Here is a 144,179-nt window from a genome sequence, read left to right on the forward strand (position 1 = left end):
AAGGTTCTTAAAATTACTTGTGTACGTGACTCTTCAGCGGTATGGTGAAGTCTAGGAATGCCTTCTCAGAATCATGCTTTAAAATCCCTGAAATAAAACGTATAGGGAACTTCCCTGGTGGTCCAGTGGTTAGGACACTGTGCTTCTACTGCAGGGGGCACGGGCTTGATCCCTGGTTGAGGAACTAAAATCTCTCATGTCATAGCTTGGCCAAAAAATCAAAATCTAAAAAAAAAAAAAAAATTAAAAAAGAAAAACATAAGATTACAAAGGACACTCACTGCAAACAGAAAAAGAGATATAGTCATACGTGTATTTCTTTATCAATTCTTGAAATAAATCATAGCGGCAGTTCTAATAACAACCCCGGTGGCAGAAATGTCATAACACTAAGGAATGCTGAACTCACCGTGACTCCTGTAAGGTGACAAGCCAATATGGGTGATTGCTACTGGGGACCACGTGGTAGGGGCTGCTGATCCTGCCACGTGTCTGTTACCTGCAATCATGATGGAAAGGGATGCTCAATTGCAGTTCAAGGCCAGCGACAACAACAAAGACGTGATATACTTTCCTGCTGACCCAGTTCAGAGAAGCTTTGAATTCCAGCATGGGGCCCTTGGGGGTCTGGGGCCCCAGAGTGAGGACCCCCGAGCTGGTGAGGGGAGGTTTGGGGAAAGGGCAGCCAGTTGTGCCAGGCTCCAGAGACACACCCAACTACAGCGAGGTTCTCATCCCGAAACCCCCGTCTTCCCACATTGCGTCCTCTAGCTTTGTCCCCATGTGAGCCAGTTAGCCGTGACCGGTGGCCGGGAGGGCAGAAAGAGCGCCTGCCTTTGAAGCGCTGGGCTCCCTTTGATGTGCAGATTCCACCAAGGTCCTTCCTGGAGTTGGGCAAATCTCAGCTGCCTACTCTTATCCCTCCCTTCGTGAACATTCCCCCCGAACAGTTCAAAGACCTCTCTCGCACTGTTTCTGTAGCTTTTCTTGTTTTGGCTTCTTGGGCTGGCTAAACTGCTGGTCCAGTGGGTGGGACATGGACTTTTTCCCTCTCTCTTTTTTTTGGCTGCAGTGAGTCTTTGTTGCGGCAAGGAGGCTCCTCATTGCAGCGCGCGGGATTCTCTAATTGTGGCGGGCAGGCTTAGTTGCCCCTTAAGAGGTAGGATCTTAGTTCCCCGAGGGATTGAACTCATGAGGGATGAGGGATTGAACTCATGTGTCCCCTGCATTGGAAAATGGATTCTTAACCACTGGACCTCCAGGGAAGCCCTGGATATGGACACAGACTTCTGGAGGGAACTTTAGAGTTTGAAGAAGGTATCATTGTCAGTTAGTTCTTATTGCAGGCCAGGTTGAAGAAACTAAGGGGCCTTGTTCAAGGAAAATAGAAATATGATGAAAATGTAGCTGCTTACTGGTTAAGCCATCAGGGCTGTTGGACATATGCAGGGTTGAGCTGAAATTCCTTACTGGGTAGGTATAACTTTGGTGAAGTCACTTAAGCTTTCTAAACCTCTCTTTATTGATGGGGAAACTGAGGCAGGCTCAGAGAAGCTAAGTAACTTGATCAAGGCTACAGAGCCATAAGATGATGCTAGGATTAGAATACAGGTTTATCTGATTATAGAGACAATGAGCAACTTAGGAAAGAAGGGAGGCAGCCCCTTAGCCCCAGCAACAACAAGAATAATAACAATTACCAGAACAAAAGCAAAAGTTCGTTAGGAAGCATGGACTCCATGCCGGGTACAACACTGGGGATTTGCACGTGTTTTCTTGAATCTTCCTAAGGACACTGCAAGGTAAGGATGATCCCTCACTTTCTACAAATGAGAAGCCTAGAAGATCAGAGAGGTGATGTGACTTTTCCAAAGTCACACAGCTGCGGATGGCAGAACTCAGGTCTGGCTGAACCAGAGCCCTTTCTTCAACCAGTCTCCAGAAGCCAGGTCCCCAGGGTCCCTCTTGGAGTCAGGGAACTATTATTTCCACGACAGAACTCTATAAACAGTTCCACTCTGAATGGACTGACAGTGGCAATTGGTCCCCTGAGACCAGAGTCAACACTGGCCACCCGGAGGGTATGGCATGAGGGAAGGGACTCTGAATTTTGGGACAGGCTGAAGGAAGAGAAAGCCATGAAGGGCCAGCAGTTCTTTTGGAAGAGGAAGCCATTCAGCAACTTAGCAGGCTTTCCAGGGCTGGCTGGGGCTGTAGAAATGACATGAGACTGACTTGTATCCAAGCTGACCTGAAGGCTTCAAGATGGGATGGTTGCTGCCTGAAATATTCTCCAACTGAGAGCCATGAGCATCGCAGAAGCATGGCAGTATCTCCATCACCCCCTTCCTGTATCCAAAATGCCACAAACTTGAGCTCAGGAAGACAGCAGCATCATGCTCCAGGGGCATCATGGGACCCGGGCTTAGGGGCTGACATTCCAGGCAAGGGGCCGAGTCCTGTCTATTTCCCTGGCCTCCCTCGCAACCCGGAGCTCACATCTGCAGCCCATCTGGCTGGGTTGAGAAGCCAGTCCACCGTCAGGGGAAAGGAAGTCTCTCTGTGGGTATTTCAGGCCTGACCTGGACAGCCTCACCCCCTCCTTCTCGGCCAAGATCAGTGGAGAAACTCAGCCCAGTGGGCTGTTTGTCAGGGAGGCTGCTGGCCTTGACTTTCAGATTCCTGAGTCATCTCTCCTTGGGCCCATCCTCTGCCTGACTTCCTTGCAGGGGCCTTTGATGAACAGATGAGATAATGGACACGCTTTGAAAAAGATGAAACACCAAACATAAGGTTGTGCAGGCCACGGCAGTGAGTGCAACAGATTGGTTAAACCTTGGACTTCCTTCCTGTCTGGGGCAAAGACTGCTCCCAATTTATGCATCTCTAGGACAGCCGGCTTGCACAGTGAGCCCTCCTCCCCTGACCCCTACCCACCACCCTTAGAGAGAGATGCAACTCACTAGCCATTAGAGCACATTACATCCATCAGCTGGGAGAATCATCACAATAGTCGTGAGCAAGGGCTATGAATTCACCCACTTTACAGACAAGGAGACTGAGGCATAGAGAATTCAAACATGCCCAAGATCATATGGCTGCTTGGGACTGACCCAGGGTTTCAACCTAGATCTATTCATTCCAGTGAAGACTTACAAAACGTAAGGGGTTTATGTACGATGTCTTCAGTTAGAATGAAATATAACACATCAAGAGGAGCAGGAAACATGGGGTTTTGCAAAAAGATGTCCCTCCCAGCTCCTCCAAATCTGCAGAAAAGATGACTTTTTCCCCTCACCGCAGCTGGGGCTCTTGGCATGAGATGTACTGGGCGGTGGTCCCTCTGCAGGGAGATGAGAGATTATAGGATCGTGCAGTTGGAAGGGAACTTGATGGTCATTTAGGGACAGCATCCCCTCCTCTATAGCAGTGCCAAGAGGCTATCCGGCCAGTACTCAGACACTTGCAGAGATAGGGAACTTCTTCCTAAAAAGTGGCCTATTTCTGTTCTCATGCAGCTCACAGTCACCTAAGCAAATTAACCGACTCTGTTGAAATACCCAATGTGTTCTTTCTGCTACCCAGAGGAAGTAGGTACACATGTATCCACAGTTACATTGTGATAGCAAAATATTTGAACCAACCTATAAGGCTCCCAATAGGCGAGTGGATGCATAAAATGTATTATATAGTCCCTTGATGGAACATTATAGAGTCATGAAAAAGAGTACACTCAGTCTAAACAAATCTCTATGGATAAATCTCAGAAACACAACTGTGAACAAACAGACTGGCTGTTGAGTGTTTCATACAGTTTGCAGTGTACTATGTATATTTAAAAAAAGCAAACACAAAAAGCTATACATTTTCTATGTGAATATATGCATGCAAAGGTATTTGCGAGGGCTATGGGCGGAGGAGCCTGGTGGGCTGCAGTCCATGGGGTCGCGAAGAGTCGGACACGACTGAGTGACTTCACTTTCACTTTTCACTATCCTGCATTGGAGAAGGCAATGGCACCCCACTCCAGTGTTCTTGCGTGGAGAATCCCAGGGATGGGGGAGCCTGGTGGGCTGCCATCTCTGGGGTTGCACAGAGTCGGACACGACTGAAGTGACTTAGCAGCAGCAGCGGCAGCGGCAGCATGGAGGTAATTAACAAACTCACAACAGTGGTTCCCTCTGGCTGGGAGGGGAGAGAAAAAGGCTTTAAATTAATTTGCAGAGTTAAATGATGTTCCTAAGGACAGTATATTACTGTAGAGTTTAGGTAATTAACATTTACTTGAAAGTCTTTAAAGGGAAGTTCTTCTCATTATTACATTGTACTTCCCTATCTCAAGCTCCTCCAGTTTGACCTATCTCCCCTTATGCAACCCCAAACATACATGACAATAGGGTTTGCATTTTTCCTCGATCAAAAAATACCATTCCTACAACCGTTGATCCTTTGCCCATTTCCAAGTTCCTTATTTCACCATGTTTTCTCTCCCCGTACATATTTCTATTTCTCCTTCTCTCCTGCTTCCATCCTTCCTTATTCCTCTCCCTCCCTCCTATGCTATTTTTTTTTTAAGATTTTTTTGATGTGGACCATTTTTATAGTCTTTACTGAATCTGTTATAATATTGCTTCTGCTTTACGTTTTTGGGTTTTTGGCCCTGAGCTATGAGGGATCTTAGATCCCTGCCCAGAGATCTCACTTGCACTCCCTGAATTGGAAGGTGAAGTCTCAACCACTGGACCTCCAGGAAAGCCCCCTCCTAAGATCTCTAAAATCAAAGAATTTAAAACAGAAAGAAGGAAATAAGATCCAGCCATATTCCTACCATCCACAATGAACTGTTATCAATCTGTTGGTATCTTTTCCAAATATTCTTTTTTTTTATATTTACAGTTTAAAATTACTTGATAATACATGAATTACTAGTTCTTAAATACAATTGGAGCATCTCAGTACAGCTAAATCCCCCTTATGCTCCCAGCCCTACCTATACACACATATTATCATGAACTTAGAATATATACTCCCATCTAAATTTAATTTTTACATACTTATATACAAATGCTTAATAATATAGAGGACTTCTTGGGCATGTAATTTCTTAAATGGGCTATGAATCACTTCATGGCCAGAATTCTCTCTCCAAGTCAAGTTTTTGAGAAAGCTCTCTGTGGATACTTATAGCTCAGGTTCATCTGCTTTGATTTCAGTCTTAAAACACAGGCAAGTATGTTATCTGTATCCAGTCCCTAGTCGGTGGGCATCTAAGTTGACTCCAGTGTCTATCACAAATAATTCCATAATGACATTACATACCCGACATGTCTCCTTGTGCCCAAGTGTAATAGTTTCTCTGAGGTGATACCACCCCTTCCTTGAGAAGTGACATGCACTCTTTTTCCTAACAAGGGTGTTCAGCACTGAATCCAGTCTGCTAAATGTGGTCCCATCAGAGCAGTCAGTCAATGATTTATTGGAGAACTCATTAGGTGCCACAGTTCTAGGCATAGAGAGAGAATACAAAACAAACATTACCCCCTACCTACTTAGAGTTTATCATCTCACCTCAGAGACCAACACTAAGCAAATATTCCAGGCTGTTAAGTAAACATAAATGTGAAATATTCTGTGAAGAAGAATGAGGCAACAGCAGCAATGACAGGGGACCCAGCCCTAGACCAAGATCAGGGAAGGCTTCCTGGAGGAGGTGATGCTTAACTGTGTTCCAAAGGAGGGATGACTGGAGAACAGGACGGTAGACAAACATTTCAGCAAAGGAGCTTGTATGCATGCTAAGTTGCTTCAGTTGTGTCTGACTCTTTTCAATCCCATGGACTGTAGCCCACCAGGCTCCTCTGTCCATGGAATTTCCCAGGCAAGACTACTGGAGTGGGTTGACATGCCCTCTTCCAGAGGATCTTCCCAACCCAGGAATTGAACCTGCGTCTCTTATGTATCCTGCATTGACAGGCAGGTTCTTTACCACTAGTGCCATCTGGGAAGCCTCAGCAGAGGAGAACTAGAAGTAAATGTGAACAAGGTGAGTCTGTTCCTACCTCAGGACCTTTGCACCGACTATGTTCTCTGGTTGACATACTTTTCAGCCAGTTCCTTTATGAGATCCTGGAAGCTTTGTGACCCCCCCCCCCCACATTTGTGGTTTGTGTGACTCTGGCTGTCCCCTTGCATTGATTCTTCCTGTAAGCCGACCACCCAATTTCCCCTTCCTGGGTCCTTTGAGGAAGAGAAAGGTGAGGAACTGCTCTGTCTTTGTTGCTAGGCTGGTCAAGAGAATCCCTATTAAAGCACATGAGGCTCACAGCTTCAAGCATGGACTCTGGAGCCAGACTGCTTGGATGCCAAGCCCAGGTTTTTTTCACTTTCCAGCTGTGTGACCTCTGGCAAGCAAACTTCCATTTCGAGCAGGCTGTAAAAATAGGGATTTAAAAATGAACCTATCTATGAAACAGAAACAAAATCAGGGACATAGAGAATAAGGCTGGTGGTTGTCAAGGAGGAAGGGGTGGGAGAGGATCAGAGTTGGGGTTTGGGGTTAGCAGATGCAAACTGTTATCTACAGAATATGATAAGCAGCAAGGTCTGACTGTATAGCACAGGGAACTATATTCGGCACTGTGTGATAAATCATAATGGGAAAGAATATGAAAAAGAACATGTATGTATGTATGACTGAGTCACTTTGTTACATGGTGGTAATTAACACAGCATTGTAATTCAACTATACTTCAATAAAAAATAAATTAAAAACAATAGGGATGAAGGGACTTCCTTGGCAGTTCAGTGGTTGGGACTCTGTGCTTCCAGTGCAGGGGGCTTGGGTTCAATTCCTAGTTGGAGAACTACAATCCTGCAAGCTACCTGGCTGCGGTCAAAAAAAAAAAAAAAAAAAAGGATAAAAATATTCTCCACCACTCAGAGTTCTAGTGAGAACTAAATGAGAAAATGCATGTAAAGCACTAGGCATGGAGCCCTGGACACTCAATCAATAGTAACAAAGATAATAGTAATAGCAACAACATGCAGCCACTGCTTGAGAAGAGAGCGAGAGGAAGCAGACAGGCTCCCCGGGAACGAGAAGGGAGAACGTCCCAAGCCGGAGCTCCAGACCGTCCCCAGAGACAAAGGGGGCAGTTACTGAATGACTGATGACTTCAAGCCCCGGCTGCGTTTCCTGGAAGCCTTTAGCCTTGAACCCGAGTGTGTCTCTCCAGCTGGACCGTGGGCGTGGAGTTGAGCAAATACGCCATCATTGATCAGCCCCTGTGGTCCAGAAGCTTCCCCAGAGGCCGGGATGTGAGTGAGTGGGAGGTCCCCTCGGAGGCCAGCAAAGGAGGATGGGGTTGTGGGGGGAAATGCCTCTCAGCCTGGTTCTGTGGGGCCTCTGACCTCTGTTGTCAGGAGCGGACCCTTCCTAACTCCTGACGGGTGCAGGCAGGGAGACTCAGTATGGTGGGTCCTTGGGACCTCGAAATCAATAGTAAAAAGTTTACTGTTTCGCACTTTATTTAAATAAACACTAATGCACTGTCCTAATCATGTATTTTCTTGCTAAAAACATCCTGCAACTGTGACGTGAGTCCTATTCTATTCCCATTTTCTTTTTTAATGATTATTAGCTCAACTCTTTGAGTGCATTCACTTCCCCCCACCCCCATGGGTGGTTTTTTTTTTTTTTTTTGCGCGGGATCTTAGTTCCTCCACCAGCGATTGAACCTGTGCCCCTGCAATAGGAGCATGGAGTCTTAACCATCAGACCACCAGGGAAGTCCCAATCCTCATTTTCTAGAGTAGGGAAACAGGCTCAGAGAGGTGAAATCACTCCTGCAAGGCCAGTTTTGTCAGCTGCAAACTCGGCCTGTTATCAATTCGTCAGTCGGCACCATCCCCTTTCTTCCTCTGTCTGCCACTTAGCAGCAAGGATCTTGGACCAGGAACTTAACCCTTGTGAGCCTTGGTTTCCTGGACTGTGCTGTGACGTGGAGAAACTGCCTCTGAGAGTTGTCAAAAGGACTGAAACAAGTTGGTGGATGCCCAATGCTCGTGGCAGCGGCTGGTTTGCCGCCACAGTGCAGTTGCAGGTTATTTAAATGATGAGGATAATTTTTTCCCTTGGTGTTTGCTGCTCATTTGTACTTCTTCATTTTGCCAATGGAAGGGACTTCCTTCCCTCGATTTTCATTTTGATAAAGAGTCTTTTGGAAATGGAAGAAACCGTGTGTTTCTCTAGAGGGACAAGGGGCATTCTGGTACTCAGGAGCATGGGATGGGAATTGATCACAGGGGCTCAGTCAGTCAGTCTGGACTTTGACTTCCTGCAGCCTTCAAGAGGGTTTCCCTGGTGGCTCAGCAGTAAAGAATCCGTCTGCCAATGCAGGAGATACAGGTTCGATCCTCAGGTCAGGAAGATCCCCTGGAGAAAGAAATGACAACCCACTCCAGTATTCTTGCCTGGAGAATTCCACAGAAGACCCTGGTGGGCTACAGTCCTTGGGAGTCATGAAAGAGTCAGACATGACTTAGCAACTAAACAACAACAAAACTTCAAGGGCGAGATGGAGCTGCAGGGTGGCCCTTCAGAGAAGGCCAGCATGGTGGCCTTCAAACTGGGAGACCAGCAGAAAGACCCTGCAGCAGGGCGAGGCGGGGGTCAGAGAACTGAGAGTTCCCATAAGAAAGTTAAATGAGGTCCTCTTTGGGACCACCCAGAAACACACCAGCCTCGTGGCAGAGATGCAAGGCCTTGGAAGAGAAGATCTATCTTCCTCCCGCCACTGAAGAGACCTGAACTCCCCAGGGGCCTCTTGCTGGGCTGACTTCCTGCCTGGGACCCTTCCAAACTTTGTCGCCTCCGACCCTGGCTGCCCGGCTCCCCCTTTCCAATATCCGTTCCCTCCTTGCCCCCCTGCCCTCAGCCCTGCCCCGGATCCTGGCAACATCCTGTTCTTCCCCTGAACTGAACTCCCCCTCCAGCTTCCCGGTGTGATAGGAATCTTAAATAAATGCTTCCTGTCTCTTGTCCACCTTATCTCCCGTTCCTCCCCAATGGCTGAGGTTCAAGAACCACAGGCAGCCTTGCGCTCCCTTCTAATTTTAAACCTGCCCTCTGAGCCACTCTCCCCTTCCTCCTTAAGGTTCCGGGAAAGGCCAGGGGGTGTCAGAGGTCCCTGTTGACCTGCTGAGTCAGCAGAGGCTGAAGGCATCCTTCTAAAGTTCCCAGGGAGGGAGTCTGGAGCTGGGAAGCCTGGGTGAGGCCATTTTGCAGAGCCTGCTCCCACGAGAACTGAGTTCTGCATGGAGTAGATGTGTGTGTGCTGTGCTCAGTCTCTCAGTCGTGTCAGACTCTTTGGGATCCCATGGAATGTAGCCCTCCAGGCTCCTCTGTCTATGGGGTTCTCCAGGCAAGAATACTGGAGAAGGTTGCCATTTCCTCCTCCAGAGGATCTTCTCAACCCAGGGATTGAACCCGCATCTCTTGCGTCTCCTGCCTTGGCAGGCGGGTTCTTGACCACTGAGCCACCTGGGAAGTAGATGCCTAGATTTCAATCCTTGGGTCAGCCTAAGTCCAAATCCTGAGTTTTTGCAAAACGTTGAGCTATCTTTGGAAAAAGATCAAAGAAGTCTTCTAGCCTAGATTACGGAAGGGACCTTGGCCGCTATAATTAACTACAAAGTTCCTGAAGTCTTCTATGTACCATGCCATTATAGACATTCATTATATTAATAGACACACCGTTCTAGATGTCCCCTTCTTCCTCTTCTTAATCATGCCACCCTTCTGTGAAACTGTCATCCCCCATTTTTCCTGCTTTGTCCGACTTTTCACTCCTCTTCCTCAGCTCTCCTCCTCAGCTTGAGGATGTCCCAGGCTTGACCTCAGTTCATCCATCAGCTTTGAATGTGCCTCCTCCCTATGTCTCAAAGCCATCAGCACCCCTATGAGTCCGTTCACCCCAGCACCTCAAGGTGGGGACGTCCAAAAGGGAGCGTATCACCTTGCCCCAAACCTGCTCTTACCTCTCAGTTCTCTGGCTCATCCATGGTGTGATCAGCCATGCTCTCAATCAAACTAGAAAAATCTTGGGGTCCTGCTCAACTTCATCTCCTTCCACACTCGCGCCACCTAACCAGTCATTCATCCCGTGACTTCTACTTCCCAGGGAATCCCCAAGCCCATTGTTGCCCTGCATCCTTGTGAATACAGCACGTGCAAGTGAATGAGCAGGAAAATGACAGTGTGCACACGTGGCTTTTGGAAACTAGCCCAGGCTGCACCTTCAGTGTCTTTGTCTTTGGTCTCTGTGCACATGGAGACTCAATACACAAAGCCATGTATTCTAGTTTATATAGCTGTCTTCTAGCGCTAGGGATATCTTAGAATCAAAATTGTAACAAGCTCATGGATTTTTCTGGTCATTGTTCAGTCGCTAAGTCGTGCCCAAATCTTTGCAACCCCATGGACTGCACCACAGCAGGCTTCCCTGTCCCTCACTATCTCCCAGAGTTTGCTCAGATTTCATATCCATTGAGTCAGTGACGCTATCTAATCATCTCATCCTCTGCCAGCCACTTCTCCTTTTGCTTTCAATCTTTCTCAGCATCGGGGCTTTTTCCAATGAGTCAGCTCTTCCCATCAGGTGTCCAGAGTATTGGAGCTTCAGCTTCAGTAATATCCTTCCAATGAATATTCAGGGTTGTTTTCCTTTAGGATGGACTGGTTTGATCTCCTTGCCGTCCAAGGGGGTTTCAAGAGTCTTCTCTAGCAGCGCAATTCAAAAGCATCAATTCTTCGGCACTAAGCCTTTCTTAAATTCAAACTTTTTTTTCAGCTCTGATTCTCCAGAGGGCATTGGACTATCACACTGTCTGTTTCTTCTTGCACTAAATTTGGCATTCTTTATTTTTCAAGAAATGTTTCTGTCGTACTTAGGTTCTTGAATTTATTGGTGTTTAGTTGATAATACTCCCTTTCTTTGTTTTCTCCTCTACACAGTTGGCATAGATTGAGTCTATTATTTATTTACTTAACAATTCTGAGTGAATACTGTCTCCATATGGTTTAATACATTTAGAGAAAGGCATAGAGTGGAAATTATCCACCCCCCCGACCCCCTGCCACCACCTTGCTCATTTTCCCAGTTCCATTCCTTCTAGGGGTGATGAGGTGAGGTACTTTTTTGCGCATGCTTTTATAGTTTTTTTTTTTTTAAATAACATTAAAAAAATATTATACAAGAAAACACAAACCTGCAGACCACCCTGAAACAAACTCTTTCTTGACCATACGATTATACACTTGTGTGTGCATATATGTAAGTTTCCTTTTCATTTTTATTCACAAGATGTGGCAAATTCCACGAGATGGTTTCTTTCTCCCAAACCCCTAACTTGCTTCCTTAACTAGGTCACGCTTAGTGTTATTTCCACACCCCGTCACTTGTTTGCTGGAAGACTAGTTACTTCATTTGAAAGTTGAACAAACATGGCTATTAACAGGAGAGGACCACTGGGAGGATTAAATGAAGATATGTCTGCAAAGCACTTAACCTGTACGTGGCCCTTAGAAGCATCTAGTACATTCCAGTATTTTTGTTATCATTATTACTATTATTATAAGGAAAAAGGTTTTCTTTTATTATCATGTTCTTTCTGGGTCATGTCCTGAAAATTTCACTTCTTGATAAATTATTACAGACAGCTAAGACAGGGCAGTTCCCTTCTCAGCCTGAGAATGAGCAGCACTGCCTTAATTAGCAGCCACTGGGAACATCAGAGTGTCTGTCCTCTCGCTGTTTATATTAACAGCTTTCATTAATCACACATAAGATAATAGACATCGCCATCCACCACACCATGTGTTAAAAAAATACTCAAGTTAATTGTGTCTGAATAGATGTCTGTGCCCTCGGAGAAAATGTTCAGAACTGAGAACATATGAGCATCCTTTTCTCTAGATTCTCTTTTAGTTGAATAGCTCCTCTTTGAAAAAAGTTCAAAAGATGGGGGACTAATTTAATTGTGTTTCCATCATGTGATAGTGACTTAACCAACATCACGAACATGCTTTAAACAAACAGCAACAGTCCTTTATTTATTTATCTTTGCCCTGCCATGCATCATGTGGGGTCTTATTAATAGTTCCCTGACCAGGGGCCGAACCTGTGTCACCTGCTTTGGAAGCATGGAGTCTTAACTGCTGCACCACCAGGGAAATACCAACAGTCCGTTTTTGAGTCAGTTTAACATTTGGGAAATTGAGGCTCAGGGAGACCGACACACCTGCCCAAGTTCACAGAGCTGGTCACTCTCAGTACGAAGCAACAGACATAGTGGTTAAGTGATGGTATATGAAGATTTAAAAAAGTAACCCAGGTCAGGTGCTTAAAAGAGAACCGATCACACAGGACATGCTGTGTATATGCTGGTGAGTGATACTGCTCAGGAAATTTTAACAATTTTGGACATTTTCACAAATATATATATATATATATATATATATATATATATATATATATTTAACAGCCATATATTAATACTACTCTAAGGCAGGGGTTGGGCTTCCCTGGTGGCTCAGAAGGTAAAGAATCCGCCTGCAATGTGGGAGGCCCTGGTTCCATCCCTGGCTCAGGAAGAGCTCCTGGAGAAGGGAATGGCTACCCACTCTAGTATTCTTGCCTGGGAAATCTCATGGACAGTGGAGCCTGGTAGGCTACAGTCCACAGGGTTGCAAAGAGTTGGACATGACTGAGCAACTAACACTTTTCACTTTTCAAAGCAGGGGTGAGCAAATTGTGATTTGCTGGCTAAATCCAGTCCCCTGCCTGATTTTGTAAATAAAAATTTATTGGTACACAGTCCTGCCCATTCATTTACATATTGCCTATGACTGTTTTGAGAAAACAATGGCAGAGGTGAGGCGTTTCAGTCACACCCGACAAGCTTTAAGTCCCACAAAGCCTAAAATACTTACTACCTAGCTTTTCACAACTCTTTGCTGGCCTTGCTTATAATGGATAATAGCACCTATTGCTATACATCAGATTGAGTCAATTTATTCTATTTTTTAAATTGAAGTATACTTGATTTACATTATTATTTAAGCTTTGGGTGTACAAAATTGACTCACAATTTTTAAAGGTGATAGCTTATAGTTATTATAAAATATTGGCTATATTTCCGGTGCTATACAATATATCCCTATAGCTTTATTTATTTTGCTATTGTCTCTGTATCCATGTATTTTTGTACACTGATGCTGATTTATCTGTAGGATACATTGTTAGGTGCTGGATTGCTCAGGCAACTAAAACGTAGGGAGCTTCTGAGAGCAAGGGCTAAGAACAGTCACTTCCATAGAGTAGGCTCCTGACCCCCATTGTTTAGAGAGGAGAGTTAGCTATGAGTCAAATTCAGAGCTTTCTAAGTCCTTCACTCAGAGCTGCAACGATTCCAGCACAAAATCAGAGCAACTCAGAATCCACCTGACTATAATTCCATCAAAGCTGTATGCAGTGATCTGGTGACAGGTATTTTCATGGGACTGTTGTGGGTCAGGTGCCATACCAGGCAACAGGGATAAGAAATTCAGAGAATTCAAATTTTATTTTATTTTTTAATTGGGGTATTTACAGTATTGTGTTAGTTTCTGCTGTACAATGAAGTGAATCACCCATATGAATACATATAACCCCTCCCTCTTGGACCTCCCTCCATCCCAACCCTCTAGGTCATCACAGAACACTGAGTTGAACTCCCTGTGCTGTGCAAAAGCTTCCCACTAGCTATCTATTTCACACACAGCAGTGCATGTATGTCGATCCCAATCTCTCAGTTCATCCGATTCCCCTCTTCCTCACCCCCTTCCCTGCGTCCACATGTCTGTTCCCTGGGTCTGCATCTGTATTTCTGCTCTGCAAATAAATTCATCTGCACCATCTTTCTAGTGCAGGGAGTTTTAAAGGAGTTTAAATCTAGAAGTCATTTGAAAACTCACAAAAGCTATGGAGTCCCTATCCCTTAAGTTGCCCATTCATGTAAAGTTTTGCAAAAGGTTTTCAGGGCTTGATAACTTCCCCTGAAACACTTTCACTGACTTTCCTCCAGCTTTGGGGTTAGATGAGCTTTCCTCCTCATCTATAAGGAGAGACTGACCTGTAAAGGATAAAATCATATAAAGGATCTTAAATGGTGTCTCTGTAGTGTGTACACACTAGAATGTGTGTCCACAGAGTGAGAGACTCCGCACTGCTGTGTGACGGAGCACAGAGTAGGGAATATCAGGGAAGGGCTCTCATAGGAAATGGGACTCGGAGGGTGTGTAGGAGTCTTCCGGATTGTCTAGAAAGAGGAGAGGCAGTTTCACTGTGGAAAAATCAATTAGGGTGAGAGGAACTCTGAGAAGATCCTAATGTTGATGCCCAGAAGTCTGGACTATTTCTAGTTTGTCAACTGACTCCGGAAAACGAGAGCAAGTATCTTAACCTCAGTGTTCCCTCTCGTCTCCCTAGCACCCACATGGCTGCATCAGATGAGGACCAGCACAACACTCACTGACTTTTTAAAGTTGTCTGAAATCCACAGATTAAAGGCTCCATGTTAATAAAACATCATCATGAATGCCAAAAAGGGCCAGTTCCTTGGTTTCACATGTCATGGCTAAAGTTTTATTTTTTCCTCTCCACAGTCTCAGTCTGCTTCATCAGACTTCATTCAGCCATTTGGATGTCCTTCTTTTTGCTCTGTCGTTGACAGTTGGTATTTGAGTTAGGAAAATGGTAAGAAGGTTTCTTGGTCATACCATCTCTTTGAAGTGTGTGTGTGTCTGCTTGTGTGTATGTGTGCGTGTACACTTCTTCTGAAAACTCAAGTGCTCCGGATTACTGAATTTGGGAACATGAAGACCTTGAGGTGTTGCTGGGTAGTCACTCAGTTGTAACTGACTCTTTGTGACCCCATGGACTGTAGCCCTCCAGGCTCCTTCGTTCATGGGATTTCCCAGGCAAGAATACTGGAATGGGTTGTCATTTCTTTTTCCAGGGGATCTTCTCCACCCAGGGATCAAATCCACATCTCCTGCATTGGCAGGTGAGTTCTCTACCACTGAGCCACTAGGGAAGCCCAAAGACATGGAGAGCTGATTCCAAATGTTTGACTTCTAGGTTACTGGTAAAGAGTTTGGGCTGATGTTCTGGTTCAAATCCTATCTCAACCTATCTCCCAGTGGTTTCCTGGGGCTTCTGGAACAAAAGACCACAGGCCAGGTTGCTTCATACAACAAAAAGTCTCTAGAAGTTCTGGAGTGCAGGAGGATGAAGCCAGGTGTTGGTGAGTGTTGGTTACTTTTGAAGGCTCTGGGGCAGATCTCTTTCATGCCTCTTTTCTATCTCCTGGTGGTGCCAACAATCCTTGGTGTTCCTTGGCCTATAGACACATCCCTCCAATTTCTGCTTCCATCTGTGTTCCCCTCTGCTTATCTCTTTGAAATGACACTATTCATTGGATTTAGGGCCCGCCTAAATCCATAGGAATTCCATCCTGGGATTCTTACTTACACTCGAAAAAATCTTATTTCTCCATAAAGTCTCATTCACAGGTTCTGAGTGCGCATGTCTTTTGGTAGGCACTACTCACCCCAGCAGAGACATCACTTTGCCAACAAAGATCTGTCTAGTCAAAGCTACGGTTTTTCCAGTAGTCCTGTATGGATGTGAGAGTTGGACCATAAAGAAGGCTGAGCACCAAAGAATTGATGCTTTCAAATTGTGCTAGAGAAGATTCTTGAAAGTCTGTTGGACAGTAAGGAGATCAAACTTGTCAATACTAAAGGAAATCAACCCTGAATACTCACTGGAAGGACTGATGCTAAAGCTGAAGCTGCAATACTTTGGCTACCTGATGCGAAGAGCTGACTCATTGGAAAAGACTCTGATGCTAGGAAAGATTGAAGGCAAAAGGAGAAGGGGGTGGCAAAAGATGAGATGGTTAGATAGCATCACTGACTCAGTGAACATGAATCTGAGCAAACTCTGGGACATAGTAAAGGACAGGAGAGCCTGGCCAGCTATACTCCATGACGTTGCAAAGAGTAGTCATGACTTAGTGACTAAACAATAACATTCACCCCCACTACAACCACATCCTCTGTATCTTTGGGTATGTTCCTTACCCAATGCTGAGCCTTAGCAGTGACCTCATCTGGAACTCGTGGTCACTCATAGAAGCTCAATTCAGAAAATAAGATAATGCACATAACACTCTGCACCAAGCTTCGCACGCTCAGTGCACACACAAGAAAGGGCGGAGCTGTTATCTGCAGTAGCGGGAATGATATCAGTGTCGCTGTCTCTCAGCCAGGGGCTCTGACATACGGAGGGTGGGGCAATGCAACCTCAAACATCTGGACAACAAGACCATGGTGCTTTCCAACTCAGGCTGTTTGGCATCCTGTAGACCCCAGAAACAGATGACAGAATGTCAACATGATTGACTACCCTCTCCCCTTTCCCCCAGACACTGGCGGGTTGACTGAGCCTAAATGTCATGGATGTTTTCCACTTAAGACACACATGCTTATTTTCCTGGTCAGATGCCAGCGGTTCCCATGGACCATAGGATTCAGTGGCTGTCCCAGAATGGTGTCAGATCATACATAGTCTAGAGGTCCATCAAGGTCTATTACTCAGATGGAATGAGTGAGAAGTGTCATGAACTTCAGAGGTCACACAGTACTGTGGGTTTGAATCTCAGCAGAGCTACCTGGGAGCTGAGTGACATTGAACAAATTATTTTCTGCCTTTAAGCCTCACCTTTCTCACCCTTCAACTGGAACCAGTCCCAGCGTGATTCTGATGATTAAAATCACATGTATAATTTCTATACCCTGGAAGAGCCCATTAAGGCTTGCCATTTTTTGTTGTTATCATTATTCATAATAAATCATAAAGTGTATTAGTTCAGATGACTCACATGAAAGGATCATTGATTCAGTATCACCTGACAGTGTTTTGCTTGGCAAGTGAGTTCGATGATTCCAGATCACTCATTCCTGGAAAACAGGCTCAGATCTTAATCCCTTCTCTTTCCACTTAAGTGACTTCCTGTCTTTGGAGTCTTGGTTACTGCTTTTACAGAAAGGGAATGTTCTTGTTATGAAACAGGGTTACTCTGGAGGCTCAAACAAAGGCTTAGGTGCTTATTTGTTGAGTCAGCAATCATTTGAGTCTTGACAATGTTTCAGGCTATGGAAAGACATGGGCAATATGATGGTGAACAAGACACAAATTGTTCTTGCTTTCAAGAAGCTTAGTAGAAGAGAGTGTGAGTAATCATGAAATGTACAAATGTAACAGCATTTTATTCTTGTTGATCATTATTATGCCTTTCCCTCTCACAGCTGATACATGTTGGTGGAATAAATTTAACAAAGCTTACTCAAATTTGTCGATTTGGGGATGTCAGTCCTTGTGTTCCACTGGATAATGTGGTAGGTTGATACATTCTTCTGCATCCTAGACCTCCTTGCCCACCATCTCTCATCCAATGGCAGCATTTGTGGGGCATTTTACAGATGCTATAAAATAGTTTTTTAACCCAGAACTTTTGCTGTGTAGGAATCTGGGTTTCTGGCTTTCAAAAATCTAATCCCTCTGAATTGCACACTTAGAAAATGGTTAAAATGGTTAAATGTTGAGGCATGGATCAGAATTTCATTTATTTTTATGGCTGAATAATCTTCCACTACGTGTATATACCACATTTTCTTTATCCAATCATCTTTTGATGGACACTTAGGTTATCACCACCTTTCAACTACTTTGAATAATGCTTCAGTGGACATGGGTTCATAAGTATCTGTTGGAGTCTCTATTTTCAGTTCTTCTGGGTGTGGAATGATGTGGAAGTACCCAGTCATATGCTAATTCTGTATTTAGCTTTTGGGGGAACTGGTAAGCTGTTTTCCATAGCACCTGCCCTAGTTGGTATTCCCACCAGCAATGTGCAAGGGTTCCAATTTCCCCACATCCTCTCTAACACTTGTTATTCTCCTGGTATTTGTTTTTGTTTTGTTTTGTTTTTGCAACATTATAGCCATTCTGGTAGGTGTGAAGTGGCATTTCTCTGTGGTTTTGCTTTGCTTTCCCTGTGTACCACAGCTACTGAACCAGCACACTCTACAGCCCTCAGGCTGCAACAAGAGAAGCTTAGCCCCTGCTCGCCACAACTAGAGAAAGCCTGCACAGCAACAAAGACCCAGTACAGCCAAAAATAGATACATAATACAAAGCATGGAAATTAAATAAGAACGCTCTCAATCTTGGGGTCATGCAGACAAGAAGATAAGAATTAGTATCTGAGAGTGAGTTTCTCCTTTAATTTGTCACCCTAGCTGCCTCTTGTTCCTTCCTCAGTGGAGCCCAGGTAGGTGGCAAGTCCCCTACAGGGAGCTGAAGGTGAGAAGTCTAACTGGGTTGCCTTGACTAATGGGCCCAAGATAATAGTCCAGTGAAGCTGAGCCTGGGGAGTGCCAAAGCCTTCTCATGGTCTCAAGAGTGGCATGGACGTAACTAAGGAAGATGGCAGGGCTCAGATAAGCCCTGACAATGGGACTATGCAGAAGTGAATTTTAGGGGCTGGTCCAGAAGACAAGCACTGAGAATGCTGCACATGTGCTAGGGTGGAGAATGGCAATGGGGCTGAGGAGCCAGTGTGGCCCCACAATCAGATCTTGGCCCACAGAACCTGCAGATCTTAGCCATCATCCCAGAGAAGTATAGGGATGGAAAGGATCCATGTAGCCTAAGAAAACCCTGAATTGACTATAAGCAGCCTCAGTGAACTGACAAAGCTCTTGTGAGATCTACATTAAGGTCAGTGGGATCTACATTAACTGACACCGTAGACAAAGAAAGAACCATTGTGGTGTGAGATTCACACCATTTCCAAAGATGATCTCCATATGTGAGCAGAACACAGGAAGGTGATATGTTTTACCTCAATTTCATCTCATATTCCATGTCACTCATCTCCCCAGCAAGAGAGAACTGTTTTCTAACCTATGTTTCCATTTCAGGGCAACCATAGGCAAGCAAAACAGTGACAAAGAGGCAGAAATCTCTACAGCGGTGGTTTCTCCCTGGGGATGATTTTTATCATATTGGGGGGACATTTGACAATATCTGAAGATGGCTTTTAGTTGTCAGAGCTGGGGATGGGGCACTTCTGGCATCTAGTGATAGGGACCAGGGACACTGCAAAGCATCCTGTAAGATATAGGGCAGCCCTCTGTGACGAAATCCACTCCCAAATGTCAATAGTGGAGAGGTGGAGGAGCCCTAGTGTGCCGTGACGTATGTCACGCTGTCTCTGCAGACAGAACGTAACACATCATCACACTTTTCCTGCAGCACATCATCAGGTTGCAGAAAGAGCACCAGGTTATGAGATGTTAGGCTCAGGTGTCTCTGACTAGCTAGAAGCCTTGGGTAGACCCCTCCAACACCAAGAGATTCATTTCCACAGTGTAAAATGTGCATTGTGAGTCCTGCCCTGCCTTCCTCCCAGAGGTGGAAATGAAAGCTGTAAACTGTGAAATTCCAAAAAGCATCTTTATAATAGATAGCAATGGTGAGAATGAGCTAGCTGTCGAAAAAAACAGTGGAAAATTCTCCAAATTCTTCCAAACACTCCAGCAGGAGTCTAAATCCCAGCCCAGACTGACTTTCTTCTGGATGTTTATGTACTTCAGGAAGTGTAACACTAGCTTCTGTAACAAACAGCACAAAATGTTAGTGGCTTAATAACACCTTAGCAGCTTATATCTCGTTGATGCAATAATCCAATTTGATTGGGTAGCTCTCCTAGATGACTTTTCATGAGTAACAACTCAGAGCCTCAAGAGCCCGTTTGCCTTCCTTTTTCCCTTTCTTTCTTTACGTCTTCCATCTCAAGATTTGTGAAGTACCTTGCTTCTACTTTCACAGATGGTGAGAGAGAGTATGGAGGTTTGTCAGGGAAATTTTCTTGGGGGGCAGACCTAGAAGTGGCAGGTATCATTTCTTCCTGTTTTCCATTGGCCAGACCTGAAGTCACATGAACCCAGATGACCAAAGAGGAGGCTGGAAAATGTAATCAAACTATGTGTGTGCTGAGGACAAAAGGGAAATGGATTTGGTGAGCACAGAGTACCTTCTGCCTCAGCATCTTTTTTTTCCCTCCTCACCAACACAATATATTAAACATAGGTAAATTCAGTCTGGATAGGGTTCCGAATCATGGAGATATGGGAGTTTATCTTTCATAAGCAACATATACTCCTCTTGAGGATGTTACACCTCCCCCAAGTCTGAGTAGAAAGACCATCGACCCTGGATCTTGCTTTGCCTGAGTGCAATTCTCTTCTTTCATTCAGCAAGGGTCTATGTAGTCCATGCTGTGTGCCAGAACCAATGCTAGATGCTGTGAATACAACGGTGAACAGGCAGAGGGAAAATCCTGTCTTTATGACACTTGCCATTAAAAAAAAAAAAAAAAAAAATCCTGTCTTTATGGCACTCGCAGCTCCCAGGTGATGCAGTGGTAAGGAATCTATATGCCAATGCAGGAGACGCAGGTTCAGTCCCTGGGTGGGGAAGATCTCCTGGAGAAGGGAATGGCAACCCACTCCAGTATTCTTGTCAGGAAAATTCCATGGACAGAGGAGTCTCGTGGGCTACAGTCCATGGGGTCGCAAGAGTCAGGCATGACTGAGTGACTGAGCGCTCCGCATGCACGGCATGGCACTTGCCTTCTAACTGGGGGAGACAGTGAATAAGCACATTATAAACAAACTAATCAGTGGACCGTTGTTAAATGCATTCAGCAGACATCGGCCTGCCTTTGTTTTAAGACGGTTTGGACCAAGTATCCGTGTCTAAACCAACTGATCAGGGCCAGTTGGATTTTTCCCTTGGGAATCAGAAGTGGGAATTAAGAGATGCTACAATGTTGACAGGGAGGCCTGGCGCTGCGATTCATGGGGTCGCAAAGGGTTGGACACGACTGAGTGACTGGACTGAACTGAACATGTTGACAGTTCTGGAGGCCAGAAATCCAGTGTCAAGGTGTCCACAGGTTCGGTTTCTTCTGAGGATTCTCCATGGGCATGCCCAGCACCGTTCTCCCGTCGTGTCTTCAACCGGTCATGTCTTCACGCATATGTCTCTCCAGGGTCCTTTTCTCTTCTTGGAAGGACACCAGTCAAACTGGACTAGGGCCCTGTCTTAACAGTCTTAACTTAATTACCTCCTTCAAGTTCTTATTCCCAAATATTGTGACATTCTGAGGTTTGGGGGCTGGGACTTCAATATCTGATTTGGGGGAGAGGGGACGCATTTCAGTCCATAACACCTGGCCAGGGCCGGATTTTCTGTCCTCCCATTCTGTGAGAATGCTTTTTTCATTACACCAAGTCTTTGCTTTTTTTTTTTTTAAGAGATTTTTTTTTTCTGATGGGTACAATTTTTAAAGTCTTTATTGAATTTGTTACAATATTGCTTCTATTTTATGGTTGGTTTTTTTTTTTTTTAGCCCTGAGGCATGTGGGACCCTAACTCTCCAACCAAGGATTGAACTTGCACCCCTTGCTTTGGAAGGCGAAGTCCTAACTACTGGACCACCAGGGAAGTCCCAGGTCTTTGTATTTGGTTACTCTCTGTTCCTCTCTGTTGCAAAATCCCTGCCTATTTCTTCCTCCACCTATCTTGTACTCATCACTCATTTATTCTGCCACAAACATGCCTGGTCATATACTTTGGGACACACCCAGGGACACAACAATGAACAGAACTTGGTTGACGTCTCCAAGGAGTTGGTGCTGCAAGCTTCTGTCAACTGCAATCTCAGATTTTCCAGTAATAACTAATTTTGATGGCTTAGGCATATATGGTCTTGGACTGTATCATCTGTTAACTTGGTCTCCCCAGAGAGTGTTTCTCTTGACTTAGGAACAGATACCACGGCACTGGGTAAGTCTATGGTTTGTTCACTGAGTAAGAATCACATACACACAGAGTTTGGAAAGGTGCAATTTCACAAAGAGAGATTTCAGTTTGCTATGTACAGTCTGTGGGGTTGCAAAGAGACAGGCACTATTGAGCGACTGAGCATGCACGCACTGCTCATGTTAAATTGATGAGCCTTGCGCTTATCCTGACATGCATTATTACTACTATATTAGGAGGCCAGTCTAACTATAAAATTACAGATCTCAAACAGACAAATCAGAGGCATGATGAAATATTCAACTTCCCCAGCACCAAAATGAAAACAATGCAATGACTTATCATGTTTCACCTAGCAAAGTAACAATTTTTGTTTCTTTGTTTTTAATGAATTAAAATGTCCAGTTTGGGGCCAGAGTTTGGGAAAATGGACCACATGATAAGCTGTGATGGAAGAATATTGCTCAACCTTTAATTACCCAACGAATCCAGCTTTGCAAGAGCTTCAAAGTGGCAAATTCACTGCAAGGAATTTTTTTAAGGATAGAACACAAAAGTTCAACTATGAAGATGTCTAATGCCATAATATTTGCATTTCTAAAAATGGGAAAAGCCAAATGTCTAATTCAATCCTAATTACTGAGTACATTTTGGTATCTCCAAAAAGTGGAATGTTCAACCATCATTGACTGATTCTGTAAAAGGTTCTTTAATGACATGGAATATGTTCAGATGCATATTTGAGTGAGGAAATGAGATCATAAGGCAGGATAGAGAGTATGATCCCATTCTGGGGGAAAAAAATGAACGCATAGAAAAAACACACAAAGAACGGACACTAAAATAGAAACAGTGATTATCGTCAGGTGGCATGCATATAATTGGTTTTCATTTTATTCTTTTGTACTTCAGTGAGATAATGTGCCATGCTTAGCACTGTCTGACATGGAAAAAATCACTAAATAGATGATTACGTTTGATATTATTCATATGATGACTTGAGTAAATATCAACTTTTCAGGTTTGCTATTAGACGTGAGCAAGAGTGGAAAGTACCTGGTACACAGTTGGCCTTCAATAGATAATTTTTTTTTTTTTCTGGGAGACAGGGTTTTGTACCACAGTTCAGTTCAGTTCAGTCACTCAGTTGTGTCTGACTCTTTGCGACTCCATTGGCTGCAACATGCCAGGCCTCTCTGTCCATCATCAACTCCCGGAGCTTACCCAAACTCATGTCCATTGAGTCGGTGATGCCATCCAACCATCTCATCCTCTGTCATCCCCTTCTCCTCCCGCCCTCAATCTTTCCCAGCATCAGGGTCTTTTTAAATGAGTTAGCTTTTTGCATCATGTGGCCAAACTATTGGAGTTTCAGCTTCAATATCAGTCCTTCCAATGAACACCCAAGACTGATCTCCTTTAGGATGGACTGATTGGATCACCTTGCTGTCCAAGGGACTCTCAAGAGTCTTCTCCAACACCACAGTTCAAAAGCATCAATTCTTCAATGCTCAGCTTTCTTTACAGTCCAACTCTCACATCCATACATGACCACTGGAAAAACCATAGCCTTGACTAGGCAGGCCTTCTTTCCCTGATAGCTCAGTTGGTAAAGGATTCGCCTGCAATGCAGGAGACCCCAGTTTGTACCACAGGAGTTGAGAATAAGGATTCTTTAGGCAGGTGGACTTAGATTCAAATCCCTCTCTTTGGCCCTTTTTTAAGCTGATCAGGAATGTAGGCAAATTAATTATGTCTTCTGAGCCTCAGTCTCTCCATTTGAAGACAGAGACAACAACATCTGTAGCTCAGGGGGCCCCCAACCTCAGGGATCTAATGCCTGATGATCTGAGGTGGAGCTGATGGAATAATACTAGCAATTAAGTGTACAATAGATGTAACGCACTTGAATCATCCTGAAACCATCCCTCCACCCCCACGTATATGGAAAAATTGTCTTCCATGAGACTGGTTCCTGGTGCCCAAAAGGTTGGAGACCACTGCTCTAGACTAAGGTTATTGTGAGCCTGAAAGATTATGGACAAACATCATGTAGCCCACAGGCAGTTTAGTCTCTGATTTCTACCATATTGTATGAAAATAATAAGCATTCTATCTGTCAAACCAAAACGTGCAGTTTTAAACATAAGAAATACATAGATCTTGAGGACTAAACCTTTTGCCTACATCTTGTTGCTATTCAGTACAGTGAAAATGCATTTGGCAAAGAGCTAGGACATTACCAGTTTCAGGAAAGGAAAAGAGTGTCGAAAGAGCTTACAAGAGCCAAGAGGTGATTTCAGGAGAGAGAAAGAAGGGAAGAAGCTCTTGTGACCTGAAAAGAGTCCAACTCAAAGTTTCCCCTCCTCACCGACTCCACAAGGCTTCCTTTAAGCTTTAAGCTAGATAGGAAAGGTGTTGGACACACGAGTCTCACCAAGTTTACTAGAATCATCTGCTTTCGATATTACACAAATCCCCTGTGAGCTCCGAAACAAGGTCTGCTCAATTAGCAAGCTGCCTTCATTTGACTAGTAAAGAAGTGATTTGCAAGCAAAATGCACAGATAAAGATATACTGTTAAGATGGGCATCATATATTATGGGTACACATACATGTGTATCTCCAAACTATCATCATTCCTTTTTCCCCTACTTAATAGGTTTCTTTATTTTTCAGCTTTATAGGGATATAATTGGCATATAACAATGTGTAGGTTTAAAGTATACAATGTGATGACTTCATAAACATATATATTGCAAAGTGATTACCACAATAAGATTAGTTAACATTCATTATCTCAAAGAGTTAAAATGCTTTTTAAAAATCTTTTTTTTTTTACTTTTTATTTTGTAGAGTATAGCTGATTAACAGTGTTGTGCTAGTTTCAGGTGGACAGCAAAGGGACTCAGCTATACATATACACGTATCCATTCTTCCCCAGACTCCCCTCGCATCCAGGCTGCCTCATAACACTGAGCCAAGTTCAATGCGCTATACAGTAGGACTTTGTTGGTTAGCATTTTATTTTTTAACATAGTGTGTGTAAGTCCATCCCAAACTCCCTAACCATCCCTTCCTACCATCTTTCCCCCAGAAACCATAAGTTCATTCTCTGTGAGTCTGTTAAAATGCTTTTTTAAAAAATGAGACTTTTAAGATCTACTCTCTTGTTTAGTTGCTCAATTATGTCCAACATTTTTGCGACCTCATGGACTGTAGCCTGCCAGGCTTCTCTGTCCATGGGATTTCCCAGGCAAGAATACCAGAGTGGGTTGTCATTTCCTTCTCTAGGGGATCTTCCCGACTGGGGAATCAAACCCGAATCTCCTAAAGTAGCGGGCCAATTCTTTACCACTGAGCCACCAGGGAAGCCCTTCTACTCTGCACTGGGAGCGCAGAGTCTTAGCCACTGGACAAGCAGGGTAGTCCCCATAACTCCTCTCCTGGTGTAGGGTAAATGTGGGCTGATAGCACAAGTGTATTCCAGAGTAGGCGCGTGACCTAGTCCCAGCCAATCAAAGCATTCCCTCTTCCTGGTAAGTGATTGGCTCAGGAATGAACATGTGACTCTAATTAGACCAATGAGAGTCATTCCTGGGAAGAATTACTCTTGCTACTCTCTTAGCAACTTTCCAGTTTACCATGTTATATGTTAAATTCCTCAGAACTTATTCATTTAGTAACTGTAAGTTTGTATCTTTTTACAACCTTTACCCATTCCCTGCCTTATCCCCCTGTCCCTGGCAACCACCAATCTACTCTCTTTTTCTAAGATTCAGGATTTTTTAAATTGCAAGGTATAAATGCTATCCTCAGTATCTTTGTCTGTCTGATTTATTTCACTTAGCATAATACCCTTAAGTTTCATCCATGTTGTACCAAATGTCCTTCTTTTTATGGCTGAATAATATTTCATTACACATAATTATATTAATTACATATATTATATATAATAATTAGCAATATGTCCTATTCCAGCACATTTATATACATATGTATATAAACAATATACATGTATATACACTCTGTAATGTAACATGCTGCTAAGTTGCTTCAGTCGTGTTCGACTCTGTGTGACCCCATAGATGGCAGCCCACCAGGCCCCGCCATCCCTGGGAAAGTATTTTTTATTTTCTTTATCCATTTATCTACTGGCAGACATAGGTTGTTTCTACATCATAGCCATTGTAAATAATGCTGTAGCTCCTACACTTACCCTAAAGCTTGGGGAAGTGAAAAGGTAGGGACCCACAGCAGCTGACTTTGACCCAGACAAGGCCAGGAGAGTGCCAGAGGAGGGCAGACTTCCCAAAATGAGGACATTTATTATTTAAACATTGATTGTTCTGTTTAAGTCACAGAGACGGAAAAGGCTTTCCATTTGTAAAAGTCATTTTTTAATGGCAGATCAAAATTGGCCCACATTTTGCTGGATCATGACTGCTTAGGGATGCCAAAGAGGTGTGTGTCCCGCCTGCCAGAGCAGGATTGCTAAGAACAGTACTGAACCCCACGCACCCATCTGGCATAGATGTAACAAGCTTCGTCAGGTCCTTGTTTCAGTCAGTGTCCTGCCAGGAAAATAAAAACCGTTCTGATCTTTAACACGGAGAGAATTTAATATAGAGAATGAATTACCTAGGTAACAGAAGAGTGAAGAAGCCGAACGGTCCATGGCAAAGTGACAGATCAACAATAAAATGAGATGCTAGTATCCCAAGGCTGGAGGCACAACTAAAAGAGTCAGGGCTGGCTGGCAGGGATTCAGTGCACGGCAAGGGCTGCTCTGCAAGAACTGGAGCCAAGAAGAGACACTTGGTCAAAGTATGTCACAGGGCATACTTTCACGGGAAAGAGACACAGACTCCACCTCTTGATGTGTGGAATGGTATTCACATATAAGGAAAGAAGGAACTGATGGTGTCCATCTTTAGGGACTGTACCACAATAGGCATTTAGGATTATTATGCTGTCTTCATGAACTGACATTTTTGACCCTTTTATCATCAGCTCCAGGTGGCGCAGACGGTAAAGTATCTGCTTGCAATGCAGGAGACTTGGGTTCGCTCCCTGGGTCAGGAAGATCTCCTGGAGAATAGCATGGCAACCTACTCCAGTATTCTTGCCTGGAGAATCCCATTCACAGAGAAGCCTGGTAAGCTATAGGTAATGGAATCACAAAGAGTAGGACACGACTGAGCGACTAACACTTTACTAGGTATTCCCCATGTCTTGAATTCTACCTCACCTGATATTAATATAGCCACCCCAGCTTTTTTATGGTACATGCATGGTATATCTTTTTCGCCTTTTTAATCTATCTGTGACTTTACATTTATGGTCTATCCCTTATAACACAATATAGTTGGTTCTTGCTTTTTCAGCCAATCAAATGTTCTCTGTCTTATAATCAGAGTATTCATTTCATTTATCCTCAATACAAATATACATAGCTGGATTTGTCTACCACCTTGGTTCTTTTTTTATTCTATTTATCCTAGCTCTTTATCCCCCTTTTTCCTATATTCTTTTGTACCAACTGAATATTTTTAGCACAACATTTTAATTTCTTCTATTATATTTTTAGCATATGCATTGAAGATTATAATATGCTTCCCTAACACAGTGTAATCTGAATTAATATTTTACTTATCACCATATAACCTGAATTAATTTTATACCACTCATTTTATACAATACACTTGAATTCATCTCTGCTGTCCTTTATGCTATTGGTATTATTTATTTTACTTATATAAAGTTTATAAGCCCCACAACATATTACTTTACAACATATTAGTATGTTTTGGTGTAATCAATCATCTCCTAAAGAGATTAAGAAATATATATTTTTAAAGTCATTTGTATTTACCCATATATTTACCATTTCTGGCATGCTTAATTCTTTTGTGTTGATCTAATTTTCTGTCTAAAGAACTTCCTTTAACATTCCTTGCAGACAGGATTGCTGGTGATGAATTATTTCAATTTGTTTATCTTTGTCTTTACTTTTAAAAATTCTGTGCAACAAAGTGATTGACTTTGATCTTCTCATATGTATTTATTTACTTTTACCTGAAGGTACTGCCCCAAAAATATAAAAGGGAGAATGAGAAAGCTGGAAAAATCCAGGAGAGAAAAGTTCAGGTGGCATAAGTGTCTACTAATGAATCCATTTGTATCTGACACATACAATCAACTCTCTGATTCCCTATTGGGGTGATCCTAGCTTACATTTACCTCTTTCCTGGGTTCCTATCTCAAAACAGGGTTATAAAATTCAGTAGGGCAAAGTTGATGTTTAAAGTCATCAGAAGCCACTGCCTGCTTTCTCATTTGTCCTGCATAAGCGCTTTTCATGGTCATATTTTTCCTCACAATGTACAAAAATCAGGGTGAAGTCCCCACGGTCTTAATTCTGAACAATTTTCCTTGAATATCAAGCCACAGTTTGCTGTTAAGCTCTAAGCTTCCTAACCTGTTACTTGTTTTCTTGTCTTGATCTTCCTTGACCTTCTTCTTAGGTTCCCTTCCTTATACCAATTCAGTCTTCCTCTGTCAGTGTCCTGTCAGGAAACTCTGTTAATCTCCCAATGGAATGCTGTCTTTCGGTATAACGTGAACCAACATATTCTAATCACAGCATAAACCCTCAGACAGTAGGTTTCCATTTCTCTTTATCCCCTTTCCACTTTGTCCCAGATCTATAAGTAAGATCCAGCTCATTTCCTTCAGTGAGGCAAGAGAATACTCTGGTTAAAACCATGGGTTTCAGAGTTAGACCTGGATTTAAATCTTGGCTCTGAAATTTTTGTAGATGAGTGATCTTGTCTAATAAACTTCACTTCTCTCAGCCTCAGCTCTGAATCTGAAAGGTGGGGAAATAAGCTCTTATGAGGATTAAATGAGATGTGAAATATAAAACATCTAAGTCAGGACAAAGTCAATGTTGTCAATCTTTAAAAACTCTTCCTGGGACTTCCCTGGTGATCCAGTGGTTAAGACTCTGCACTGACAGAGCAGGGGGCATAGGTTTGATCCCTGGTCAGGGAAGTAAGATCCCACATGCTGCACTGTGCGGCCTAATGATAGTAATAATAGTAATCAGGTAACTAAAAAACAACCCTTCTCCTTCCTTTTGTGTCTTCAGTATGAGAATAACAATGTTGGGAAGGTCACATACCCACTGCCATATTCAAAACGGATAACCAAGAAGGACCTGTTGTATAGCACATAGAACTCTACTCAACGTTATGTACCAGCCTGGACGGGAGTGGGGTTTGGGGGAGAATGGATACGTGTATATGTATGGCTGAATCCCTTTGCTGTTCACCTGAAACTACCACAATATTGTTAATTGGCTATACTGCAATAACGAAAAAAAAAAAGTTTAAAGTTTGAAAGAAAATAAAATCCAAAGTCTTCACTTAAAAGAAAAAATAAAACAATGTTAGCTGCACCTTTTGCTTAGTTAGATTTGGGGGATTTTTAATCAATATTGAGAAAATCTAGACATGGTATCTCTGTTAGTTCACCCACTGTCCAAACAAATGGTTTATTACTGAACTTCTCTCTTTTAAGTTTCTTAAGACCTCATTCCCTCCCCTTAGGTCTCTAGTTCCAGTTGGTAGAAGTCAAAATGAACCACAAAAACAACAGAATCCTTTTCCAGGATTGCTCAATAAAATCCGATTATACCCAAGGCCCGGGGCAGTGACACCGATGCCGCAGACATGAAACATATCTTCTTCGAGGGGAGGATGATTTACAGGAATTCTCTGGACCTTTCTGGTTGCTTTCATGAAATGGTTCCCTTAATCCACTATCCTCTAGATGAATTGCCAACATTTCCAAAACCACCTCCCATAAATTATCTATATGGTAGAGAGTTAGCATTCGTAAGGGATAAAATTCATGCCAGACATTGGACAAAGTCCCTCAGGTAGATTATCTCTTTTTGACTCTTGAGTCCTGTAAGGTTTGTCCTTAGCTTCATTTTCCAGACGAGAAAACGGAAATTCAGAAAATGTAGGTTATTTGCCCAAGGTCAACTGTTAGTAAGTAGGTGGATCAAACCAGATTCAAACACAGTTCTGTTTGTTTCAACCCAACTCTGCTGCCTCCTTGCACAAACCTTCAACTTCCAAATCCTCATTGCACCAGGAACGAATCTATCACACCGTAATATTTTTCTGTTTCAAGTGTTAGTTTTCCTAGCCTCTTCCCCCATCTTACCCCTACATTATTTTATTGTAATACATTCAATACCTGCAGCCTTTGAAAGGAGAAAAGAACCTGAAAGCTCCAGTGGAATGAAAATGCGCAGGCTTCTTCAAACTTAAGTGGCATTAGAAGCAATTACATTTGTGCAAATGTAGAAAAGCCTGTTGCTATTTTTGATCACCCCACACCCCAAGGCAGTAAACTAGGAGGAAAGCTGTTAACCATTTCAGATCACAGACTTCTAGCAGCAAAGACCCAGTGCTTTATTTTTCCACCCTCTATTGTCAGTATAATAGGATGGTACCTCCTTTTTTTTTTTTTTTAAGTGAAACCAGTATCTGCTTACTCAAATAAATTAATGTTTTTATTTTTCCTGAGAATAGTTTTACATGGCAATTCTGGTACATGTCTATATGACTCATCTGTTGGAAACAAGACACACTCATAAAACATAACCTTAAATCTTTGCATTTAGCAATAGTTTTTATACCTTTTCCTTTCTTTTTCTTTCATAATGGCATCTATGGACCTAAACCCAGTATTGTTTTTACAGACACAAGTGTACACCTAAAAGGAGAATCTAAGAGGATGATGAAAAATGAGGCAAAGCCAAATGTATTTAAAAATGTATGAAGATGTAAATAAGGCCACTTGAAAAGTGCGAAGATGTAAGTAAGACTTGCAAAGACGTGGACTGTTAAGTCTGAGAGAGAGGAAAAAAATTCTGCCCAGTTGAGTTCAGAACAGGAACAGTTGCTCTTAGTTATCTATTGTTGTGTTATAAACCACTCCAGAATGGAGGAGCTTTAAAAGGACAGTTTATTTTTGCTGACAGCTCCCCCATCGGGGCTGGGCTCAGCTGTGCAGTTCTTCTGATCCATGTCTGCTCCAGTCTGCTGCGGCTGGAATGTCTAAGATAGATGTGAAAACTTGAACAACTGGGGCTTTGGCAGGAATGGGTAGAATAGCTGGGGTCTACTTAGCCATCATGCTGTCTCCCCACATGGCCTTTCTCTTGAGTTCCTCAGGCTTTCTCATAGTGTGGTGAGCTTGAGGTCACTGGCAGAAAGGTAGAAGCTGCCTGGACTCAAAAGCCCCAGGACTCCATTTTTTTCTGTAAATGGCAGCCCACTCCAGTATTCTTGCCTGGAAAATCCCATTGATCGTGAAGCCTGGTAGGCTACTGTCCATGCAGTCGCAAAGAGTCGGACAGGACTGAGTGACTTCACTCACTCACTCATCCGTCAAGCTAAGTCAAAAAGGCCAACAGAGGTTTAAGGGGAGGAGAAAACACTCCACCTTTGGAGGAGATGCCCAACCCATAGAGACAGGGAAGATTCATTTGATAGTGATCATTGTTGGACACATTCTACCACTTAGGAGCTAGCAGGCTGCTTGATAACAACTCTGTCGAACACAAGTTAAAATCAGTGGAATATGCCACAGCAATGAAAACGAATAAATTGTAGCTACATGCAAATGCACTGGCAAATCTTCCAAACCTCACCACCCTACAAAAAAACAAAAACAAAATAATGCATAACCTATGATTCATTTTATGAATTTTAAAAGCAAGCATAGTAAACTACATTGTTCAATGATACATATATAGTGGCAAAACTATGAAGAAAAGCAAGAGAAAAATATCATAAAAGATTCATGGTCAATTCTAGATAGGATGTAGGTAGTTATAATCAGGAGGTGACATTGGAGGCTTCTGGGTGCTAGCAATATTTTTTTTCCTTGCCCTGGGTGATGGTCATATGCATATTTGATTTCATTGTTTTTTGTTTTTTTTTTTTTATTTTATTTTATTTTTAAACTTTACATAACTGTATTAGATTTGCCAAATATCAAAATGAATCCACCACAGGTTTACATGATTTCATTGTTAAATTGATCGTGTAAGCATATTTTCTGTGTGTATGTTATACTTCTAAATTAAAAAAAAAAGCAAAAAGTTAAATTTTGGCTAAAACATAAATTTGTCAGATGTACATTTGCTGTGTGCAGCTCAAAATTCTGACTAGCATAGAGTGTGATAAAACAGAGAAAAGGGTGCAGACCTGCTTCTCTGCCTAAAACCTCAGGTTCACTCATGAGAATGATAGCTGACGATTTTGAAATTGCTGATATGTCCCAGGTTATCATTAGATGCTTTTTGTTGTTGTTGTGTTCATTCATTCATCTGTTCTTTATTTTTAAAACTTTTTATTTTGTATTAGGGTATAGCTGATAAAAAATGTTGTGATAGTTTCAGGAGAACAGTGAAGGGACTCAGTGATTCCTATACAACTATCCATTCTCCCCCAATCCCCTCTCCCATCCAGGCTGCCTCATAACATTGAGTAGAGTTCGGCTATCCACTTTAAATATAGCAGTGTGTGCATGTCCACCCCAAACTCCCTAACTATCCCTTCCCCTTGGACTAGGTGCTTTAATACATTATTATACATAAGCCAGAGAAAACCCCAAGTGGGTATGATGTCCATTTTCCAGAGAAAGATACAATGGCTGGTTAAGTGCAGCTCCAAGGTCATACAACATTTGAGCCCAGTCTGTTTGACTTTGAACTTTCTCCACAGAAAAGCCCTTGGCATGGGGATCCTGAACATCAACAAGTTTTACCCATCTCCTGTGCTCTGGATCCTCAGATCAAGAATGGGCAGCACCCAGGTCACCACCAGCACAAAAGCATCATTGTCCAGGCCTCGTTCTCACTGGGGACGTGCCCACCACAACCACTGGGGGACTTGGATAGGTGTCAGGCCCCCTGATGGAAGGCTCTCTGCTTGGCTGCTGGCTGTTGACAGGCTGAGTGGCTGCCTTGGCTGTGCCAGGTTGTAATAAAGCTGCCTGGCACCCAAGATCTGCCGACCAAGGGAGTGCAAGGCCAGTGGAGACTGCCTCCAAATTCCAGAAATCACAGGGTGTTTATTCTGAGGCCAGCCTCCCATCGCCCACTACACCGGACGCTGCCGCGGTCTGGAAGGGCCGAGTCTGGACAGAATCCAGGTTAAATAATAGTGTAATAAGGAGCAGGTCTCTGTTTTGAGTTTTGCAGATTAGGCCATTCCAAAGGGACAAGAGGGACGTTTTAGGACCCTTATTGGGGTCTATTATACCATGACCTACTAAAATGTACTGGAGAAAAATCTCTTGTTGAAAAAGAAAGAGGAGGAGTTTTGCAATGTTTCTTTTGAGAAATTATTTAGCCTTATGACAGTACTTTTTTCTGGGTACTAGAAAAACAGAATACTGTGTTGTCATTAGTAACTTTGGGGGGTGGGGAACAAAGGGGGATGTTCTCAGTAATGACAATGCTTACGTTGTCAAAACTCAAATCCATTACTGTCTTCCCACTGCTCTGCAAGGGAAGTGGGTCAGATATCATTAAATTCAAAGATGAAATTAGGCATTAAAGGGGATCTTTTCTAGAATTCATGTTTAGAGACTAAATTATTTTATCTTTGCTTCACATTCAAAATTGAGGAAGAACTTTTTAGGGAATCATGATTATGGTAAAACTAACATGTATACCACTGATACTAACATTAAGATGATGAAGATGGAGAACGGGAAAGGGACAGGGAGAGACAGAGAAGGAGGACGAGAAGGAGGAGGAGGAGGAGGAGGAGGAGAAGGATCGGGGGAGAGTGAGGGTAATAACTGTGTGTCTTAAGCACCAACTATCTCATGGACAGAGGAGCCTGGCAGCCTACAGTCCATGGGGTCGCAAGAGTCTGACACGACTTAGCAACTAAACCACCACCATCACCACCACCATGCATGGTTTATTATTCAAGGCTCTTTCTTACCTAGTCTTCCCTTGGAGGAGTTGCCCTCCACAGTTCCAGAAGGGAATGCCATATTGTGTATTGGCATATGTTGGCAAGGTGATCGTATGTTGGACACCCAGCTCAGGTTGGGTCAGTCCAACTTCTCTGTCCTAGGAATTTGGAATCGGGGACTCTGAGATAACTGACTTGAAACTGAGACTTGAAAGCTGAGACTAGGACTGCCACACTGGGGGAGACTGTTAACAGCAAAGAATAGCCCTCTACAAAGAGAGAAAAGAAAGTAAGAGTTGTGATTGGAGATGTACTGAGCACCCAGAGGAAAGGACAATGGAAATCAGGCTTTGTGAGTCCCAATTGTATTACTATGTGCAATTTGAGGGCTTTCTAGATCCTTCTTTCTCCTCAGTTAATTTCAACGGATTTCTACTTCTTGTAACCAAATGATCATGGTATCATCTCTGAGCCTTTCACCACCTTATCTAAGTTTTACTAGTTGATTGAAAAAGTACCTGAAGCACAGAGTGGGTAAACTATTTTCTCAGCCACATCATCAGTACTGCAAAACTGAGGCAAGAATCAAGGTCCCCTACAGCCTGAAATCTTTTCCTTACTAAAGGTGAAGCTGAGGAAATCCATAGTCTTCTGTGCTCATATCCTGGCCACTCTATTCAGGGCTCCTTTGGTTGCCAAAAAAAAAAAAAATCATATTCAGGGTCATGTGAAAAATTTTTAAGAAACATTTTCTCATATAAGCTAAGTCTATTAGTTCCAGCCATGATTGCATCCATAGGCATAAGCCATGTTGGCTGACTCTATTTGTCTCCCCCTCAGCTCTATTTCCTGCTAGCTGGCTTCATTCTGAAACAGACTGTCTTCACTGTGAGACAGATGGCTGGATATAAGCTCCAGGTTTGTATCTTTTCAGTTTATCAATTCAGGCTGGACCGAGAAAGAGGCTTTGCTCATTCTTCCAGCACTCTTCCCAGGAATGACTCTCATTGGCCTAATTTGAGTCACATGTCCATTCCTGAGCCAATCACTAGCCAGGAGGAGGACATGCTTTGATTGGCTGGGACTAGGTCATGCCCCTACTCGAGAATACAGTGGTGGTAGTCCGCCCACATTTACCATACAACAGGAGAGGGGTGATAGGGACTATCCTGGTTGTCCAGTGGCTAAGATTCTGCACTCCCAGTGCAGGGGACCCAGGTTCAGTCCCTAATCAGGGAATTAGATCCCACATGCTGCAACTAAAGATTCTGCATGCCACAAGGAAGACCGGAAGCAGCCATATAAATAGATATTTTAAAAAGAGAGAGAGAGATGCTAAGAGAAAAACTGCTGGGTCTTGTTATGCAAAGAAAGGAGAATGGATAGTGAGTGGATCAAAGTGATAGACATCTAATACCTATGTGATCAATTAGTCCTGTGGTGGACCTATCATTATACAACATTATCTGGAATTCTCCTTTGGGTCAGTGGGCTTGGAGGGGGATTTTAGGAATTAGGCAATGGTAGATGTTTTGATGTTTTGAAATAGGTTAGCTCATAGTTGCATTTTACAGCTAAGAAGTGAAGAGACCTGCCCCAGGCACACATCTGTTGGGAAAGAGGCAGGCTTGTTCCTGATACCCAGGCTGGGACACCAACTTGGCCTCGTACCCTGGCGTCTTCCTTCCCAGGGCCACTTTGGCTCACCCAACAACCAAGCATCTGGCAGTTTCAAGATTTCTCACCATTTCCCAGCAAGACTTCTGGCAGTGCCTTGACCAAAAAGGATATTCCAGACACTATAACGAGATGATATCAGAAATCTAAATGCAAAACAGGCATGCCCATGTTCCCATTAGTCAATGTGACTGCATGTTACAAATCACTGTTTTCACATTTCACTGTTACCAACTAGTTCTCTTTTTTAAAAAACGTACAAAGAAGGGAAGGGACAGATGTAGTATCGATGAAACCATTCTTTTGGATGTTAAAGGAAGAGAAGTCACCTAGACGTGTCATGAAACAAAATCTTGAAATTTTTTCTAAAGACCTTTGAAAAAAATCAACTATTATTTGCTTTTGACAGTTGAATCTTAGATGAGACAAAGATCTAGGGACAGAAAACCACTACATTTAGTAACATTGGCAGGAATTGGGCAGTGGGTCCACCTTTTCTGACAAGAAATAGTTGGTGTATTTTTCCACAGTTTCTACCTCTCCCTTCTTCATCATTACGCAGCTGAGTCTTAGTAGTCACGAATCATTACACATGTACTCTCAAAATCCAGAGACATTCATCATGGTGATATCCCTGTACAAAGAGGTAAAATAAAACATTGTATATGTATGGCTGAGCCCCTTTGCTGTCCATCTGAAACTATCACAATATGGTTAATTGACTGTACTTCAATATGAAATAAAAAGTTTTTAAAAAATAAAAGTAAAAAGGTCATATAAAAAAAGTAAACATTGTCTCAAATTGTTGCATGTTTTATGAAAAAATGATAGAGGCCATAATTTCACTAACAATGAAGAATGTTTTTTCTAAGTTGGATAGGCAGACCTATAGTCTTTTCTTACTCACTGTATTTGAGGAAGGTAAGTTCATGACCCAGTGATGACATGAGAAAACTGAGGCTCAGGGTGTAAGCAAGGCTTGATCAAGATTGTACAGTAAGCTAGTGTTGGCCACGAATGAGAACCTGGGCTTATTAACCCCGGGTTCCACATGCTTCATTATCTGGCAGTATGGGCCCTCATCCAGGAGATTTCCTATCAGATCAAAATTAATGGCACCTTTTGTAATGAACGTTCTGTAACCTCCCTTTACGAGGCTGGAATGAAAATGATAGATTATAAAAACTATGTATATAATTTAGAGATAACGTAACCTACATACACACATAATTCATACACACACATACATAACTGCAGTATAAATGAGAAATAGGACACAGAGAATGAATGACAAATAATCCTGTATGTAGAATTGCTGTGAATGCAGTAACTACTGTGGCTGATTGCTATGAGTGTGTGGTGCTGCGCTGTGCAGGCAACTCAAATCCTATTAATGGCATTTCCATCTTGTCCTGAACGCAGCCAAGTTCAGTTTTTCCTTGGATTACATGGTAGTGGCAAGTTCGGAAAAATGCAGGATACATCGGAACTGAGAAAAAAAAAGATATGCGATTATATTTATAAAACAGAGTTAGGTTTTAGGCTCAGATAATTATTGACATGTTTTCACCTATGAAAATGTCTAGTGGTGGATTTGAAAGTCCTGTGAGATACAGAGTAATCTTTTATAGGGTTCTGTTTATTGCAGAACATCTCAAATCCCTGACCCTTGCCCATTAAACGCCAGTACTGTACCCTGCAATCACTGAGACAGTTAAAGAAGACCCCCACAAATTTCTGGCACTCTCCTTAATTGGTAACATTACTATCATTGGAAACCACTGTTGTAGACCTTTCTCAGCTTCATTCTGGACTACTTGGTTGGATCTATACAGCTCAAGGGGCTTCCCAGGTGGCACAGCAGTAAAGAACCCACCTGCCAATGCAGAAGACTCAGGTTCGATCCCTGGGTCAGGAAGATGCCCTGGAGAAGGAAATGGCAACCCCCTTCACTATTCTTGCCTGGGAAATCCCATAGACAGAGGAGCCTGGCAGGCTACAGTCCATGGGGTCGCAAAAGAATCAGACATGACTTGGCGACTAAACCACCACCACTATACAGCTGCAGAGACGCCCCAGAGGATCATGAGATATTTTGGATCACTGGAAGCTATGCCTAATGACCCCAGTTCCTGGGGATTTGCCCAATCTGTTCAAATAAGGAGCATCCTACAGAGATTACTTGGGAATGGATTCAGAGGAAATTCTGGGACGACCTGGGAATAATATTTCAAATGCCCACATATGTACTCTCAAGCAAAAGCAAACCTCCCAATGGAAACCAGTAAGAATGGGTAGGAATTGGGGGCCAGCCCGCAAAGCCTTTAGCATGGTGAGAAAAGATGATTCCAGAGGAATGCCAGGGCCCAAGAAACAGGTAAAACAGAGCAGAAGTCCTGTGCAACCAGAAGACAGCCCGGAAGCTGGGCCTGAGGCTATTGTTATGCAAATGAATGCACAGAAAAACCCCACGCTCCAAGTATTCCCTTGAACAGTGGCTTAAGAGAGCCCTCAAAGATGTTTTTACCACATGTGCAAGAAATTAAAATTAGGCTTAAGCTCATCTGAAGAGCCACTTTGACATTGCCATATGGTGGGAGCAAAGCTGCATTTTGGATTTAGCAAACATCTTAAACTATTTTTCAAATGATTTAGGTTCAGCAAGACCCAAAATGTATTTTTTTTTTTCCCTTCAAGTACCTTTCCCCCTGATTTTAAACCCTAGGGTATTTTGGAGAAAATTCAAGCCACATGGTTCTGTTTCATTTACACTTAACTCATCAACATATTGTTTTGCAGGAGTCATTTGATGTCCAAAAGGACTTTGTAAAATATATGCTAAATGTATGTGTACACACACACACTTAACAATACTCTCCCGAGGAATAAGGAACTATGTTTTGCTAAGAATTAACACCAAAGAAACAAAGTCAGATGAATCCCTTCAAGTTCTCAACTTGGCAAAAGAAAGTCCCCCCTTCCAGCTAAAGGCAAACACCGAATGTTTGTGTGGCAGAACAGCCAGGTCCCCAGGGGCCGGGGAGAGTCCCATGACTGTAGGGTGCATGCATGCTCTGACTCTTGGCGACCCCACGGACTGAAGCCAACCAGGCTCCTCTGTCCATGGGATTTCCCAGGCAAGAATACTGGAGGGGGTTGCCATTCCCTCCTCCAGGGGATCTTCCCGACCCAGGGATGGAACCTGCATTGCAGGTGGATTCTTTACCTTCTGAGCCATTGGGAAATGCATAACTATAGGACCAGGACAAAAAGATGTAGGGAGACTCCTTGAGCATGCGAAGCCAGAGACTTTCCAGACTCTGGGAAGACTGTGAATGGTCTCAGCTTTGCAAAGAAGTGTTAATGAAGGACTTAGATCTATACCTTTATGGAAATCTATCCTGCCCATGCTGGTGGGTTGCTTTGAGATAGATGGATGGATAGACAGACAGGAAGAAAGAAAGAATAGGTAGAAAAAAAAGATAGATAAATACATATAGGAAAGTGAAAGTGTTAGTCACTCAGTTGTATCCAACTCTTCGCGACCCCATGGACTGTAGCCCACCAGGCTCCTCCGTCCATGGGATTCTCCAAGCAAGAATACTGGAGTGGGTTGCCATGACCTTCTCCAGGGGATCTTTCCAACCTAGGGATTGAACTCAGGCTTCTGGCATTGTAGGCAGATTCTTTACCATTTGAGCTATCTGGGAACGCATATGCATATATATTTATGTGTGATGTATATATTTATATATATTCACCATCATCACGATTGTCATTATCTAGGAGGGAAAAAAATCCTTCAAAAAATAAACAAACAAATCTTACAAGTTACATCAATATAGAAAGTAGATGAAATCAGTATTTTTCATAGATTAAATTTACGGCATTCAAAGGTTTATATATCAAACATAAAATCAGACACTGGGAAAATGAGACTGTTGTGATGAACCTATACAGTGAAATCAGTTATTAATCCTGATATTTGGAGTCTTGTACAAATTCATTCAACTTCTTACTGTATAGTTATTAGTTATCACAAAGTTATCAACACACTATGGCTTAAGAGAGATTGGGCTTCCCAGGTGGTGCTAGTGATCAAGTGCCAATGCAGGCAACTTAAGAGATGCAGGGTCGATACCCATTCCAGTGTTCTTGCCTTGCGAATCCCATGGACAGAAGAACCTGCTGGGCTACGGTCCATAGGGTCGCAGAGTAGGACACGACTAAAGCGACTTAACACACACACACAGTAACTGCAAATGGTAACATTTAATAAAAAAAGAATAGAATCTCAGGATGTCAAAGGACAGCAAGAAATTCAGGCTTTAGGATTGCATCCCTAAATTGCTTAATAAGTACTTCTTGTATAATACATACAAGTTAGCTAAGAAGTAACTTAATTTACTTCTAGAGCAGTAAGCACCCAGAATAAAATGCTGCCCCAATGTCATGTGGTCCACATTCAATTTTTATTGCAGCCCAGCATCTTAAGGCAAATCCGAGCCACAAGGATATCTCTACCCTCATGACAAAAACCAAATCAAACCAAACAGAACTCAAATGAATTAATATTACCACTGATTCATAAGGACATGTTTCATAGAAGTAGCTGAAAAGTGGATCAATGGCAGCATAAGCAATTAAGATATTTAATTATCTCGTGTTATTAATAAAGGCAAACACAAGAAAGATCACAGGATTGTTGTCTTTAAAAGAAGCACCATATATGCCTTCTACATTGTGAATGAGTTTATGTTTGTCTTGCTCACATGAAACCTTCCTCCAAAGTGTGGATGGATTTGATTTGACAAGAAGATGACCAGGTATTACAACAGAGAGACAGAAAGGCAAGAAAACATTATCCTAACTGCCAACATGCCCTATGATCTGGCATTTGCAATTTAAATCTCGCTTCCCTTGCCACTCCACTCACCTGAGTCAGAGGCTTCACCCTCTGGGCCACCACCAACAGAGAGCATTCAGCTGCACCAACCAGGCTCCAAGTCTTTGCCTGAGCTGTTCTGTGTGACACTCTTCTTGCAGATCCTGAAATCCAGCCTATCTTTCTGTATGCTAAGAACTGGCTCAAAGGCCTAATTCTCATGAAGCTTTCCCCAATCCTCTACACTAGAATTAATCACTCTTAGAATCTCTCCTTGTAACTCTACCATAATTACTATTACTCTTATTAATCATTGCCTTAGGTGATTTGATGACTTGTGCCAAAACCTGTGCGGGGAACCTCACAAACATTATGTCATTTAATACCCACAACAACCCACTGAAATAATTTCTTCTTCCTCCTCCTTGTTCTCCTTCTTTCTCCTCCTCTCCCTCCCCTTTCCCATCTTCTTTCTCTTCTTTTTCCTCTTCTCCTCCTCTTTCCCTTCCTCTCCTCCCCCCTCCTCCTTCTCTTCCTTTTCTCCAACATCATCAGCATCATTTTCTCTCCCATCTCCTCTTTATTCTCCTTCTCCTTCCCATTCTTATTTATTATTATAATTCTAATTTTGTAAGCAAGAAAACAGATTCAGAGAGGCTTAGCAACTAATCTAAGCTCGCACATCAAGCTAAGTGAATGAACCAGGCTTTGAATCCTAGCTGGACGTGAACTGCTTCTGTCAACTTCTGCTAACCATTGTACTCTATAGCATCTCCATACTCCATGCTTTAGCCAGGCTTCACAGCTAACCACACACCTGCCATCTCCCTGCCAGCCTATCAGATATTTATGGGCAGTGATCTTTGTACTCTTCATCTTTAAGTCTCAGTAAATATTAACACTTATTTTAAAAACTAGTTTTGAAGGGGAAAATCATTCCTGTGGCTAAATACACACACACACAGGGTAAAAAGGGAAATAGAGTGAAAAGTCTTTCATCCCTGACCACCCTCTCCCCCAGGCACCTGGTTCCCCCTGCTCTGACCCAGTTAGTTACATTGACTTCTTATTCATCCTTCTAGAAATACAAGAAAGTATGTAAATACACCTCCTTCCTCCTTTCTATTTTTCAAATTTTATTATTATTATGCCATACCATGAGGCTTGTAGGATTTTAATTCCTGGATAGAACCCAAACCCTTGACAGTGGGAGTGCGGAGTCGTAACCACGGGACCACCACAGAATTCCTTCTTTCCTCTTTTTTAAAACATAAATTGCAGTAAGGTGTAAACAGGGCTTCCCAGGTGACTCAGTGGTAAATAATTCACCTGCCAATGCAGGAGACGCAGGTTCAATCCCTGGGTTGGGAAGATCCCCTCGAGAAGGAAATGGCAACCCACTCTCGCTTGGGAAATCCCATGGACAGAGGAGCCTCCTGGCCTACAGTCCATGAGGTTGCAAAAGAGCTGGACACGATGTAATGACTGAACAACAACAGTGTAAATATCGTTCTGTGCTTTCTCGTTAACTACTTATTCTTGCTGTTATTATTAGTTATTTTTCATCTTATTGACAAGGCTATCTAAAAAAAAAAACAACTTGTTAACCTTTCCTTCTATACTGAGCATAAATATTTACTGAGGTCTGATTCAGTTTGGAAGGAAGAGAAGAACCCTTTCTTCTAGTATCTTGGTGTGTTCACTACTATCCTCCCAATTAGACAGGAGCCCCTCTGGGCAGCCCTGGGATCTAGTTCGCAGTCCTTTCTACCCTCTACCCAATTTGGAAACCCTCGTGTTTGCTGGGCTTCCCTGGTGGCTCAGAGGTTAAAGCATCTACCTGGAATGAGGGAGACCCAGGTTCGATCCCTGGGTCAGGAAGATCCCCTGGAGAAGGCAATGGCAACCCACTCCAGTACTCTTGCCTGGAGAATCCCATGGAGGGAGGAGCCTGGTAGGTTACAGTCCATGGGGTCGCAAAGAGTCGGACAGGAGTTTGTTAGTCTGGCCTAAACCCCAGAGGGAGGGACTGAAGGTCCAGGCTCCAACATTCTGAACGCGGCCAGAAGCACTAACTCATGATGTTCATGCCTTTCAGCAGGTAGGTCCGGGCAGTGTGCAGTGGATTTGGAAACTTGGAACTACACAGAGGCTCTTGGTCAATGCACAGCGGCTGCCCAGCTTCCATATGGGGCTCTAGTGCACCCTTTCTTTAATCTTGTAAGTTCTCTCTGGTTTTAGCTTTGATTGGCAGTCTCACTTCTACTTTCTGTTCCTATTGTGAGAAAGCCAGAGGGTCTCTGAGCAAATTGATGGCTTTCCCTTCCATTAGATGGTCCCATCAACACCACTTAAGTTAAGGAAAGAAGCAAATGATGTGGCATCATTTTTTGCTTCTGGTAGAATACGCCTTCGTCCTGTTCCCATGGTGGTTTTTCCAAATCCTTAGAATGTAGTGAGGTTGACAGCAAGGGAGGGGCAGGGGGCAGCTGAAGTCCACAGGTTTCCAGCAACCGGAGAATAGTTTCCTTACACTTCTCTCCTTTCACCAAACCTCTTCTCTGTGTCTCCTCCAATTTTTATACCTTATGCCCCTGTTCTACCACCCAAGATGCCTGGCATGGGACTGGCAGTCTCTGACTCAGAGTTCATTTTTTACACTTTTTCTACCTCCCGAGTCCTAGCCTATTGCCCACACTAAAAACTGATTTTACCATCAGCCGCCTACTCAAGGTTACATTTTCCGGTGCAATTTCCTTGAAATAATCCCTCTCTCCCCCAAGCAATCCTCACGACTGGAGTTTACACCTCTTCTTTTCCCACCCCTGCCCCCTGGATCCCTCTCCACATAATTCTCCATTTCCCCTCCCCACGATGACCCTACTTTTCCAATGAAGATTTGCAATCTGTGAGTGTTTGGGAGAGCTGATGTCTAAGCTAGCAGCTTCTGTTAAGTAGGTTTTAAGGGCCCAGACATTTTTATATGAATTCAGATGGCTGGAACACCCAGCCACGAAGGGTTTTATGTACTGTTGGCATAGACTTCTTTGCCAACTAAACTTCAAGACGTTTATAGGTTTGGTAGAGTTACGCGGCCAGTCTTGGAAGGCTTTCTTGCAGTTATGTAATCATTGGAAGAAAAAAGAACGGTGTGGGGTGTGTGTGTTTCCTGCCTCCTTGCTTTTCTTCTTTAAGAGAAAAAAAATCTTAATACAAAGGAATGTGTGAAAGGCCCAAATGTAAAAGCTTCAGGGCCTTTGGATGACGACTGAGGAGTGAAAGGCCAGGATGTGTTCAGCGCAATTGTCTACGTTCAAGCGCTGACAAGATGGAACAAGTCTTAAGGCTCCCCGGGGATTCTGGCAGAACAGCCTGCTAGATCATTCTCTCTCCTCGACTGTTTTAGAACATGCATCCCCACGTGTATTAATGAATTGATTCTGTAATGACTTTTTCAAGAGCTGCCTTTCCTGGAAAAACAAAAGCTTCATGAGGCTAAGATGCTTGCTGTTGTTCTTTGGTGCTGTTCAGTTTCTAAGTCGTGTCCGACTCTTGTGAGACCCCATAGACTGTAGCCTGCCAGGCTCCTCTGTCCATGGGATTTCCCAGGCAAGAGTACTGGAGTGGGTTGTCATTTCCTCCTCCAGAGGCTCTTCTTGACTCAGGGATCAAACCCTAGACTCCGGCATTGGCAGGCAGATTCTTTACTGCTGAGCCACCTGGGAAGCTTGATCTCATGTTTAATCACTATACAGGCAGACCTCAGAGATACTGTGGGTTTGGTTCCAGAACATTACAGTAAAGTGAGTCCCACAAAGTTTTTGGTTTCCTAGTACACATAAAAATTACGTTTACACTATACTATAGCCTATTAAGTGTGCAATAGAATAATGGCTGAAAAAAAAAAGGTTTCCATATCTTAATTAAAAACTCTTTATTTGCAACAGTAACACCAAAAGTCGCTGATGGCTGATCACGGTGACAAACATAATATGAATGAAAAAGCTTGAAAATTGTGAGAATTTTCAAAATGTGACATGAAGACAGGAAGTGAGCAAAGGCAGTTGGAAAAATGGTGCCGACAGACTTGCTTAACACAGGGTTGCTACAAACCTTTCATTTATTAAAAAAAAAAGCAGTATCTTCAAAACGCTGTAAATCAAGGTGTGCCTGGATAGCAGTCCAGTAGAGTATCTGACATGCAGTACGAGTCCCCCAAAATATCTGTCTGATGAGTGAACACATTTGGATCCATAATTACATTCCCAGCATCCAGCATGCTTGGCACATAGGAGAAGCCAATAATATTTGTGAAATAAATGAGTGACTGAAGGCTTTTTTCAGGTCAAACTGTTTTGTCTTTTGAAGGATTGTGTACTGTGTCCTGAGCATTGTGACTGGCACATTCTGGAATTTCTGAACTCTGTTACTGTCCACTGAACTGTCCTATTAACTATAAAGCTCACATTTGCACAGTGGTTGATAGCTACAAAGAATTTTCACAATTTAAGAACTGTATTTTATTAAATTCCCACAGTGACACCATAGAGTAGTTTTATTGTCATCTCTTTTATATGGGTCAGAAAACAATTGTTCAGAAAGTTAAAGGGAACTATCAAAAAATCAAAACGGCACATAGATTGCTAAGCATTAGGCTGGATGTTTGACCTTTTAAGTGCAGAATTTTTCATTTATAGCAGTTTGGTTAATCTGCTGCTATACCAGGTTAACCAAAAGATCTCTGAGGCTTATCAGAATATAAGCTTATTTCTTGCCCATTTAAGTGATCAACTTCTCCCAGATTTCCCAAAAGCTATCAGTTCCCAGAACTAAAAATCTTTGCACTCATAACTCCTTGAAGTTCAGGCAAACCAGGATGTTGGCCACCCTGTTCACTCAATAATAATGCAAATTGGGACAGTTTCCCACCATTTTTAGGTATGCCTTCTGGAACATATGGCTTCTGAGATCCTAACAGGAGAAGAAAGGACTAGGGAACCACATGGAATATTTTTATGGGCTAGGTGTACAAATAGCTTATATGACTTCTACTCAGTTTCCATTGGCTAAAACTCAGTCATGTGATAGCAGTCTAGCTGCAAGGGAATCTGGGAAATGTCATTTTCCTGTATGTATAGGAAGTGTTTCTACTTTACCATACACTGTTGTGTCTCTCATTTGGCATTTTCTACAAGGTTCAATATGGTCTCTAGTAATCTGAGGAAGGTGGAGAAGAAAATGGCAACCTACTCCAGTATTCTTGCCTAGAGAATCTCGTGGACAGAGGAGCCTGGTGGGTTGCTGTCCATGGGGTCACAGAGTCAGACACAACTGAAGTGACTTAGCATGCATGCAAGCAATCTGGGGAAGCACAAACTGTATGTTTTAAAATATAACTTTTATTGTATTTTGTGCTCTCTAATAATCAAGCAATTCATGTTATTATGTGAAACAGAAAATACAGTTAAAGAGAATAAAAACAAAATCACCCCAAATGTCATCATTGCCATAATATATTAACATTTTTTAATATCATTTTTATACTTTTTTCTATATATGCAACCACACTTTTTCCCCACCAAAGTATCATAGCATATTTACATTTTATATTGTTTTCTCACCATCTGTAACATTTTCTGGATTATCTTTTCATAGCTATATACATACTTTTTAATGGCAGAACAGTATTTTATTTTATAGATGGACCATAATTTATTAAGAGAATCTCATTTTTAGGGACACTTTAGCTAAGTGGACAAGCTCTGGAGCCAGGGTCCCTGGATCCAAATGCTGGCTCTAATATCATTGTTACGCTTGAGTAAAAGAAACCCATACTCGGACAAATATTATATGACTTACATGTAAAATCTAAAAAATAATACAAATGAATCTATATACAAAACAAAAGCAGAATTGTAGACATAGAAAACAAATTTGTGATTACCAAAAGGGAGAGGAAGGGAGGGACATTCCTAGGAGTATGGGATTAACAGATACAAATTACTATACAAAAATAGATAAGCAACAAAGATTTACTGTACAGCACAAGGAATTAAACTCAATATCTTATAATAACCTATAATGGAAAATAATCTGAAATATATATATGTATATAAAACAATAATATATAAGTGTATTAGTCACTCAGTCAAGCCTGACTCTTTGTGACCCCATGGACTATGGCCCACCAGGCTCCTCTGTCCATGGAATTCTCCAAGCAAGAATACTGGAGTGGTAGCCTTTCCCTTCTCCAGGGGATCTTCTCAACCCAGAGATTGAACCCGGGTCTCCTGAATTGCGGGCAGACTCTTTACCATCTGAGCTACTGACTAAACAATAACTCAGTGAGCAGTTTTTAAACTGAATATCTGTTCAAATCCATAATTATTTCTTTAGGGCCAAAAAGAAAAAAACCCCACATTTGCTACGCAGGAAATTTTAGGGTCAAAGAGGGTGCACATTTGAAAGTCTTTTGATATGTTAATGAGCTGCTTCTAGAATTAAATTGGTTGAACATATTATTCATTAGTTATAATTCCCTGACCATTGAGGGTTTGGACACTAAATTACCTAGGTTGTTAGTGACATTTCGAACTTAAAACTCTTAGCGGGAGAAAATAAGTCCATGAATGAAAAGCTGGATTAACCTACACAACAACTAATTAATAGCAGTCTGCTGGCCCAGGAAATCAAAAAGCATATAATGAAGGCAAAGGGAAAGCCCAGAACTTCTTTAGTTCACTATGGACTGTGTTCAGTAAAGAGAACATTCTTTAGATCGCTTCCTGTTCTTGGAAAAGGCTATGGCTGCAAGGTTTTATTCTACTCTCTCCTACCCCCTTCCCAGCTTTCCTCATCTGCCTTCCCACACAGGGGTTTTCATCCCGTGTGTGGAGGAATTCTGCATTCACTTTGCTCATCTTTCCCTTGAGAAATCACTATGCTTCTGTGACTTACCGTCAGCCCCCGGCAGCTGGAGGTTCAGAGAGGTGGCCTTGGCAGGTGGAGCTTTGGGGCAGGTGTTATTTCCTTTTGGAAATGAGCTCTGGGAAGGTGACAGAAGCCTATGGAGTGGCGTTTGGGGTTTAGTTTTACTCCAGAAACCCCAGGAGGACAATATATCTCATGCATTTTCATCTGACTTTTGGAATGGCTCATTTCCACCTGTACCAAGTGTGGGAAATAGGGAACACATGAATAGAGCTATGCTGTTTGCCCAGGTCTGAGCCATTCCTTCTCCAAGAAACTAATCTGCATGAGCTGCCTCAGTGGGCCCCTTGCCCTCTGGCTTCCATTTGGGTTTAGCCAGTGGGAGGCTCCAGCTGGAGAGGTGGAGGGAGTGGGGAAGAGGTTGATGTGTTTAATCCTATGACTTCCTCCTCCTTTCTAGGGGCAGGTTTGCAGTGGTTGCTTTCTTCTCATAGCTCTCCTGCAGCTTTAGCTCTCACCAAGTTTTGATAACCTTGCACATGCAAGTTGAGTAGACAGCATCTTCCTGATTTTCCAGAGGGTTCTGCATCATTGCTGGCTCATTTTTCTTAACATTGTCCACAGGGTTCTGAAGAAACACTCCCCTTCAGGGTATGGTGAGTCCTGCCAAGGCTCTGTTTGAGGCAAAAACTCTGTGGATTCCAGAAAGGGGCCAACTTGATACTTTTTGCAGCACAGTCAAGGGACAAGAGAATTTAATGGTTAAGAGACTGGGCTCTGGAATCCAAGAGGTTTAAGTCCTGCTTCTATTACATTCCAGTTGTGTGGCCTTGTACATGTGAATTCATCTCCCTGATCCTCAGTTTCCTCATTGCTAAAATAGACACAATAATAATACATACCTCCTTGGGTTGCTTTCATGAACCAATGAGATAGTGCCTCTTAAGTACGTGGCATTTTATTGCTGTTGCTACTTGTTCCATTTACCTATTACTGCATAACCAACCACTTCCCTGGTGGTCCAATGTGGTTAAGACTCTGTGCTTTCAATGCAGGGGGCCAGGGTTTGATCCACGGTCAGGGAACTAGATCCCATGTCACAACTCAGACCCAGCACCATCAAATAAATAAATAAATATTAAAAGTAAGTCAGGTTCAAAGTTTCACCCTTCTAATTGTCTTTCTGGTCAACCTGTCCCTATCCTGAGTCAACGCTTAGCACAAACTCAGGTGTGATTCAGGGGCCCCATGTATAACAAAGACACCCCTATAATTAAGGAAATTCCAAAGATTTAGAGTCTCCAAACCAGGGACAAAGGTCAATCAAATTATTATACAACACATTATTTCATATAATGTACAACATTTCTGTAAGAAATATCATTTTGTGTACTTAAAAATGAAGGCATTATGAATATCCTGAAATATACAGGATGTGAGCCTGAGCTTTCTTGAGCCCATGTTTTAATTTTTTTCTTACTATCCCCCAATGCCTGCCTTTAATGAGAAAGCTATGCCCAATTAAGTGCCTCAATGGTCCTCATCTCCAACGGGAGAGTCTTGATTGTTCCATGCTAGGTGAATAGTACTGTTTAATGAGAGAATTTGATTTAATCCTTCTCTCTCTCTTTTTTTTTTTTTACAAAGGATTCTGGGCATTAAAAGACTTGAGTTCTTGTCCCAATTCTGCCCATTAAGTACAGTTTGATGAATGGCTTTATCTCTCCAGGCTCAGTTTCCCCCAGAAAAACAAAGAGACTGGACTAGCTGTCTCAGAGAATCTTACAAGCTCTAAAAGTTTCAGAACTCACTGTTACAAAACTCTCCAAAGTGGAGGTATCATTTACAGTTGGTATGACCTAAGATAATAAATAATACCTTCCAACAGGAGAAGTTCACTTTTAGACATTCCCTCTTTTCTTCATCTTTGCACAAATATTTCTGAGTACTTGTATGTGCCAGGGAGTCCATTAGATGTTGGGGATATAGCAAAAGAAAGGCAGGTATGGAGCTTACCCTCAAGGAATTAAAGACTGCTGGAGCCAAACATTAAACCAACCATTCAAAATGTGATAGACAAAGTGTGGTGTTTGGGGCACACAATAGGAGACCTAACTTCATCCAGAATTGGCGATGGCTTTCAAGAAGAAGTGGTGTTTAAACTGAGACCTAAAGGATTTGAAAACCTTAGGAGGTTTCTTTTAAAAAGAAGGTCAGTCACTTGTGTTCCAGGATATTCCAGGCACAGAAAGGAATCTCCATGAAGGCCAAAGGTTGACATATCAAAGTTTTTGCTATTATAGACAGAATAAGTGCCCAGCCTATAGTTGGCCCTTGGATTTTCTGATTGAATGAGTGACTGCATGAATATATATTAATTCCTTAATTAAAATGTAATCTTAATTACAGTGCCAGGCCAATGAATGCTTTTAAAATCCTACAACCCAATGCTGGGAACACTTCAGTTTTTCAATAAATTTCATTTAACAAATAGATATTGGTGTCTATAAAAGCTAGTGGAGGGAGGAGGCACAGCTTGAAACTGATACTCACTGATCACTTCCTATATTCCTAGCATTGTTCTAATTTCTAATATGATAACTCATTAAGTTCTAATAATCAACATCTATAAAATGCCCAGGCACAGGGAAGCTCAGTAACTTCCCAATGTTCACAAAGTTATGAAATGCTAAAGCTAGGATTTAAATGCTGGCAGTGTGCTCTTGGCTATGACATCATGCTGATCATGTTGGAAAAGAAGACAAGTGAGATCTCATTCTTCAGCTCAGAAGAATACCACATCCTCAGATATTTTGACTCTAAAGACCACCTGGACCAGACGCATTGGGCCAGACAGTAAAGAAAAATATCAGCTAACATTTTAAAAATGTGCTTATGTACCGGATATTAAGGAAAGGAAATGGTTAGTTTGCATAGTCTCACTTCATTCCCAAATTAACCCTAGATATAGGGGTTATTATTGTAAATCCCACTGAAATTGAGGTTCAGAGAGGGTGAGTAACTTGCTCATGCTCGCCCAGCAGAAGGGACAAGGTCTAACTAGTCTACGTGAGTATAAGAGTCTAGCCACTCAACCGTTGTTAACGCTAAAGCCAGTGTAGACACAACCCTAAATGGGACACCATTGGAAACCCGGCAGTGTGGCTCAGTGTTTCATATATTTTTAAGGACTGATGCTCACAGGAGATCTTTGGCTGGGTCCAGACACAGCCTGGAGCCACGAAGGTGTCTGCCTTCACTGATAAGTTCCTCCCAGCTCTTGTACAGACAGCCAAATGCCTCACACCCTCCCCTGGCTCCTGGAGGAATCACTTTCACACTCGAGGGAGGTGGAGATGGTTCTTATCTTGACACTTCAAAGAAAACCTTCCCCCTTGACATCTTCCTGCCCTAAACAGTGCTGATGTGGAAGCCGGGTGATGAAGGGTTTGCCTCGTTCCTTTGATCCTGGGGCAAGTTGGGTGACTCCTGCTCTTCCAGGCCTGAGGAATGCTGGGCCCCACTGACTTTGCTTTTTGTTTCCTCTAATATTTACAGCTTCCAGTGGCTCCTGTGCTTATTCAGTTTTGGAGTTTTCTTTAGCCAAAACAGGAGTTAAGGACCAGATCTCAAAAACGAAGAGAAGTATGTATCCAGTGGTAGAGTGTGGACTGGTTTCACCAGTGGGAGAGTTCGGATGTTGCTCGATGCTTCTTAATGCTCACATTCCCATTTTGCTTCTGCTCTAGCCAATGGTTTGTAATTTGGGTATCATGCATCCCCGTGATAATCTATTGAGAGCTATGACATCTCTTTCAGAAAAACCTGTAGGCAAACAGGGAAGTGTGTGAATGTTATTTCAAAGGGCTCACAAGCTCCCTGACACAATCAATTGCTGGTTTCCTTGATGGGGTTGGGGGCAGAGCAGGTCTATGGAGTCAAGTTAAGAACTTTTATTATTTATTTATTTATTTTTAAGATTTTTTTTTTTTACCTGGACCATTTTCAAAGTCTTTATTCAGCTTGTTACAACATTGCTTCTTTTTTGTAATGTTTTGGTTTATGGCCCTGAGGCACGTGGGGGCTTAGCTCCCTGACCAGGGATTGAACCTGTACCCACTGCACCGGAAGGTGAAGTCCCACACGGATCACCAGGGAAATCCCTAGTTAAGGACTTAACAAAACAAAACAAAACACCACTGCCACTCTGAACAGGGTAGTGGCTGAGCAGTCTATCCTGGAGTTAGGCAAATCTGAGTTGAAATCCACATTGTGACCAGTTCTTCCCACTTCAGTCTAAAATTATCTAATCACTTTGACCCTCGGTTTCTCTGTCAGTAACTTCTGGCCCACATCTTGTATAGTTGTGAGGATTGCAGGAGTATGGTGGAGAAGGGGGCAGCAGAGAAAGAGATGGTTAGATAGCATCACCAACTCAATGGACATGAATCTGAGCAAACTCCAGGAGATAGTGAAGGACAAGGGAGCCAGGCATCCCACAGTCCATGGGGTCACAGAGAATCAGACGTGACTTACCGACTGAACAACAACAATAATTAATATTCACAAAATTCATCAAGTGGAACCCATATTCAAGGATTCTTTCCCTTGATTTCTTGGAATAAGAGGATAACACAGATATAAAGGAATTCCTTTAAATTTCAAAGTTGAGAGAGAGACAAGGACTCGAATATTCATTGAGCCAATACATGTATCTGACCCCAATTCAGCACACCTAAACAGCTCAAGAGAAGGTTACAAAGAGAAGACACTGATGAAGAAAGAAAAAGTGATCCATAGAAGGAAGACACTTTGATTCCCAGAATGCCCCTAGCATCCATCCATTCCCCAGTGGATTGATGGTGTTTTGAATGACAAGCCCTATCACAGACCCTGGAGAAACCAGGATAGTTTCTTTAAGGCCAGGCTGTCCTTAAGGCTAAGACTCTGGCTTGACCTTAAGGAACTGCCAGGATAATGAGAACACCAACAACCATCAAAGTCAACATCATGTCCCGCTCTTTACGTGCATCCATTCACTCAACAAATATGTACCGAACACCTCTTATGAGTTGGGTGCTGATGTCAACCCTTCTTTCCCTGGTTTCCTTGATGGAGTCCTTTTATCTTTGGCATGAACGCATGAGGGACGATAAAGATGAAACCAGACAGAGAGGCACTGAAAAGCCAGCCAGGTGAGGGGGAGAGAGGGAGCTGTCAGCCAACAAAATTTAGAGGACTCTTGTCCGGCCAGTTCCATGAAGACGTCGTTTCGCCATCCACATCATTAGCAGACAGTTGCATGCGGTTGTGGGCTAATTTATGACCTGAAGATTGCTGCCTGTGGCATAATTTACTCAGGGAAGTAAGGCCTAGGTCAATATATGTCTAAGTAAAAAGATTCTGGAAAACTCCCAGGGTTCAAGCTGGGAAAGAGGCCTCTGATTGCCAAGGAAGAAGCATAGGTGGAAAGGACAGCAGGCAGGCAGGCAGGCAGGGAGGGAGGTGAGAAGCACTGAGGCTCAGTAAATACAACTATTTTATGCCCAACGGCTAGTTCTGTAGCCACGTCAAAAACTAGAGAAGCCGAGGAAATGAACTTGGACTTCATCTGCATCCTTCCTTTTGTTTAATCTATTTAATGAACTAATCTATTCAACATGTTTCCACATAACAGATTTAATATACTTAAGAAATTGATTGTATATCTAAGAGAAGAGACAATGTCATGCGTGCATGCTGTGTGCCAAGTTGCTTCAGTCGTGTCTGACTCTGTGACCCCGTGGACTGTAGCCCTCCAGGCTCCTCTGTCCATGGGATTCTCCAGGCAAGAATACTGGAGTGGGTTGCCATGCCCTCCTCCAAGGGATCTTTCCGACTCAGGGATTGAACTCGTGTCTCTTATGTCTCCTGCATTGGCAGGTGGCTTCTTTACCACTAGCGCCACCTGGGACACCCCAAAAATGTCATATATATAGATATATGCAAATATATGTATATACATCCTTATCTATCTATCTACAAACAGACACAGACTACATTCACAGGATAAACAGTATGACAAAGATTCTGTATTTACTATTTTATTTGACATTCTTTTAGTTTTTATTTTAAATTTATTTCTAATTGTAGTATAACTGCTTCACAATGTTGTATTAGTTTCTGCTGTACAACAGTGTGAATCAGCTATATGTATATGTACATCCCCTCCTTCTTGAGCTTCCCTCCAACCTATTTCCCCACCATGCCACCACTCTAAGACATCACAGGGTGCCAGGCTGGGCTCCCTGTGTTATGTGGCAACTTCCCACTAGCCATCTATTTCACACATGGTCGTGTATGTGTGTCTCTCAGTTCGTCTCCCCCTCTCCTTCCCTGACTGTGTCCATAAGTCCATGCTCTACATCTGCATCTCTACTCCTGCCGTGCAAATAGATTCATAGGTACCATTTTTCTAGATTCCATATATATGCATTAATATACGATATTTGTTTTTCTTTTTCTGACTTACTTCACTCTTGACAGATTCTTTAATGGCTAGGTTTCAAAGGGATCTGAAAAAGTTACAATATTTATTTACATTTATACAGTACTTATGGCAATTAAAGCAGTTATGCATTGCCTGGTGGCTCAGATGGTAAAGAATCTGACTGCAATGCAGGAGACCCGGGTTCAATCCCTGAGTCAGGAAGATCCCCTGGAATAGGAAACGGCAACTAACTCCAGTATTCTTGCCTGGAGAATTTCATGGACAGAGGAGTCTGGTGGGCTACAGTCCATGGGGTTGCAAAGAGTCAGACATGACTGAGCGACTAACACTTCCACTTTTCACTCCTTACGGCAATTAAAGCAGTTGCGCATTGCATTAAGAACTATATCTGTGTAACAACATCTCATCCAAGTGCTGAGAATAACCCTGCAATAGGTGTAGAGTTAGCCCCATTCTATAAATGAGGAGTGAAGGTAATGGTGACCTCCTTCAAAAGGTCCCACATACACACTACTGCACTCAGTGCCCCTGACCCTGCACGGGGCCGCTGGGACCCACGCCTCCGCCGCAGGTGAGCACTCACCTGGAGCCAGACATCCTGGAGTGTGAAGTCAAGTGGGCCTTAGGAAGCATCACTACAAACAAAGCTAGTGGAGGTGATGGAATTCCAGTTGAGCTATTTCAAATCCTAAAAGATGATGCTGTGAAAGTGCTGCACTCAATATGCCAGCAAATTTGGAAAACTCAGCAGTGGCCACAGGACTGGAAAAGGTCAGTTTTCATTCCAATCCCAAAGAAAGGAAATGCCAAAGAATGCTCAAACTACCACACAACTGCTCTCATCTCACATGCTAGCAAAGTAATGCTCAAAATTCTCCAAGCCAGGCTTCAACAGTATGTGAACCAAGAACTTCCAGATGTTCAAGCTGGATTTAGAAAAGACAGAGGAACCAGAGATCAAATTACCAACATCCATTGGATCATAGAAAAAGCAAGAGAGTTCTAGAAAAACATCTACTTCTGCTTTATTGACTATGCCAAAGCCTTTAACTGTGTGGATCACAACAAACTGTGGAAAATTCTTCAAGAGATGGGAATACCAGACCACATGATCTGCCTCCTAAGAAATCTGTATGCAGGTCAGGAAGCAACAGTCAGAACTGGACATGGAACAACGACTGGTTCCAAAGGAGTACGTCAAGGCTGTATATTGTCACCCTGCTTATTTAACTTATATGCAGAGTACATCATGCAAAATGCCAGGCTGGATGAAGCATAAGCTTGAATTAAGATTGCTGGGAGAAATATCAATAACCTCAGATATGCAGATGACACCACACTTATGGCAGAAAGTGAAGAAGAACTAAAGACCCTCTTGATGAAAGTGAAAGAGAAGAGTAAAAAGTTGGCTTAAAACTCAACATTCAAAAAACTAAGATCATGGCAACTGGTCCCATCACTTCATGGAAAATAGATGGGGAAACAAGGGAAACAGTGAGAGACTTTTATTTTTCTGGGCTCCAAAATCACTGCAGATGGTGACTGCAGCCATGAAATTAAAAGATGCTTGCTCCTTGGAAGAAAAGCTATGACCAACCTCGACAGCATATTAAAAAGCAGAGACATTACTTTGCCAACAAAGGTCCATCTAGTCAAAGCTATGGTTTTTCCAGTAGTCATGTATGGATGTGAGAATTGGACTATAAAGAAAGCTGAGTGCTGAAGAGTTGATGCTTTTGAACTGTGGTGTTGGAGAAGATTCTTGAGAGTCCCTTGGACTGCAAGGAGATCAAACCAGTCAATCCTAAAGAAAAACAGTCGTGAATATTCATTGCAAGGACTGATGATGAAGCTAAAACTCCAGTACTTTGGCCACCTGATGCAAAGAACTGACACACTCATCAGGAAAAGACCCTGATGCTGGGAAAGATTGAAGGCAGGAGGAGAAGGGGATGTCAGAGGACAAGATGGTTGGATGGCATCACCGACTTGATGGACATGAGTTTGAGCAAGCTCTGGGAGTTGGTGATGAACAGGGGAGCCTGGCGTGCCACAGTCCATGGGGGCACAAAGAGTTGGACACAACTGAGCAACTGAACTGAACTGATAGATGAGGAAACTGAGGCTCAGAGAGGGGATTTTTTCCACTTACATCCCTTGCCTCTTCATTTTTCCCCATGAAATATGGGTTTAACCCTGTCTGCCCTCATGTATATTGCAGCTCCTTTTAGATTCATAGCCTCATCTTCCCTAAAATCAGAGTTTGAATGGTGCTAATCAGTTCAGTCAGTTCAGTCGCTCAGTCGTGTCCAACTCTTTGCGATCCCATGAATCGCAGCACGCCAGGCCTCTCTGTCCATAACCAACTCCCAGAGTTCACCCAGACTCACGTCCATGGAGTCGGTGATGCCATCCAGCCATCTCTTCCTCTGTTGTCCCCTTCTCCTCCTGCCCCCAATCCCTCCCAGCATCAGAGTCTTTTCCAATGAGTCAACTCTTTGCATGAGGTGGCCAAAGTACTGGAGTTTCAGCTTTAGCATCAGTCCTTCCAAAGAACACCCAGGGCTGATCTCCTTTAGAATGGACTGGTTGGATCTCCTTGCAGTCCAAGGGACTCTCAGGAGTCTTCTCCAACACCACAGTTCAAAAGCATCAATTCTTCGGCGCTCAGCTTTCTTCACAGTCCAACTCTCACATCCATACATGACCACTGGAAAAACCATAGCCTTGACTAGACAGACCTTTGTTGGCAAAGTAATGTCTCTGCTTTTGAATATGCTATCTAGGTTGGTCATAACTTTCCTTCCAAGGAGTAAGCGTCTTTTAATTTCATGGCTGCAGTCACCATCTGCAGTGATTTTGGAGGCCAGAAAAATAAAATCTGACACTGTTTCCACTGTTTCCCCATCTATTTCCCATGAAGTGATGGGACCAGATGTTGTGATCTTTGGTTTTTGAATGTTGAGCTTTAAGCCAACTTTTTCACTCTCCTCTTTCACTTTCATCAAGAGGCTTTTTAGTTCCTCTTCACTTTCTGCCATAAGGGTGGTGTCATCTGCATATATGAGGTTATTGATATTTCTCCCGGCAATGAATGGTGCTAAGAGATGAGCAATTACAGCCAGGCTCTGGACTTGGTTGAGGAGTAAGTGAGTTTTGCAAGAACTCACTGCCCTTCGTTCAAGGAGCCATATGATGCAACTAAACATTTGACTTGGGGACACTGCCAGACATTTATCTATTGGGGGGTGTTAACCTGGTATAATGGCAGCAAAAAGTTATCATGTGTCTACTGCTATCCAGAACCAGAAAACAGTCCTTTTAACTCCCAGTCTGGAGACCTATTTTTCAAAGGTTAAGTAGAGAGGTTGGGGAGATAAGGAGGAAGTGTGCAGGTATTATTACCCCACTTGACAGGACAATATATTGATGTAGAAAAGTTTCAGCATTTTGAATTCACAAGCTGGCATGCCCTCCAGATCTGGCTACTTAGCTGCATCCCTTGGAACATAAACACCTACAGATCTTCTTTCCATCTATCTTATCTACATGAATCTTAATGCCCTTATAATTATGGGTGGTTCTGGCTTCACATTTTTGATGCTCTGTATCTAGGTTCTTTTTTCCAGGAGTTTCTGGAATTAGGCTCCAACATAACGCCTATCAACCAAAGTCAACGTTTATGTATAAATACCCTTCCTCCTTTAATTCTAATCTATTGTCCTGGTAAATTTTGGAAAACTGAACTTCAGCATGGCTGAGCTACTGTGAGAGGATGCTGCGGGCTTCGTGTTCACTACATGAAAAAATGAAATCCTAACTGCCTTAGCTCTGCAAAGGAAGCCTGGAAGATGGGCCAAATGTTTTTCCAGATCCAAAATTGGAGACACAAATCTGGCACAGTGCTAGGACTGAATGATGTAACACGTAAAAATACAAGATGCTGAGTAAATTCAAATGCAGAGAAATGATGACAAATATTAGTATATCTCTTGTAATATTGGGGATATACTTGCATTAAATCACTTTTTTATTTATCTGAAATTCAAATTTAGCTGCATATTCTGTAGTTTCTCTGGCATTCTCAGTTGGATCCAAAGCTTGAACATTGGTGTGAATTTAGAAGAAATTATGAAAGAATGGGAAATTATAGCAAATGGGTAGGCCCAGCCCAAATATTTCATGTTAGAATGTTTGTGGCATCTTGAATATGAAACCAACACTGATTGAGTGATTCTAGGCAGGAGTCTCTAAGATAAGCACATTACATGCAGGCATTCGGCAGCTGACCACAACTCCATGAGAGGGGAACAAACAGGGCCCCCATTTTGCAGAATGGAAGACCGAGGTCTGCATAGCTTACAACCAATAAGTGGATTTTTACTAAAGCTAGAGCACTTTAGGGATCCAGAGGCCCAGACCCCTTGGTATGTCTTATAGATCACAGAGGCACAGAGACTGCAGGTCACTTGTCCCTAGTCCCACAGTAGTCTTCAACAGAACCAGGGTTCTGACCCTGCCTGTGTACTTTACCAGTTCTCTCTTAATTCCTTCCAAATCCATACCAGCTTTGATCCAACTCAAGTTCCATTCAGCCAGCTTTAGAGAAATTGAATTTCCTTAATAGGTTTTCCTAGACAAATCGCTTGAGAGCCAGGAAAACTCCAGGAGAGAATCAGGGAGATGTTAGGAGTCCTCCATTCTACTTCTGGCTCTGCCACAAACAGGCCGTGCAGACTTGGGACAATTGCTTGCTCTCTCAGAGGCTCAGTGTAGGGTCTGGCAAACAAAGGGGGTCCTAGGCAGGGACCCACAAAGTCCCTTCTGCAGTGGCAGGCTGCAATTCTAAAATGCCCCATCTCTGGCAAGCTTCTGCACTGGAGCCCAGCCCTCGCACGCCCAGCATCTTAGGCTGATACAATAGACAGCAGACAAATCCCATTACAGACCACTCTGCGAGTCTCCACTTTGTCACTGACTGTTATGTGACCTTAAATAGGCATTCTCTCCTAATCTCCCTGGGCCTGGCCTCTCCTATTAGCAGCTGGAGACAAGGATATTTACCTGTAATAAAGCTCTTTGAGCTCCTCAGATAAAGAGCTTTGCATTAACAAAGCTCAAATCGGATTTTTTTTTTTAAATGGACCAGCACACTGGCTTTGTTTGTGTTTTTGTGTTTCTTTCCCCCCTTACACTCTACAGAAGTGCAAAGTCGTGTTCGCCTTCCAAATTCTCTCCGGTTTAATTCATCTGTCTGCTTCTAGGGTTGAATAGGTCTTTTTTCCTAGACCAGATGTTCCCAAACTTTCTTGGTTCATAGTATCTTGGTAATTTTTTCATTATGTCCTTCACAATTGTGTTTATGAAGTCATTCACTTCAAAAAAGTTAGTATGTATGCCCTAACAAGTTAGTATCATTAAAAAAAAATAACACTCATGAATTTGAAGAAAAAAAGTATTATTTCATGCTTAAGTAAACCCAATTACTTACTAATGGGATATGTATGCCTGTTGCACCCTACTACAATTTCTTAAACCTTGGAATCAGATTGATCACTGTCAATTTCATCTTCCACATTGATTATCTGTGAGGTACCTGTTTGTTTGGTTTTGTCTTTTAACATGGTCAGTCTCAAAAACCCAGCTTCTCAAAGACATGGAATTGTTGAAATTAATATAGTGAGTGAGACAAGAAGGGGTAAGCTCATCCTCCACTCTATCACCAGGCACACCTGCTTTTAAAAAATATTGCCAAAGAAAGTTCTTCATGTACAAAAGAAATGACAACAGAAAGAAACTTGGAGAATCAGCAGTAAAGAAATAGCAATAGAAATGGTAAAAATCTGGGTATATATAATAGATTATTCTGCTCTTGGTTTTCAAATCTGTGTTCAATGATTGAAATATGGTCTACTGTGGTCCTCAACGTACATATTGGTTATATTTACAAAAACTATATTATAAAGAGAAAAAGGTAAATGGACATAACTGGTAAGATTTCTAGGTTGTGTTTACTGGAATTCATAAACTGTTGATACTAGTAGACTATTATATACATATACATTATATAAATGCTGAATATATAAGATAATATATTCACTTAAAATATGAGTATGATGTAACATATTAATATATTTCATAAGTATAGTATCAATATTAATATATAACTTATTCAAGATTATAACACATTCTATGAATATTGAATATTACATATATAAAAATTCATAGAGCAAACACTAAAAATTAACACAAAGAGATACAAACAAATACTATAGATAAAAGTAGAATACAAAACCATGTTCAAGTCCTGCAGGGAGATAAGCAAAGGGAAACAAAGGAGTCAAAGATGAAACTAAGCACTCAGTGAAGATCATTTGAGTGGATGAATAAATGAATGATCGCAGGTTTTGGTTTATCAGGAGATTGTTTGCTCTTAAATAAGAAAGGCGTTTTATATGCTACATTATTAACCATATTCCTATAACATCTTCTATCTAAAAAGGTGCTTTTACCACCACTTACATTTCTATGTGGATACAACGCCAACCTCGGATGTATTCATCATCAACACATCTTCTGGATAAAAGAACTGAAACAAAAGAAGACATATAAACAACAAGATTTTGAAACATCTAAGTGAGAGATTCTGGAACTTATTCTAGTAAGACATTTCATTTTAACAGAAAATACAGCGTATTTTAAATATTTACATCTAACGCATGAAAATATTTATACAAATAAGCAACACAAAACAATCATGCTATATACAAAATAACCAATCCTTATGTACAGCCAATGTTTAGAAAAGGCATCCTTGTTTTAAGGTTATATGGAATTATACGAGGTGTATCTATGGGAGTCTACGTTTAACCTCATTTGAAGATAATGTCAAAGCCCCAATTTGAGACCTCTGTTTTTCTAACTGAAGTATAATTACATCTAATAAAATGCACATATCTTAGGTTTATAGTTTGATGAGTTCTGACAAATGTATATATACATATAACTAACATCCCAATCAAAATGTAGTCATTACTGTTACCCTACAAAGTTTCTTCACAACTCTATTCTGTCTATCCACTCACTTCCTGCTTCCAAAAAGCAACTACTATTCTGGTTTCCATCCCCATAGACCAGTTTGCCTGATCTCAAACTTCATATAAAACTTCAGTACAAAAGTACTGTTTTGTGCTGATTTCTTATATACTGTGCTCAATATGTCAGTTCAGTTCAGTTCAGTCACTCAGTTGTGTCCGACTCTTTGCAACCCCATGAATCACAGCACACCAGGCCTCTCTGTCCATAACCAACTCCCGGAGTTCACCCAGACTCACATCCATCGAGTCAGTGATGCCATCCAGCCATCTCATCCTCTGTCGTCCCCTTCTCCTCCTGCACCCAATCCCTCCCAGCATCAGAGTCTTTTCCAATGAGTCAACTCTTCGCATGAGGTGGCCAAAGTACTGGAGTTTCAGCTTTAGCATCATTCCTTCCAAAGAAATCCCAGGGCTGATCTCCTTCAGAATGGACTGGTTGGATCTCCTTGCAGTCCAAGGGACTCTCAAGAGTCTTCTCCAACACCACAGTCCAAAAGCATCAATTCTTCGGCGCTCAGCCTTCTTCACAGTCCAACTCTCACATCCATACATGACCACAGGAAAAACCATAGCCTTGACTAGTACATATATATAAGGTCTTCCCTGGTGGCTCAGAAGAATCCACCTGCAATCCGGTTTCCATCCTTGGGTCAGGAAGAGCCCCTGGAGAAGGGAATGGCTATCCACTTCAGTATTCTTGCCTGGGAAGTCTTACGGACAGAGGAGCCTGGTGGGTTACAGTCCATGGGGTGGCAAAGAGTCAAACAGAATTGAGCTACTAAGCACAACTTTTTTGAGTCTTCCCTGGTGGTTCAAATAGTAAAGAATATGCCTGCAATGCAGGAGACCCAGGTTCAATGCCTGGTTCTAGAATGGTCCCTGGGTTGAGAAGATCTCCTGGAGAAGGGAATGGCAACCCACTCCAGTACTCTTGCCTGGAGAATCCCATAAACAGAGGAGCCTGGCGGGCTACAGTCCATAGGGTCACAAAGAGTTGGACGCAACTGAAGTGACAGCACACACTCATTCTGTTTTCACGTTTACGAATTTCTGGGATATGAGTCAACATGGACTTAATTTAAAATAATGTGAAATAAATTATAGGATAGGTGGTGTACACATGATGGGTTGTTGTTTGGGAAATGTTAAATTCTGGTGTGGTAGTTAAGAGTGCAGAGGCCACGGTCACAGTTCCCTAGGTCCCTGGGTCTCACCCATTCACTAGATGGATGGGTAGTAAACTAAAAGCCTCAGTTTTCTTATTTGTAAAATGGATATGATTTTACTAATCCTCAATGGATTGTGGTGTGAATAAAGCAATATTTTAAAAACTTAACTCAATGCTTGGCACAGACCAGTGACTCAATATGTGGCAGATCTTATTAGAGTCATGATGGTTAGGAGGTTAAATTATTAAGGTTTTCTTTTTAGCCTTAGGGCTAGAACCATTTGTAGAACACCTACAGACTACAAATTTCTTGGCTACCTCTTCTTGCTTTCCTTTAGGATGAGCTCCTAGCACCTTCAACTGGAAAATTAGAGCAGCCGTGGTTGCTCCAGTATTGGTGGCTGCTCCAGTGCTTCTCAGGGGTATAGAAATTCCCATTTCCTCAATTACAGCCATTAGTTTCACACTTGAGCTGTGAATTAAGAAGATATTTGGGCATAATGTGCTTTTCTAGTGTTTTACTGTGCAGGTCAAATTTCTCACTCTGGCTGGAAGCTGGAAATCCAGTCTCTATTCTCCGTTACATCAGAAGATTCTCTCTCAGCATTTCTCTTGTGCACATGCTCACCCTTACTGTTTCAAATCCGAGTCTTGCCATTTGGAATAATGTAGAAGCCCATCTTGATGTTAATTTTGCCTTCTGATCTTCCCCACTACGATGGTATGGATTGGGTCCACATGCAAAGCTCATTGGTTCCTTCCTCTACTGAGCCTCATTTTAGAGACCCAGAAAGAGCCACACCCTCATGTGGTACCCAGAACCTGTCTGGGGCTGTCTTTCTGGGCTCATCTCCCATCACTCTGCCCTTAGAATTTCTTTCTTTTTTTAACTTAAATTTATTTATTTTAATTAGAGGCTAATTACTTTACAATATTGTATTGGTTTTGCCATACATCAACATGAATCCCCCACGGGTGTACACGTGTTCCCAATCCTTAACCCCCCTCCCACCTCCCTCCCCATACAATCCCTCTGCGTCATCCCAGTGCACCAGCCCCAAGCATCCTGTATCCTGCATCGAACCCAGACTGGCGATTTGTTTCTTATACGATATTATACACGTTTCAATGCCATTCTCCTAAATCATCCCACCCTCTCCCTCTCCCACAGAGTCCAAAAGACTGTTCTATACATCTGTGTCTCTTTTGCTGTCTCGCATACAGGGTTGTCATTACCATCTTTCTAAATTCCATATATATGCGTTAGTATACTGTATTGGGTGTTTTTCTTCTGGCTTAGGTCACTCTGTATAACTGGCTCCAGTTTCATCCACCTCATTAGAACTGATTCAAATGTATTCTTTTTAATGGCTGAATAATACTCCATTGTGTGTACGTACCACAGCTTTCTTATCCATTCGTCTGCTGATGGACATCTAGGTTGCTTCCATGTCCTGGCTATCATAAACAGTGCTGTGATGAACATTGGGGTACACGTGTCTCTTTCAGTTCTGGTTTCCTTGGTGTGTATGCCCAGCAGTGGGATTGCTAGGTCATAAGGCAGGTCTATTTCCAGTTTTTTAAAGAATCTCCACACTGTTCTCCATAGTGGCTGTACTAGTTTGCATTCCCACCAACAGTGTAAGAGGGTTCCCTTTTCTCCACACCCTCTCCAGCATTTATTGCTTGTAGACTTTTGGATCGCAGCCATCCTGACTGGCGTGAAATAGTACCTCATTGTGGTTTTGATTTGCATTTTTCTGATAATGAGTGATGTTGAGCATCTTTTCATGTGTTTGTTAGCCATCTGTATGTCTTCTTTGGAGAAATGTCTATTTAGTTCTTTGGCCCATTTTTTGATTTGGTCGTTTATTTTTCTGGAATTGAGCTGCAGGAGTTGCTTGTATATTTTTGAGATTAGTTGTTTGTCAGTTGCTTCATTTGCTATTAACTCCATTTCACTGTCCATCAGTATTGAGCTACATAGAGCTCCTTTTACATTTTACTTCTTTCCTTTATCTCCTTACATATGCTGATTCCTCTGCATAGGAGCCTTTCCTCCTTGTCTGTTCAGCAAAGGCCACTTCATCTATCACAACTCTTTTCAGGTGTAACTTCTGCGAAGCTTCCCATTCTCTCTCTCCTTCATTGCTGACTGCTTCTGTTAATACTTCTATGGGTTCAGCTATTGCAGCATTTGGAGTGTCTGCCTCTCCACTGATATTAATAAAAATTAACATTGAGCGGTTACCAAGGATTAGGAACTGCTCTAACCGCTTTATAATTTTGCCTTATTTATTTCTCACAATATCGATCTGGATTGAATTGGTATTACTATCACCCCCATTTCACAGATGAGAAAACTGAGTGAAGCCACTTCTCCAGGGCTCCGTGACTTGACAGTGAGCTCCATGACTGGAGAAATATAATAAATACTGGACACCCACCCTTACAGATGCGATCAAGATGGTTGGAATGTTGGCAAGCCTTTCAACTTCTGTTTTCTTTCTCTTCTGCTTCTTTTTTGGTATGATTGGAGGAAAGACAGCTGTATGTCTGGACAAACCATGTATGGCTCCTAATTCAAATTTCACATTCAGTCTTCCTGGGCCCTGAGGTCAGAGGCTAAAATGAGAGTTCTTGGTCTCAGCTCTTCTAGCTGTAAGCTGGTAGGATTGCTAGATTTAGCAAATAAAAAATAGGATGCCCAATTAAATTTGAATTTTAGATAAGCAACAAATACTTTTTTAGTATAAGTGCTTGTGTACATGTTACGTAGCTTCAGTTGTGTCCGACTCTTTGCGGCCCTATGGACTATAACCCGCCAGGCTCCTCTGTCCATGTGATTCTTCAAGCAAGAATACTGGAGTGGGTTACCATCCCCTCCTCCAGGGGATCTTCCTGATGAAGGGATTGAACCAGTATCTCTTATGTCTCCTGAATTGGCAGGTGGGTTCTTTACCACTAGCGCTACCTGGGAATCCCCTTTAGTGTAGGTATGTCTCCAATATTGCATGAAACATACTTATACTAAAATTAGTCATCATTTGTCTGAAACACAATTTAACTGGATGTGTTATAGTTTATGTGACACCCTACACTTGAGATAACATCACCTCCCTGGCGGGGGGGCAGGGGCTGGGGTGTGTCCCAGCAGTCACTAGAGGGGGGAACCTAGTCTCATTCTGTACCTGCTTTTTGCCAAGTATCTGGCATTAAGTTCTACATTCATGAATTTAATCCTCCTAATAAATCCACCCTCTTGGGTGGGTGGGTTGGTAGCTATTAACTGCTCTATTTTATTGATGTTTTTTCTAAGTAAGAGTTATCATTTACTGGCTTCTTATGTATCCACAGGGCTTCCCTTATAGCTCAGCTGGTAAAGATCTGCCTGCAATATGGGAGACCTGGGTTTGATCCCTGGGTTGGGAAGATCCCCTGGAGTAGGGAAAGGCAACCCACTCCAGTATTCTGGCCTGGAGAATTCCATGGATTGTATAGTCCATGGGGTCGCAAAGAGTCAGACATGACTGAGTGACTTTCACCAATGAGGCAGATTAAAACGGATACAAATTCTTTGACATTCCTTCTATTGAGAGGTGGGGGCTTATGACTATTCCCATTGAATCCAGAGAGTGTAGTGGTATGTTACTGCTTTGACCAATAGATTATAGTCCAAAGGACACTTCCACTTCTCATCTCTTGGAACATTCATTTTGAGGCAAACCAACTATCCTGGTAAGGAGTCCAGTGACTCTACACCACTGTGTTGTGAGGAAACCCAAGACAAATGCTGAGGATCTGGAGGATGAGATGCCATATGGAGAAGGTGAAGTGCATGGGAGTATAAAAAGGCATCTTGAAAGTGGATCCCCAGCTAATTCCACATGGATCATAGGTGAACCACCCAGCTGAACCTTTCTCAAATTCTTGCCTATAATATCATGTGCAAAATGAGGCGGCTGCTTTAAACCACTGAATTGTGAAGTTGTTCATCATGCACCAATAAACAATAGGACTGAACCCAAGATCACTGAATGAGTTCTGGACATACCATTTATTAGCTCTGTGACCTGGGTCTCTATTTCCTTGCCTATAACATGGGGATACTTTCCAGTCTGTAAAAGAAGCAGTTGAGGCTCTGAAAAGCTTAGTAACTTGCTGGAGGTCACAGAGCTACCAAGAAGATCTGGAAAAGTCCTCATGTACCCAGATTCAAAGTTTGGCTAATATGTCTCCATTTCTTCCCCCTTCACACTAGCTTTCAAATCTATGCCTCAGTTTCCCCATCTGTAAAACAGGGATGCTAATAATACCTTCTTTACAAAGTGTATTTAAAAAAAAAAAAAGTCAAGTGCTTAGCTTAGAGCCTGGCACATAGTAAGCAGCCAGTAAACATTCACGGCTATTATTATTTTATTATCTCCTCTGCCGAGGCTGACAGCAAACATCTATTCTGTGCCTGCCTGCTTCCTCCAGGTCTCTAACTTGTGGGAAGCCTCATCAGAGGGCATCTTTAACTGAACAATCCAGAGTGCTACCTCTTAATATTTAATGAATTCCTGAGACTCTCGGAAAGCAATGTGAGAAATATCCTGTAAAAATCTATTCATGTTAATAAAATACCACCCAACAGGTTGGCCATTACCAAGCAATTCAAATTTTCAAGCAGGTCAAATAACTCCTTGCAACGATTTGTGCGGCTCCCTTCCCCACTCACCTTTCTTCATTTTTGGGGAAGCGTGTATTATTTCCATGGTTAAGGTGCTGGACCTTGGGCTGTCCTCCTTCCCGATTCCAACCAGTGGTTTCAGATACTAACGAGGTGTTAGTGTTCCCTGCTCATCCATCACAGATGTGTGAACTTTGAGCTCCAAATAATAGCTGAGAAATTCAAAGTTGGCTGCCAAAAAACAGACCTTTCCAAAAGGAGCTCTCTTACCTTTCCTGGGCTTTTTTTTTTTTTACTATATATTTATATGGCTGTGTTGAGTCTTAGTTGGGGCATGTGGGCTTAGTTTGCCCTATGGCATTGGGATCTCAGCTCTGGACCAGGGATCGAACTTGCATCCCTTACACTGGAAGGCTGATTCTTAACCACTGGACCACCAGGAAAGTCCCTTTTCTGGACTTCTTAAGGTTGAGGGAGGCAGGAGAGGAGGAAACAACGTACTGTTCCCTGATGAGAGGAGAGAAGAAAATTCATGTTTCCCTGGTGGTTAATACATGCCAGGACCCACAGTAGGTACCATCACATGCATCCCTTATAATATCTTCAGAATAAGACAGAATGGCTTTATGGACTCATTTGCCAAATGGAAAAATAGAGGTTCAGAGAAGTGAAGCTCCTTACCCTAAGGTCACACAGCTAAGCAAGGGTAATGTCAAAACTGGAACCTGGGTTTTTAAGATCCTGAAGCCTCCGATAGTCATTAACTACAGGCGCTTTTCATAATCATCTGGGGAGCATTTTTGACATTTGTGTTTTCAAGCTTTTTCTCTCTCTCCTCTCTTCTTCTTCTCTATCTCCCTGACTTTCCCTCTCCTCTCTTCTTTCCTCTCACGTATCATTTTTCATCACATTGCATTAACTGAAGTCCTACTATGTGCCCATATTAGCATCCAGGTAAGGTCCTTTGGGCTTTCCTGGTGGCTCAGATGGTAAAAAATCCACCTGCAATGCAGGAGACCTGGGTTCAATCCCTGGGTTGGGAAGATCCCCTGGAGAAGGGAAAGGCTACCTACTCCAGTATTCTGGCCTGGAGAATTCCATGGACAGAGGAGCCTGGCAGGCTATAGTCCATGGGGTTGCAAAGAGTCAGATATGACAGGGCAACTTTTACTTTCAAGGTCCTTTGGTCAAAAACTACATAAATCAATTTCAGCTAGCTAAGGAAAAATAGAGGACATTTGTTAGGATGACATGGAGGTATCTCAGGATGTCAGCATATAGCTGGACAATAAAGATCCAGGAAAGGAAGGGAAAAGGGCAGCTCTGGGGTCTTCACGGAGGCTCATGGACCTTTACCCCACCATGCCACCGCTGTCATGCCTTGCCTCTCACCAGTTACTGGTTTCCAGGAAAGACTCTTATTGGTGACTGCCCCTGGACCTGATGAGCAAGGTCAGGTGATGCCTCACCTAGGGTATATCTGGAAGGAAGGCAAGATGTTTCCTCCAAGGAGAGAATCACCAAGAAGCTGGCATTCACTTCAAAAGGTGCCCACAGGCATATACTGGGCTGCTGGGATGGAAGTGAAAGTCTGCCTTCAGGGTGATGAGTATCTGGCATAAAGGCAGCCACAGGTTGGGTCTTAAGCATCCATGGTCACTCTTCATTCATTCAAGCAAGAGCATATGCAGTCCCCAAAATGCAAGCTTCTTTAAGTCCGTGAATATGACTCTGACTCAAGACTGTGACTGCTGGGCCTGACTTAGAGCCTGGAGTATAGCTGGCACTTATATTAGTTAAAGCATGCTAGGTTCTTCTGGATTTTTACACATAGTATCTTTTCTTTTTCTTTTTTACCCATGCATCATGTGGAATCTTAGTTCTCCAACCAGGGATCAAACCCATGCCCCCTGCACTGGGAATGTGGAGTCTTAACCACAGGACCACCAGGGAAGTCCCTAACCTCTGTGTCTTAAATTAGCAAATATTCATTTCTCACACATACTTCCTGTCTGTTGCAGTCGCTCAGGGGTCCATGCAGTCACTCAGGGATCCAAGTTGAAGGAAGTTCACCATGTGGAGTTCTTTGGTTTCTGCAGCAGGACAAAATAAACTATATAGTATTATCTAGGGGAGTTTCCTTGCAGTAACATATGTCATCTTTGTCAATATTTGTTTGGTTGCAACTAATCACATGACTCTTTCTAATTGCAAAGAGGCTGGGAAGTATAGACGCCTACAGGCACACCAGTGATAAGAGAAATATCTGTCACAGTAATCAATTAGTATTTTCTCAACACCAATAAAAGGCTAAAAATAGCTGACATTTTTGAGCCTTTACTATGCCCACACATTGTGCGGAATGCATGACTTATCAACTATCTCCTTTAATTCTCACAGCAACCCTGGGAGTTAGTGTGGTTATGGTTCCTATTTACAGATGAACAACTGGAGACATAGAGAACTAGGTCAATTACCCAAGTTTACATGACAGAAGTAGAGGAATGAGGCTTCAAACCCAGGCTATCAGACCCCAGAGCCTGCTCTCAATAGCAAGTTACCCATTTTAATGACTGGGTAGGCATACTGGCTATTCACAATACTGGGAGGCAGAATGTTGCAAGTATGAAAGAGGCCAGGGAAGAAAGGGTGAAGAAGAATGGGGTTGGCTTTTCCCCAAGGAGAATGGTCATGGAATGAACTGGATGGGTGGGGAGTCAAGGTCTTTGAGCTGGATTTCGGTTCTTACAGGAAGAACTCACCAAGGAGATAAATGAGAGAAGTATATCTAGTGTGAGAATGTCCACTCCACCGGGTCAAGGTTTTGCCATGTTCACCGCTGCATCCCCAGTGCCTAGACAGTGTCAGTCTAACACAGAGACAGGACTCTGGCAATACAGAATCTGAACTTGGTACACACTCATCAAACACTTGCCCTTGGAGCCATGAATGGAATGAAATACAGCATAAGCTCTTCCGAGTTCCAGGTTGCAACTGTCAGGGAGAGAAGGGGGAGCTCGAACCATGGCTAAGCAGGGTGCAAGAAGCTGTCTTTCAAGAAGCTGGTGTGGGGACTTCCCTGGGGGGTCCAGTGGCTAAGACTCCACACTCCCAATGCAGGGGGTCTGGGTTCTCTCCCTGGTCGGGGAACTAGATCCCACATGGCTCATGTTCGCATGCTGCAACTAAAGATCCCACATGCCCCTACTAAAAACATCCAGCGTGCTGCGACTGGGGTCTGGTACAGCCAAACAAACAAAACAATTTTTTAAAAGCCTCTGGAAGAGGTGCAATTTACATGAACGGCAATCTCAGATTCCTGGGTGGGTGTCTTTCTGAGCTGGAAGAAAGCAAGTCAGACAGGTCCCAGGGGCATCCTGCTCTGAAGGCGCAGGGTTTGGGAAGCACCCAGATGTTTCTGATCATGACTGAGCTGGGGATCTGCCCCGTCAGTGTCCTCCTGTTTGGGAGACAAGAACAGATGAACGGAATGCGGAGGATGGACGTGAGCACATGTCATGCTTGCAAAGCAACTGCTGGAGGGTCACTGAGATGGGAGACTGGAACTTTATCTCAGTTAAAATCCCACTGAGTTTTTCCCAGATTAGAAAAGAGGCTTTTTTTTCTTTAGAGGCTTGTTTTGCTAAAGTTTGCCTTCTCGGCTGGTGACATTTTATAATAATGGTAATAAAAAAGGGAGTGGTGGTGGCTATCTCCCATCCTCTTTTTTTAATAAAGGAATTTTTACGACATCATTTTAAAATATGATCTAGTCATTGGGTCACTGGACTTTGAGAGTCTTCCCAGGAAAATTAGTTGTTCTCATGTTGGTGTCTTGATTCACAGTCCTCTTTTGGCAGGTCTCTTATGTAACAGATTAAAAAATGTGTTCAAAGCCCACACATGACATCTTCTGAACCTGATTTCTCAGACTCACAAACCTTTTAGATCTGTGGTCCTTGATGATCTGCTCCCAACTGGGCCCTACCCAACAGCCCATGAGCTGGACACTAAACTTTTGTTTAAGCTGTTCTTTTTATTTTATGTCTGAAAGCTTCCTCTCTCCATCTTTATATATGTCGCCTAGCAAAATCATTACTAATCTTTCATGTGTGCCTCAGTTACCATCTCCTCTGAGCAGGTGCATATCTAAAGGTGAAGCTACAGAACCAAGAACCTTGAAGCCAAGCTCCTTCTGTCACTCCACATCGCAGAAGAGTAAGAGAGAGAGAGAGAGCAAAGCAGAAATTTGGCTGCGGTTTTCTCATGATGTCACCTAACAGTATGGAACCCTATGTGCCAGGCACTGTGGACGAGGTTAGTTGGCGTGGGGTGACCAGACAGCCTGGTGACTCGGGACATCTTATACTCAATGTCCCAGGGCGATTATTTATAGTTTCACCTTTCCCTCTCAAAATTCCCCTGGTTTACAAGAAAAACTGCAGGTTCCCCTAATTTTTCAACAATAGCTTTGTGAGGCAGATGCTATTATTACTCCCATGTTACAAAAGAAGAAACTAGGACTCAGAGAAGTGACATGACTAGCCTAAAGTCACACGGCTAGGAAGAGCTAGAACCCAAACTGGAATCCTGACAGATTCAGCCCCCATCACGGGAGCTGGAATACTCTTCATCTCCAATAATTAAAGAAGAGACGGTGATGTGTCATCGGGAATCTGGGAAGCATTTGGACACTGTGAATGGCTCTACAGAAGTCAGGGTTGGATTTGATCCTTTCATCTATTCATTTAATATGTGGTTATTGGGCATGAGTGTGTGTTAGCATGCAGGTGCAGAGTAGTGAGTCTGCACAAACACACACACACACACCCTCTCTGCCCTTAGCAAGTATGAATTCTGGAGGGGAAAACAGATAAGTGACCACACTGATTACCCTACCAGAGCTTTCTCCCATAGTCCCATTTAATTTTTAAAAAGAGGCCGAGGAACTTCCCTGGTGGTCTAATGGTTAGAACTTCACTTCCAATGGTGTGGGTTCAATCCCTGGTCTGGGAGCTAAGATCCCACATGCCTCATATCCAAAAAACCAGAACATAAACAATATCACAACTAATTCAGTAAAGATTTTAAAAATGGTCCACATCAAAAATAAATCTTGAAAAATATTACGAAAACAACAACAACAACAACAACAAAGGCCCAAACAGGCCTCTTTCCAGACAATTTTTTTCAGTGGCTGTGCTAATATACAGCCCAGGTTCTTCCATGGCAGGAACTGGTTGAGGGCAGTAGCAATGCTTTAAATGAGAATTATACTTTAGAGCTTAGCAGAAGCCCCATCTGGGTCACAAGAATCTTTATGTCACCTTCCTGGTAGTTTACAATTAGTTTACAATTTCCGTTTACATGTAGCTTCTTCCCTACGTTTTCTGGTGGACTTTTTTCCACTTAGGTTTTAAATATACTTGTTTAATGAATTTCCTATTTATTCTTAATATGTTGATTTCTAGGTTTTTTTTTTTTTTTTTAAATAGCTCTGCTTTTTAAATACCTCTGAATTCTAGGCATTTTTTTTTAATAGCTCTGGTATTTCTTTTTAAAAAAATACCTCTGTTTATGCTGCTACACCTTACATGATGTCCAAGGCAGACATCGCTAATCAATCAGGACCCTCCTGCCCATAGAGCCTGAAGAGGCTCCAGTGCTCATTGCTTTCCCCGCAAAGCTCCAGGCAGCCACTACAATCAATCAGGAATGGAATATACAATGAAACCCATTTATTTTTACTATCTTTGCATCTACTCAAATGCCTTAAAGGCTGAGATGTATATTTGATTCTTCTTTACTTATCCCCTGTCCCTCAAGGCAGGTCTAAGGCTGAGACTTTCCTAGTGCAGTAGGGGAATTAACTGTTCTGTGGGAGGCCAAGTCTGAGCCCATCTGTCTGCCCACAGGGCTCTACTTATTGGGCTTTGGAAAAGGGGCCAAGACTTCTGAAGCGAGGAGAAGAGAAAGAAGAAAACAGCTCCAGTTAAGTGTCCCTTTCTCCTTTTCTTCTCTCTCCTCTTGCAAAAAGAAAAGAACAATACCAGCCAGCCGAAAGCTCATTAATGCACTTGACCTTCCGAAAGAAAATTAATTCCAACTTCACACCTACCGGCTGTGTTGCTCAGCTTTGTCAAAACGTTGGCATCATTAGAGAGGAGATGACATGGCTGGAGGGCTCCGAGAGTCTGCCACCTCCCCACGCTGGGCTGAGTGAGTAGGAGCTGGCAGGAAGCACGCGGAGGCGCCGGCCCTGTCAGCTTTTCACTGTGGATTAAGCTCTCTGCTGTTGGCTCTGGAAATTGTTATCACTGTCGAGCTGCCCCAGTGATTCTTACCAGGCTCCCTGACAGCACAGGCCCACAGAGCAGCAGCCTTGAGGGCCTTCTGTTGGAGGGAAGGCAGACTGTGTGTGTGTTGTGGGGGGGCGGTTGTAGGAGAATGTGTGTCTGCATGTATCAGTGTCAGCGTGTATGAACATGGGGGTGTGTGTGCACATGAGAATATGGGCATCTGTGTGTGTGTGAATGTGCATGCACATGCATGTACGTGTACAGCTACACTCGAGTGGGGACCTAGAAGAGCGTGCTTGGGTATGTGTGTCTGTGTGTGTACATCTGTTGTTGTTTAGTTGTTAAGTCATGTCCAACTCTTTTGCGATCCCACAGACTGTAGCCCGCCAGGCTTCTCTGTCCATGGGATTTCTCAGGCACAAATACTGGAGTGGGTTCCCATTACCTTCTCCTGGGGATCTTCCTGACCCAGGGATCAAACCCACCTCTCTTCCATCTCCTGCACTGGCAGGCGGATTCTTTAGCAATGAGCCACCTGGGAAACTTGCATGTACATTTAGGTGGATACAAATGTCATCCTCTGCATTGTGAGTACATGTGCCTTGCCAAATGCATACATACATATGCATAAGGGGACACATGTGCAAACATGTTCAGAATGTGTGTGCTCATGTATATGCATATGTATGTGAACAAAGCATAGAGACTGGGTGCAAGTTTAAGGGTGAAACTGTGAACATGTGTGAACATGTGATGGGGTGTATGTTTCTATGTGGACATGTCCATATTCACATGTACAGGAGATTGTTTTCAGTGCTACAAGATCACCTACAAGTGTCAAGGCATGTTTGAGTATGAGCAAATCATAGACACCAAATCCCTCTCTCATTTTTTAATGACCCTATTTGATATTGAAAAAAGTTAAGGGAATTATGGTGACAAGTGCCAGAACTTCTTAGATTCTTAGACTCATTTTGATTTTAAATGATTATTTTGAAGTTTAGGAGAGCTGGAGAGAACATGTCTTTTCATTGTTTGGAGCCTAATCTGGCCCCAGTGAACACAAGGGCTGTGACATTGTACATGAAAGTGTGTGTGTGTGTGTGTGTGTCTGCACACAGGCAAATCCAAATTTGTGTGAGTATTCATATAAGAAGTAACTGTTGCCTGTGTAGGTAGTTCTCCATGCATGTTCTGGTTCAAGTTTCAGCTGAATTTATGTATGAATTGGAAATATATGCAGTGTTTCATCTGTATCAGGTACAATTTCAGGTGCAGGAGAGAGAGAGAGATTGAGAGAGGGAGACTGACAGAGAGAGAGGTAAAACCCTGTTTGTGTCCTTGAGAAGTTTTCTCTTATTTTCCAATTCTAAATATTTACCAGTAGATCCTCATGGCTCTAGATGGAGTTGGATTCTGAGGACATGTCCAGGCTCATCAAGAAGCTGTTATTGATTAGTGATGTCTGCCACAGACATGGGATGTGAGATTTGTAGCAAGTATGTCATTTGCCAGAGAACCAGAATATCACACCTAATATGGCTGTCTGTAATCCCGGGTTCAATGTCTTCATTTTATAGCTGGGTAAGCCACGGCAGAAAAGGAGAGGGAGTTGCTTAAGCAGCGTTTATAGTGAAGGAAGCGAGGCGCCTAGGCTGCAGAATTTAAGGAGACACTCAGGTCTGTGCAAATGCTCCCCTCACCTGCCTGACCCTGACCGTGAGTGCCTCCTTAAATGTGTGCCCTAGATGTCTCATTTGTTTCACCTTAATCCCAGCCCCGGCTCAAAGTCACATTGAAAGAATCACCATGTGCTCTATTTGGAGACAAAGTTCAGTGACTCTACTTACAAGCACTTGTCTGACTGAAAGTAATAGAAATCAACTGAAGCTTAAGAAAAATGGGAATGGAGTGTCTCAAAGAACCCAAGGGCAGTGGTTTAAGTAGGGTGAAGAAAGGTCTAGAACCGGGACCCTGGACAGAATTCAATCTCTGTTTCTTACACTAGTTTCCATTATTCTTTCTGGGCTGAGTGGCTTTCCCTGCTCCACCAGTTAGCAATTCTGTGCATGTGGGAAATTTTCTTGCTTTTTTCATCTATATAATGAGAATATTATTCATCACTTCCTTACCTCCTTACCTGACAGGACTGTAAGGTGTAATATATGTAAATCATCCAAGTGGCTGACAGACTAAGTGATATCAGTCATCCTCACCAACCTCATCACCACCACCATCACCAGTCTTTGTCTCTTCCTCTTCACCATCACCATCATCGTCATCACGTCATTACTAACACAATCATCATCATCATCATCATCATCATCGCTTCATGGAAAAGCACTCTGATTTGTCCACACTGGGCTAATTCTGATCCAGTTAATTATGGCCACGTTATATATGGAACTTCTGGGAGCCAATCCCTGTTGAGTGTTGGCAGCTGGTGCTTAAGGGTATGAACAAGGCAAATGCTCCCAAGTTCTGGGGTAGTCTCTGGTTTGGTTTTGTTAGAACAGCACAGTAGGGGGTTCTCTGCTGTTCCATTTGGATCTGTTGTTCAACCCTTCCCCTTACCTGCTGAAGATCCCAATAATGGTTCAATCTGCTCTACAATCATTCCTGCCTAGCTGCAGGTTTTGAGGTTTAAGTCCATTAATTAGTCCATAATTGATTCTAATCTAGGGGATGCCACTGAGTCCGCTGGATCCAGGGCAGGTAGGATTTTGTGATGCAGGGGTGAAGGGACAGTAGAACCAGGGAAGGTCTGAAGCTCTGGGTATAGCTGAATCTCTGGAGGTGGGGAAGAGGAGAAATCCCAAGTAGAATGAGGACCCAGAAAAGGAAGATGGCAACAGAATGTGGAAGGGAGTCTTGAGTACAGTGGCTCTGTCTGATAGAAAAGAAGAAGAAAAAGAAGGGGGGGGGGGGAAAGAAGGGGAAGAAAAAGAAGAAGAGGAAGAGGATGAAGGAGAGGAGTGAACAAAAGCAGCAGGTGTAGCTGATGAGAAAAATTAAAGCTGCTGCTGTTGATACATCAATGAAACTGATAATGATGAACATGAAGATAAGATGTTTCTGAGTGACACTCAGCCTCGGGGAAGCCAAGTTCTAATTAACACAGACTTCTGGAAATGGCCTCTTTCTCCCTCATTATGCTCGGATCTGTAATGCACACCTGCCCTCTGCGCCATCCCCCAGGTCCCCCTCACCCAAGAAGAAAAGAAAGAACCCTGAGGGCTCCCCTCAACAATTTCAGAGTTCTGGTTCAAAGGAGGGTGCTCGGGCTTGGAGAGTTCTGCCCTGTGGTGGAAAGGGGGCTTTGAGGGCAGCTGGTAAATCATTTACCCAAGTGGCTGGACAGAGGAAATTGCTGATCCCATATCACCAACCCCTGGAGGCGGAGACGAGGCCCCCATAACACAGGGGTGGAAAACAGGGTAGTGGCCTTGCTTCTGATGCTGATATGAATAGATTTCATTTCTTTTATCCAAGAAAGCCGTGGAGACGGTAACTAAACTAACTGCCGTGTATTGAGGGATCGTCATTTACTGGGTGCTGTCTTCCGCTTTTACATATCCTTTGATCTTCATATGAGCACTGAGAGTGTTGTTTTTTTTATTCAATTGAAGCTTATGAAATTGCTGACATTCAAACATTGCTGAAGTATAAAACTGGCAATTTCATATGATTCAATCTATTATTGTTGTTGCTACTGGAATCTCAGAGGGGTGAAATAACTTACCCAACGTTACCCAGCTCCACTGTTAGGCTAAGCTCCTTACCCTGATCAGGAAATTCACATGTCCTGGATACTATTACTTCCCCAGCCTCCATTCATAGCTGCTTCCCTCTCTCTGCTTCTTCGAGTCTCCATTTCCTCACCTGTAACAGTCTGACAAAGAAACTGCCATTTGCTAAGCATTTAGTAGGTTCCAGCACTGTGCTGAGTCCACTACCCTTGTCACCTGATTTTCTGCTCCTAGCCCCTCTGTGGTACAGGAATTGCTCAGAGCCGATGCATGCACAGGCCTGAGCTCTGTGTCTGCACATAGTAGAAGCCCAGCTAATGTCCATATTCTTATGACCCCTCTTTCAGGAGCCACAGAATCAGAGCAGGAGGGAAGAGTACACCCTGTGACCAGGAATTAAGGCACCTTCCTCCTGGAAGCCACATCCTCCTGGCCAAGTGAACACATGCCAGGCATGCAGAGGTCCCTCCTGTGGGTTCATTCCTGGGAAGTGAGAGGTGGGAGAGGAAGGCAAGTCTTCCAGATATCTTATCATGAAACACTGACACATCCCCCTTGCAGACATGGATGAGCCCTCACAGTGGGTGAGTTTGGTGAGATGTTATGCCAGATCCCCTTCCTACGGCACCTGTCTGGGAATGAAAGGAAGGGTCAGAAGGAAGCAGACACTTGTCTTGCACTTTTGGGTTATTCGGAGCCCTTTGTTCTATTGTTGGTTCTTTGGTCAAGCCATTCATTTGCTAACCATACAAATGAATGTTGTACCACTGTTCTAGGCATGTTCACGAGCTTCTGATCTCGCCGCTTGCAGATTTGTGTGTGTTTGACTCCCTGAAGGCTGTAGCTTGAGACAGTCCCCTGGCAGCCGCTCTGCCAGCAGCTTGGTCCAGCTCCCTGTATGCTGCAGGTGCTTTGACGCTGATGGGTGAATTAGATTGTGTTACACTAAGGAAGGAATGGAGTAATACACCTGACAATGCAGGAGACACGGGTTTGATCCCTGGGTCAGGAAGATCGCTGGAGAAGGAAATGGCAACCCACTCTAGTATTCTTGCCTGAAAAATCCCATGGACAGAGGAGCCTGCTGAATTACAGTACATGGGGTGGCAAAGAGTTGGACACAACTGAGCGACTGTGCACACAGGCAAGGAAGGAACGACTACTCACTCCAGTCCTCTCGCCTGGGAGATCCCATGGACAGACCTGCTGGGCTCAGTCCAGGGGGTCACAGAGACTCAGACACGACTGAGGGACTAACACGCACACACTAAGGAGCACGGTACTGACCTCTGTGTGTTCTCATCCAGGCACATCGTAGGCACATTGAAACATCCAGATGAATATTTGTCAGATGGAAGTGAATTGGAGCATAGATGTTCACATTTCTTCCCCAGTCTGGCTGGGGTTTGGGGAGAGGCGGGGTAGGGCCTGTTTTTATTTGCTGTCGCTTTGGTTTGATTTTCACCATATCGACTTCCCTGGAAGGGAAGGGGCCCCTCAGGTGAATGGCGAGGAACCCCAGATCAGGCCTGGCTTATATTCTCATAACTTTCTCATATTACCAGCTCTGGATACCACCACACAGGCCACCTCATTGTGTAAAAAAGTCCCCCCAGATTCCTGCTGGACCGTGCGACCATCCTAACTTCCCCCAAAACAAATCCCCTAAGCATAACCGCCAGGAATTCCCTAAAGTGAGTGACCCTCAGGCACATAAGAGGTGCACCAGAAGCAAAAAATAATAGACTGCCTTCATTCGCCTGAGGCCCGTGATGCAACGCCATAAAGCATATGATTTAGGATATTAAATGCCGTTGGTGATGAGAACGTCGTGTAAGATTTGCTTTGCGACGTCTTTCTTCTCAAAGTGTCATTAAAAATGATTTACAGGGGAGCCTGAGTCTAAGAAACAACACGATTAGAACTGAGGGTTGGGGAGATCGGGTTTCCCAGGCAGTCTTGCCATGCTGTCCCAGGGAAGAAAAGCCTGAGAGTGACTGCAACCAAATGTTTCAAAGTCGAGTGCACGCGTGCAGAAGGAACACGGGTTCCCTGCTGAGGGGAAAACAATGAAGCCTTGTGGGACATTATAAAGTGCTTGTTTCAAAAGGTGAATTCCAGAGGGCCAGCCTGGAGGAGGCTTCTTTGCAGAAGCCCGGGGAAGTGAGGTTTCACCCAAGACCACACTGGCTGCTCTCCAACCTGGATTTGAAATGCTGCTGTCAGCTTTTTACATAATAAGGACATAAAGGTCGCATGTGTAGTTTATCTTTATTACGTGCCATGCACTTAACTCAAGCAACCCTAGGAAATCAAATGTTATTATCATTCCTATTTCACAGATGAGAAAACTGAGGCCCAGAGAGGTGAAGTATCTTGCCCACAGTTGCCCAGTTGGCATGAGAGGATTTTAACACAGGCAGCCACACTCCAGAACCCAGAGGCTTAACCCTCCATATCCACAGAGTCATAACTTCTAAAGTTATGCCGAATATCCCTTTTGCTTCACTTTGTCCATATCTCTGTCTCCCCAAAGGTTGCCATTAACTAAGCACCAACTATGGGCTGTTCCTCTGGGTGCTTGCCCTATGTTATGCTTGATCTTCATTACAACTCTGCCAAACTGGAGGTGTGCTTGACCCTGTTCAACAGAAACTTGAGGAGTAAAGTCCCATATCGAATAAGTAGGTAGCTAAGCAGGGAATAAAATCAAGTTAGCCTGATTTCAAAGGAAACTGGTTTGCCTGGAGGCTGTGTTATGCAAAACGTCACAAGGCGTCATTTTGGGGTCTGAGGGTTAGTATGCTTCTTATAGATCAGAGTCTTCTGACCTGTAAGAAATCTCTAAGAAATCGTGGCAGGGTTTAGAAGAGTGGGTTCAGGGCTGGGAGACCTTCTGCAGCCTGTCTGCTTTGAGGTCTGCATTGCCTCTGCCTGGTGGACCAAAAAGGTTGCGCGTCTCTGGTTGGGCTAGTTGTCTGAGGACAACCCCCACTATCTCACAATTACGGTTTTATTGCCGTTGCTACTGTGGTATGTCAGAGCAGCTTTCCCTTGTAGAAAATGTTTGCTGGATGTGCCAAATGAGGAGCACTTATGACACAAGGAAACGTTTGAAGCAAGGAAAGAGAAAAAGAGGAGAAAAACAATTCATCCAAAACTGCAAATCAGAGAAATGGCCACAGACTTGCTTTGTGTCATCCGTCTGGTGTTTGTATCAGTCATGGTAAGTTTGATTATACTGCAGCAACAAATAGCCCCCACATTTTCGGAGCAAAATAACATTTACTTCTTGCTCTTGTAACATGTTCATTGTGTTTCTGCCTGTGGTGGGGTCAGTGGTGGTTCCTTTGCTGGTTTATTATAGTAACTCAAGAACTGAGGCCGAGTTCTCAGCACTCAAGTGCTCCCATTGTAACTGAGGCAATGAGAAGAATCTGGAGGGGATGCTGCACTGGCTTTTACAGTTTCCACCCGGCAGTCATGGGAGATTTCATTGGCCACAGTGAGTCACATGACCGTGCCCAACTTCAAGGGCACATCCATCTTGTTCCTGGGCACAGCCACCTCCAGAAATATCTGGCAAATGGCACCAGTGAGAACCACAATGTTTACGCAGTTTTTGGTGGTGGTGGTGTAGTTGCTAAGCCATGTCCATCTCTTGCAACCCCCTGGACTGTAGCCTCCCAGGCTCCTCTGTCCACGAATTCTCCAGGCAAGAATACTGGAGTGCGTTGTCATTTCCTTCTCCAGGGGATCTTCCCAACCCAGGGATCAAACCCAGGTCTCCTGCATTGCAGGCAGTTTCTTTACCAATGGAGCTACAAGGGAAGCAGTGAAGGGCATTTGTAACCAGATATTTCTGGCTCAGAGATCTAAGAACTGGGAAGTTTGGCAGCAGTGACCCAAGCTGTGGTGACCCTTAGAAGAGGCATACATGCTCCATGTTGCTGCTGGCCCCACATGGCCCACCTCACTCATTTTGGTTAGGTGCCTGGCTCCTGGGAGCATATGCCGTGCAGACGTCTGGTTTGGAAGGATGAAAGGTGCCGCTCCAAGCTCGCTCCATATTTCATTCCCATCACCAGATGCGCTTGTAATCTATTCCCATCCCAGAGATGAATAACACTAATACCCTGGAGGTGCCTTGCACAGTCCAGGGATAAGACCTGCTGGCTGTAGCGCTCAGGCTTGTTGGCAATGGTGGGATTGCCTAAGCCCATGAAGGGTGTGTCTAGAGGATTCATGAATTTGGGGGAGGGAGTAGGAGGAACTGCAGAGCCCACGCCCTTGGTGAGGCCATATCCAGCCAGTGGGAGCTAAAGGGGGCAGCTGCTTCTCCTGGGAATCTCCTGTTTCCTTTGAGCTGCTGCTGCCCATACAACTCCTCTGGGTTCCCTGCAGCCCCATATGAAAGAGGTGCGAGAACCTTTCTGTGCAGTCAGCAGCGTGGGGTTGAGCCAAGTGTTGTGTTCTCACCCAGTAGGGGTAGAGGTAGAGGGACTACAGTGGGAAGATGTAAGGTTGTACTCAGCAAAAGAGAGTACATCAGTCAGGGATGCTGTTGTTGCTCAGTCGCTCAGTCGTGTATCACTCTTTGTGACCCCATGGACCACAGCCTGCCAGGCTTCCCTGTCCTTCACCATCTCCAGGAGCTTGCTCAATCTCATGTACATCGAGTCGGTGATGCCATCTAGCCATCTCATTCTCTGTCATCCCCCTCTCCTCCTACCTTCAATCTTTCCCAGCATTAGGGTCTTTTCCAATGAGTCAGCTCTTCACATCAGGTGGCCAAAGTACTGGAGGTACACCTTCATCATCAGTCCTTCCAATGAATATTCACAATTGATTTCCTTCAGGATTGACTGGTTTGATCTCCTTGCAGTGCAAAGGACTCTCAAGAGTCTTCTCCAGCACCACAGTTCAAAAGCATCAATTCTTGGGCACTCAGCCTTCTTTATGGTCCAATTCACACATCCATACCTGACCACTGGAAAAACTATAGCTTTGACTAGATGGAACATTGTTAGCAAAGTAATGTCTCTGCTTTTTAATATGCTGTATAGGTTGGTCACTACTTTTCATCCAAGGAGCAAGTGTCTTTTAATTTCATGGCTGCAGTCACCATCTGCAGTGATTTGTAGGTTAGATTATGTTGCAGTAACAAACCACCTCAGAATCTCAGTGACTGAAAACAACTAGAGAGTATTCTCACACACTACTTTCACTTCACTTGACATATGGATCTTGGATCAGCAGGACCCAAGCCACCTTGGCTCCATTTCTGGTAGTCACTTATAGTAGGATAATGAATTAGCCACCATCTTCAAAATTGTCAGTCCCCCTCCTAAAGTCAGAGAGCTCTGGAGGGTGCCAAACAGTTAATCAAATCTGTCCAGAAGTGGACAGGGAAATCTCCTCTTCCCCCCTTCATATGCCCCACTCAGGTACTGGGGGACCAGGAAATACAGAGATTCCAATATATTTGCTTAACAAATTTGTGAATGACCACCATATTGGGAGGAGAGGCTATTGCTTTAATAACCACTACTACTAAAAAGACAGTATTAGACAAGGTTTTAAGTGTCATCAACAATTCGATGCATCCATCATCAAGGCCACCAGACCTCTGTACTCCCGGGTCCAACTGCGTAGACCACCACTCCCTCTCCTCTTTGATGTGCTGCTTCTCATCATGCAGGCTAACTTCCATCATCTTGTAGAAGGCCTTCCTGATCACTCTGTTTCAGCTGACTCCTCTTTGCAACCGCCCCCCACCCCACCCCATCCCACACATCATGTTTGAAAATTTTTCTTTATAGTCCTCATCACTCTCTGGGCTGATCTTTCAAAAAATTCATGTGTTTGTATATATTTATTGTTTTTGTTCGTTCTCTCTCACGAGAATGCAAACACCATCAAGGCAGAAACGGGTGGTCTTCATGGCTATATTTCCATCATCTTGGGTAATGGCCAGAACATGGCAGGTGCTCAATAAAGCCCTGTGAAATAAATTAGAAAAAAATACAAGCCCCCTAAATATGCATGGATGAATGTAGGAATGACTGTGACTCATAGAACGCGTACTTTTCTACTCTCCTCATTCACCTCGCCAGGCAAGCATTAGAATCAGTCCCATTCTGCAGAGGACTGAAACTCAAAGAAGCAAAATGATTTACATGAAACCAGAACTAGAAACTGAGAGAGTCTATATTTAAACCAGGGCTTGCTGAAGCTTCTGCCGTTTCTGTTGGGCTGCCCTAGCCCTCAAAAGGCAGCCATTTATGAAGCCTCCAGGGTTTTAGGCCTGAGGCTAACTGCCAAGGGGAGGGGATAAATTCTAACCCATGGTCTTTGCCTTCTTTTCAACAGAATTCCTCTTTACTCGCCTAAGGTTTCAGTGATTCCCTTTATTTAATATTTGCTATATGGGTAGTAGAAGGTTGAAAGGTGGACCTCTAGAAAGATACATCCACATCCTAACCCTCTCACAAGCCATGAGTGTGGCTTTACTCGGAAAAAAGGGTCTTTTTTATTTTTCTTGTGGAGAAAGAGAAAACTAGGAAAGGGCAAACATTCAGAAACTAAATGAAGAAAGGAAAAAGTGATCAACTGGAACAAATGCTGAGAGGTTTGATTAAGATGAGGCAATGAGAACTGACGATGGATCTGAAAGGATGTGGATGTTGGTAGCGAGGGGTGGGGGGAAAGGGTCTTTACCAATATGAGTAGGGCTTCCCAGTAGCTCAGTTGGTAAAGAATCTGTCTGTAGTGCAGGAGAGCCAGGTTCGATTCCTGGGTTGGGAAGATCCCCCAGAGAAGGAAATGGCAACCCACTCCAATATTCTTGTCTGGAGAATCCCATGGATGGAAGAGCCTGGCAGGCTACAGTCCATGGGGTCTCACGAGTTGGACACGACTTAGCGATTAAACCACCACCACCACCAATGAAAGAAGGTTCAAGATCTTAAAGTGTGGACTTTGCTGGTGGTGCAGAGGTTAAGACCCTGCACTTCCACTGCAAGGGAGTGGGTTCAATCCCTGGTTGGGCAACTAAGGTTCCGCATGCCATGTGGCATGGCCAAAAATAAAATAAAATAAAATAATAAATGTTTTTTAAAAAAGTAAAAAGAAGAAAAAATAATTTAAAAAATAATATCTCAAGGTGGACTCATCCTGGATTACCCAGGTGGACTCTAACCTCAAAGACAAGTATCCTTAGAAGAGAAGGATGAGAAGAAGATGAAGACACAGACACAGAGGAAGATGGAGGCAGAGGTTAGGGTTACGTAGCCATGAGCCAAGAAAGCCAGCAGCCACCAGGAGCTGGAGGAGGCCAGCAAGGCTTCTCCTCTAGAGCCTCTGGAGGGAATCCAGCCCTGCTGACACCTTGATTTTTGGACTTCTGGCCTCCAGACTAAGAGAGAATAAATTTCTATTAGTTTAAATTAAAGCCACCAAATTTGTGGTTATTTGTTACAGCAGTCACAGGAAATTAATACAGGTTCATATCTCAGACACGATAAAGCTGTATAATTTGGACACTGGCTTGTATTCATTAGAAACATCAGTGCTCCAGCCCTTTGCCCATGTCCTCAGGTGCCCCTTGCCCCACGCTCACTCATGTTTCGATGTCCCGTGCCTCCATCCAAGACCGTGGTCTGGCAACCTCATAACAGACCTGGTACTATGACAAAGCCCTCTGTAACCTTCCCTGGCAGTTCGCATTACTCCCTCCCAGGTATCTGTGCTCTGTTGGAGTCCAGCACCGTACTCACAGTATAAGATAGAAGCACAGTGCAGAGAACTTAGAATATGGTGACTGTTTTAAATCCCGGCTCTGCTGTTCACTGAGTCTTGGTTTCCTTTTCTGTAAAATGGACTCAATCTTAACTTCATGGAGTTGAGATCAGGCTTCAGTGGGCAAGTGTATTTAAAGTGCTAAGCAGAGTGCTGGCATTCAATGCATGCTTGCAATTATTGCTATTATGGGACCAATTTGAGAAATATAATTATTGGAGAGCTATGTGAACTCATCCGGCTCAATTGAGTTTAATAAACTCTGCTGAGATGCTGTGGGGATGCACAGTGAGGTAGGATGCTGCATGTGCTCCGGAAGAAATGGCTGAGGTGCTCATCATAAAGTAATTACACTGGGTTAAATGGTTCGGCTTAAGGAAGGGCAAGAGCCCTGCCAAAATAGCCAAAGAGCCTGTCTGGGGGGAAATATCTGGGTTAGAGTCCAGTTTAGTAAAAAAGGAAAAGACCCTATCTTAGAGTAAACCCTGTAAGAAGCATATAGAGAGTAAAAGTACTTCCATATTTCTGTTCAACAAACCAGATGGCAAGAAATGTAAAATCAAGCTTATTAGGAGAAGACAGAAGAAACACATTTAAATGACTGTTTTCATCTACGCACAGCATGACATTGATGAAAATGCGAATTACAGTTGTTAAAAGGAGGATCTTTCACCAAGAGATGTCTTTGGTTACATGGTTCAACATTCTTCTTTTGGTCCATGTGACATGTCAGTGTCTCGATCAGTCTTTGAAAATTAATGGTCGAATCAAAGGCTGTCAGAAGGCCCTCTTCTCCTCTTGGCCTTTAAAAGAAATATATTAATTTGCACATCACGTTGTTCCCCAGCATTCCAGCTGCCATCTACCATTCTCCCATGGAAAAAGAATTCTCCAGAATGCCCACAAGTGTGAGCGTCACTGTCATTTCTCGTTGGGTTTTGTTTGTTTCAGGCCGTACATGTCCAGGCTGTGTAATATGGCTTCAGTGCCTTCTCATTAATAAACCCAGCCTTCAGCATGTGGCAGCTTCCATTCTTGCCATCCTCGGCACTATTCAAAGATGCTTTCCACTCCTCTGATTGGTTCACATCGACCCTCCAACCTCATTAACCTGAATCCTGTCTCTCTTCTCCCCAGGGGGAGGAGAAGCACGCCAGCCCTTCATCTTCCCCATTCCTCTTCCTCTCCACAGGCTGGGACAAACCCTCTGGAGAAATTCTCTTGTGTCAGGCATTGCAATCACCGGTTTCCTCAAGCAGAGTTCTGCCTGAGATGATGGGGGTGTGTTTTTCATTTGAAATGAGTCCACATCTGGGACTCACTTAACTTGATTTGGGAAGACCTGTGTTTCTGATCCAAAAAAACAAAACAAAATTTTCTTTTGGTGAAAATAAGCCTGATTTTTTTTTTCCTTTTGGTGTGGATTGATTTGTCTTCCATTAGATTTAGCTTAGAAGGAAAGAAAGAAGAGAAGGAGAGAGAGAGAACAATGAACACTGAATCGACTTGGCTTAAGGACTGCCTTTCCTTGCTGGCTGATGAGGCCTTACGTCTGTGGACTGATTGAATTATCCACTTCCATTGAAAGGGAGAAGGCAAGGATGGAATCCTCTTCCTGATTGCTGTCCCTTTGGGTTTCCTGCCCAGAAAAAAGTGGTGCAGGATGAAGGGAAGGCTATTAGAAACCACAAAGAAGAAAAATCAACTTGTGTGTTGGCTAGCCTGAATTACCAGGGTATATATTCCGATCTTTATTCCATAGTAACTGCAGAACCCTAGAGGATATCTGGATATCAAAAACGAGCAATAAGCCCCACCCCCTAATGCATCTCTTTACTAAGACATATAGAGGATGCACCCAATATGAGAGAATCCAAGTGTGAAAATCAGATGCATGTGGGGGATGTGAAATGACATACCAAGATGATGATTTAACATAATAAAAAAATCATTTTCCCCCACGAGAATAACTGTAATTTAAAAAGTTAGCTAAACCCTCTACTTAAATTTTTATCTAATTTACAAAGAATGAGTGCATGTATTTTTTCCTTATAGTTTCTAATACCTACATCCTCTACTTAAATTTTCATTTAAATTTCCAAAGAAATGGGGCTTCCCAGGTGTCTCAGTGGTAAAGAATCTGCCTGCCAATGCAAGAAACATGGGTTCTATCCCTGGGTTGAGAAGATCCCACATACCAGGGAGCAACTAAGCCTGTGTGCCACAACTATTGAGCTTGTGCTGGACAGACCGTGCTCTGCAACAAAACAAGCCACAGCGATGAGAAGCCTTCGCACCGCAACCAGACAGCAACTGCTGCTTGCCACAACTAGACAAAAGCCTGAGCAGCAATAAGACCCAGCACAGCCCTAAAATACATAAATATTTTTTTTAAATTTCCAAAAAATGAGTGACACATACTCTTTTAATGTAAGTGGTTCAGCTGGTAAAGAATCTGCCTGCAATGCGGGAGACCTGGGTTCAATCCCTGGGTTGGGAAGATCCCCTTGAGAAGGGAACAGCTACCCGCTCCGGTATTCTGGCCTGAAGAATTCCATGGACTCTATAGTCCATGGGGTCCCAAAGAGTCAGACAGGACTGAGCGATTTTCAAAAAGCCTCTACTTAAAATTTTAATTTTCCAAAAATATGCATAGTTTTTAAAGAAATTCACCTAAAGTGGACATGTACCTGTAACTCTCAGCAACTAACTTTTGATTAAAAAAAAACAACAACAAAAGACACAGAAATATCATACATGTGAGAAAAAGAGACGCACACACACACAGGCACACATACACATTTTAGGTATAATCTGCCAAAACCGTGCTTGTCAAACTTCCCACTACCCAAAAAATCACGGATAACTTTTGAGTATGATATTTATGTATTACTGTAGCACACAATAATTTACATTATTTACAATATTTACATTTTTTATTAAGATTATATAAGCACAGTGGAAGGGGGAAGTCTGGACATACACTACAAGCTCTGGCATCAGCCAAATCTGTGTTCAAATCACTGTTGTATCAATGACTACCTCTATAATCTTCAAAAAGTTAATCAATCTCATACAGATAATAACATTTACTTTATGGGCTTTTCCAAGGGTGAAATGAGCTAAAATACTTAACACAATAACTGCTGCTTGATACATTTTTAAAAATGATTATTTCAGAATCAGAATTATGATTAAACATTATTAAATAATGTATTGAAGCATTTAGTAGAATTCCTGGAACTCAACAAATACTCAATAATTTTTAAGGACCTGGCCAAAGAAATAATCAACCCAGACATTCTTGAGTATGTTTAATGGAAAACAAAGGTGACATCAGCTGAAGCCTATAATTAGGACAGGAAATAGCAGTCTTTAAGCTTCTTCACCAAAGAACTGAATTTGACTTTTGTGGCAGAACCAAAAATTCAAACTGAGTTAAATCAGCTTTGGGAAGAAAATCAACCAGTTACCATGTCATAAAGACTCTCCAAACGCTTTTAGCTAACATTTGTTAAATGCTTAACGTATATCTGGCTGTGGTTTCCAAGCTCTTGATTGGTATTAACTCAGTTAATGCTCACAAAAGCCCTATGACGCAGGTACTGTTATTAGCCAATTTTACTGGTGAGGATGCCAGAAAACACAAAACAGTTACTTTTCTGAGACCACACTTAGCAACTGTGCTAGAATGGGCCCAGGAGACTGAGTTTAAGCATGACCTTTACTTCCTCTCACATATCTTCTCTATGACAGATTCCAGCCAAAGAAAGCCCTCTATCTAAAGATAAAAGATGCAAATACGGTAAATCGGCATTCTAAGTAACTGAAAGGAAGAAAAAGAGATGACAATTTACCTGGGAAGCCACTGTGCAAACGCTAGTTGGAAGCACCGGCGTAAGCATCTGTCAGAGTGGCCAACAGGAATGCTGCATACTGAATGGTGGTCAAAAGGTCCAATAGGAATGCTCCATACTGAATGGTAATCTAAAAAAGTCCAATAGGAGTGCTGCATACTACCTGGGTCAAATCAAACCAATTGAATGATCTCTTGTAGAACTTTGTTTGAAAAAATCCTTAGTGACGGAAAAGAAGTCTGCTTATTTGAGCTCAAATATCTGTTGTTATGGAGAAGGAAATGGCAACCCACTCCAGTATTCTTGCCTGGAGAATTCCGTGGACAGAGGAGCCTGGTGGGCTGCTGTCCATGGGGTCGCACAGAGTCGGACATGACCGAAGCGACTTAGCATTAGCATCTGTTGTTAAAATGGCCTCCCTGGCTCAGTGGGAAAGAATCTGCCTGCAGTGTGAGTGGGGCGGGGGGAGGGAGGGAGGCAGGTGCTTCAATCCTTGGGTGAGGAAGATCCCCTGTAAAAGGAAATGGCAACCTGCTCCAATATTCTTTCCCGGAAAAAGCTCATGGAGTTTGTAATTTGAAAACTTTTTCAACTATGTAATTGAATTTTGACAAGTGCGTTTGAAAGAGAAGTCTAGGTTACCATAAGAGTGTAAATATCTGGATGTGATATTCAAAATATTTAACAACCAGTATAGGCTACCAACAGCTTCCCTGGTAGCTCAGTGGTAAAGAATCTGCCTGCTAATGCAGGAGACATGGTTTCAGATCCCTGGGTCAGGACGATCCCCTGGAGAAGGAAATGACAACCCATTCCAGTGTTCTTGCCTGGGAAATCCTATGGACTTAACAGAGGAGCCTGGAGGGCTACAGTCCATGGCGGGGCGGGGGGGTGGGGGGTGTCTCAAAAGAGTCAGACACCACTTAGCACACAACTTAGCAACTAAACAACAACAACATAGCCTACCAACGGTTCTGACTGATATAGGGCTTAAATAACTCATATGCCGGGTCAGAGTGGGTCCCTTTTAGGTAGGACTACGCTGGGCAGCAGAGGAAGCAGAGAAATCTCTTGAGGAAGTGAGTTTAATTTTTGTTTGTTTAGTCCCAAAGTTGTGTCTGACTCTTCATAACCCCACAGACTATAGCCTACCAGGTTTGTCTGTCCATGGGATTTCCCAGGCAAGAATACTGGAGTGGGGTACCATTTCCTTCTCCAGGGGATCTTCCCAACCCAGGGATCAAACCTGTGTCTCTTGCCAGTGATTCCTGCACTGCAGGTGGATTCTTTACCCCTGAGGCACCAGGGAAGCCTTTTATTTTGACCTAATTGTAGAGTCACATACGGTTGGAAGAAATAAGACAGAAAAAGCCTGTGTACACGTCACCTGGTTTTCCTCAGTGGTGACATCTTTCAAAACTACAGTACAGATCACCACCAGGGAGTTTAAATATTTTTTAAAACATTAACCTGAATTTTGAGTAAGTTCTGCATGGTCACAGAATGGAAGTTAGAGTTTACAAAACGGGGGAAAAGCGAGTCTTCTTTCCTCTGTGTCTTCACACACATATGTCTTCCTGGAGTCAGATATTTCACAGTGGCTTGCATGTCCTTTCTCAAAAATTTGATAAATTTGAAAACATTATAATCTTGCCCATGTGTATATTTTTCCATTGTATAGTGTACTATATCTACATTTTGTGCACCATGCTTGTTTTGTGTAATATCTTGGTGAACTCTATCATTAAGAAATGAACCTCAGCGACTTCCCCAGTTGGCCAGTGGCTAAGAATTCACCTTGCAATGCAGGGGATATGTGTTCGATCCTTGGTCAGGGAACTAAAACCCCATAGCTACGGGGCAACTAAGCCCCTGTGGCACAACTAGATAGCCCAGGTGCCATCAAGAAAGATCATGCTAGCCATAACTAAGAGCCAACATAGACAAATATTAACAGAAAAAAAAAGAAGTGGACCTTCTAGAATTTGAGGAATCTAAAAAGTGTGAAAAAGGCTTTCCTGGTAGAGGAACAGCCTTTAGCCAAGGATAAAAGGACACAGATGCTTCAAGAAAGAGGAAGGAGGCCACTGTAGGTGGAGGAAAGAGAAGAGGGAGGGTGGTGGCCAGATGGAACCCTGATTCTCAGACCATGGTCTGAAGAACTTTGACCTACTGTGTACTTTCTCCATGTGGTCTGTATTCTGAGGACCAAAGTCACCTTATGGCTAATGAGGATGTTTCCCATCTCCTATGACAAACTCCCATGGCTGCACATCGACTCCTTACTGCATGGACCTGCCTGATGGAGCAAGGCTAGTTTCCTCCCAAGGTCTAGAGAAGTCACCATGGGACCTACTGATGTTCTCAAAATCCTACATTCATTCTCCAGTCCCTCTTCAGGACTTTCCCCAGCCCCTGCAGGTCTTCTCAAACAGCCAAGACAAGGCAAAAGAGGGATAGGAGACAGCTATTCTTGATTGTTTTTTTTTTTTTTTTTTTGCTCCAATTTGCAAGAGACAGAAAGATGGAAAAATGTGCCTCTGATTATGACCCCTCTGTGCTTCCTAAAAGCTTCTTTCTGAACTTTTAAGTCTCCTCAAATTTCAAGTCCTCTCTTTTTCTTTCCTCTGTTCGTTTTTCCTCTATTTAAACTAATCTAAAAAGCTATAAAAAGCCTCCGACACTATAAATTCCCCTGTAAACCTTGGTTTTATAGGTTTAATTGCCCCTTTTTACAACACTGCGTGCCTGGGTCCTGAAACACTTCAGTTTTGCAAGACAAGTTCAAATTCATAGCAAGAGTCTGGGCCACCCTATGATGGGGTTTTGAACTCTGGGAGCCCACGAGGCACCTGGTTCTGGCCTTGGCTGAACAGTTTCTTTGCAGGCAGCTCCAAGTTGCCCCAGTTACCCAAAGGAGGCTTGTTCTTAAGTGAGAAAGTTGCCCCCTCCGTAGAGAATGCCAGGTCCTCTGAAGTCCCCTGAGGGCCCAGAATTGGTTCTCGTTGGAGAGAACTCTTATAAAAGCAACATCAATAAACAGAATATTTACTATAGCCACACAAGCAATCACTATTAATCGAGTGCCAGTAACTGCACTAATGTCTTTTACGAGGGTAACCCTCACTCCAGCTCTGGAGGTTGGGACCACCATTACTGCATGTACTACATGAGAAGACATCGAGGATCAGAGATGGAAGTTATTTGCCTGAGCTCACACCACAGGCAATGGGAAATTGCCATTCTTGTACAGTCTCTAAGTCATGTCTGACTCTTTGTGTCCCCATGGACTATAGCACACCAGGTTCCTCTGTCTTCCACTATCTCCTGGAGTTTGTTCAATTTCATGTCCATTGAAGAGGGAGGCACTGATCTTAGACACAAAATTTAAGGGGCACCAAAAACCTCAGTAAGCAAATAAGAGTTTAGTGTGATATTTTAACAAAATGAAACTGACAAACTACGTGCTGTAGACTGCCTGCCAGATTTTGTAAATAAAGTTTTATTGGAACCAGGGCCAGGATTATGGTGAGTCAAATGAGGCTGAGTTGTACATGAGTAAGGTTGGATCTGGTCTTTACTTAAACTTTTGAAATATTTTTCATTGTGGGTCCTTGGCATTCATTTTGATTTTTGAAATACTGCACTAAAATATTATTTATCTACATGATGGCTTTTTTGACACTACCTTAAATTTCACACCCAAGGTGAGTGCCTTGCTGTCCTTATTCTAGTCCCAGCCCTGTTACACAGTGAGAAGCACTGATCCCAGTGTGGCAGTCTGTTCATCCAGGTAACTTTCAAGGTGATTAGGTGTTGTGGCCAGGATGTTACAGTTTCTCTCTAGTGTAGTCACTGCTGCTTTGAGCAGTGGCACTAAGTTGGAGCAAGTCTTCCCTGTAGACTTCACCTGCTCAGGCCAGAAAGGGCCAGTCAGGAATACCCAGAGGCCTTCAATGTCAACTGCCCTAATTTTCCCTTGTAACACTGTGTACTCATCAATACCTTCAATCCTGAAGGGGGAGGTGGGAAGACCTTCAAAATACACTTTCCCATCTCTTACATTGGCAGGGTCCACATTTTAGATCTGTTTGCATTTTCCCCCTCTGTCATTTATTATATTCCATGGAGGAGCCAGGAGCCCTGGATTTCAGTTCTAGAGTGGCTGTTGATTTCTCCTGGCCTCATCTGTCAGCTTCCCTTGTTCAGCCCATGCAGGTCCTGTTCTAGGCCCTCATACATTCTGCCCCTTCCTGCCCCTCAATCTTTACATAGACCATTCCCTTGACCTTGAATGCCTCCACTCCATCACCTGGCTCCCTCCCTTGCACACTTCTGTTCATGCATCTCCCTCCTCAAGAAGGCCTTCCTGAAAGGATCCCCACTATACCCCAGACAGGGCACCCCTGGCCCCTTCAACTTCTTCTTTGCTGCCCTGTGCACCCTGATACAAATTTACTTCATTCTTTATTATAGTTGATTTAATCTCTGCATTTCCTACTGGCCAGTAAGCTCCAAGGGGGCAGGTCCAGGGTCAGACCTGTTTATCACCTCCTCACCACTGCCCATCACGGACCTGGAGCCCAGCTGGAACTCAATAAACACTTGTTAACTGAACAGGTGACTCTATGGCCTGTGATACTGCTCTTAACCTCCCTGAGCTATAGGATCCCACATATAGAATGAGTGTCATTTGATTTTAAAGGGCCTCTGACATTCTACTGCAAGTCTGTGATACCATCGGGGGCCTAGTTAGGGAGGACACAGTACACTGGAGTCTGCCCAAGGCCTGGGGCTCCCATGGTTCGTGTGAGATGAGATGCATTCTTACTGACCACTGAGCCAGGGAAATGGGTCTCTTGGTCTGGTCTTTTCATCTCAGTTAAGAGATCGGAATCTCTGACAATACCAGAGATTATCCACCCTCCCTGATTACTCTGCCTCAGACTTGGGGCCCAAGGAAACAGCTTGAATATTACCCAAATCCATGGAGGCTTCCCTGGGAGTCACTTTCCAACTCAGAGCTTCATTCTGCTTTGGGAAAGAGGATGATGTCATTGTTAGGAATTAAAGGCATCGAATGATAAGCACTGATATACATGAATGGCTGGAAATAAACTCTGTTCACGTTTAACAATATTTCAGTATGGAGTCACCTAGACTGGTAGGCTGAAGGCTCACAAACACTTATGAGCAAAGCTAGTTTGTGAGGGGTAGAACATAGGACTCTGGATGAAAGGCTTTGATGTTGGGCCTGGGTCCCCCACCACTGTTTTCCTGCCCTGTCTGTATTTCAGTGGGAAAGAACAAACATACAGGGACTTCCCTGGTGGTCCACTGGCTAAAGACTCGGAGCTCCCAATGCAGGGGGCCCAGGTTCAATCCCTGGTCAGGGAACTAGATCTCACATGCTGCAACTAAGACCCAATGCAACCAAATAAATAAATATTAAAAAACAAACATACACCCTCAAACACTCTGGTTTAGTGTGTAAGGAGGCAAATGGCTACTGGGAACCCAAGTCTCACTCAGGCCTTCTTAAAGACTTTGGTTAAGACTTTTATCTTCTCCTGACCTCCCACCTGGCACCATTTGTGAAGTGCTTTGGAAAGTCTATGGGCTTCCCTGATAGCTCAGTTGGTAAAGAATCCACCTGCAATGCAGAAGACCCCGGTTTGATTCCTGGGTCAGGAAGATGCCGCTGGAAAAGGCATAGGCTACCCACTCCAGTATTCTTGGGCTTTCCTTGTGGCTCAGCTGGTAAAGAATCCACCCGCAATGCGAGAGACTTGGGTTTGATCCCTGGGTTGGAAAGATCCCCTGGAGAAGGGAAAGGCTACCCACTCCAGTATTCTGGCCTGGAGCATTCCATGGACTGGATAGTCCATGGGGTTGCAAAGACTTGGACACGACTGAGTAACTTTCACTTTGGAAGGTCTATGGGAGAAACTCTGTAGTGTTTCTCTGCAAGCTTAACCAAGATGCCAATTCTTATTTTACCTTTAGAGCTGAGGTATCATTCTAATCAGACACCTAGACTTGTTCTCATGCCAGAATACAGACCTGGGGGTATCTCTTTTCTTAATTTATTTTTTAATTGGAGTATAATTGCTTTACAATGTTGTGTTAGTTTCTGCTGAACAGCAACGTGAATCAGCTGGATGTATACATATATCCCCTTTCTCTTGAACCTCCCTTCTACTCTCCCTGCCCACCCTTCCAGGTCATCACAGAATGAGGATACCTTTCAAATACCATTTGGGAGTTCCCCATTTCCTCTTCTACAGAAGAAGGCCAACATGGCTCATGCTAGGGTCCTGTGACTCATAAGTGGGTGAAAGTAGGCAGCCCTGGGTTGAATTCTGGTTGCGCTGCTTACTGACCCACAACCGGTTCCTTATGTCTCAGAGTCTGTTTCTTCAACTACCCGCAAGCATGATGATGATAACTGCGCCTGCATCCCAACGTCTGCTGTGAGAATTAGGGCAGTTGCTGGGCATTGGGACCTGGCCCCTGATTAACACATATCAGCCCTTATAATTGCTATTTTCCACTGTTTCTTATTTCCATGCTCTGCTACTATTTTCTTCCCTTCCTTCCCGAGACCCCCACGCCCATCCCATGTGCCTTTATCCGCGACGACTCCATTCCTACACAAGAGCCGAAATCTCCCCCCAGAGTGCCTCTCCTTATTCTGTAAACCCTTCCTGATGTCTCAAAGCCCAGGTCTGAGCCTGCAGTGAGGAATAAGCAACATGGCACTTGTTCAAGCACCTGGCGTGTATTAGGAGCTTAATAAATGGTTTGCTGAAACTTCTGCCTCTGAATTAAATGCCTTAAAAGAAATCTGTAGCTATAAAAGGTTGCATTTCCTGTGTCTTCCCGCAGCATAAAACTCGATTTTGGGAAATTCTGCAGTTAAAGATTCGTTTCTTTGGGAGGAGCAAATACAGGATTAAACACAAATGCTGGTTTACACTCAATTCCTAAAGTTGCAAAGTGCGTTAAGCTGTCTTTTGTCATTTGCACCCTCGTTAGTTTCTCCATTTCTGCTTAGAAGGAGCTGAGGTTCAACTTTTTAAACTGTGGAATGTGGGGAAGGGGGAGGGAGGGCAATAGAGAATTGAGAAGTTGGTGAGGTGAGAGGGAGAGAAATCAGGAGGCTATAAAAATGTGCTGAAACACGAGGTAGGAAAGCCTTAAGAACAAATTTTCCCATTTCACAATATGGTGAAAATGTAACTCATCTGTTTGTTGAATGAATAACCGATTGCTTTCAAACTTAGGTCTGTATTTTCAGATCAGCTTCCAACCTGGTGGTTAGACTTTTTTTTTTCCTTTGATTATGTCAACCTGCACTCCTAGGTTTCCTGTAAGTTTGTCTGAGTTCCATTTAAACTTCCCCATCTGATATAAGCCCCCGAGAGCGAGGGAGAAAGTATGTCCTGTTCACTTTTGTGAACTCAGCCTGTCACATGGTGACTGTCATGTGTATAATTCAACTCAATATTTGCTGAATTCAACATTCAACTCATTATGCCACCAACTTATGTTGGAGATCTCCACTTTAAAACTCGGGTCTTCTCCTGTATGCTACCTTTGTTGTATCAGCTCTTCCAAATCAGCTCTCCTTACCTACTGCATCTCAAGTCTAGCATCTGCTGGCTTAAAAGGGAATGATGCTTCTCAGCATATGTTTTCTGCCATGTCTTCAAAAACTTCTGCTTGCTCTTACAACTATCTTTCTGGTTCTGCAAAGAATTTCATGAGTTAGGGCACCTTCATTATTTGATATTTGATCTGACTTGTTCCATGAGTTTATAGTTGATGGGGGCTTTGCATCTCATTTTTCTCCTCTCAGGAACAAGAATAGAGAGAGTAATGGAAGGCCCTGTTTAAACAGTTTGTGAGTTGTGTTTTTTTTTTTTTTTTTTTTTTTTTTTTCTGTTGCCCAGATCTCAGTAGGATCCACGTTCCCACGTTCCTTTTTTGGTACTTTGGGTGAGTTCCTTTCCAGCAAAGCCCTGAACACCTGACCAGGTAAGGATCTGGCAGGATGAGGTGGAATTTTGGCCAGGCTGTGAGTGGGGAACCAAGCTGCTACTACTTTAGAATTTGTTCATTCAATGAACATTTATGGAACATCCGCTCCCAGCCAGGACCTGGACTGCACTCTGGGGACAATGTATGAGGGAACTGCTTACAATCCCTGCCCTCCAAGAGCTTACTGTCTATGGAAGACGTCAGAGAGTTAAACAAGCAATGAGATGGACTTCCCGGGTGGTCCAGTGGCTAAGATTTTGTGCTCCCAATGCAGGGGGCCTAGGTTCGATCCCTGGTCAGGGAACTGGATTCCACCTGCTGCAACCAAGAGTTTACATGCTGCAGCTGAGACCTGGCACAGCCAAATAACTAAATTTAGGAAAAAAAAGAAAGAAGTTATGGTAATATATCATGATGAATGGGATGGCTCAGGATCTTAGAAATCTCCTAATATACTGAGTGCCCACTGGGCACCAGGAATTGTATTCAGTACTTTGTGTATGTCTGTCTGTATGTATGTAGTTGATTTATAATGAACAGTATGTTTTACAGTTTCTCTGACTTAAGTTTTCTCATTTGTCAAATGAGGGTCCCCATGAGGCTTATGTCATAAAGTTGTTCCAAGAAATGAAAGAGTTTTCACTGTAAAGCACTTAGAATAGAGCCTGGCACATTAGTGCAGCTAGCTCACCTAATTTACTGACAACACAGTCCCATTTCACAGATGCAGAAACTGAGGCTCAGAGCACTCAAACTGTTGGCCTTGAGTCCCAAGGGCATCTGAGAACACAGGAGCAATCTGGGAGATTTCCATGACCCGCCTTTACATGATTCAAGCCTGAGGGGATTCTTTGGACTCACAATTTGTGTCCCAAGATCTAATTTCCTCAGATCAGACTTGTGGAAAACTACTACAGAACTCACGCTTCAGGGACTGTGGAAAAAGTCAAATTTAGTCCAAAGGGGAAAAAGTAACTAAACACAAGCTAATTTCAACACCAGCTATGTTTTCTTTTTCTTCTCCCCTCCTTCTCCTGAGCTCTCTTAACTTTGAAAAACCAGAAAACCCATTTACTAATAATAGATTTTCTTCTATGATTTCTGGATACAAGGTAGGTAGGAAATAGGAGAGAAATAAGTGATTCAGAGTCCCTGAACACAGTCATTTTTGGCCTGTGGTCTGCAGAGGATTTAACAGCTGTGAGAGAGACCGCAGACTCCAGCCAAACCTGAATCCTGCTTGCAGTTTGGCGAGACCGCAAGTGCAATTTATCTGAAAACACGGCAAGAATCCTCCTCTTCCTCCTGCCAACTGGGACCCCAGCAATGGAAATGTTGAGCACTGACCTGATCTTAACTGCACTTCCAAGCATGCTCACCTTGCCATGAAAAGCAAACAAACAGGAAAATAAAAAGTCCGATGCCTTCAGTTCCCCGATGACCCTTTCAGCTCTCCAACAGAACAAAATAACGAAACCCAATGAAACCCTTCTTACAGAAGCTCTAATTCCAAATAATGAAATAGGAGGGGCACGAATAAATACCCAGCTTAGGATAGGGGCTGCTATTAGGCAAAATATTACATCCATATGGTAGAATATTGAGCTCCTCCTGAACTGATCTTTAAAAAATGCTTCTGGTGTAATGTGAAGTTGTAAATAAAAAATGGCAGAAACTTGGGTGAGGTCAACCACATAAAGAAAATAAATACAGATGGGGAAAAGCGACCAGAAGGAATTATTCTGAATCATCCCTCCAGAACATTTGTCTTTGGGTGGGATGAGTCTTGGTGATGGCATTATTTATCATCAATTTGATGAACTTCACTGCCCGGCTCGTCTCCCAGCAAAAATATGCTGGGAGTAAATCCCTACAATCATAGAATCATTCCAATTCTTAACAGCATCTCAGTAATGATAGCTGACCTCTGGGAGTGGTCCAGGTGAGAAAGAACTTCCTGTGAAGGCTCCCCTTTCATCTTTACCCGGAAAGACATATCTGACGCAAATTCGCATGAGTTATGATATTGCAATTGTATTTCCCAAAATACAATTTACAGCTATGAATTCTGGGAGATGTTCCCTCCAAAAGAACAATCCAATTGGGAATTTGTCAATCACTGGACTGTCTGCTGTTTTCCAGTCTTGAAGGCTCACTCATCAGGCACCGTGGTGATTAAGGCTCTGAGAAGTCCTGCATTAAAGCTTATTTACTTTGGTTTTGGGTTTTTTAAATATTTATTTTAATATTTTAATATTTATTTATTTATGTGGCTGCATCCAGTCTTAGTCACAGCACACTGGATCTTCTATCTTAGCTGCAGACTGCGGGATCTTTAGTTGCACCATTCAAACTCTGAGTTATGGCATGTGGGATCTAGTTCCCTGCCCAGGGATGGAACCCTGGGTTCCCTGTATTGGGAACTTGGAGTCTTAGCCACTGGATCAGCAGGGAAGTCCCTTATTTACTTTGTTGAGACCAAATTTTCACAAACTCTTTGATCACACATTCTTTCATACCCTATCGTCCTTATTGATCCTTTCCTGGGACTAGAGTTCCAGGGAATGACAATGGGAAATAAACTGTGTTAGACTGCAAAAACGATCACAATCTTTTTCCTTTCCCAGTATCCATGCTCTTTGTAGTGTGACTGTGCATTTCCCAGCAAGCACTGGAGAGTATTTCCCCATCTTTGAATCTAAGCTGGCCTGGTGATTTGCTTTGAACAGTGAAGTATAACAGAAGCTGACAAGGTGGCAATTCTTGACCAAGGATTCAGGAGGCCTTCTATGCCTTCACTTCCCTTGGAAGGCCACCACCACCATGAGAGTGAGCCTGAGCTACCTAATGGAGGGTAAAAGACCACTTGCAGGACTGGCAAGGAAGTCCCAGCAAAGTCCCCTGGACCAGCCATCATCCAGCCAACCCAGAAGCTGACTCACACATTTGTGAGTCCCCCACAGACCAGAGGGAGGTGGCATAGTGGTGAAGAATCTGCCTGCCAATGCAGGAGACACAAGAGACGCAGGTTCGGTCCATGCGTCGGGAATGAGGAAGTTGCTACCCATTCTGGTATCCTTACCTGGAAAAGTTCCTGGACAGAGGAGCTGGTGGGCTACAGTCCAGAGTCAGACATGACTGAGTGCACATGTACACACACACACACACACACACACACACACAGGCTGGAAGAACTACCTAGCTGAACTCAGCTCAAAAGCTGAGGGTGGGAGGAATTGAGAGAGCAGCACTGAAACATAGACCTTGCAATGTGTAAAATAGATAGCTAATGGGAAGTTGCTGTATAGAACAGGGAACTCAACCGGGTGCTCTGTGACAACCTAGAGGGGTAGAATGGGGTGGGGTGGGGGGCGTGGGAGAGAGGCTCAAGAAGGAGGGGATATATGTATACCTATGGCTGATTCACCTTGTTGTATGGCAGAAAACAACACAACATTGTAAAGCAATTATCCTCCAGTTAAAAATATATTTTTTTTAATTAAAAAGAAAAATTGACCAGAAGAATCATAGACTAAATAAACACTGGTTTGGGTAGTCACTGAGTCTGGGAGTAGTTTGTCATGCAGCAAAAGCTGACCTGTACATACTCTATAATGGGGATCACCTTGCATTAAGGAAAGTAGATTTTTCTGAAAGTAAATAATATGCAATTTTTAGGACTTCGTTATAACAGAACCTAATTCTGATACACACGTGTGTGTCAACCAGTCTGTGATAGAGAATCTACTCCTAAAGACACATAGCTGGGGTTTGGGCCACATTTATGCTTTTTCCAAGGAGGAAAAAACCCCCTGTTTCCTATGTATGCCTGCCCACAGGGCTCCCTTCCTAATCCTCATCTCAAGCAACAGTCTTTTTTTTTACATTCAGCTTCATGAGTTCCTGCAAGTCAATTCTCTGTCTCCCCAGATGGCAAATTCACACTGCTTCACCAGTGTAGCTTCGTAGAATGGGGAAAGGAGCAGAAGAGGATAAAAGTGAGGATTTGCCAAGGGCAGGGCATGAGGCTGGAGCCAGGGGTGGGAAAGGAGGCTGTCCAGAGCTGTGGGAAGCTGGAGTGAATAAGACAGAGGCAGCCAGTTGCTGAGAGATCTGGAAGGAAAGTTAATGTGAACAGGCAAAGAAACTCCCGAATGAACTGGTGGTTGATGGAGTCAATCTCACACACAGCCCTGCCATCTTGTAAAAAGCCTTTTATTTGTCTTTTTTTTTTTTTTTTTTTGTGAGAGCCCTGGGAAGCGATCATTAAAGGAACAGACCCAAGGCAGTCTGCGCAGATCTGGGGAGCCTGTGCCTGCCCCTGCCTGGCCTCCCTCCGGCCCCCACCCCCCACTTTTACAAGGGCCAACTGGGTTGCAAGGTTAAAGCCAGAGGGGACCAATTGGTGTTGTGGGGCTTTTTTACAAAGTGCAAAGGATCAAAGTAATTAGCAAAGGGCGAGAGACCAGGCCTGTTAGAGAAAGAAGCCAGCCACCCAGCGCCTCCCAGCAGCACGGCTCTGTCTTTCCCAGGTCTGCTGTTAAAGCCTCCATGAAGTACAGGGCAATGACACATTGCAGCCATTCTGGGTGCTGGAAGGGACTCCTTTGGAGCCAAATAGAAATTGAACCCAGAAGGAATCAACTCTGAGCCAGGAGAGCATTGTGGGGGGCCGTGGATATCTCTGGGTAGTCTGAAAGGAAGATGTGAGCCTTGAGTGAAAAGTTCTTAAGGATTCTCTCTGAGACACTCCATTGCTTCTTTCCTATTTCAGATGGAAACTCACATGGTCAGGGCAAGACAGGCTATGTGAGCACTTCCAAAGCTTATCAGCTGTGATCATGGCAGGGCAAGACTTATCGAGCAAGGCTTCATTCACAGAATTATTTTAAGTGGCCCATAGACAGGATTATAAATTATATAGACTCAGCAGACAGCTCCCTTCTTCCCTACCTCCCTGCCTCCCTCTGTTCCTTCTTCCTTCCCTTCCTCCCTCTCTGATTCAATCAAGAAGAAAGACTCTCTTTGGTGCTAGTATTCAGGGGTAAGCAAAATAATGACCTCCCCCCCCCCAAAGAAATCCATGGCGGCAGAGAATGAGATGGTTAGGGAGCGTCACTGACTCAATGGACATGAATTTGAGAAAACTCTGGGAGACAGTGGAGGACGGGAACCTGGAGTGCTGCAGCCCATGCGGTCACAAAGAGTGGGACACGAATGAGTGACTGAACATCAACAACAAAGATGTCCATGCCTGTGACTATGTTACTTTGCCTGGCAAGAGGAACTTTGCAGGTATGATAAAGGTTAAGTCCTTTCCCATGGGGAGACTGTTCTGGGTTTTCCAGGTGGGACAAATCTAATTCCATGAGTCATTACAATCCAAAAACTTGCCTTGGCTGTTGAGAACCAGAAAGACGGCAGCATGATAAGGGTCCAGGGGTCGTGAAAATTAGGAGGACATGTGTGAGGACCAAACAGGCTTCCTGCAGGTAACAGTGGTCCCCAGCCGACAACCAGCAAACAGAAATAGATCTCAGTCCTATAGCCAGGTGGAACTGAAGGGGCAAGGAAGTGATTCTCCCCAGAAACTCCAGGAAAGAACGGAGTCCTGCCCCATGCGAGACTTCTGACCAGCAGATCTGTAATATAAACATTGTTTTAATGAACATGCATCCATTTTTCACAAATAAAAAAGAGAGTGAGAGCCAGTATGAGTGAGAAAGGTCCTCCCACTCAAAGCTTCAGGAACCCTTAAATTGTAATTCCCAGCTAGGATTTTATTTTTTTTAACAGAGCCACACGGCGTGTGGGATCTTAGTTCCCTAACCAGAGACTGAGCCTGTGCCTCCTGTAGCTCAAGCACCGAGTCTTAACCACTGGACTGCCAGCTAAGGACCCCCAGCCAGGATTTTGTACCATTGTAAGGTGTTCATTGTTTTCATTTCTAGACTTCGTTTTGGTTTGTGGTAATGGTTTTATATTTATGGTACTGATTTCAATTTTCCTGTTTTGGGGTGAATTTGTTTAAGTTAAGAAAAATAAATCAAGTTTTAAAAAAATTAGTAAGTAACAATGCAGATTTTATGAATTGACTTGTTTAGTCGCTCAGTCATGTCTGACTCTTTTGTGATCCCATGGACTGTAGCCCACCAGGCTCCTCTGTCCATGTGACTTCCCAGGCAAGAGTACTGGAGTGGGTTGCCATTTCCTTCTCAAGGGTATCTTCCTGACCCAGGGATCAAACCCATATCTTTTCTGTCTCCTGCACTGACAGGCAGATTCTTAACCACTGAGTCTCCATGAATTGACTAGTGGTATTTAAATATCTGAAAATTGGGAAAATTCAGAATTTTCTGAAGAGCCCCTTTGGGGTTCAGAAAACTGAGAGGTAATTCTGCATGTGGTTTGCATATATTTGCATTTATTATATTGACCCACACAAGGGCCAGTGAGAGGCAGGGCAAGATGGCCTCCATGTTCTTTCAGCGGGCTACAGTCAATGATCACTTATCTCTCAGCTGGCCCTTGGTACTGGGACCGGAAGGAACAAAGTGTTCCAGGCAGCCAATCAGGTAAGGCTTTGTAGCATGGGTTAACAACCTGACTTTGGAACCAATCAGCATTTGGCTTTGAATCTTGGCTCTGCCCCTTAACATCGTGTGACTTGTGTCAAATACCTTGACCTCTCTGAGCTTAGTCTCCCTATCTGTAAGAAAGAACCAGGGAGAAAGCTCTCAAGAGATGAAGTAAGGATTGAAGATGGTACTATTTTTAAGGAGCCCAGATCATAACGTATAGTAAGCAGTATCATCCGTTGTTATCATTATTCTTAGCTACCCTGCCAGTGGCCAGCCCATTCGCTCATTGCTTGTGATCTCGGCCTCTGGCTTCCCTGAGGGGTGTTCTGGGCAAGGCTGGGCAGACAGTCTCCAGGCACGCCAGGCTTGGACTGGTCTCTGTCACCCTGACATGCAGAGAAAAGCAGAAGGAAGCAATCCCACAGGGCCCTGTGAGGCTGGGTGGCCAAGGCTGCCTGCAGACTCTCTTTCCCCTTCACACAGAGGCTCTGGCCCTTTTCAAGGACAGAAGTTGAAGAGAGAACATGTCCTGTCTGGGAACAGGGCGATGCAAGGCTTCTCAGCCCTGGCCAGGGAGATGGCATGGAAGAGCAATTTTGCCTGGGAGTAACCGGCAGGGCAGGGGGGTGGGGAGAAAAGGGCACGGAAATAAAGGATCTCTTTCCACCTCTGCTGCTTTATTTCCACAGAAATAAAGGCTCTCTTTCCATCTCTACTCTACTAGAAAAATGTGGCCTGGGGACCAAACAAGCTTAGCTTGGAATACTGCCTCTGCCAGCTGTGTGGCTTTGGATAAGTTACTTCCCCTCTCTGATCATAACTACAGCTAATGTTGATTAAATCCTGACTTTGTGGCAGGCTCTATTCTAACTGCTTCACAAATGTTGAATAATTTAACCTTCACAAGAAGCCAGGCAGGTAGGATTATTATCTCCATTTTCCAGGCGAAAAGGCACAGAGAGGTTCTGTAACTGGACCAAACTCACACAGTTTACACACGGCAGAGCCAGGATTAAATCCAAAATAGTCTGGATCCAGAGTCTATACTTGGCTAGTCTTGGCAATTTTACTATTTTCAAGACTCTCATATACCTGATAGCCTACTTAAGTATTTAAAGGTTAGGCTTCCCTTGTGGCTCAGATGGTAAAGAATACACCTGTAATGCGGGACACCTGGGTTCGATTCCAGGGAAGGGAAGATCCCCTGGAGGAGGACATGGCAACATACTCCAGTATTCTTGCTTGGAGAATCCCTGGACAGAGGAGCCTGGCGGGCTACAGTCCATGGGGCTGAAAAGAGTTGGACACGGCTGAGCAACTAACTGCATGTGCTTTCCCAACCTGATTTTTCAGATTCCAAATATGGTCATCTGCCTCTGAGTTCACACAAGTGTGCTTACTATGTGATAGAGCTTGGGCATCCTGTCTTCACAGTCAGAGGGCTCTTCTATCTCCCTCCCTCCCTTCTTCCTGCCCTTCTTCTCTCCCTTTCTTCCTCTCCTCCTCTGTTCACGCAAGCAGCACGTACCGATTCACTGTGTGCTGCATACCAGGGCCTGTGCACACGTTAATGTCATGTTCCTACTGTTTTCTTCTCACCCTGTCCCGTGCGCAGGTCATTGACATGCTGTCAGTTACCCCCTCGCCCCTACCCCTGTGATCGGCAGGCCAAGCGCTTCCTAGACCAGAACTCCAAGCCGAAGCAAGTGCTGGCAGAGTTCCACCCGTCACTGGTGACCCTGTCAGCGAGCCATGGCCCTGCTGAGAGCCGGGTCCTCAGCCGAATTAGTGGCAGGAGCAGCCGCTGCTCAACAGAGGTCTTGCTCAGACCCACACTGTTCCCGGCCCACCGCCAGACTTCTGGGGTCTTCAGCTCAAAGGGCTGACCCCACCCAGGCAAGGCTCCTGGACTTACATAGAAAGAAATCCAATAGACGTGGAGCTAAGGAGGAGGCTGCAGGAGGAGGGGGACTGAGCCCCAGATAGAGGGTGCAGGGTGGGGGGTGGTAGAACTGTTTTCAGGGCAGATTTTGCCAATAAACCTCTGAGAGGGAGAAGAGCATTTGGGGCTGCCAAATTGAGGGCAATGGCTATAAACCCAGGATGGTCTGTAGATGGATCAGGGTCCTCAGGACACAATGGTGATGTCACCCTTGCCACCCCCCTGCCCCTGGTTCTCCATCCCCTCCCCATCCCGTGTGAGCCTTGTTCTGCTCTTTCCCATCTGAGACTATGACTTTGTGCTTCCAGGCCCTTCTTTTCAAGAGAAGAACAATCAGTGAACTTGAGGGCCATTTGGAGAGTGTGCTGGTTGAACTACATGCAGCTCAGCTACTGAACTCAGTTGGGAGACTTTGGGCTTGTTTCAGTCCTCCAAGCCTCAGTTTTTGCATCTGTAAAATGGGCATGCTGACCGCTTTCCATTCACTACTAAGTGTTTTGCTCCATTTTTTGGCCTCTCCAGGCTACTTTCAATTCTTATTTTCCTTGAATCTGGATTCTCCACACCACCTCATCCTCACATATGCTGACATTTTTCAGGTCTTAATACATCTCTTTCTCATTCCTTTTTAAAATCATTTCCTTCTCTCATGACAACCTGTGAGCTCTCTTTTGGTGCTTGCGCTCCTGTTTTTGAGCTGCTGTGCTTCCTGTGTTCTCCTCCTTCCCACTGCCATCAGCACAGCAACCCCCCCACCCACGTCTCCTCCATCTTCTTATCTGAGCCAAAGTTGTTCTTTCCACCCGAAATGCCTCCCTTTTTTAATTGCTGCCCTCCCTCCCGAATTAAAAATCATTTTTGGCCTTCAAGGCCCTGGTGAAATGATTTTTCTTTCAAGAAACTTCCTTTGTTTCTGTCCCCTCTGTGGTTCTGTGGCATTTCTGAGCACCTATTGGTAATAATCATGGCAATGGCCACCCCCCTAGGAAGAGCCGTGGCATGTGTCTTTGGCATAATGAGTGCCCAGGGAAATGAGTCACTCATGTTACTGGAGAATGAAAATGAACTTAGTGTTCTCAGAAAAAGAGGAGGCCCAGAGGACATGGAGGCGGAGGAGGAGATACAGCTGTAGTTTGAAGGCTTGAAGGCTTTAGGTTAGACTCAGAAAAGAACTTTCAGGGAAGGTAAAGTGAAAGAAAGTGAAAGTGAAGTCGCTCAGTCGTGTCCAGCTCTTTGCGACCCCATGGACGGTGGAGCCTCCGCCGTCCATGGGATTTTCCAGGCAAGAATACTGGAGTGGGCTGCCATTTCCTTCTCCAGGGGATCTTCCCAAACCAGGCATTGAACCCGGCTCTCCTGCATTGCAGACAGATGCTTTACCATCCGAGCCACCAGGGAAGTCAAGGAACAGCAATTTTTTTGTTTTATTTCCAAAGGAAATGTCCTGTTTTTCCCTAGAGCTCTCTGAGCAGTTTTATACACTCTCAATAGGCATCATTTGAAGCCTATTTGGAGACTAGGGGGGTGGATGTTACGGAGAATGCTGACCCCCCGATGCCCTTGTCCACGCCAGGATCCTTCTGAGACTGGAGGCAAAGGCAGACAGCTCTCCTGCCTGTTCCTTTCCACTATTTTTCTTTGCAGCTGTCTCTGCATTTCAGAGTTCACGGCTCTGCCAGGGACTCTATTTTGGGATTTGTGGGAACAGGCTGGTTTCGGCAAATAGGAAGCTCTAGAAATCTCAGCAAGCTCGTTCCCCTGGGCCTCCCAGCCTGCTCCGAGGGCAGGAGAGAGAGGCAAAGAGGCTGTCCCAGGCTGCAGTGTCCCAGACATGTGCAGACAGGAGAACAGGATGCCCTTTTCCAGCAAACTTGGGCAGCTGGGGGGCAACCCGCATCATTGCTGAAATCAACTTGTTTCCTGGCTGGCTGCCGTGAGGGCCAAGGTGAGGCCGCTGGGGCCACTTTCCCCTGCAAGCCCGCAGAGACTGAGCTGGGCTTCCATGAAAACTGACACCAAATTCCCACCACATCCTTGGTTTCTTTGCACTTGGAAAGAACTAGCAGGTGGCAGCTGGAGGGAGCTCAGCTCAGATGCTCAGAGGAGCACGGGGGCCAACGGCCTTAGGTCATGTGTCTGTCTGTCCACAAGTACGTGGGCATGTGGGTTTGTGGGTCTGTGGGTCCACGTGAATATATGAAGATTTGTATATGCAGTGGTGCATGCTTGGGTGTTCACAGGGGTGTGCTGTAAATGTGTGGATTTGAGTTTTCATCGAAATGGGCATGAATCTACTGATTTGTATATTTACATGTTCGTTTTCATCATATTAACTATCTTTAAACATTTAATCCACTAGGTTTGCATAAGTAATATTCCACTGTATGGACAAACCATGGGTCATTTAACCTATCACCCACTGGCGAATGTTTAGATCTTCACTGTCCATTGCAGACAAAGTTGTAATATGCATTCTTTTCATCAAAGTCGTATGCACATCTCTCTGTGTAAAGGAAGAGGAGGAGTAAATAGCTCAAAAGGTATTCACATTTTGTTGGCTTTCACCTGCCATTTTTTGTTTGCACACAGTAGGTGCTCAATAAATGATTGGTGAATGAACGAACTGGTAATTGAGCATCAGTCCAGCTCTAAAACGGTGGACATCCTCACACTCAGAATCTATCACCTCCTTTTAGCTGTTGAAATCTCAAATGAAGGGGATTTCTCTGGCAGTCCAGTGGTTAAGATTTCACCTTCCAATGCAGGGAGTGTGGGTTCAATCCCTGGTTGGGGAACTAAGATTCCACATGCCACAGGGTGTGGCCAAAAATTAAAAATAAATAAATAGACACAATATTGGAAGTCAGCTATACTTCAAGTAAAAAAATTTTTTTAAATCTCAAATGTAGTTGTGAGGCTTAGGCAAGGAGGCAGAGAATGGAATACCCCGCTGAGGACCACTTTCTATTGATGTGGAGGAGTCAGTCAGTCTCTAAGGGTGAGTTCCCTCCCCAGGCACCTGCCCCTCAGTGGCTGCATCAGCGCAGGAAGAAGAGGAAAGAGGACTCCAGGTGTGACATCCCAGATCCTGCTGCTATCCATTAAAGGCTTCCTAATGAACCAATAGCCCTAATGTGTGAACATTGATTTTTGGGGTGATGCCAAAGCCGAGATGATTTACACCCAGTTTCCCATCTGTGATGCACCATTGATCTCCATGGGCACTAAAATATTTATTAGAGAATATTTATTAGGAATGGCAAGCCTGGAAGGGTCCTGGCTAGAGGAAGAGAACAAGTGACCCATGGGTGAGAGATTCAGGGGGTGAAGGAGAAAATCCCAGGAAGAAGATGGTGGAGGGTGGGGCCAGGGATCTTCTAGCTATATGCTCTCCTGGTGGCTCAGTGGTAAAGAATCCACCTGCCAGTGCAGGAAACATGGGTTTGATCCCTGAGTTGGGAAGATCCCCTGGAGAAGGAAATGGCTACCCACTCCAGTATTCTTGCCTGGGAAATCCCATGGACAGAGAAGCCCGGCGGGCTACAGTCTATGGAGTTGCAAAAGAGTCAGACACAACTTAGCAGCTAAACAACGACAAACAGGGACCTCCTAGAGCCCAGAACCACACTGGGCTCCAGGCTAGAGGAGCGGGGCCAATCTGAGCCTTGAGTCCCCAGTTCTTGGAGTTGGCACCAAATGGCACCTGCTTGGAGATGCTTTCATGGACCATCCCATCTAAAACGGCCCCAATCTCTGTGTCATAGCACACAACTGGCTCCCTCCTTTTGGCTTATTGAGTTTTGACTGATAAGACAATCCACCTATTTTAAGTGCACTGAGATGTGAGATGACTCCTCACACACCCCACATGATATACCTCTATGTACACTGGCACTTGAGTCCACATCCCCACACAACTCAGCTTTGGGTGCCCAAACACACCTCCATAGCAGACACATCACCTACCGAGCACACACTAATGTAGAAACCCACCTCCACAGGTCATGGAGCGTGGCAGGAAAACAGAGCTCGTTTACCTGGATATTTATCCAAACACACATTCCCACAATTGTCCACATTTTCATGACATACATTTATACACATTTTGGATTGACCAAAATATTTGGTTAGCTTTTTCCATTAATGCGGGAGACCCGGGTTCGATCCCTGGGTCGGAGAAGGAAATGGCAATCCACTCCAGTACTATTGCTTGGAAAATCCCATGGACAGAGGAGCCTGGTAGGCTACAGCCCATGGGGTCGCAAAGAGTCGGACATGACTGAACGACTTCACTTCACTTTCCATTATATCGTATGAAAAAACCTGAACAAAGTTTTTGGCCAACACAATATTTTTCCAGGCTTCCCATGTAGCTCAGTGGTAAAGAATCCGCCTGCCCACACAGGAGCTGCAGGATCCGCAGATTCAATTCCTGGGTCGGGAAGATCCCCTGGAGGAGGAAATGGCAACCCACTTCAGTATTCCTGTCCATGTTAAATTCCACGGACAGAGAAGCCTGGCGGGTGACAGTCCATGGGGTCACAAAGAGTAAGACATGACTGAGCGACTCAACATGCACGTATGTGCAATATTTCCCATTTATACATATATGTTCATATGTCCTCATGTATAAAATATTCTCACATGTTCTCTCTTGTACAGTATGTATATGTAAACATTCACATGCCCCAGTTAGACATGCAGACATACACATATGTATCCACACCATGCCATTCACATGCATCTACACTCAGACACACATGCACGCAGGTCCCATGCAGGCATGCATATATGTCATATGCAGGAAAATGTACATGCATAGGCTCTGTGTACAGAGTCAAGTATAGAAAACACATATTTCTGCCAACTTGGACCCTGATACATAGAAACTCACACACGTGTATGCACCCCATGGCATATGTACATACATATCGAAACATGCCTTACATATGTGCATCCCCAGGCATATCTAGACGTGTGAGAAACATGTCACACGTATGTACTCATATGAAATGTGCACATATTTGATCCAAACATCCAAACAGAAGTTATGTGTGCCCCTTTCTACTACTTGACCTTGAATTCTGGAATTCTTCAGTTTGGTTTGCCCTACCCAGCATCTTTCTGGACCTAATTTTCTCCTGACACACTGTCCTTGTTAAACTTTTATTTCCTACTTAGAAAATCCTAGCAAAATGTCCCCTCATGACACACTTCAGTTTTTGAAGACATTGGTTAATCTTTGGAGATACATGGAGGGCCCGGTTATATCTGCTGGTGATTCTAAGGGGCCCAAACCAGGTGAAATCTAGAGGTTGCTAACATCCATTCAGCAGCTTCCAATGAGACAGATAAACGCGTATTGATTTGCAAGCAAAATCACACCTCTCTTCAGGATTATTTGTCCCTGAGTCAGAAATTCTCTCTCCCTCTCTGCCCTTACACTGCACATTATTTGTAACTGTGCTTTAAAATCCAGCTCCTTTGCCCTGTTTCAGAGTCTTCTGGAGACTTCGAGCTCCCAGAGGGCAGGAAAAAATGTCTAAATTGCTCTGTTTTCCCCATGGCTAAGCTGTCTTGTATCCCATACCTGTAGGTTTTCAATAAAAGTAAATGGACAGGACCACTGTTTTGATGCTGCGATAAATGAGCCCAGGTGGGTGACAACATATCAATCAATCCGTAATCAAGCAGGCGGATCAGCATCTTCCAGGAGACTGGAATCAAGCATCTTCCAAAAGACTGCAAACCACATGTTTCATGGACTCTAAGGTACCCCTGACCATAGATGTGCCATTATTTCATCTTCCGCTAAGCAAAGAGAAACAATGCTGTCACTCAGCTTTGACACATTTCCGGCAGGTCTACCTCTATGGACAGGATGGGGACTTTCTTACCTGCTGTCTTTGGCACATCGGAGCTACTCAAACCAGAAAGCACGCCCAGGGCGAAGTAAAGGATGAGGTGGAATGTTTTTGATCTCTCTCAGATATTCTGAGAGGTTCCCTGGCCTGGTGGGCACCTTCTCTTACCCACAAGACTGTGAAGGGTACAAGAATGAAGCTGGCATCATTTCAGACTCTTCTGGGCCAGTGCTTGGCTCAAAAAAGCAGATGGAGAGGAAAACAAAGGTATCCTTGAATAGTGGTCAGAGATTGAAGGCAAAAGGAGAAGTGGGTGACAGAGAATGAGATGGTTAGATAGCATCACTGTGAATTTGAGCAAACTCTGGGAGATTGCAGAAGACAGAGGAACCTGATGTGCTGCAGTCCATGCGGTCACAAAGAGCAAGATACGACTTAGGAACTGACCAACAACAACCCAGATTCTGCTTAGCTTCAAAGGCTCCTCTCGTTTTCAAGCACCTGTCTGCTTGGGGACAGGTTACTGAATCTCAGTTTCTTTGTATGTTGGAGGAATGTACTCATGTTCACTTCACAGCCATGTCATAAGGGTCAGCATGGTCAGCTTTGCTTTTATTTCCTTATCACCTTTTAAGCCAGGGACAAGGGATACAGGGGTGAACAAAAAGATGGAGTGTGTTCCAACATAGGATAGCAACAAGGGCAAGGTCCCAACCTTGGTGGGTAAAGGAATCTCCTGGGGAGATTAGGCAAAATGCTGCTACAGGGACGACCCCCAGCCTTCAGTAACTGGCAGGCAGTAGGACCCACTCAGGGACACTTTTTTTAAAGGCTCAGGTGATCCTGCACTGCATCAGGGTTTAGGATCATGATGAGTGCATACAAATGCTTAAATACAGTGTCATTCTTATCTTTTGCTTCACCAATATCCACCCCTTTATTCCCCAGCACCCCCTACCCCCACCAAATTCCTGAACCCATAATAAGTTAGTGAAAAACAGATTTAGCACAAGATCATGTTAATTAGAAGAGCTAAGATTTGAAAGCAGGCCTGTCTGGCTCTCTCATCTCTTTGCCTTCCCTTCCCCACTTCCCCAGTGAAATATTGCAAGCAAATGAAATGATGCATAAATACAGAAGAGCACCATGGATCCAACACCCAGACTTTTAAAGTTCACCATTCATTCAGTCAACAAAGATTTATTAGGCACCTTCTATGTACACATTGAGGATAGAGTCATGGACCAGAGAGCTGAACCATAAAAAAGGCTGAGTGCCAAAGATTGATGCTTTCAAACTGTGGTGCTGGAGAAGACTCTTGAGAGTCCCTTGGATTGCAAGGAGATCAAACCAGTAAAGCCTAAAGGAAATCAACCTTGAATATTCATTGGAAGGACTGATGCTGAAGCCGAAGCTCCAATACTTTGTCCACCTGGTGTGAAAAGCCGACTCATTGGAAAAGACCCAGATGCTGGGAAAGATTAAGAGCAGGAGGAGAAGGGGATGACAGAGGATGAGATGGTTGGATGGTATTATCGACTCAATGGACATGAGTTTGAGCAAGCTCCGGGAGATGGCAAAGGACAGGGAAGCCTGGTGTGCTGCAGTGCATGGGGTTGCAAGGAGTCGGATACAACTGAGCTACTGAACACAAGTGGACCAGATAGTGCTGGCTTCATGGAACTTCTATTTTTGCCATATTTGCTTTACAATTTTCCCCCTAAGAATGACATCATTACTTACAAAATATATGGTCTCTATGTAGCTCTTGCTTTTCTCAAGTCTCTCCCTCCTAGTCAGGACATAAACATTGCACTGATTTTTGCCATTACTATTCACATGTTTATCTCTGTTTATTCATCAACATTGTATAGCATTGCTTTGTAAGTTTTGGAACTTTTCATGCATACATACAGTGTCATTTTATATATGTATATATATAAAAGGTATAGATGGTAGGTAGATAGATACAGAAGGTAGATAGATATAGATGGCAGGTAGATAGAATCCTTCAACAGATGTTTAAACTATTTTGTCTTCCATGTGTCCATTTGATCCACATAGCCTTGTTTCAGTGTTGCATGATATTCAATTATACGATGCCATGGTAGTGAATTTAATCATTCCCTTCATGATGGATACCCAGGTAATCTATACATTTTCCGATACAGACAACACTGCAAAGGGCATCTTCGTCTGTGTCTACCAGTGCCAAGTTCATGAGAGTCTTATGTGTATATACTTAGGGCTATGAAGGGTAAGTCATATTGGGTTGGTCAAAACATTCATTCAAGTTTTTTTGTAACATGAAAAACCCAGATAAATGTTTTGGCCGACTCAGTACAATATTCTACTTGAGCTTTGTGTGATAATTCTAAACTGAGTTGAAACCAAGTTACTCTCCCAGTAGCAGAGATGGAGACTCTATTACACAATCGCATTTGTTTTCAACCCTTGCCAAGCAGATGAATATGGGAAAAAAATCTCTCCTTCTGGTTGTAATTGACACTATCTTGATTATTAGTGAGGATGGACATGGTTGCTTCTACTTATTGGCTATCCAGATTTCCTTTTGCTATGAAATGCCTGTTCTTCTGCTTGTTCCATATTTAAAAATCAGTTTATTTGTCGTTAGGTCTGAGTTCCTCATCGCAACACCCAGGCAGCTTCTCCAACCAAGAAAAACAAATGCACTTGATAAAGGGAGCCAGAGGCATCATCCTCCTTACTCCAAGGGCTGAGAAAGCAGCCCTTATTGACTGGCTCCTATCACTCATCTGATTAAAGGTACCACTTACTTCCAAACGCTTAGAGCTGGGTCCGGGAGCCATTCATAAAACTCATATTGAACGATCAGCTTTCACAAAGTTTGCCTTAATGTTTTTGCATGGTATTGATCTGTGGGGGAACCATAAAAATTGACACCAGAATAAACTTTGAAAGACGGCTCTCGTTCAGCTGAATGGGGATCAATGCCCATCGACCAGGGCAATGAGAGAGGGGAAGAAACGGCCCCTTCTCCATTAGCTGGTCCCTGCTTGACCAGCAAAACTCTTCTGGGTCATTCTTGGCCCGTGCTGAGGGACTCAAAGGCAGATGCAATGGTATTTGGGATAAGTGCTGGGGTAGAGGAGAAACTGTTTGTCCTGGAATGGGGGACTCCTACATACTTAGTTATCAGCACCTGAGAAATCTGATTTTTCTTTAGAAGTTTCTTTTCCCCCTGGGATGTTAGTGATGAGTGGAGGAGCCTTGGAGTAGAAGGAGCTGGGTGAGTTATTGAGCACTTACAATGCCCTGAGTCTGGTAGATCCTTAGCTAACACTTGAAAGGCAGTGTTGGGTTGGCTCCACTTCCAAATGGCTGGTGACAGGCAAGTGACTCAACCTTCCTGAACTTCCATTTCCTCCTGTAAAATGCAGAGCATCATAGCACCTGCCTTAGAAGATGATCTCCCGCTTTCAAGCCTGGTAGCTAAAGCAGAGTATGAACCTGGTATGAAATGTTCCCTACCACCTCCATCAGTCCTAACAGCAACCTCGCCATTTGAACATCATCATCCCCATGTTGGTGGCTTCCCTGTGGCTCAGATGGTAAAGAATCTTCCTGCAAACTGGGAGACCCAGGTTCGATCCCTGCGTTGGGAAGATCCCCCGGAGAAGGGAATGGCAACCCACTCCACCATTCTTGCCTAGAGAATCCCATGGACACAGGGAGCCTGGAGATCTGCAATCCATAGGTTCACAAAGAGTCGGACACAGCTGAGCTACTAACACTTCCTTCCACCATCCCCATGTTGAAGAAGTAGACACTGAAGCTCAGAGAGGTTAAGTAATTTTCCCAAGGTCACACAGCTAGTAAGTGACAGGATTTGAACTTGGGGCTCTCTGACTCCCAAGTCTATCCTCCTTTCCTGAGAGTACACTGTGTAATTACCAATCTAGGAGATGGGGTGGGAGTGAGACAGCTTGTGCATCAAGCACACGGTAGCTCCCTTGGCGTGCAGGGGCTGTGGGTGATGTGAAGTCTCCTCCGCCATCATTACCCTCCTTCTGGCATTGTCACCCTGGGATGCTGGTTGTCAGCTAACCCTGGGAGCATCTCCTCCAAGGGGGCTCAGATACACGATGTGGCATTTGCAAACCCTCAGAAGTAGATTCAGAGTAACTGGGCATGCTAGGATGCCATGTGGGAAGGGGGCGTGGAGAGATGAAGGATTCATTCCCAGAGTACTTGTCGGAGAATTCCCTGGCAGCTCAGTGCTTAGAACTCAGTGCTTTCACTGCCACGGCCCCAAGTTCAATCCCTGGTTGGGGAACCGTAAGATCCTGCAAGCCGTGGCCAAAAAAAGAAGTACTTATTGGGGCCGTACCATGTGTCAAGCACTGGGCTATGGGCCAAGAAAATCATATTGAACATTGCTGATATGAAGAGAGATACAAACATTTGGCTATGACACAGAGTAAATAACAAACTCTGATTGAGGACCATGCAGAGGGAAGGAATATGGACACATAGGGGAGGGCTTCCCAACCTGGACCTGGGGTTCCAGGGAAACTTTCCTAGAACAAAGAAGGTCTCCTCTGAACTCAAATGAATTAAAGAATGTCTTAAAATGCAGACTCCCAGGCACTTCTTCTAAAGATTCTATTTCAGTACATGAGGGTGGGGTGAATGACTACTCTGTCCTCAGACACAGAGAGCCAGGTTCGGCAATCTCTAGGCTAGATGAGGTTTTGTTTTGGGGTTTTTTTGTGTGTATGTGTTTTTTTTTTTTTTTTTTTTTCATTTGCTTGTTTCTTTTTTTAGATTGTTTTGGGGATGTGGACCATTTTTAAAGTTTTTATTGAATTTGTTACAGTATTGCTTCTCTTTTATGTTTTGGATTTTTGGCCATGAGGCATGTGAAATCTTAGATCCCTAATGAGGGATTGAACTAGCATTGGCAGGCAAAATCTTAACCGCTGGAACACCAGGAAAGTCCCTAGGCTAGATGATGTCTTAACAGAGTCTTTCTCAACCATGGTTGCACATTAGAACCACTAAAGCTTTGAGGAAATTCTAAAGGGTGGGCCCTTCTCCAGACCAAGTGAACCGGAATCAGTAGCAGGAGGGGGCCTGGGCATCAGCATTATTAAAGGTTCCCAGCTGATTCTGATTCGAAGAGAAGGTTGGGAACCATTACTTTAGAAGGCAGGTACAATGTTTGGACAAGTAAGTGGGGTAAAGGTCAGGCTGCCCTATATTTTCTTTGGGTAAGAAGGTTAATAGCATATATTAGGCATAGTGCATACCAGCCTCTTTTCAACCTGCCAGTTAGTTCACTTAATCTTGACATCTGAGCATCCATATTCATTCTTATTGCCTAAATGAGGCCACTGAGACTCAGAGAGGTTGAGTTACAGTTTCAAGTCACGTAGCAGAGACTCATCTCACCCAGCACACCCAACAGGTGGGTATGGCCAGAGAGGCTAGAAGAACACGATTGAGAAAGAAATCTTTCTGGGCCACTGGTTAGTATGGCATGACTGTGTTGCTGTGGAAATAGGGGGCGTCCTGGAGGAGAAACGTGGGGGCCAGGAGGGAGCTTCCTGGTGCTACTGGAGTCCACATGAGCTGAAACGCTCTACAGTAAGAGAGGTATTTATTATCTGTCTCTCACACCAGTAAATTTACAACTGTTTCCAGTTCTAAGACTTCAAAGCACAGCACAAAACCAGCAGTGACTACTTCCCTTCACCCTTCTTCTCTTTGTCTATCTATCTATCTATCTATCTATCATCTCCTTTTCTTTTGCATCCATGAGGTTTGCTTTCTTCAAATACCTCTGTTTGGTGAAAACAAATTCATCACCAGGAGAGAAAACTCCCCTCAGGCTGGTTGTCACTTACTGGAGAGAGTCAGAAGCCGAAAGTTCCTCCCACTGTACATCATAAATAACCACCCCTCCTCCCCTCCCACAAATCACTCCAGATTTTTGGAGTAAATAGTAATTGCTCTGTTCTCCCCCATGGGCAGAGCTGAGGGTGTATGTGTGTGCATGTGTATGCTTCATCCCATTTTGGTTGGAGCCTTGTAAAAACACCTTCTGCTCCACCCTCTACTTCTAAACACTTTTTGAAACGGATTATCGCTCTCTGCCCCTGGAGTCAGGGGCTCAGAAAGGCACTCACTGTAGATCTGAGATTTACCGTGGCTCCAGGGTGCTGAGAGACACCCAACTCAGTTCAGGACCGGAGGAATGTTCTTCCATTGCTTTGTTTTGGGGACAGAAATTTTGACACCCTTGAGAGTCTTTGTTCACCCATCACCACTCCCCCGGGTCTGGCCCGGGTTATTCTTCCTCAAGATGCTCCTACTAGCCTCCTGGCTGCTTCCTCTCCTCTTGCTTCATGTCCCTCCTCCCTCTAATCCATCTTCCATGCCAGCCACCCCTGGGATGAGCTTTCTGGGCCTCTGATCTGATCATCATCAAATTCTCATCATTATTTCTGGTTCCTGCCCTGGAATTGGAGAAGGCAATGGCACCCCATTCCAGTACTCGTGCCTGGAAAATCCCATGGATGGAGGAGCCTGGTAGGCTGCAGTCCATGGGGTCGCTAAGAGTCGGATACGACTGAGCGACATCACTTTCACTTTCGTGCATTGGAGAAGGAAATGGCAACCCACTCCAGTGTTCTTGCCTGGAGAATCCCAGGGACGGGGGAGCCTGGCGGGCTGCCGTCTATGGGGTCGCACAGAGTCGGACACGACTGAAGCGACTTAGCAGCAGCAGCCCTGGAATATTCCAGCATCATCTTGTCTTTGGTTTCCTCCTCTAAGCAAGAGAGAGGGATTTAGAGTCAGGCAGTTTATTTGAGAGATGCTAGCAGGAAAGTGAAGCGAAGGAGTTAGAACAGTGGGCTGGAGAAGGGCGTGCGTGCATGCTAAGTCGCTTCAGTCATGTCAGGCTGGAGAAGGTAGGAGAGGTCATAGAGAGTGTGTTTAAAAGCTAGAAATAATACAACACTATAAAGCAAAGACATTGTTGCTGTTGTTTAGTCGCTCAATCGTATCTGATTCTTTGCGAGCCCATGGACCCGCAGCCCACCAGGCTTCTCTGTCCATGATATTATTTCAGGCAAGAGTACTGGCATGGGTTGCCATTTCCTTCTGCAGGGGATCTTCCTGATCCAGGGATCGAACCTGCATCTCCAGCATTGGTGGGCAGATTCTTTACCACTGCGCCACCTGGGAAGTCCATTAAAAAAAAAAAAAGCAACTACACTCCAATCAAAATTTTTTTATAAAACTGGTTCCTCCTGAGGGCAACTGGGGCTCAGTCTGCTGGGGTGCTTAGGAAATTTACGTAGAATATGCCTTATGCTATAGAATTTTCCCACTGGAGGAGACAAAGACTGGAGCATTTATCCACCAGTAAGATCCTCTGGAGAAGGGCATGAAAACCCACTCCAGTTTTCCTGCCTGGAGAATCCCATGGATAAAGGAGCCTGGTGAGCTATACAGTCCATAGGTTCACAAAGAGTCAGACACGACTGAGTGACTCACACACATACGTATTTATCCCATCCTCTATTTGTTTAGAGTCGCCTCCAAGTCACCTTCTATGCTGTCCTGGGCTGTGCCTATGCGTGGCTGGGCAAGCCTTTTACAGCTTTGGAAAATGCAAGGCAGAGACGAGGCGATGCATGGTAGGCATGGGGTGCTGACGCCAGACTCCTGGGATGTGGGCTAGGGCGTGACAAGCATCTGTCACACCTCCTTTCACTCTTGGGATAAAGTCCAAACTCCTTCCCATGACTCAGAGCATCTCCAGAGGGTGACCCTGTCTTTCATTTCAAGCCTCATTTCTTTCTCTGTCCCTCTGCCCCATCAAACATCTTCTACTCTAGCCTCATTGAACTCTTGTTACACCCACAGATGGATCTAGATATTTCAAGTCTCCATGCCTTTGAAATTAAAAGATGCTTTCTCCTTGGGAGAAAAGCTATGAAAAACCTAGACAGCATAATAAAAGCAGAGACATCACTTACTTTACTCTATGTGACAGACTCTAGGTCCTTCCACATGGGTACAAATGAACCAGTTTCATTCTATCTTATGGATGAATAACACTCCACTGTATGTGTATGCACCATGTGTTCTTGATCCATCCCTCTGTTGCTGGACGCTTAGGTTGTCTCCATGTCCTGGCTCCTGTGTAGAGCGCAGCAGTGAACGTTGAGGTACACGCATCCTTTTGAGTTATGGTTTGCTCAGGGTACATGCCTAGGAATGGGATTGCTGGGTCATGCGATAATTCTGTTTTTAGTTTTTTAAGGAACCTTTATTATACAGCAGAAGCTAACACAACATTGTAAAGCAGTTATAATTCAATAAAAGAATTAAAATAGGAGGAAATAATACTTTCAAAAATTGTCTACAATTGTCTTTGTTCAGCAAGAAGAAGCTAAGAATGGTCTACAGTCTTTTCCCCAATGACCTGAGTCCTCATGGCTCAAGGCAAGGATGGATCTCAGTCATGAGCAGGGTGTTAAGGGGCCAAGGATTTGGCCCATTAATGAAAAGAGAGGGGATGTGGAGCCCTATACCAAGCTCACAGGTGTAAAGCCTTGCACTGAGGCCACAGATGTGGAGCCCTGTACCACGGTCATCTCTGGAACTGACTGAGCCCCATAGCAACCATTGCCATGAGTCAACTCCCATACTATCTAAACCGGCCACCTCCCCGACCCCATATTAGGTAAAAAATACCCACCCTTGTACTCACCCTACAGCATCCTAACCAATCACCTAATGCCAACCTTCCAACAGAAATTTTCTTCGACTTGAGGCTGTAAAAATTGGCTACTAGCCCATAAAATGTGTCAGCTCTCCCTTGAGCAGGCCCACTGTTCTAACAACAAAAGCAGAGTCTGGCATTCAAAAAACTCTGTTCTCCTCTCAAAAAACGAGTCTACAACAATTATTTATATACCTGAAATCTCTCTTAAAACATATCCTTCAAGAAGGAAAAAAAAAAAAACAAAAACAGCTTCACTACTAAAGACCAGAGTTTCCCCATCTGGACCGTGCGGATAAGCATGGTATCTCCCCCTGCAGTGTCGTGGTGAGGATGAAGCATTCAGCCGTGAACTGGCACATGTCATCACAGGATATGTGGGATGATGATCTGGCTCACAATACCCACTTGTCACATTATGCTGTCCATCTCTCTGGGTGGCTTTGCCCACCGTCCCCAGTTACAGACGCCATGAAGGTAAGGCTTATACCTAAGCCTCTAATCTGGGCACTGGGAATAAAGTGTTGGACCAAACAGAAGAGCTTTTGGCTTCCATGGGACCCACAAGCCAGTGAGACTATGCGTTTTAGCTTGAAGATATGGCTTGGTGATCTGGAAAGGAAAATTGAAAAAGGCGAGTTTCTAACTTCCAACCTGATGCCTGCATCCTCCCCTAAAATAATCTCGCTGTGACACAAGGCTGGAGTCATCCTTTCTGAGTCAGTTCCCAAATCACTCATCATCTGCTTTCATCCTCAAGGCAACATTAGATGAATTCTGTAGGAATTAACAAAGAAATTGCAAGAGGCAGCTTTCGTGTCTCCGACTTGCCATGAGATGCTGAGAACACTGTAGGGTTTAAGAACTTAGATGCTGCCTGGCACTGGTATGGTTGACTCAGGCCCCTCATCTACTCTGAGTCCAGGAACTTGATCAGTGGGACAAAGAAGGGGAGCCTCAGGGAGGACAAGGAAGCTGGGGTTGCATCATAGTGACTCAGATCAGCCAGTGTCCACACTGGAACTGAGCTGAAAGCTCCAGAGGGGGTATGAGAAGAACTGGGCCTGAGGGCTTGGACTGGGTAGGCACAGAGGAATTTCACACGTGGTGGAGCCAACCTGGGTTCTGTTCTGCACGCCTAAGTGGCAGGGTAAACCCCTGAGTCATGGAGCTAATCTGAGCTCCTTCAACCTGGGTCCTCGGAGATGAGCAAAGTCCTGACTTCAGCACCATCAAAGAGGTTAGATGGCAAAGTCAACAGTTTCAATTAGGAGCAAAAGGAAGCACAGGGCTGAGTCACTCAGACCATTGCCTTCCTCCAGCCTGAGTCAGGCGTAAAGGATTAAGTGAGCTATTTTGGGGAGTTCCTAAGTGCTCCCTCGGAGAACTTCCAGCAGAGGTGTGTGGGTTCCCATTAACTCCCTAAAACACCTTTCAAACTACAATCCATTTATGTTTCATTTCCATTATTGGGCAACCAACCAATGACTGTGTACTGCGCTCTGACTCTGGTGCATTTTATATCAGTCACCTAGATTTATTTTTCTCAAAAAGTGCTCTGCAGAACTCTAATTTTAAAGCAAGCTTTGTAGGCAGCTGGGGGTGGAGATTTCTTTGCAGATTTTCCATTGGCAAAATACAAGAGACGCTGGGGAAAGACTCAGTTACTTTTTTCTTCTACTATGGTGGATTTAGAGCCTATAGTATACCAATGCACACTACAAATCTCCAACAGGGATTTTGATTATTGACCTTTCTCAATTCATTTTGGCCATGGGACTGACTCCCTTTGGTAAAACAAAGCAATTATTTCTAGAAAAATGGCTTGGAAGTAAGGTTATCCTTGAATTGCCAATTTAGACCAATTCTTTCATAGTATGCATGCAGGAATTAAGCAGAGAGCTTGCTAAAAATGCAAATTCCCACTCCAGATGTCTTGGGTGAAATAGTTATGAAATATCTCAGATGAGTCTGATGTGGATGATCCATGGCACCCACTTTGGGAAATACTGCTTTAGAGACGGTCAGAGAGGCATGTAAGTTTAACCCCTTATGTCATGGATGGGGAAACTGAAGCTCTGAGAAGAGATTTGTCACACGGTGACTTTGGTGTCGAATCAGTGATTGGCCTGAACTTCCAACTGAGAAAAAAAAAATCCCCATCACCTAATGAGACTTTCAGTGCTTCATATGCATCAGAGATTTCTATAAATAATAACAATATTTAAAAGAATTCACCTGCCAGTGCAGAAGACATAAGAGATGCAGGTTCAATTCCAGGGTCAGGAAGATCCCCTGGAGAAGGAATTTGCAACCCACTCCAGTATTCTTGCCTGGGAAATCCCATGGACAGAGGAGCCTGGTGGGCTGCAGTCCATGGGGTCGCAAAGAGTCGGACACGAGTGAGCATTCATGCATGTATACACAGAGGGTGGTTACTAATGGATAGATAAGTAGTGAGTAGATAAGCAATGAATTTATGTCCCTTATTCTAGTCCCTTGTACCCCTTTTGATGCAATTCAAGAGCATCACATTTATTTTGCTCAGTTCCTCCTTTGTTAGAGAAAGCTGAGGCCCAGAGAATTCAAGTAATTTGCTCAAGGTTACACAGCAAGTTAATGGTAGAATCATAGCTGTAAGTCAGTCTTCTCTGATTCCAGATACCAATCATGATTCCGCAATTGCCATTCCACAGCCAACCTTGGGTTCTAGAGTCAGAGGTGGGTTTGCTCCTCAGCTCTCCTACTTTCTGTTCAAGTCACGTGATCAAGTCATATGACCTCTCGGAGCCTCAGGCATAACATGAAGATCAAAGGAACTTGCTTTGCCACTTTGCTGAAAGGATTACATGAGATAAAGTATGTATACTTTTGGCATGGTGCCCAGCATGTGGTAAGCACTTTATAAATATTTGCTACTATCAATAATAATATTGATAAACACAAGCAGTATCTGAAAAGAGAAGACCAGTGCACATTGAGAAGGAAAATTAATTCCTTTTGTTGAATAACAAGACAAAAGTCGTAGGTTCGAAAGGTTTGGCTTTCCTTGTGTGTTCAGTGGCATCTCTCAGAATGCCAGAATCCCAGGGTTGCAATGGCCTTTGAAATGTACCTAATTCAATACCTAGTCCTCAATAGAGATCTCCTGTGAGAAAGCCCAATGATCCTATCTACTCCCAGTTTATTACCTCCACTGGCTATGAACTCACTAGCTCCTGAGAAAACCTAGTCCTTTCTAGAAAAACAGCCCTGTTTCCCAACAGTTTTCCAAGTACCAGCTGCTTCCAGAAGATGCTCCTCAAGAAAAGAGTTGAGCAATGTCATAAGCTTTATCTACCCTCTTCTTTAGAGACATTTTTCAAGGCGCTGAGAAACCCCCGCAGTTGGGAAAAAAGCAGCGGGGGAGGGAGTGGTCTTTGTTGAACCGAAGGCTCTCTCCAAACTCATTTAACTGAAACAAACAAACAACAACTACAACCAAACAAACAAACAAAAAGTGCTATTGACAATCTTGCTGAGTTTTTGTCTCGTCCCGTGTGGTTCACTTTGGGACTTCTTCAATGGTATAAAGTTTTCTCATCTGGCTAGTAGTTCATGAATTATTATTTTTTGCAATCATACCATTATGACCTTTCAGATTCATTTGAGTTCAGATAGTACTGTCGTCCCTTTAGAAAAATAGATGTTATCCAATATACAGTGCCGGCTGTCCTCTGTAAGCTCAGGTACAATTTTACTGATTGTTTACAGCTGACATCTATTCCAACTGGCTTGCTTCTATACCATACGGGTCATTAAATAATTTGAATATGGTTAGGGTTTAGATTTTTAAAAGTCTTTATTGAATTTGCTACAATATTGCTTCTGTTTTATGTTTTGATTTTTTCTGGCCCTGAGGTATGCAGGATCTTACTTCCCTGACCAGGAATTGAACCTGCACCTCTGCATTGGAAGGCAAAGTCTTAACCACTGGACCACCAGTGAAGCCCCTTGAATATTGCTTCTGCTAACAACTCATTCCTCAAGACTGCCCTCTCGAAACCTATCACTTTCCTTCTCTCAGAGCCGAAAATCAGCTTTCTGAAGCTTCAGCCCATCTCTTCTCTAGGGGACCCTTTACTGAGCTCAGACCCTGTCCCAGCTTCAACTTCCCACACTGGTCAGTGACTTCAGTGCCTCCCTGCTGACCCCAGAAAATGTGGCTGAAAAGATGGGTTGGTGATAAGCCACAAGTCTCTGCAGAGTGCCAGGTGTTCCAAAATTGCTATTTGACCTTGAGATTCAAGCATGGAGAAGCATACACATACACACACACAGAAAAAGACCTCCCAGACTCCCCCAAGCAGCTCTCCCCCCATCACCCCTTCCCCATTGCAGTGGGGGTCTCCCATCTCTCCAGGAGTCCAATCCATTGAGAGAATTTCCAGAGCCCTCTCTTGGGGAGGGGAGGAAGGTTAAAAGTGTACACAGAGCATTCTTTCTGGCTCCGCTCAGAAGCCGTCAGGGCAAAGGGAGTGGGGTTTCTGGTTTCAAAGGGAGCCCAGGCAAAGCTGCCTCTTTCGTTGCTGCCCCTCTTAGGGAAATGAGAGCTTTTCCTTTTTTTTCCCCTCCTTCTGCAAGCAGAGACATAAATCATGAACGTTGCTTCGGTTCTGGGAATGGGGGTGGGATTACGGTTGTTTGGTTTGTTGTGTTTGAGTGTGTGTCTTTCGGTGATCATCACCCTCCCGCTTCATAAACATCAGCTTGTTAGTTCTCATTCTCTAGAGGGTACACCGAAGGCATCACGTTAAATATTTAGAATAGGAAACCACCTTACGTGCGGCTGGATGGGAAAAGCCATCTCAAGAGAGATGCTCAGGGGGTCCTTCTATCTCCCTCCTGACCTCACAGATGAGAAGGTACCCTCCCTTTGGATACCCTGGTGTCACCTCCAACTCTTCCTGAGGAAAAAAGGGAGGTTTGGCACGCTGGATGGTGAGGGTTTGGCTGGGAAACTGCTTCTCCTTGGAGCAAGGTTTTGTAGGCCAAGGATAATCGATAAAATGCATTTTTAATAGCCTTTTTCTTGTGAGTAAGGTGGCTATGTGGCTCAGAGAAAGGAGAAGAACACGGTTGGAGGAAGAAGTCTGCCAAACCATCTGCCAGAGGGCAGGTGTTCATTTGGGCTGCAATGCAACTCCCCACTCATGTACTGTCCTGTGTGAAACCTTCTATGGCTCCCTACTTCCCCGGAAAGAAATGTCATGTTGCCACCTAGGGAATAGGACACCTTTCAGAACTTGGCTCGAGTCTAATATTTTTCTCCTGCTTATCTTTCTTTCACCCACAGCTTTGATTTCATCCAAACCCTCATCTCTCTTTTATTGCCCGTGGACTTCCATGTCCGTCTTGCTGCTTGCTCTCTGTGCCTAGAATGATGCTTGCTTCACCTCTCCTTTATATTCCCAGAAGGCTCCAGTCTGACTTATTGGTTAAGAATATGTTAATAGTAAGTAGCAGTAACCAGTAAAGAAGATATATTGGCTCACGTAACTGGGAATGCAAGAAACAGATGGACTTCAAGTAAGGCTTGATCCAGTAGCTCAAATGGTGGCCCAACTTCCCTCTGCTCTGTGTGTCAGACCACGTGGCAACCCGCTTCTGACTCTTGTGCATGTGTTCATGCTAAGTTGCTTCAGTCGTATCTGACTCTTTGCAACCCCATGGACTGTAGCCCTCCAGGCTCCTCTCTGTCCATGGGATTCTCCTGGCAAGAATACTGCAGTGGACTGCCATGCTCTCCTCCAGGGGATATTCCTGACCCAGGGACTGAACCCGCATCTCTTAGGTCTCCTGCATTGGCAGGTGGGTTCTTTACCCCTAGCGCCACCTGGGAAGCCAGTCCCTGCTGTCTTTCCGACCTCCCTTAATCTAGAGATCTAAAAGTAGAATAGCTGTCCTAGAATAGAGTAGGGAGTAAAATAACGTTAGTAATTCTAGACCTCACATATTTACCCTGTACCGTCCAAGAGAAAAGGGTCAAGTCATTCCGTTTTACGTCTTCAAAATTGTATCGTGAGGATTTTCAAACACAGAGAAGTTGAAGTAATCATACAAAGAACATCTGCATACCCACCGCCTAGATGCTACCATTGACATTCTGCTCCCTTGCTGCATCACACATCTGTCCATGCTGCCATGCTCCTTGTGCTCTGCCCATCCACCTTATTTTTTGATTCCCTTCAATGCAAGTTGCAGACATTTGGTAGACTGTTCCTCTAAACCCATTCAGCTTTCATAGCCATAACTACAGCTCCTACCTTCTTAATATAGATTTGATTTTGCATATGAAATCATTGCATATCACAGCTAGTTAGCAACTCTGAACATGGGATCTGATTTTGGACCCAGTACCCACAGCCACCATCACACAGCCTCTGGATAGAGCCACCCAAACATTTTCAGTAGGGGACTGAGCTCAGAGGTGATGGATTATAAAGTGGAGCCTAAATAAAAACTGAAGCATCCACACAGGCACCTGAACAGGACCAAGATGGCAAGAAACCCAGCCCCCAGAGAACTGATACTCCAACGTGAGTGATCCAGTTTTTCCATCAGCCCACTGGCCCAAGACCTGGTCTTTCTGAATAAATCTTCGAAGACAGCTGAGCTTGTGACCAGAGCTCTGAGTCATAGGTCAGGGATAACGAACTTCCTGAACATGTTGAAGAAAATGTGCTAAACCGGAGAATGTTCATCCCAGAAATATGAGAAAACCACAGTGAAAGATGTGAGGACCTAGTGTTAATCCTTGGGGGTGGAGTTCTTAGGCTTTTGTGTTTGGCCGCATGATCAAACCTCACCAGTATCCCCAGGTTTGTTTTTTTTTTTTGCGTGTGTTTGGAAAATGCTCATTTCCTTCTGTGTTGGCCCAGATTTCTCACGGCATGAGGGACTTTTCTTGGGACTTCCGGGAGTTTAGACAGAGCTCCTGTCAGAGATTTCTAAGCGATGAATGAGGTCACTTCATCTGCCGTCATCTGCCATCAATACATGATTAAGTGGAAACTTAGTAGGATTCCAGTCAATGAATAAAGATCAGCTAATTGGGGGAAAAAAGCAATTAGCTAATTCTTGAATTAGTATTCTCTTTGCTTATCAGTTATGCATGCTAAGTTTTTTAGGGGGATATATTTTCTGTTTCAGGATTAAGCCATCTTACTCAGTGATAAATAAAACTGTATTTGAATTTCCAGTCATTTTTGCAGTGTGTGCAGAGAATAACTAAAGACTCAACAAAACACTAAGACCCAAACCTTTGCAATCAACATGTACATCCTCACTTAAATGTGAGAGTGACCATAAAGAAGACCATCAAGGAAAAATTTCATTTGTTGTCTTCCTAGCCTGGCCTTCATCATAGAATGTAATTAGCCTAATGGAGTTTGTGTCTCTTCATTAAATCACACAGGCATTTAAAAGATCTCTAAAGCAATAGAAATATGCCAGGGAGTTAATTACTGTTGGAGTTATTCAGCCTTCCTCACCCTGTTATGCAGAACACTGTATATTCTCTCTGGGATGAAGAAGACAAATGAAGGGACTACCCTGGTGGTCCAGTGGTTCAGAATCTGCCTTACAGTGCAGGCGTGGCAGGTTCAATCCCTGGTTGCGGAACTAAGATCCCATATGCCTTGGGGCAACTAAACCCACATGGTTCGGAACTTCTAGACACAAGTAGAGAGATCTTGTGACACAATAATGCATGACCTCGCATGATGCAACTAAGACCCACCACAGCCAAATAAATATATATTTGAAAAAATAAGAAAAATGAACATTTTGATCACTATGGGAGCGGTCCTTTGAAACCTTCTTGGAACATTCTATTCAGAAGGTTCTCAAGAGAACTATCTTGCTTCACACCCTTATTTCAGAGATATGTCTGAAACACCAACATGTCGAAGTCATTAGATGTTATTATCAACAAGAAGGAGCCCACATGATACAGGCAGAAAGAAAACATCAGGGAGGTGTCAGTGGACATCCATCATTTCTTCATTCCTTTCTTCTAAAGGTATACTTTGAGATCCCACTGAGCTCCATGGACGCTGCAAGTCAGAGCTTCCCCCAGAAGTGAGAGAGGGCTGTCATGCCTATGAAACCAGGGCCATTTGATACCAAAATAGTTTGGGGTTCTGGAGGAACGCAGCATGTTTACCAGGAAAACTTCAGATGAGCTGTGAGGCATTCTTGAATTGAATCAGGCTATAACTCTGTAAGTGTCTCCAGCACCTGCGTGTTTTTAAGCAGTTGGTTTGATCTACAAATCTAATCTGATGAGTCATTAATAGAAGTTTAAGAGATGTTCCCCAAACACAAATGTCCTACAGCCAAATCAGTCTGGAATTCCTCTACACTGTGTCTCCTTTCTGGACGTGCTCAAGGAACATTAGGTAATGAAAGCGCCTGTGCCGTGTGCTGCGCTTAGTCATTTGGTTGTGACAGACTCTTTGTGACCCCATGGACTGTAGCCCACCAGCCTCTTCCGTCTACGGGGATTCTCCAGGCAAGAATGCGGGAGTGGGTTGCCATGCCCTCCTCCAGATGAAAGCCCCTAAGAGCTCTCAAATGTATGTGGACACGCACATACACACCCCACACTGCATACGCAATCCTTTTTTGTTTTTTCCTGTTTTCCTGCCAGAGAATGCAGTTAGGTATGAGACTCAGCTGAATAAACCAGCAATCAGTGAACTGATTAAACAAAAAACACAGCAATTCAGGAATTTCCAAATACAGATTCTGTTGCATCAACTGATGCTCCGTGGGGTGTTTGCCTTCAAAATTTAGCAAAGACTTGGCTATGGAACATCATGAATGTTGCTCCCTGGATGGGATGGTTGGCTTTTGTCTAGCTTACACTTAATTCTTTTGGATTCTTTTGAAGAGAAGGGCAAAAATCTAGGACAATAAAATCCAAGATAAGTAACAGGAGAAGATCCATCATCATGGGGGTGATGATGGCTAGCATTTAGTGAGTACTTACTACATGCCAGGCACTAGATATTTCCCATGTATTGAACCGCTTATTCTTTGAAAAAAAAAAAAAAAAAACACTGATGAGCTGAATGGGTATTATTATTACCTCGGCTTTAGAGATGGGAAAACTGAGTCACAAAGAAATGAAAGCTACTTGTTCAGGTCCCTCAGTAAGTAAGCGGAAAGCCTGGAGTCAAAACCAGAGGCTCTGGCCCCACTCTTAATTCCTTCCCATTTTGCCTCTGTAATAATAATATCATTATCCCTATTTTACAGAGAATGGCATTGAATTTGGGCGAGGTTTAGTCACTTGTCCAAAGTTACGTAGCAGAGGAGCCAGTATTCAAACTCAAGTGTAGCAGGGATTTCCCTATTGGTCCACTGGTTAAGACTCTGTGCTCCCAACACAGGGGGCCCAGGTTCAATCCCAGGTCAAGGAACTAAGATCCCACATGCCTCAGCTAAGACCTGGTGCACCCAAATAAATAAATGAATTTTAAAAAAACAACAAAGGAAAAACTTGAAGTCTAGAAAACTCTGGAGTCCATATTCTTCACTGAACTATGTAAATAAAATAAAATGATGGACATCTTCAGGAAAGCAGGTCCTGAGTCATTATAAGAAAGACCTTTCAAATAGTCACAGTTTTCCAGCCACAGAAGGCTATATGCTGGTGAGAGCTGTCCATGGCTTGGCAGTGTTCAGGCAGAGGAGGGGCAATTGTCTGCCAGGCTTGTTGAACTGGAGGGAAAAACACATGGATTCCCAGCTGGATGAAGCACAAGCTGGAATCAAGATTGCCGGGAGAAAAATCAATAACCTCAAATATGCAGATGACACCAACCCTTATGGCAGAAAGCGAAGAGGAACTGAAGAGCCTCTTGATGAAAGTGAAAGAGGAGAGTGAAAAAGCTGGCTTAAAGCTCAACATTCAAAAAATGAAGATCATGACATCTGGTCCCGTCACTTCATGGCAAATAGATGGGGAAACAATGGAAACAGTGAGAGACTTTATTTTCTTGGGCTCCAAAATCAATGCAGATGGTGACTGCAGCCATGAAATTAAAAGATGCTTGCTCCTTGGAAGAAAAGCTGTGACCAATCTAAACAGCATATTAAAAAGCAGAGACATTACTTTGCCAACAAAGGCCAGTCTAGTCAAAGCTATGATTTTTCCAGTAGTCATGTATGGATGTGAGAGTTGGCCTATAAAGAAAGCTGAGTGCCAAAGATTTGATGTTTTTGAACTGTGTTGTTGGAGAAGATTCTTGAGAGTCCCTTGGACTTCAAGGAGATCAAACCAGTCAATCCTAAAGGAAATCAGTCCTGAATATTCATTGGAAGGTCTGATGCTGAAGCTGAAACTCCAATACTTTGGCCACCTGATGCGAAGAACTGACTTATTGGAAAAGACCCTGATACTGCGAAAGATTGAAGGCGGGAGGAAAAGGGAACGACAGAGGATGAGGTGGTTGGATGGCATCACCGACTCAATGGACATGAGTTTGAGCAAGCTCTGGGAGTTGGTGATGGACAAGGAAGCCTGGCGTGCTACAGTCCAAAGGGGTTGCAAAGAGTCAGACATGACTGAGTGACTGAACTGAACTGAACTGAAGATGCTACAACTGTGGGTGCATTTTTGTGAGCATGAAGAATGTTAAGGTTTCCAGTCACCAAAGGTTGGGGGTATAGTAAGAGATGGCACACATTTTTTAGATTCACGGGCACTATTTTGGAATCATAAAATGTTTACCTCATTTATTTACTCATGTATGCATGTAAGAACTAATGTTTACTGAGCGCCTACTGTGTGTCAAGCCTTGTGCTAAGCACTGGTGAAGATCTTATAGAGTTTACAGTCTGTGATGGAATCTGTATTTTATTTTGACCATTTCACATGGCTTACAGGATCTCAGTTCCCCCATCAGGGATTGAACCTTGGCCATGGCAGTGAAAGCATCGAATCCTAATCACTGGACCACTGGAGAGCTTCCTGAAATCTAAATTTTAAAACAAAACAAATAAACAGCCATTGGCAAATGGCATGCAAGCTACAAAGGAAGAAACCAGAATCCAGTAATGGAGACTAGCAGGGTGAGGAGGAAGGCAACCTACTGGAGATAGGGTGGTCAGGGTAAGATACTTCAAAGAAGTGGCATTTAAGGCCTGAGTTATGCAAAGGGGACTGACACAGAAAAATCTGCCGGAAGACCATCCCTAAAGGATGTGCAAACATCCCAAGAGGAATAGCTTATGCAAGAACACTGGTGCAGGAAAACTTGCTCAAGCAGCTGACCAAAGATCAGCGAGGTCGGAATCAAGAAAGAGGAATGGCAAAGAGGTAGTAAAGAGCTAGTTTGTACACCAGACAAAATAGTTGATGCCAATTGCAATGGGGAACCATTTGAAGGGTTTCGAGAATGAGAGTAGTGTTATCTGATTTAGGTTTTTAGAATAGACCTGTGGATGCTGAATGGAGAATGGATTATTAGAAGGAGGCAAGACGATCAGGAAGGAGGATGTAGCTGTCACCCAAATGGGACATAGAGCAAAGAAAGATAAAGATGTGGAATTAAGTGACATATATGTTTATTATATACTGGATGTAGATCCAAGAGGACTTGGTGATGGACTGGGGGAATCTGGAATAGATTGTGGGGAGGGAAAAAAGCAAGAGATAGAGGGTAGCTTCCAGGCTTCTGGCTGGATGAGGGTATTGTTCACTAGGGTATAAGAAAACTCTCTGGGGTCTATAATGGTCTATAACTGCCAGTCCTTTTGACTCGATTGCCAAATTGTTGGCCCAGAGAGTGTTGAGAGGAGCAGCATTTATATATTTGTAATAGCTGAATCTTTAAGAACACAAGCCAATAATGGTACACCGAGCTCTTGGGAACAGCAAGAAGGCTGACAACCATCAGGGTCCACAGTCGTCCCCATAGACAAAGCAACTTAACACACACACATATGCCTAAAACAGCAGGGCTTTGTCAATTACTGATGGTAAACCACACTCTGGATCTTGACCAATCCCAGGCTCCCACAAAAGCCAACAATTAAAAGGTGTATCCTCAGCGGATGACCAGCCACTCCAGAGACCCCTGTCTCCCTGGGGGTTGTCTAACAGCTTTCAAAAGTACGCCCCAGCTCTAAGCTCCCGAAAACCTGGCCCAGGCCCTAGGAAGTGCTTCAATAATGGATGATCACCAATGAACAGCCAGTGATTTGCTGGAAATTATGAGCGATGAATAATTGAGAGGGAGGGAGTCTGACCAATGGTACCCTTGCCTCTTGCTGATTCTCCTTAATGCATTTCCTTGAGGCAACTCCCTGCAGTATAGGGTGCAGTCAGCAACGTGCCCTTCCGAAGATGCTGACCCATAGCTCGGCGAGTTATAAATATATGGGCCTCTCCACTTTTACAACGGGGTAACAACAGGCAGCAGTTCAGCACAGATGTGGGGCTGTCCCTGTTCAACCCACTTGGACCCCACTTGCTGTGGGGTGATGCACAGTCATCCCCAAAAGGCAGCCAGCCTGTGAGATGCTGAGACAGGCTGCAGGTTGAAAACCCCATTGAGTTTAGGGAGAGAAGAGAGGGATGGAGTCATCCATGAAAAGGAACTGAGGGACATTTTGAGATTCATTCGATTGCCCAGATCATGAAGAACTCAAGCTACATTTTTGTCATCAAGCCTCAATCCCATCTCTTCCTCCTTGGCCCCCATGAGTCTGTTCGGCCAATATGGTTCCCACCACTTCTTAAAATCTCTGCTGCTCTGATCTGGAGCAAGCCACCATCATCTCTGTTTTATTTCAATAGCTTCAAACAGTGCTCACACCCTGTTTTAATAGAATAGTGCAATTTTAATAGAATAGTCAGAGAAGGTCTGTTCATGTGTCAGTCACACCCTATTTCTTGTCTGCACAAAGCCCTCCAATGGTTTTCATCAGAGTCAAAGTCAAAGACCTTCCTCATCCAGGTGCCCTATTAGCGCTCTGACCTCAAATCCTGATACCCTCTCCATCACCTGCTCTGTTCCCACCATGCCAGTCTCCCTGCAGTTCCTTGCCAAAACCAGACACGTGCCTCTGAGCCACTGTGCTTACTGTTCCTTCTTCCTGAAAGGCTCTTCCTCCAGATATCGATGTGGCTTTCTACATCACTTGTGTTTTCTTTGTTTCAATATCACCTTTTCCAAGGGAACTTTTCTGGCCACTGTATTTAACACGGAATTCTTATCTGCCCGCAGACATGCAGGACCTAGGCAGTTCCCTTTCTTTTTAATTAATTAATTGATTAATTAATTATTTGAGTATAATTGCTTTATAATGTTATGTTAGTTTATGCTGTACAACGAAGTGAATCAGCCATAGGTATACGTTTATTCCCCTCCTCTTGAGCCTCCCTCCATCCCCCCGAGTCCACCCCTCTAGGTCATCACAGAGTGCCAAGCTGAGTTCTCTGGGCTATACCATAGCTTCCCACTAGCTAGCTATTTCACACATGGTAGTGAATATATGTCATCTCTGGGCTATACCATAGCTTCCCACTAGCTAGCTATTTCACACATGGTAGTGAATATATGTCAACCCTATTCTCTCGATTTGTCTCACCCTCTTTCCCCTGGCTGAGTCCACAAGTCCCTTCTCTATGTCTACTCCCTTTCTGATACTGTTTTTCCATCAGCACTTATCACCATCTGTATTTATTTTCTGTTGCTGTTGTCATGTAACTAATTACCATAAGCTTAGCAGCTCCATCAACACAAATGTGTTATCTTACAGTTCTGTCATTCCAAAGTCTGACTCAGGCCTCTGGGGGGTGAAGCCAAGGTGTTAGTGAGGCTGCTTTCCTTCTGCAGGCTGTAAGCTCACACCTATTCCCTTGCCTTTTCCAGGTTCTAGATGCTGCTTATTTTCCTTGGCTTGTGGCCCCTTCCTCCATCTTCAAAACCATCCTGCATCTCTGACCGTTCTCCTGTAGTCACATTTCCCCCTCAAATTCCCTTTCCCTGTATGCCTCTTTGACTTTTAAGCACCTTTATGGCTACATTGGACCCATTCCAGAGAATCCAGACAGAATCATCTCCCTGTTTGAAGATCAACTGCTGAACAAAAGTAACTCCACCTATAAACTTAACTCATCTTTACCATGAACTCTAACATATTCACAGATGCTAAGGGCTAGGATGTGCATGTCTTTGGGGGCTGTTCCTTGGCTGACTAGGGCCTTCCCCAATGGCTCAATGGGTAAAGAACCCACCTGCAGTGCAAAAGACATGGGAGACTTGGGTTTGATCCCTGGGTCGGGAAGATCCCCTGGAGGAGGAAATGGCAACCCACTCCAGTTTTCTTGCCCCCCTGGAGGAGGAAATGGCAACCCACTCCAGTTTTCTTGCCTGGGCAATCCCATGGATGTGGTTGCAAGAGTTGGACACGACTAAGTGACTAAACAGACAGACTTTGGCTTACTATACCATCTTACTGTCAAAATGGATTATTTATTGCAATGACCTTCTGTCTCTGCCAACTAGAATGTAAGCTATGGGAGGGCAGGGCATTTGTGTCCCACTGGTTCATCACTTTACACTCCCCCCACCACCCCAAGCATCTCAACGGTGCCGACACATAGCGATCACTCAAAAGATACTTGCTTTTTTGAATGAACGCATGCACACAAGTGCTTCCTGATCATTCATCACCTTTCTCTGCCCGTGCATGGGTTCTGAGAGGCTGATCTTGTACATATTGTGTGCATGCTGTTCCCCATCTGGAATATTCTCTTGCCTGTCCCATAAATTTTTCACCCTCCATCTTTCTTAACACCTGACATTTTGATGTCCCTTCTGTGAAGTTTTCCGATTCTCCAAGGAAGAATGAGAGTGACTCTCTTCCCTGCTTTCTTATAGTACTTTTTGTATTCTTGAACTGTGTCAGTCTTCTCTAGAGCACCCCAAGAAGATTGCAACATCTTTTTTTATTTAAAAACTTTTAACATGAGGATAACTGCTTGACAATGTTGTGTTAGTTTCTGCTGTACAGTGAAGTGAATCAGCTATATGTATACATATATCCCTCCCTCTTGAGCCTCCCTTCCCTTCCATCACCACCCCACCCCTCTATGTCATCACAGAGCACCAAGCTGAGCTCCTTGTGCCATACAGCAGCTTACAACTACTATCTACTTTACACATGATAATGTATATGTGTCAATGCTACTCTTGCAACTTACACCATCCTTGCAATGTTTTTTTTTTTTTATCTTTGTATTCTGGTATCTCGCATATAGTTTTTGATGATTTTTTTTAACCAAATGCATTTATTTATTTTAGTGCAAAGGCTCAGATTGAATTGGAAATGACTTGATTTTAGAATTCCATAGTGACTGGGACAGGAGACTTTGGGGATAGACTGTACATTATCCTTTAGAAAGTAATAATAATAAAATTGCTTGGAGTCCTTACTACTTGCCAGGAACTGTGTCGAGTATTTTACATGCATTATCTTATTCGATTCTTACAACAAAGCTATTCTGATGTCAAAGTCCATACTCTTAACTGTGGAGCTAAAATCCCTAAGACTGTCAGATCAGAATAAGTTATGCGGTGGCAGCCAGAGAGAGAGAGGATGTGAGTTTTAATATCTGCATTTCTACACTCATTTCTAAATACAGAGAGAGACAGAGCAAGAAGGGGAGAGGGGGAAGGTGGGGAGGAAGTTTAAATGCCAAAGCTAAAGAAAGAAAAGACATACACGTGGGAGACTCGAAAGGCAAGAAGCACTGAGTGTTTCCAGCTCAGTGTGACATTTCAGACGTTCCTTTGGTGTCAATTATGTAGAATACAGCCTAACCTGGGCATTGATTTCTGGACCTAAACTTTATCGAGGCTAATAGAATAAGATCAGACTGATTCTCGGGTATTATGAACTTGACTTGAAAGTCAGGGAGTGATGTGGGAACTTCAGAAGCGAGTTCAGTGGAGGAAATCTTATGGGGTTGGGGGGGGGCTACTGTGAATCCTAAAATGACCTGAGAATATTTGGTTTGTGTCCATGTAAACCTTTTTTGTAGGATTTTTGAATCCCAAGAGATGAGGGAGCTGCTGGGATGTGGGAACCTTGTTCTGACACCCTCATTTGAAGCAGAGCAGACCACTTTGATATGCCTTCTGTGTTGATGATTTTCATAGCATCCTTTACAGAGGACAAATTCTGCTGCTAGGATAAAGGGTTTGAAACCACGTCTTTATTGATAAGAGGTTGTGACTGAGGGTCAGAGAGGAGAGATGTGTAAGACATGTGTCTCTCCCTTGAGACGCACAGTCCACCCTTCTTTATTCAGCTTTCTGTCCTGAGGAAAATTTTTTGGAAACCACATCAGTGACTGTCTGTGTCAGTTCCTCTCTGGACTTGGCCAGTGGGAGCTCTAGCAGGTCAGAGAGAGTTGGATGGAGAAAGGAGAGAACAGTGGGTATATTTGGTCCCCCGTTCCTTTCTCGAGGGGTCACTGCAGACCTCTGATCCCTCCAGCAAAGGTTACAGATCCAGCAGTGTGACTTTGACTTGGCACAGCCCTCTGACTCCCAGTTGAGTGCCTGCTCTCTTATTTTAACCCTTCAGGCCTGAGCATGGGGTTGTCCCCCCGGGGGCCTGTCCACCCTGTCCTCTGCTGTGTCCCCTACATTCTGCCCACATCTGTACAAACAAGCTCTTCGTTAGATTCTCCCAAACTATCCTGACTTGAGTGTGCTCTTTGCATTTTACCAAGACCCTGCCGGATGTCTTGTGACTTGCCCAAGCTCACAGGAAGACCTCCAGCTAGAATTCTGATCCCTCTGCTATCATAGGCAAGTGGCTCTTTTGTCCAGCCCCAGCGGATACTGCCTCTCTTTCCTGGGGAAGGAGGTTGGGGGTCTCTGACATCAGCCAGACTAGAGAGAGAAATGAGAGAATCTCACGGGTCATGCCAGGATGACACGGTATTCACTTTGAGCCAACTCAGAAGAGAAGAATGAGAAATTCAAGTGTTCAGGACCCGAGAAGACCTCGGTTTCCCAAAAGTCAACACACAAAATATCACACAGCTCATGTGTGTAGAATGGATACTGGGCACTGTACAGACATGAACTAGTCAGATCTTCAGAAGAATCCTGCAAAGAATTTAATCACTTCAAGTAGAAGGCAAGGTTGATTATAACATCCTGCATCCAAAGATTTTTAAATGAGCGCTTAAACAGCCAATAAAATAGGTATTGTTTCCATCTTGCTAATGAGGAGTTGCTTCCTCCTGTTCCTCATTAATTTTAGTATAGTCATCTGTATTATAAACCTCATCGGTATTATTCTTACACCCAGACCGCGCATCACAGTCTCATAGAACCGCACCCCCTCCCACCTCAGGAAGGACAGGTGTCTCCAAGATGCCAGCTCCATGCAAGGGCAAGTCCAGCCTGACTCATTCTCAGTAAGTAGCTGCCTGTCTGAGTGTGGCTCCTGGCAGACACTCAGCAATCAAGGCTCTCTATAGGATGAAGGGATGGAGTCGGGGAAGGAAGGGAGGGTTGAATGAATTTGCACGATCCTGGCCTTTGGGATGCCAGGGCAGGTACAGCATTCTTAGTCTAGCCTTCTGAATTGAGACTCCTCATGTGTAAAAGGGGAATGACATCAGCAAAATGCCTGACTCTGGGCCTGGCACAGAGTAGGTCCTCCATGAATACCAGTCCCCCATTCTTCTCTAGCGCTGCTTAAGAAAGCTGCCAGGGAGGCTTCCCTGGTGGCTCAGTGGTAAAGAAGCTGCCTGCCAGTGAAAGAGACACAGGTTTCATCCCTGGTCCGGGAAGATCCCACATGCCGCGGAGCAACTAACAGCGTGCGCTACGGCTATTGCGCCTGCGCTCTAGAGTCTGGGAGCCGCAGCTACTGAAGCCCGTGTGTCCCAGGGCCTCACTCTGCAGCAAGAGAAGCCACCACAGTGAGAAGCCCGAGCACCGCAACTGAAGGGTAGCCTCAGCTCTCCCCGACTACAGAAAGCCCAAGCAGAGCCATGAAGACCCAGTGCAGCCAAAAATAATTTTTTTTTTTTTTTGAAGGAAGAAAGCTGCCAGGGCTAACCAAGCTGGAGGGACAAGTTCACTGCCTCCGGATGCTTCCTCCAGGGTCACTGCCTGTGAGCCCTGCAAACTCAGCCCCAGCTGGTGGTGGTTGGGAAGGGGGCAGGTACCGGGTGAAGTTTAAGGAGACTCCTGACCTTGACTGTCCTCCGCAGCCTGATTTATGGGGCAGTGCCGTCTCCTGGATGAGATGTAGACGCTGTGAATGAAAGAGCTGTAGAAAACCTTAATCCCCAAATGGCAGAAAGAGATACTCTGAGGTCCGGGATGTATTTGATCAAATACATCAGGTGGGGCATGATTTTCCCACAAGGAATCCACTCAGCTCTCAGGCCACTGATGGCCTTTCTGAAGTAGGGATGAAATATTTCCCCACTTGGCCAACAAAATCTTTGGCTGGTTTTGCTCAAAAAAAAAAAAAAAAAAAAGAGTCTGGACTCAGGATATTACAGTCCTGTCATTGAATCAACGCCAGCACAGACAGGTAAGAGGCCAGGGGAAAGGGGAAGGGAAGGAAGAACCCCCCTCAGAAAAAAAATTCCCCATCTATTGGGGTTGGTGAAAGGGGGCTCAGACAGAGCTCTGAAGTGCTCAGCTTGCTAGAGACCAGGATTCTGCAAGATCAGGCTGGGAGAATGGGAGAGAAATTGCGATTTGCCTCTTGTCTTATGTGAGGGTGGTGGCTGAGCCACCTAATGGCTCCTGGTGATGATGGAAACCGCTCTGTTGGCAGAACCGACTCTATTCCGACTCTTCAACATCCAGGAAGGGATAATGGGATTCCCATAAGCGAGAGGTGGCTGAGATTCAAGGCTTGGTCTGATGGAGCAGTGGGTGGGGGAAAAATTCTGACTTTCAGACCTGCCTCTATTTATCCCCTACCCTTAAACCAGCTTTTCTGCAAACCTTTACCTCTAGAGAAATAATTCCTTGAAGTCCTCCCCTTGGTCTTCTGTGGGCACTTCTTTAACAGAAGTCAGGATGGCAAGGTAGAGTCTAGACCCAGGACAGATGGTGATGTCTTCTCAGCATCTAGACTGAATTTTTCTGCTGCACCAGAGTTCTGAGCACTGGGACATAGTAGGTCTAGCTATGCTGGTTTCCAACATGTTCCAAGGCTTCCAAGCTTGACTTATGCTGTTGTTAGGATGTCTGAACATCTCCTGCTTGGTAAACGTAAGTGCATCCTAAGAACCAGTTTAAATGTCACCTCCCCCGAGAAGCTGGGTACATCTCTACCTTCCCCACCCCCAGAGCACTTTATACTTTAGTTGTACACAGCCCATTTCTGTTGCCCCCATTCCCACTAAACCAGGGTGTTATGGGCTGAATTGTGTCTGCCCCCAAAATTCGTATGTTGACATCCTCACGAGTCCTTCAGAACATGATGATATTTGGAGATAGCTTTTTAAAGAGGTAATTATGTTGAAATGAGGTCATTAGGGTTGGCCTTCCCCCAATTTGGGGCTTCCCTGATAGCTCAGTTGGTAAAGAATCCACCTGCAATGCAGGAGACCCTGGTTCAATTCCTGGGTCAGGAAGATCCGCTGGAGAAGGGATAGGCTGCCCACTCCAGTGTTCTTGGGCTTCCCTTGTGGCTCATCTGGTCAAAAATCCACCTGCAATGCAGGAGACCTGGGTTTGATTCCTGGGTTGGGAAGATCCACTGGAGAAGGAAAAGGCTACATCCTCCAGTATTCTGGCCTGGAGAGTTCCATGGACTACACAGTCCATGGGACTGCAAAGAGTCGGACATGACTGAGTGACTTTCACTGTACTCCAGTTTGACTGGTGTCCTCACAGGAAGAGGAAATGAAGATGCACACACAGAGGGAAGGCTTGGAAAGAAGGCGGCCATCTACAAGCCAAGGAGAGAGGCTTCAGCAGAAACCAATCCTGCTGACACATGGATCTCGGCCTTCCAGACTCCAGAATCATGAGAGAGTAAACTTCTGTGCTTCGGCAGCCTGAGAACATACTGATTCAAGGGGTTCAGCAAACTTCTTTTTGTCAAGGTCCAGATGGTAAATATTTTCAGCTTTGCCAGCCACAGGGTATCGGCTCTACTCTTCAACTCTGCCATTGTCGTGTGAAGGCAGCCAGAGACCAGACAGTCACAGTGGGCATGGCTGGATCCCAATGAAGCCTCTTACAAAACAGGCAGTTGGTTGACTCTGGCCCCCAGGCAGCTGCTTGCTGACCCTTGTGTGAGATGAAAGTCCCCAGACCAGGGTTAATGTTCGCTTTTGTTGTTGTTTGGTCACTAAGTTATGTCTGACTCTTCTGCGACCCCATGGACTGTAGTCCAGCAGGCTCCTCTGTCCACAGGATTTCCCAGGCAAGAATACTGGAGAGGATTGCCATTTCCTTCTCCAGGGCATCTTCCTGACCCAGGGACTGAAGCCACGTCTCCTGCATTGCAGGCAGATTCTTTACCATTGAGCCACCTGAAAGCCCAATATTCACTTTATTTTCATTCTATTCCTGAGGATGTAGCACAGGGTGCTGGGCACCCAGCAAGTGTTCAGTTGATAGCTTTTTCATTAATTTAAAAAATGTTATGTATTGAAACAATTACAGAAGTTACCAACCCAGTACAAAGAGTTCTGTGTACCCTTTACTGGGTCAGATTCACCCATGACATATCATAGATCAATTCAATGTACATTCATGTATCTATAGATATTAAAACCAGGAAGCTTCTTTCTGCCTGTTTCCAGCTATGTATTCCTGGGCATGTCACCTAAACTCCTCTGATCTTCAATTTCCTCTTCGGTAAGATTGTGCTAATCATGAGCCTGTCCATTGGGCAGCAAGAATTGAAATAGAAAATACATACCAAGAAGTTAGCATGACATTCAGAACAGCCTGGTAACAGCTCAATAAATGCGGATGAGGATGAGAAACATGATTAAGTGTGTCGCTTGTATTATTTTCCTGATATTTCAGAGAAACAACCATCTACTCTGAGTTATCAGCTCAAGACTTTTCCTAGGAAAACGCTTTGCTTCGGGGGGCATCTCCACAACTCTCTGATGGCTGCAAGGAGCCATCGAACTTCTAAACAGACCTGTGGCTGATTCATGTCGATGTATGGCAAAAACCACATTATTGTAAAGTAATAAGCTTCCAATTAATATAAATAAAATAATTTAAAAAATAAACTGAGACTTCATGCATGCATTGAGAGCTAAGAGAAGGTCCAATTCAGTGGCATTCGTTTCCCAAATACAAATATTTACCACTTTTCTGTGACTTCCCTGGTGGTCCAGTGACTGAGAATCTGCCTGCCAATGCAGGGGGCATGGGTTTGATCCCTGGTCCAGGAAGACCTCACATGCCACAGAGCAGCTAAACCCAGGCATCACAACTACTGAGTCAGTGCTCTAGAGCCCAAGAGCCTCAACTACTGAACCCACATGCTGCAACTACTGAAGCCTGTGTGCCTAGAGCCTGTGCTCTGCAACAAGAGAAGCAACTGCAATGAGACACCCGGGCGCCGAAACTAGAGAGTAGTCCCTGCTTGCTGCAACTAGAGAAAGCCTGTGTACAGCAATGAAGACCCAACTGCAGCTGAAAGAAACCTTCTAAAAATATATATATCTATCATTTCTCACTCCTAGATCTGACCACCTAGAAAGGCCTTGAGGAGGTCAGTGATAAAAATTGCAGAAGGGAGAAAGCCCCAAACCATAAGCTGGAGAAAAAAAAAAAAGTGAAAAGTGGCTAATTTCACAAAGCTGGAGAAAATTACAACTGGACCACAAGCAGAGCTCACACAAGCAGCTTGAACCAGTTGACTCAGGCTTCCGAAATGGCACAGGGGTAAAGAATCCGCCTGCCAATGCAAGAGACGTAGGTTCGATCCCTGGGTTGGGAAGATCAAATGGAGTAGGGAATGACAACCCACTCCAGTATTCTTGCCTGGAAAATTCCATAAACAGAGGAACCTGGCAAGGGCTAGAGTCCATAGAGTCCATGCTGCTGCTGCTGCTAAATCGCTTCAGTCGTGTCCAACTCTGTGCGACCCCATGGACTGCAGCCTACCAGGCTTCTCTGTCCATGGGATTCTCCAGGCAAGAACACTGGAGTGGGTTGCCATTTCCTTCTCCAATGCATGAAAGTGGAAAGTGAAAGCGAAGTCGCTCAGTTGTGTCTGACTCTTAGTGACCCCATGGACTGCAGCCCACCAGGCTCCTCCATCCATGGGATTTTCCAGGCAACAGTATTGGAGTGGGGTGCCATTGCCTTCTCCCATAGAGTCTATATATATATATTATAGTTTACATCTACACACATTCTTCTGTAACACTTTTTCCATTAGGATTTATCACAGGATATTTTTGTTTTAATTGGAGGATATGTGCTCTCTAATGTTGTGTTGGTTTCTGCTGTACAACAATGTGCATCAGTCATATGTAGACATATATCCCCTCCCTCTTGGATCACAGAGCACTGAGCTGAGCTCCCTGTAGCTTCCCACTAGCTATTTATTTTACACGTGGTAGTATATACATATATATATATATATATATATATATATATATAGCTTCCCAGATGGCTCAGTCGGTAAAGAATCTGCCTGCCAATGCAGAAGACACGAGACAGGGGTTCAATCCCTGAGTCAGAAAGATCCCCTGGAGAAGGAAATGGCCACCCATTCAAGTATTCTTGGCTAGGAAATCCCATGGTCTGAGGAGCCTGGCGGGCTGCAGCCCATGGGGTCACAAAGAGTTGGACATGACTTAGCAACTGGGCATGCACACGTGTACAGTGTATGTGTGTGTGTGTGTATATATATATATATATATATATATACATCGATGCTATTTTCCCAATTAATCCCACCTTCTTCTTCCCCTGCTGTGTCTACAAGTCTGTTCTCTACCTCAAAACATGTTTAAAAGCCAGGTTGGGGGTTGGGGGAGGTGGCTCATGAGGTTTGTGATCAGCTAGAGCACAGTTCTCTGATTGGCTGATGGTGAGGTAACAGGGTGGTGTCACAGGAGTTGACATCTGTCCTTAGGCTCCAGGAGGCCTGGGGCTATGAGCTCATGGTCATCAGGTAGTTAATATCTTCCATTTGGTGGGGGGGTTGGGGGGTGGAGGGTGGGGTTTCACATCTGCAAAACAACTCAGAAAATTTGCATCAAATACTATTATCTAGGTACTTCAGAGAGGAGCTACAGCAGAGGATATGGGGGGAGGCCTGTGCCTGGAAGACCCAGAAGGGTTCTGCTTGGTTACATGACCAGTATATCCAGGGGGTGAAGGCCAGGGATGGTGCTCAGTGTCCTATAGTACACAGGAACCCCCACCCCCCACCCCCGCACACAACCAAGGACTACAGCCCCAGATGTCATCAGGACCAGGTTTCAGAAACCCTCTTCTAGAAGTTTCGGTTTTCTCACCTAGAAATTGAGCTGTGTTAGCTACTCTACAGTAAGACTAAATGAGCTGTAATACACGCAACGATAGACAGAAGGGCATGCCAGACTGTCAAGCGCTTGAGACAAATATTCTTATTATTCCGATGTTTAGTCAAAGATTGAAAAACCTAAAACCCTTCTGAGCAGGAAATGGGGAGGCCCCCGCTGCAGTCTGAGGTTGGGACGGGAGCTCCCAGAAGAAAGAGCTTTTGGGGTTATTGTCTGTCTTCCAGCTCATCCTCCCTGCCAGCCACCCCATCCCTCCCCCACCCCTCTTAGCCAAGCTCAGAGACTGGATGCAAAAGCCATTATTAAAAAATGAACATGAGTTGTTTTTTCCCCTTTTTGATCAAATAATCCACTTTGCTGCCTCAGACAAATCATTATTCATGTGGAACCTGCCCACGCCGCCCCTGGGGAGGAAGGCCAAATTGATTTAACATCTAATTCAGTTTGTACCTTCTGCTAACCCCAGTGGTATGCTAACTTCACCCTTGGAGGATGGGGAGGAAGGAGGGGTGGGAGGGAATGGGGGAAATTAGCCCAGGCACAGAGTGAAGACCAGCGCTCTGCAAAACCGAGATGGAGATGCAGTGTGTCCTTAGAACAACACCCACCCCCCTGTCTTGCGCTCTCTCATCCTTGGAGACCATTTCGCTCCTTCTTTGAGCTCATCAGAATGATAGCAATGCCATCAAAAGGACAGCGGAGCCTAGTCTGTGCTGAGCAGAATCCCTGATGACATCCTGGACAAGA

At 43.9% G+C, this 144,179-nt stretch overlaps 1 long non-coding RNA gene across 2 annotated transcripts; it reads right to left on the reverse strand.

Annotated features, from left to right (window-relative positions):
* Nucleotides 1–213: 213 nt before the first annotated feature.
* Nucleotides 214–89,213, reverse strand: LOC112579925. Of its 2 annotated transcripts, XR_003104235.2 has the most exons (5): nt 88,640–89,207; nt 68,940–69,027; nt 60,520–60,586; nt 5,320–5,503; nt 214–4,185 (listed from the first exon to the last, which is right to left on the reverse strand). It is a non-coding gene; the product is annotated as an uncharacterized LOC112579925 (long non-coding RNA). The 2 variants fall into 2 exon arrangements; XR_006545528.1 differs by lacking the exons at nt 214–4,185; nt 5,320–5,503 and adding an exon at nt 48,371–51,332 and having other exon boundaries at nt 88,640–89,213.
* Between the last annotated feature and the right edge of the window lie 54,966 nt (nt 89,214–144,179).

Source organism: Bubalus bubalis, chromosome 17 (genome assembly GCF_019923935.1).
Source record: "Bubalus bubalis isolate 160015118507 breed Murrah chromosome 17, NDDB_SH_1, whole genome shotgun sequence".
Lineage (NCBI taxonomy): Eukaryota > Metazoa > Chordata > Mammalia > Artiodactyla > Bovidae > Bubalus > Bubalus bubalis.